We start from the raw sequence: 142,934 nt of genomic DNA, 5'->3' as shown, positions 1-142,934 counted from the left end.
GATTATTAAAGAAGAAGAAGGACCTTTAGGGGAGGAGACCAGAGTCTAAGTGGAGTTTATCTGATCGCCAAGCAGTCACTGGGGTAGGTCACTGTCAAATCCATTTCTGGATCATTTTAGTTAAAATAATAATAATGTTGGCATTTGTTAAGCACTTACTATATGCGGAGCACCGTTCTAAGCGCTGGGGTAGATACAGGGTAATCAGGTTGTCCCATGTGAGGCTCACAGTCTTAATCCCCATTTTACAGATGAGGGAACAGAGGCCCAGAGAAGGTAAGTGACTTGCCCACAGTCACACAGCTGACAAGTGGCAGAGCCAGGATTCAAATCCATGACCTCTGACTCCCAAGCCATGGCCCTTTCCACTGAGCCACGCTGCTTAGAGTGACCAACTTTGGCTCAGGACTCAATCCACCATTATAGCACTGCTCCTGTGAGAAAACTAGCTCTGACCTAGAACTTCTTGACTTTTAAAATACAGTTTTCAGAAACTATTAGAGTTGTAAGTCTGAGGGCTTTCTACATTTATATATACATATATATCTTACTACTGGTTTTTATACAAGAAAACAAATTGAACAAATTCAATAATACACTTAGAGACACTTAGATTGTTTTTGCTTATTGAATCTGAAAGTTTATTGAGTCACTTTTAGAACCAAGGAAAAGTATCATGGAAGTTGCTTCGTAACAGATTTGGTCCTTATTCCCAGTTGGACTGTAACAAACTCAACACACTCTATTACACATTCCCGTCCTCTTTAAGCTGTTACCTGGCTCAATAAATGATATTTCCTTAAATTCCTCTATACTGGATTCAGTATTTGCACTTTAGGGCCAGAAACAATTATCTTAAAGGGTTGTAATGACTCCTTGGTCACGTGATGTATTTAATTTCTGAGGCAAGAGTGGGGATTCCTCAATCTAGGCGGAAAAGTGTCCTCTTGGATGGACCCAAACCCAAATATGGTGAACTACAGGTGAATATTCATGATAACCTTTGTGGTGAAGAGTTTTGCCTACTGCTTTTTGTTCTGTTTCCCCTCAAGGTAGTAATTTATTTGTCTTATGTAGAATTAGTTCTTTTTGCCTTTGGACACTGTTCCAGGTTTTTCTTTCTCTTTTTTCTTTGCTTTCTTGTCCTTGGTAGAGCCCTTCTTTCCTTTTTTAACTGATTTCTGCAAGTCTGCATAAGGTCCAAGTCCTTTCCTCACCATCAATCCACGCCACCAAGCCTGAATCTGTTAAGAAAACATGATAAGTATATGTATATAACGATGGCATTATTAAGTGTTTACATATGCCAAGCCCTGCGGTGGTCCTGTCTCTCCCCACTCCAGTCTATTCTTCATTCCGCTGCGCTGATCATCTTCCTACAGAACCGCTCTGGGCATGTCACTCCCCTCCTTAAAAACCTCCAGTGGTCGCCTATCAACCTCTGCATGAAACAAATACTCCTCACTCTTGGCTTCAGAGCTCTCCATCCCCTTGCCCCCTCCTACCTCACCTCCCTTCTCTCTTTCTCCTGCCCACCCCGCACATTCTGCTCCTCTGCCACTCACCTCCTCACGGTCCCTCGTTCTCGCCTGTCCCGCCGTCGACCCCTGGCCCACGTTCTACCTCTGTCCCGGAATGCCCTCCCTTCTCACCTCCACCAAACTGACTCTCTTCCCCTCTTCAAAGCCCTACTGAGACCTCACCTCCTCCAGGAGGCCTTCCCAGACTGAGCTCCCTCTTTTCCCTCTGCTCCCCCTCCACCCTCTGCTCCTCTCCCTTCCCCCTTCCCCTCCACTCAGCTGAGCCCCTTTCCCTCTGCTCCCCCCTGCTTCCCACCCCACCCCACCCTCTGCTCCTCCCAATCCCCTTTTCACCTCCCCTCTGCACTATGCTCACTTGTATATATTATTTATTGCCCTATTTATTTTGTTAATGAGGTGTACATCCCCTTGATTCTATTTATCGTGATGATGTTGTCTTGTTTTTGTTTCATTCTGTTTTGCTCTGCTGTCTGTCTCCCCCGATTAGACTGTGAGCCCTTCAATGGGCAGGGCTTGTCTCTATCTGTTGCTGAATTGTACATTCCAAGTGCTTAGTACAGTGCTCTGCACATAGTAAGTGCTCAATAAATACTATTGAATGAATGAATGGTTAGAAGTAAATCAGTTTGGATATAGCTCCTGTACCTTTTGAAATTCTCAGTCTAAGAGGAAGGGAGAATAGACATTTTATCCCTGTTTTACAAGTGAGGAAACTGAGGCCTGATATGTCACCTTAGGGAAATCATTAAACTATTCTATGCCTCAGTTTCCTCAACTGTCAAATGGGAATTGAATTCCTCCTATTTCCCTCCCTCCTACTTAGACCATGAGCCTAATGTGGGACAGGGACTGTGCCTGACCTGATTAACTTTTATTCATTCATTCATACATTCAATCACATTTATTGAGTGCTTACTGTGTGCAGAGCACTGTACTAAGCACTTGGGAGAGTACAACCCAACAGTAAACAGTCACGTTCCCTGATCACAACGAGCTTAGAGTCTAGAGTTGAGGAGACAGACATCAATAGAAATAAAATGACAGATATGTATATAAGTGCTGCGGGACTGGGTGGGCAGGGGGGAAGGGGAAGAGGAAGGGGGGACCAGGTCAGGGCTATGCAGAAGGGAGTGGGAGATGAGGAAAAGTGGGGCTTAATCTGAGAAGGCCTCTCGGAGGAGATGGGCCTTCGATAAGGCTTTGAAGCGGGGGAGAGTCATCTTCTCTCGGATTTGAGCGGGGAGGGAGTTCCAGGCCAGAGGCAGGACTTGGACTAGGGGTCGGGGGTGAGACAGATGAGATCAAGGTACAGTGAGAAGGTTCGCACCAGAGGAGCAAAGTGTAATTTCTGGGTTGTGGAAGGAGAGAAGTGAGATGAGGTAGGAGAGGTCAAGACGGTGGAGTGCTTTAAAGCCAATGGTGAGGAGCTTTTGTTTGAAGAGAGGGCGGATGAGCAGCCACTGGAGTTTTCTGAGGAGCGGGGGGACATGTCCTAAGTGCTTTTGTAGAAGAATGATCTGGGCAGCAGAGTGAAGTACGGACCGGAGTGGGGAGAGACAAGAGGTCAGCAAGGAGGCTGACGCAGCAATCGGGAGGCTGATGTAGTAATCCAGGAGGGATAGGATGAGTGATTGTATTAACGTGGTAACATTTTGGATGTTAAGCCCTTAACAAGTACTATTATTATTATTTTTATCATTACTACTATTACTAACATCAGCCTCCATACATTCATCCAGTAGTATTTATTGAGCGCTTACTACGTGCAGAGCACTGTACTAAGTGCTTGGAAAGTACAATTCAGCAACAGGTAGAGACGATCCCTGCCCAATGACGGACTCACAGTCTACACGCGGGAGACAGACGGCAAAGCAAAACAGAACAAAACAAAAACAAGACAACATCATCAAGATCAATAGAATCAAGGGGATTTATACCTCGTTAACAAAAGAAATAGGGTAATAAATAATATATACAAATGAGCACAGTGCTGAGAGGAGGAGAAGGGGGAAGAGCAGAGGGTGGGAGGGGATGGGAGGGGAGGGGGAGCAGAGGGAAAGGGGGGGTTCAGTCTGGGAGCCTCTACTTCATGCAGAAACTCCTGACCATCAGCCTTAAGGCACCCAATCATGAAAACCCCTCCCTATGTATCCTCATTCCTTTTCCACTCCAACGAAGCCCACATGCTTTGCTTGAAGCAGCGTGGCTCAGTGGAAAGAGCCCAGGCTTGGGAGGCCAGAGATCCTGTCTACTGCCTCTCTTGTACTTCCCAAACACTCTAGTACAGTGTTCTGCACAAAATAAGCAGTCAAAAAATACTATTGATTGATTAGTCACTCCTTAAATACTGACTATAATTTTGATGATGATGACGATGCTTCCCTCTGTTCCTTTCTCTCTCTCTCCCCCTTCCAACCGATCCAAATCAGAACCCTCATTTTCCCACCCAAACCCTGACCGACCTCCCCTAAACTTTTCCATCCCTGAAGACACCACCATTCTCCCTGCCTCACAAGCCTGTAACCTTAGGATTATCCTCGACCCATCTCTCTCATTTATTCATTCATTCATGAATGGGAAAGCAGCATAGCCTAGTGGATAAAGCACGAGCCTGGGAGTCAGAAGGACCTGGGTTCTAATTCCGGCTCTGCCACTTGTCTGCTTTGTGACTTTGGGCACTTCACTTAACTTTTCTATGCCTCAGTTGCCTCATCTGTAAAATGGGGATTAAGGCTGTGAACCTCATGTGGGACAGGGACTGTGTCCAACCCGATTTGTTTGTATCTACCCCAGTGCTTACTACAGTGCCTGGCACATAGTAAGTGCTTAACAGATACCATTATTATTATTATTGATTTGTTCATTCATTCATTCCATCAATCAAAGTACAAATTAACAAGGACTTTACAGTTTAGGCAGAGAGATAGACAATGACATAAATTATGGTTAAGTTCGTTCGTAAGTGCAGTGGGGCTGTGAGTGAGGTGAATATCAAGTGCTTCAAGGGTTCAAATCCAAGTACGAAGGTGATGCAGAAAGGAGAGGAAGTTGGGGGAAAGAGGGCTTCAGTGGGGAAGGTCTCTTAGAGGAGATTTGATTTTAATAAGGTTTGAATGTATGTAGAATGATGGTATGTCTCCAGGACAGAAGGAGGAAGTGGGCAAGGGGTTGGCAGCAAGATAGGCGAGATCGAAGATGCAGTGAATGAGTCGGTGTTAGAGGAGTGAAGTTTGTTGATTGGGTTGCAGCAGGAATTCGGCAAGGGGGTGAGCAGACTGAGTACTTAAGAACGGATGCAATCTTTCACTACACCCTGTCTGTTCACCTTCAGAATGCCAGCCAACTTCACTGAGCCCCACTCTCATCTCGCTCATCATCGACCGCTTGCTCACGCCCTCTCTCCTGCCTAGAACTCTCTCCCTTTTCTCATAAATCACTTTTCTCCCCATCTCTATCCAAATTGCTACCACGCTGACCAAAGCACTTGTTATACCATGTATTGACTACTGCATCAGTCTCCTCGCTGATCCAGCTGCTTCCAACCTCTCCCCTTTCCCTTCTATATTTCATTCTACTGCCTGAATCATTTTTCCCCCAAACCGTTCAGGCTACATCTCCCACCTCTTCGAAAACCTCAGATGGCTGCCCATCCATCTCCACATCAAACAGAAACTCTTTACTACCATCTTGTCTAGAGTGTAAACGTGTTCTAGGCAGGGCACGTGACTGTCAATTCCGTTGTACTTTCCCAAGTGCTTAGTTCAGTAAGCGCTTAGGAGGTACTTGATAAATGTTATTGATTGACTGATTGATTTAAGACACTCAAGACACCCCCTTCTTATTTCCCCTACTTCTCCGACTACAACTCAACCTATACATTCTGCTCCTCTAATGCCAACCTCCTCACTGTACCTCATTCTCTCTTTTTTGTAATGGTATCTGTTCAAGTACTTACTAGGTACCAGCAGATACTAAGCAGACAAAAGTAGATGAAAAAGGTAGATAAAAGATGCTCAGGTTGCATCCAGTCCCTCCTCCCACAAAGGGCTCACAGTCTTAATCTTAGAGAAGCAGCGTGGATGAATAATGTTGGTATTTGTTAAGCGCTTACTATGTGCAGAGCACTGTTCTAAGCGCTGGGGGAGATACAGGGTCATCAGGTTGTCCCACGTGAGGCTGAGGTAACTGAGGCACAGAGAAGTGAAGTGACTGGCCCACAGTCACCCAGCAGACAAGTGGCAGAGTCGGGATTCGAACCCATGACCTCTGACTCCCAAGCCCCGGCTCTTTCCACTGAGCCACGCTGCTTCTCTAGATGAGTGGCAAGAGCCCGAGCTCGGGAGTCAGAGGATGTGGGTTCTAATCCCGGCTCCGCCACTTGTCTGCTGTGTGACCGTGGGCAAGTCACTTCACTTCTCTGGGCCTCAGTTCTCTCATCTGTAAAATGGGGATTAAAAGTGTGAGCTCCACTTGGGACAACCTGATTAGCTCATATCTATCCCAGTGCTTAGAACAGTGCTTGGCACATTGTAAGCACTTAATAAATACCATGATGATGATGACTATTATTATTCCTTATTCTACAGGTGAGATAACTGAGACACAGAGAAGTTAAGTGACTTGCCCCAGGTCATACAGCCGACAAGTGTTGAGACCGGAATTAGAACCCAGGTCCTTCTCTTTCGGGGATGTCCACCCATACTATTTTACTGTACTCTGCAAAGTTGCTAGTACAGTGCTCTGCAGTCAGTGAGTGTTCAATAAATACCACGGATGAATTGGCTGATTGATTGATTGTACTTTTGGACTTTTTTTTGGCTGCTGGCTGTCTACAATATATTTGACTCAAATGCCTCCAGAGTTGGCATCTATCTGATGCCAACCATGCAAATTTACATAATAGTACAATCTAAAATAAGGACTCCACTAGTTTTAGCACACCTAAGCCTATGCCAGTCTCTGAAATAGAATAATGGCATATGGAAAAGCCCCGTCCTTTGATTTTGGAGATGTCCCAGGTTCAGTATGCCCAAGCTGTGAAGGTGTGCGTCTACTTGATTGTGCAAAGAAATTGCTCGCCAGAGGGGTGTTTTAATAAAAGGCCCTACCAGGAACCCTGATCCTGAGATGTGAAGCAGCATGGTGTAGCGGCTAGAACACCTAGAGGCCTGGGAGTCAGAAGGACATAGGTTCTAATCCCGCCTCCACCCCCCCGTGGGCTGTGTGACCTTAGGCAAGTCACTACACTTCTCTGTGCCTCGGCGAACTCATCTGTAAAGTGGGGATTGAGACTGTGAGCCCCATGTGGGACAGGGACCGTGTCCAACCCAATCTGCTTGTATCCACCCCAGTGCTTCGTACAGCGCCTGGCACATAGTAAGCACTTAAGAGAAACAGCGTGGCTCAGTGGAAAGAGCCCGGGCTTGGGAGTCAGAGGTCATGGGTTCTAATCCCGGCTCCACCACTTGTCAGCTGTGTGACCTTGGGCGAGTCACTTAACTTCTCTGTGCCTCAGTTACCTCATCTGTAAAATGAGGATGAAGACTGTGAGCCCTACATGGGACAACCTGATTACCTTGTATCTACCCCAGCGCTTAGAACAGTGCTTGGCACATAGTAAGCGTTTAATAATAATAATAATAATGTTGGTATTTGTTAAGCGCTTACTATGTGCCGAGCACTGTTCTAAGCGCTGGGGTAGACATAGGGGAATTAGGTTGTCCCACGTGGGGCTCACAGTCTTAATCCCCATTTTACAGATGAGGGAACTGAGGCACAGAGAAGTGAAGTGACTTGCCCACAGTCACACAGCCGACAAGTGGCAGAGCTGGGATTCGATAAAAACCAACATTATAATACCGCAATTATTATTATTTTTATGGTTGCGTGGTCCCTTCGGAAACAGCTGCTAAACGAGACAGGGTCTCTTTTCCAGAGTGGGTCAGTGGTATTAGAGGGATAGTCCTGTTAGCCCGGGGGCTGATAGGAACCGTAGATTTTATCAGAGTGGATGAGTGTGGTAGGTGAGACCAACGTATAAATGACCTCTGTAGACTGTACGCTCTACGTGGGCACGGATTGTGTCTACCAACTCTGCTGTATTTGTAGTCTCCAAAGTGCTTCGCGCAGTGTTCTGCATATAGTAAGCGCTCAGTTAATAGTATTGATAGATTGACTGATTGACGGTTTGAACAACTGGGCTATATTCTTGCTGCCATAATGGGATTGCAGAAGTAGACAGATGTATTTTCTCCACGCTACCCTATTACCTACAGTGTCTCAGTGGAGACCAGTGGCTTTTTTTTTTTTTATGAGGGGGTGGGAAAGGAGTTCCTTTGCTTTGATGATGGTATGTGGGAATCCCTGAGGTGAAATCTTTACAGGTGACAAAATTGGATTGCTGGATGATGGCTAAAGCTCCTCTCCGACTCCCCGGTCATTTGGGGTTCCCAAACAGTAGTAGTAGTTGCCGAATCATTTACTGAGCACCTACTTTGTGAAGCGCACTGTACTAGGTGCTACAGAAGTACAGAATAAAGAAGGGAAACGTTCCCTGATGTTAGGGAATTTACATTCTAATGAGATGGACATACGAACTATAGAAACATAAGTGAGTGTTCACTTATCATTTATCCCGTCCCGCCTCGATTACTGTTCATTCGATAGTATTTATTGAGCGCCTACTATGTGAAGAGCACTGTACTAAACGCTTGGAATGTACAAATCTGCAACAGATAGAGACAGTCCCTGCCCCGTGACGGGCTTACAGTCTAATCACAGTTCACACCTTATAGGAATTCTCCAGGCTACGACGCTGCAATGGGATAATGTTTTATGGAGGTTCTTTCCGACTCCGAAGCTGTCGCCCAATCGGAACGAGTCAGGCCCAAAAGCTGATCAGATGTAAGTTTCTGCCTCCTTGCTGACCGCTCAGCCTTCTGTGTCTCCCCACTCCCGTCCACACGTCACCCTGCTGCCTGGATCATTTTTCTACAGAAACGTTCGAGCCATGCTTCCCCACTCCTTAAGAACCTCCAGCCGTTGCCCATCCACCTGCATATCAAACCGAAACTCTTCACCATTGGCTTTAAAGCACCCGATCTCCTCGCCCCCGCCTACCTCACCTTGCTACTCTCCTACTCTCGAAGCCCATATACTTTGCGCCTCTAATGCTAACCTTCTCAATGTACCTTGATCTCATCGATCTTACCACTGACCTCTCGCCCACATCCTTGCTATTGTTCTTGTCCGTCTCCCCCGATTAGACTGTGCGCCCGTCAAAGAGCAGGGACTGTCTCTATCTGTTACCGATTTGTACATTCCAAGCGCTTAGTACAGTGCTCTGTACATAGTAAGCGCTCAATAAATACTATTGAATGAATGAATGAATGAATGGCCTGCAATGCTTTCCCTCCTCATATGCAACAGATAATTGCTCTCACCCCCTTCAAAGCCTTCATCTCCTCCAAGAGGCCTTCCCTGACTAAGCCCCACTTTTCTTCATCTCCCACTGCCTTCTTCATTGCCCTGACTTGCATCCCCCAACCCAGGCCCACAGCACTTATGGATATATCTATAATTTTTTTAATTTATATTAATACCTGTCTCCCCGTCTAGACTGTAAGCTCATTATGAATAGGGAAAGTATATTTTACTCTCCCAAGCACTTAATATGGTGTGCTACACACAGTAAGCACTCAATAAATACGACTGATTGTTCAGTGAAATACTCTTACATCCGCAAGCGTTGAGGATGGGAATAAGTACTTAAGTGCTCTAAGCGGTCTTTGGGTTGAAATCGTTGGGGCGCTGAGAATTCACTGGAGAAAGTTTGTTGGAGGAGGAGTTGGGTTGTGCGTCTTGAGCTCGATCCTGAAAATGCAATTTGGGATACTCGTTCTTACCTTTGTGGCCATACGGGTCTTATATCTCTTTTCTTGTAAATACTTCCATATGGTTGCGTTGTCCTGCCGACAGACCTCATTTGGAGGGTCTATCATAGGGTTGCCTCCTAAAAGGAGGACCTTCAACTTCTGTAGACTGTCCAGGTTCTCTGGAAGCTGAGACAACTGATTGTTTTGGAGAAATAATTTCTGCAAGCCTGATGACATGAAAAAGAACGTTTACTTAATCATCATCATACTTGTTAGCGCTTACTAGGTGCCAGGCACTGTACTAAGCGCTGGGATGCATACAAGCAAATCAGGTTGGACACAGTCCCTGTCCCATGCGGGGCTCACGGTCTCAATCTCCATTTTACAGACGAGGTCACTGAGGCCCAGAAGAGTGAAGTGACTTGCCCAAGGTTACACAGTAGACCAGTGGCGGAGCTGGGATAGAGAAGCAGAGTGGCTCAGTGGAAACAGCCCGGGCTGTGGAGTCTGAGGTCATGGGTTCGAATCCCGGCTCTGCCACCTGTCAGCTGTGTGACCTTGGGCAAGTCACTTCACTTCTCTGTGCCTTAGTTCCCTCATCTGTCAAAGGGGGATGAAGACTGTGAGCCTCAAGTGGGACAACCTGATTACCCTGTATCTACCCAGCGCTTAGCACAGTGCTCCGCACATAGTAAGCGCTTAACAAATACTAACACTATTATTATTATTATTATTAGAACCCATGTCCTACATGACGCCAAGGCTTTTATCACAGCCCATTCCTACTTGCATCTTTTATTCTAACTACTTTTAATGAACTATGGGCCTTTCTGATTTTCATCCCCTAACAGAAGACAACTGGCTAAATTAACTCATTTAGGCAGAGATTAGCCTTTTCTAAATAAAATCCAAGGAAAAAACTTTTTTTGCCAGATGAAAAACAAATAGATCAGGTGGGCTTTTTTCCTTCTTGGTAGATAAGAAACAAATTCCTTTCTTTTCAAGCTTCACTTGAGTTCCGGCCGTCTGGGTTTTTTATAAATAAGTGGGTGATGGAGTCTCACGCTGAGAATGACAAATGAGTTTTGAACCTCTTTGGGGGAATTGATTAGAGTACTAATTGGGTGGCACCACGCCACTCATACTTCATTCATTGATTCAATCGTGTTTATTGAGCGCTTACTGTGTGCAGAAAGAGCACGGGCTTAGGAGTCAGAGGTCATGGGTTCTAATCCCAGCTCCTCCACCTGTCAGCTGTGTGACTGTGGGCAAGTCACTTCACTTCTCGGTGCCTCAATTACCTCATCTGTAAAATGGGGATTAACTGTGAGCCTCACGTGGGGCAACCTGATGACCCTGTATCTACCCCAGTGTTTAGAACAGTGCTCTGCACATAGTAAGTGCTTAACAAACAACATTATTAGTAATTATTATTATATATCAAGCACTGTACTAAGTACTGTGGTAGACATAGGATAATCTCCCTATAAGTGCCCCTCTACACTGTAAGCTTGTTATGGCCAGGGAACATGACCTTTTATTCTCTTGTATTGCACTCTCCCAAGTGCTTAGAACAGTGCTCTGCACATAGTAAGTGCGCAATAAATGACATTGCTTGATTGATCATCGGGTGTCAAGTGCTGGCTCACGGTCTAGAAAGGAAGGAGAACAAATACTGAATCCTCATTTTTCCCCGAGATCACAGGGCAGGTAAGTGGCAGAGCCAGAATTTGAACCTGTGTCCTCTGACTCCCAGGGCTGTGTTCTTTCCATAACTCCTGTGTTCTAGGAGAACCAGTGGTCCAGGGAAGTTGGGAAATGTGAAATCACATTTCCACAGCATCTTTATCAATCAATCAAGTCAGTCAGTTTTGTGTGTCATTTTTTCCCAGTGCGCATGTCCTACCCTAATTGAGATTATTCCCTCCACCTTCCGCCCCACAGCACAAGGTGGCTTAGTGGATAGAGCAAGGGCTTGGAGTCAGAGGCTGTGGGTTCTAATCCCGGTTCTGCCACTGGTCTGCTGTGTGACCTTGGGCAAACCGCTTAACCTCTCTGGGCCACAGTAACCTCATCTGTAAAATGGGGATTAAGACTGTAAGTCCCACGTAGAACAACCTGATCACTTTCTATCTAACCCAGTGCTTAGAACAGTGCTTGGCACTTAGTAAACGCTTAACAAATACCATAGTTATCATCATTATTCTCTAAATGTTGTACCGGGGAGCCGAAATCTGGAAGGCTGTTGCTTTAATAGCCTCTGTGGCCTTTGCTGTCCATGTAGCCAGCTACTTTTCAGGATCTCCGCTGGGTCTGTCCACCTCACGCACCGCCCTATGTGATGCCAGTAATGGCGAGGCCCCAACGGGCAGATCTGACACTAGAACCCAGGTCTCCTGATTCCCAGGGAAATGCTCTTCCCACTGGACCAACGGCAGGGCTAAACGAATGGATAGGAAAACAATCGAGAACCAAAATACTCCAAATAGGACCCCACTGCCGGGGGAATGTGGGGCCTTGGGAAGAAAGGCGGGAGGATGAGGGGGAAACTTTTATGGTTCAAGTGTTTCTGGGGCAAATTCATCAAAATTAGATGGTTAAATGGATTGTGCTTCCTATTCTACACATCCTTAGGACCTCAATGCTTGGGGCAGAACAATGCAGTAATGATGCAGCACTATGCAAGAGGAGGCCTGTTTCTCTATGTTGTTGTTTTAGGTTTTGTTATTATTATCATGGTAATATCATCATATTATCATAAAAATGATGATGATGATAACAATAATACTAATAACTCTGGCATATGTTAAGCACTTACGCTGTGCCAAGTTCTATACTAAACACTGGGGTAAATACAAGATAATTAAGTTGGGTAGAGTCCTTTTTTTAAAAAAAAAGGCATTTGTTAAGGATTTACCGTGTGCCAGGCACTGTACTAAGCACTGGGGTAGATACAAGATAATCAGGTTGGACACGGTCCAGGTACATGACCCACATGGAGCTCACAGTTTTAATCCCCATCTTACAAAAAAGAGGGAACTGAAGCACAGAGAAGTTAAGAGACTTGCCTAAGGTCATACAGCAGACAAGTGACAGAGCTGGGGTTAGAAGCCAGGTCCTTCTAATTCCCGGGTGTGTGCTCTATCCATTAGGACACTCTGCTCCTTGTTGTTGAACATGAGCCTCCTGGTCTAAGTAGGAAGGAGAACAGGTATTAAGGTATTAAACCCCTGTTTTAAAATGAGGAAACTGAGGCACAGAGAAGTGAAGTGACTTCCCTGAGGTCTCACAGCAAGCAAGTGGCAGAGCTGGGATTAGAACCTAGGTCTTCTGACTCCCAGCCCCGTGATCTTTCCACCAGGCAATAATACTTCAAAAGTAATAATAATGTTGGTATTTGTTAAGCGCTTACTATGTGCACAGCACTGTTCTAAGCGCTGGGGTAGACACAGGGGAATCAGGTCGTCCCACGTGGGGCTCACAGTCTTAATCCCCATTTTACAGATGAGGTAACTGAGGCACAGAGAAGTTAAGTGACTTGCCCACAGTCACACAGCTGACAAGTGGCAGAGCTGGGATTTACCAGTGTGAGGTTGGTGTTTCGGAAGAGCTGTGTCTTTCTTCTCTCGATAGTATCTTATTTCTTCGTGCAAGTGAGAGGCCAGTTTCAGTGATGCTGAAATATTTCTCGAGGTGAAAGCTACCCGAGGGTCTCTAAGCCCCGTAAGGGGTGGGCTGATTTATTTCAGAAGTCCGGCATCTTAAAATAGTAGCAGGTAAGAATCCTACCGAGCCAGCAATTCAACTGTTCAGGACGGAAAGGCAGCAGATCAAATCTGCCAGATGATCCACAAGTAGACCTGTGTTTATTCACGTCTAGTCCCTTTGCTAGAATGAAGATGGATACCCTTGAAGGGAGTCTGGGAGTGGAGGATGGGTTGGGGGTGCAAAAGGAGGACAGAAGAAGTTATTTTTTTTTATTATGGTATTTATTAAGCGCTTACTATGTGCCGAGCACTGTTCTAAGCGCTGGGGTGGATACAAGGTAGTCGGGTCGTCCCACGTGGGGCTCACAGTTTTAATCCCCATTTTACAGATGAGGTAACTGAGGCACAGAGAAGTTAAGCGACTTAGAAGAATCCCTGAGAATTTAGGCAGGATTCTTCCCATGGCCTCCGCCTCAGAGATCTCACGGCTCTTAACTGGACAGGAAAACCAGAGTTAAGACCAAATTTTGGTGACAGGAAGTTTATGTAGGGCTGAAATAAGGTTGGGAGGATTTTTTAGATCCTTAACTGGAATCATTTGGCATTTTAAATGAAAATACCATTATGGGAATAAGCAACCTCTGGGGACTTAGAAAATTCCTCAAAATTCCTCAAAGTACAGCGTGCTTTATTTTTCTAAAACATTCCCGCATTCTCATCATATGACTGCCCGACATTCCCACGACAGGGAGGCAGATATTATTTCCCCCATCTCTAGCTGGGGAAGAACCGGCTGTACTCGATTCCCGGGCAGCAGTTACGTCGCATCGCCTCACGACAGCCTCCGAGCGAATGGAGCGTTATCATCAGCAAGGCTGAGGAAAGGGCAGTTCATTTGTTTCACTCTAACTGGTCCCCGCTCCTACGAGAAGCCTAATGTCGCCACTCCTGATCCCCCCACAACAAGAAGGTCACTGCCACTTTTGCAGGAAACATATCAGCCATGGCGGCGGCAACGACGCCGAGCCTGCGGGGACGTCTGGCGCGGCTGGGGAACCCGAGGAGGCCCGTGTTGAAGCCCAACAAGCCCCTCGTCTTAGGCACCCGAGCGGGGGAGCGGCGCCGGGAGTTGGGCGAGGCCACCTGCATCACGGAGATGTCGCTGACGATGGCGTGTTGGAGACATAACAAGTTCAGCGACTCGGTCTGTGCTAAAGAGATTCAGGTCTTCCGCGACTGTGCCGCCAAGACCGAGATGAGGGAACTGAGGCACAGGGAAGCGAAGTGACTTGCCCACAGTCACACAGCTGACAGACGGCAGAGCTGGGAGTCGAACTCATGACCCCTGACTCCGAAGCCCAGGCTCTTTTCCACTGAGCCACGCTGCTTCGGGGAGCCATCAAAGGGTGGCACATGTTACCCTCAGGGCCCTGCATTCATTCATTCGTATTTCTTGCATTCATAATAATAATTATGATTTTATTTTGTTTTATTTTGTTAAGGAGATGTACATCACCCTGATTCTATTTATTTGCTATCGTTTTAATGAGATGTTCTTCCCCTTGATTCCATTTATTGCCATTGTTCTTGTCTGTCCGTCTCCCCCGACTAGATCGTAAGCCCGTCAGAGGGCAGGGACCGTCTCTATCTGTTACCGTTTTGTACATTCCAAGCGCTTAGTACGGTGCTCTGCACATAGTAAGCGCTCAATAAATACTATTGAATGAATGAATATCTGGGCAGTGGAAATACGCCACAGTACACAAATGCAGTAGTGTAAAGGAGAAGCAGCGTAGCCTAGTGGAAAGATCGTGGGCCTGGGAGCCAGGTAACAATAACAATAATAACAATAATAATAATAATAATGATGATGATGGTGTTTGTTAAGCACTTATTATGAGCCGGGGCTTTTTCCACGAAGCCACGCTGCTTCTCATTAAAATGATGATGGCATTCGTTAAGCGTTTTCTCTGTGCTGAGCACTGTTCTAAGCGCTGGGGTAGATACAGGGAAATCAGGTTGTCCCACGTGGGGCTCGCAGTCTTAATCCCCATTCTGTAGATGAGGCAACTGAGGCACAGAGAAGGCAAGTGACTTGCCCAAAGTCACACAGCTGATCAATGGCAGATCTGGGATTAGAAGCCACGACCCCTGACTCCCAAGTCTGTGCTCACAATTAGATAATACTAATCTATTATCATTACTACTACTACTAATAATAAAATGCACTATATTGTGGGACAGAGGAGCAAAGGAAGATGTGTCACCTTGTGCTTGACATATGGCATCTGGAAGCTGTTTAAGAAGGTTGTTGTGACAATCGAGTATTTCTAAGTTGTTCAACGAACCCAAGGCCGCCGGCAGGTATTCGAGATGATTGTTCTCGACGTACAGCTCTTTTAAATTCTGAAATGAGACAAAATGGCAAAACTTTCAAGGAACCCAAGGCCTCTGGTGGATATTCACGATTACTGTTTTCTATGTCCGGTTCTTTTTAATTCAGATATGGGAAAAAATGGTAACATTTTTCAGACTGAAGCCATCTTCCTCAGCTTGAAGAATGAATAATCACTCCAAGAAGTTTTCCTGCAAGGCCCCAGGGCAAAGTAGAGTCACTAGGCTGACTGCACCGTCAGGCTACAAGCAACCTGACTTAATGGAAAGAGGTAACTCTTTCTGGCTTGGAAGTCAGGGGATGTGGGTTCTAATCCTGGCTCTGTCACACGTCTGCTCTGTAACCTTGGGCAAATCACTTAACTTCTCTGGGACTCATTTACCTCATCTGTAAAAATAAGGGATTAAGACCGTGAGCCCCACGTGGGGCAAGGACTCTGTCCAACCTGATTACCTTGCATTTACCCCAGCACTTAGAACAGTGCTTGGCATATAGTAAGCACTTAATAAATACCACAGTTATTATTATTTTTATCATTATTACTAGAACCACCTAGGAGGGTGAGTCCCAACACTGCGAAAAGGGAAGGGTGTCAGGCTTCTAGGACCCTCCACACACACCTCCTGCCCCGCCCCCATCCACATACCAGTATCTGTCTACAGAATCCCAGTGAAGGGAAGGATGGAGATGTTAACAGCTCTATTTAGAATGTGCATGGACAACCTGGAAAATTCTGTCCAAAGTCTCCCGCTTTTTCCTCAATGGAGGGTTTGGGTGCCTGCAGTATATGGAATTATTTTCCCAGAGCCACATTTCATTGATTTTCCAGACGTAGCTAAAATGGCAACTCAACTATGCTCAATTTTAGACCACAGACAATCATTATAAATCAATTAGCAGATTTAGTTTTTATTTTCATTAACAATTACAGTTACATTTGTTAATCTAGGACAGGCCTGTCAAGATCATTCATGTGGAAGGGCTCTTTATGTGGATATATAGTTGTATGATGGCCACTCTTTTAAAAAGATGCAAATTACTAGTCAATGCTCTGTAATATTATCAGCAACCTAATACATTATTTTGATGAAACAGAACTAAGGGAAATGAAATTACCGAATGAAACTCTATTAATATTATGCTGTCGCTATATCAGTGTGTGGGGCTTCCTCGGGAGGCGGCGTGGGCTAATGGGACTGGGAGTCGGAAGGCGCGGGTTCTATTCTCAGATCTGCAGCTGGCCCGATGTGTGACCTTGGGTGAGTCACTTAACTTCTCTCTGCCTCAGTTTCCTCATCTGTAAAATGGGCATAAGATACCTTCTCTCCGTACACTTTAGCTTGTGAATCTAATGAGGGACAAAAGGCTGGGCCTAATCCGATAACCACATATCTACCTTCGGCACAATACTTGACACATAAGAAGCATTTACTAAACACTATCAGTTCCATCACTGATGGGTTAAGAGAGTAAGACAGTGGGATGGCAGGGACAGTGACAGACACATGGAGAGAGGAAGAGACAGTCAGACATAACGACCGATCAGTGGTATTTATTGAGCAAGATAGTGGGATGATGGAGAGAGGAGGAGACAGTCACATAGCAATCCATCAATTGTATTTATTTATCAAGACAGTGGGATGACAGAAACGGTGATAGGCAGAGATATGGAGAGAGGAGGAGAAAGTCACATAGCAATCGATCAATCGTATTTATTGATCAAGACAGCGGGATGACAGAAACAGTGATAGGCAGAGATATGGAGAGAGGAGGGGATGGTCACACCTAGCAATCAATACTGAGCACTTACTGTGTGCAGAGCACTGTACTAAGCTCTTGGGGAAGTGCAATACAACAATACACAGACATTTTCCCTGCCCACAAGGAATTTACAGTCCAGAGGGGGAGACAGACATGAATATACATAAATTAAAGATATGTACGGAAGCGCTTCGGGGCTGAGGGTGGAATGAATAGCAGGTGCCCATGGCGTACAGGTCCAAGGGCACAGATGATGAAAGAGAGGCGCAAAGCACAGAGACAAAGAGAGAGACACAGATGGAGAGAGGCAAAAGTGAGAGAGAAAGAAATAATGAAATGCAGAGACAAGGCAAAAAGACAGATACCTAGAGAAACAGAGGGGGTGGCAGATACTTAGAGAGATAAACAAAAGGCACAGAGAAAGAGATCCACCCAAATGGCTACCACATTAATCCAAGCACTTTCATTCAATCATATTTATAAAACGTTTACTTTGTACAGAGCACTGTACTAAGCACTTGGAAAGTATAATTCAACAACAAAGAGAGACAATCCCTGCCCACAATGGGCTCACAGTCTAGAAGTGGGGAGACAGGCATCAAAACAAGGAAACAGGCATCAGTAGCATCAATATAAATAATTATAATTATAATAACAATGTTGGTATTTGTTAAGTGCTTACTATGTGCAGAGCACTGTTCTAAGCACTGGGGTAGACACAGGGGAATCGGGTTGTCCCACGTGGGGCTCACAGTCTTCATCCCCGTTTTACAGATGAGGTAACTGAGGCACAGAGAAGTTAAGTGACTTGCCCACAGTCACACAGCTGACAAGAGGCAGAGCCGGGACTCGAACCCATGACCTCTGTCTCCCAAGCCTGGGCTCTTTCCACTGAGCCACGCTGCTTCTCCAATTATAGATACATATACACACGGAAAGGGAGCGGCACGAAGCCATCCTGCCCATTCCTCAGAAACATGCAGCAGATGCCCCCCCGCAGCACTGCCAAACGCTCCACTCGTCGAGCTGATGAATGCCAGTGAAAATTGCCAACATTTCCTTCCACCTGGGCAAACACTAGCCACCTATCCTATTCCGCCTTGACTACTGCATCCGCCTCTTCCAGTCTAGACTTCATTCATTCATTTATTCATTCAATAGTATTTATTGAGCACTTACTGTGTGCTGACCGCTGTACTAAGTGCTTGGAAAGTACAGTTCAGCAACAGAGGCAATCCCTGCCCAACAACGGGCTCACCGGGCTAGAAAGGGGAACTCTGCTGCCCGGGTCATTTTCCCACAAAACCATCCAGCCCGTTTTTCTCCACTCCTCAGGAAACTCCAGGGCAAAAATACAGTCGACCGACTGCCCGATTAGCAGGAGCTACGAAGGTTCAGAGAAACACACACGTTCTCGCTCTTTCTCTATCTCTTCTCTATCACTTTCACCCAGATGATCTTCCCCTTGGACACCAGCTGCATAAAGCAAGACAGAGCCCACCTGGGCCCAAGCTTCTCCTGCCTCTTCGGGAGACGGCTCCTTTTTCCTGCGCTGAGCTGGAGGATGGCCTTTTTCTCCGGAATTTCTGTCAGGGGAGACTGCTGGCAGAGTAGCCCCTGGAGCCCTGGGAAGTCTGGACATCAGCCAGCAAACCCTCCAACTCCAAGTAGCTGCAAGAAGCCTCTGGCCGACAGAGGCAGGGGACGGGGACTTCATTTTTTATGCATTTAATCATTTGTGGTATTAAGTGCTTACTATGTGCCAGGCACTGTTCTAAATGCCGGGGTAGATAAAAGATAATCACATCAGATACAGTTCCTGCCCCACTTGGGGCTCACAGAAGTAGGAGGGAGAACAAGTACTGAATCCCAATTTTACAGTTGAAGAAACTGAGGCCCAGAGAAATTAAATGACTTGTCCAAGGTTAAAGAGGTGGGCCACAAACAAGAAGGACCATTTGACCCTGAATAGTGAACTACAGGAGGAATGAATAGGTCATTCTATCACTTTTTTATGGCATTCGTTAAATGCTTACTATGTTCCAGGCACTGTACTAAGCACTTGGGATAGAAGCTAACTACGTTGGACTCGATTCCTGTCCCACGTGGGACTCACGGTCTTAATCCCCATTTTATAGATGAGGTAACTGAGCCGCAGAGAAGTGAAGTGGCTTGCCCATGGTCACACAGCAGAGAAGTGGTGGGACGGGGATTAGAACTCAGGCCCTCCAACTCCCAGGCCCATGCTCTATCCACTGGGCAACGCTGCTTCTCACTTCCAGCATTGCTATAAAATTTTCCTACCTGCAGTTTTTTGATGCTTTCTGGGAGAGCTGTCAGTTTGATTCCTTGATCTTGTCCAAGGTATAATTTCTCCAGGGATTGAAGAAGTAAGACTTCTTCTGGAAAGGCAGTGAATTCATTTCCAGTTAAACCAAGGCTCTTCAATTTTGAAAGAGAGGCCACCTCTGGAGGTAACTGGAGATGTAAAAAACAAAAAAAAAAGCATTGCACAGGGTCAAAGTTGGTGAAAGAATCAGGAAGTAAATTGAGCTTTAGGTTGTGACAAAGTATACTATTCCAGTCTGTAAAACTAGTTTTTTCTTTGTTGATTATTCTTCCAAAATTGATGGAGAATATTGGTGATGGGAGTGGCAATTTTTTATGGTATCTGTTAGGCGCTTATATTATGTCGAACACTGTTCTAAACACTGGGGTAGATAGAAGTTGATTAGGTTGGACACAGTTCCCGTCCCACACAGGGCTCACGGTAAGTAGGAGGAAGAGTAGGGAACAATTTGATATCGATTTTGTTGTATAATATTCTCCCCATTGCTAGTGGATAAAGCATGGGCCTGCATTCAGAGGCACGTAATAAGCACTCAATAAATTCCATCGTTTGATTAGTCAACTGATCTTGGGATCTTGGAATTAGGAAATAAGGAAACCTGAATGTTATTTCTAATTCTTCTAAACCTTTTCATCACACTCCCAGCCTCGATATCTTCCCCGTCCTACAAAGGTTACAGTCTTGGCCTCATTTTTCACATCTTTCTCTCTTCCACCTCCCACACCAAGTCTGTCTTTATTGTTCTGCTGAACCTTCCGCTATAACGAAGCAGCGCGGTGTGGTGGATGGAGCGTAGGCCCGGGAGTCGGAAGGTCATGGATTCTAATCCCGGCTCTGCTACTCGTCTGCTGGGAGACCTTGGGAAAGTCACTTTGCTTCTCTGGGCCTCAGTTGCCTCATCTGTAAAATGGGGATTGAGACTACAAGCCCCATGTGGGACAGGGACTGTGTCGAACCGGTATGTTTGTACCACCCCAGCGCTTAGTACAGTGCCTAGCAAATAGTAAGTGCTTAACAAATACCATCATTATTCTATCTTGATTCTATTTATTGCTATTGTTCTTGAATGTCCGTCTCCCCCGATTAGACCGTAAGCCCGTCAAAGGGCAGGGACTGTCTCTATCTGTTACCGATCTGTACATTCCAAGCGCTTAGTACAGTGCTCTGCACATAGTAAGCGCTCCATAAATACTATTGAATGGATGAATTATATAATAGCTCATGGACTCACCTCTTCCTCTCCACTCTAACAATCACTAACCTCTTCATCTGCCTTAATAATAATTATGGTATTTGTTAAGCGCTACTATATGCAGAGCACTGTTCTAAGCGCTGGGGTAGATGCAGGGTAATCAGATTGTCCCATGTGGGGCTCGCATTTTTTTTTCTCATCTCCTTCTTACTCATCTCCCTGCTTGTAGTCCCTTTTTTGTGGTACTTGTTAAGCGCTTACTATGTGTCAAGCACTGTTCAAGTGCTGTTGGTAGATACAAGTTAATCAGGTCAGGCACAGTCCCTGCCCCGTGTGGGACTCACAGTCTAAGTAGGAGGGAGAACAGGTATTGACTCTCCATTTTACAGTTGAGGAAAGAGAGGCACAGAGAAGTTAAGTGATTGCCCAAGGTCACACAGCAGGCGAGTGGATTAGAATCCATGACCTTCCGACTCCCGGACCTACTCTCCATCCACCACACCGCGCTGCTTCGTTACATCAGAAGGTTCAGCAGAACCATAAAGACAGACTGGGTGTGGGAGGTGGAAGAGAGAGAGGTGTGAAAAACGAGGCAAGTGGCAGAGCCGGGATTCGAAATTAGGTCCTCTGACGCCCAGGCCTGGGCACTTTCCACTAGGCCACGCTGCGTTACAGCTCTGCGTATCGACTCTTCAAAGGGCCCATCGGAGCTCATCTCTCCTCTTCTCGAAAATCTCCAGGGTCTCCACATTGCTCTTTGCATAAAACATAAGCCTTTGACTAGCCCATCATATATTAGCCTCTCAACAAGCAAAACTCCTAACCATTCCTTGCGCCCAAATCTTTTCCAATCCACCGCTCGTCATGCTTTTCCTGTTGCCTCCATCTTCCGTTTCACCACCCTGCATCCCTCCCCACCTCCGACTCCTTCCAGAACCTTAAGAGAGCCAGTTCCATGAGTTTATGTATAAATCCCCAAATTATCCGGCCTAGGCTTCCACATCTCTACCCCCTATTATAATGTATTTACTCATGTTTATCATTTATGTCGATTTTCAAGTTCTTTAACTACTGTATAGGAATCCTTTTACATCAGCTCGTCTTCCCTGATAATAATAATAACGTCGGTATTTGTTAAGCGCTTACTATGTGCAGAGCACTGTTCTAAGCGTTGGGGGAGATAGAGGGTAATCATGCTGTCCCACGTGAGGCTCACAGTCTTAATCCCCATTTTACAGATGAGGGAACCGAGGCCCAGAGAAGTTAAATGACTTTCCCGCCGTCACACAGCTGACAGATGGCGGAGCCGGGATTCGAACCCATGACCTCTGACTCCCAACCCCGGGCTCTTTCCAGTGAGCCACGCTGCTTCTCTATTAGACTGTACACTTCTTGAGAGAAGGGATCACACCTTATACTTCCGTATGCTCTGCAAACAATCGATCAGTGGTATTTATTGAGCAGAGCACTATCCGAAGCATTTGGGAGAGTACAGTTCAATAATAATAAAAATTATGGTACTTATTAAGCACTCACTATGTTCCAAGCACTGTCCTAAGCACTGGGGTAGACACAAGTAAATCAAATTGGACACAGTTCAAATCCCACATGAGGTTCACAATCTTAATCCTCATTTTTTACAGATGAGGGAACTGAGGCACCGAGAAGTTCGGTGACTCGCCCGAGGTCACACAGCAGACAGGTGGAGGAGCTGGGATTAGAACCCATGACCTTTTGACTCCCAGGCCTGTGCTCCATCCACTACACCACAAGCAGCGTGGCTCAGAGGAAAGAGCACGGGTTTAGGAGTCAGAGGTCATGGGTTCTAATACCAGCTCTGGCACTTGTCAGCTGTGTGACTTTGGGCAAGTCACTTCCCTTTTCGGTGCCTCAGTTCCCTCATCTGTAAAATAGGGATGAAGACTGTGAGCCCCACGTGGGACAACCTGATTACCTTGTATCTACCCCAGCGTTTAGAACAGTGCTCGGCATATAGTAGGTGCTTAACGAATACCAACATCATCATCATCATCATTTTCCTCATGTTTTAAACTGGAATAACATTTATTTATGCTTCTCATTTAAGAATGGATAAAGCTCGACTCATGGAGAAGCAGCGTGGCTCAGTGGAAAGAGCCCAGGTTTGGGAGTCAGAGGTCATGGGTTCGAATCACAGCTCCGCTGTTTGTCCGCTGTATGACTTTGGGCAAGTCACTTCACTTCTCTGTGCCTCGGTTACCTCAACTGTAAAATGGGGATGAAGACTGTGAGCTCCATGTGGGACAACCTGATCACCTTGTATCCCCCCGAGCGATTAGAACAATGTTTTGCACATAGTAAGCGCTTAACAAATACCAGCATTATTATGTGGTACCACTTCCACTGATGCTGCCTTCACTCCCTGCCCCTTTGATCACCGCTTTCTTTCTTTCTTTCGACAAGGTCCAGTGTCATAATATCCCTCTCTACAGGCTTTTAACTCCGGTAATTTTACCTTAAGCTAAACCTAGAGTGAAAAAATTAGCAGTGGAAGTCATTTCACTTCTCTGTGCCTCACTGACCTCATCTATAAAAGGGGGATTAAGTCTGTGAGCCCCACGTGGGACAACCTGATGACCTTGAATCTGCCCCAGCACTTAGAACAGTGCTTGGCACATAGTAAGCGCTTAACAAATACCATCATTATTATTATTATTGCAAGCAAATCGGTGTGGACACAGTCCCTGTCCCACGTGGGTCTCACTGTCTTCATCCCCATTTTCCAGATGAGGTAACTGAGGCACAGAGAAGTGAAGTGACTTGCCCAAAGTCACTCAGCTGACTTGGCTTGTAAAACTGGGAGCCCCAGGTTGGACAACCTGATAACCTTGTATCTATCCCAGCACTTAGGAACAGTGCTTGGCACATAATAGGCGTTTAACCAATAACATCATTATTATTATTATTATTCTCAATTCAACAGCCACCTATCAATGCACTTAGGTATTTATACCGATCCCTAGCATATATGTCCATATGTATATTTAATGTGATTTATCTTGATATTTATCCCGGACTATTCCCTGGTTCCAGACCCTATCTTACTCATGCATTTCCTGCTGTACCCTCTATTTATGGAAATTGTCACCTTGGGCAAGTCACTTAACTTCTCTGTGCCTCGTTACCTTAGTCTGTAAAATGAGCGTTAATGCTGTGAGCCCCACGTGGGACATGGACGGCGTCCATCCCGCTTAGCTTGCATCTACCCCAACGCTTACTACGGTGCCTGGCACATAGTGAGCGCTTAACAAATACCATAAAAGAAAGAATGGACCAAGGTTGTTCAACAGATCAACAGGAGAAATTTAAAGGGATAGGCAGCACTTTACGTATTAAAATGATCTTGAAGAAGTAAATCAGTACCTGGCATATTTTATTGTCATCCAGTGACAATATTTCCAGATTTTTCAAAACACAGATCTCCTCGGGAAAACAATCAAAAACATTCTGACTTAAATCTAAAAACCTAACACTTGTCAGTCTTTTAAAAGAACGACGTAAAGTTCTCAAGCCGTTGTTGTTCATGTAGAGAAGCTGAAGTGATGTCCACTTGCAAACCTGACGGGGCATTTTTTCCAAATAGTTACCCGAAAGTCCAACTTCAGTCATCTCTGTAAGCTCCTGGAAATTCTGAGGAAGGCTACGGAGGCAATTGTACGAAACGTCAAGCACTGTCATTTTCTTACAGTGAGATACCGAGTCAGGAACTGATAGCAAGTGGTTAGAAGCCATAAAGAATTTCATCAATCTGGTCAGGGATCCAATGTCTTCAGGGATAGCGTTGATTCGGTTCTGTTCCAAATCTATGATTTCCAAGTTGAAAAGCAAACAGAGATCACGGGGGAAGCTCTCAAATTTATTGTTCTGCAGATAGATCTCTTTTAGCTGGGTGTGATTCACTATTTCCTTGGGCAGGAAGCTTAGGTTATTGAATGACAAGCCCAGCAGCTCCAGGTGATGGAGGTTTTTACAGATCTGAGCTGGCAACTCATCCAAGCTTACCTTATAGAGCCTGAGCTCTCGGAGGGCTCGAAACTGGCTGATGACGTGTAGCGAACTGCTGTTAAGTGGATTGCTGCTCAGATCCAGACACAGCAGATTTCTCAGTTCTCCGAGCTCTTCGCAAAGGGCCTCTATGTTGTTATCATTCAAGTAGAGAACTTTCACATTTTTGAGATGGCAAATGTCTGTTGAAATGGTTTCAATCAGATTCTTTTCCAAATGTACTTCTTCTAATTCTTTCATTTCTAAAATCTGTGATGGAATAGCGGTGAGCTGCCGATTTGCAAAATCTATAAAAAGGGTCCTGTCGGCGGCCAAGTCCAGTGGTGTGTCTTTCTTCTCCGATTCTTCACTGTTTGGAATTTTCTGTGGAAGTTGCAATTGATCTTTCACGCTGGAGAACTTGCCTGCGTCTTTCGACGGACCCGCCAACATTCTGTCGGTGGGATGATAAGCCCCAATTATCCAATATCCTTAAGGCCATTTGAAGAAGAGAAAATGAGTCACCTTCCTACTGGCAGAAAAACTTCAAGTTAGATCAACTGAATGAAATCCTAGAAACACAAAATGTCACAGAATTCGATTTGTGAGACTAGTAGATTGTTCAAGTCCTTCTTGTACCTTTTCTCCACCCCTTTTTCCTTCTAACAGAGGCATATTGGTGATAATAATAATGGTATTTGTTAAGTGTTCATTCTGTGGAAACCACTGAGGCACAGTGTGACTCAACGGAACGACTACGGGGCTGGGAGTCAGAGGACCTGGGTCTAATCCTACTCTGCTCCTGGGCAAGTCACTTCATTTCTCTGTGCCTGTTCCCTAACCTGTAAAATGGGGATTAAGACTGTGGGCCCCATATGGGATATGGATTGTATCCAACCTGATTAGTTTGTATCCACCCCAGCACTTAGTGCGGTGCCTGGAATATAGCAAATACTTAAAAAACACCATTTTAAAAAAAAGCACTGATGTTGATCCCATCTAGAAAAGCAGATGGGGCACAAACCTAGTCCCACAAGGGGCTCACAGACTAAGCAGCATGGTTCAGTGGAAAGAGCCCGGGCTTGGGAGTCAGAGGACATGGGTTCGAATCCCGGCTCTGCCACTTGTTAGCTGTGTGACTGTGGGCAAGTCACTTCACTGTGCCTCATTTACCTCATCTCCTAAATGGGGATTAAGACTGTGAGCCTCACGTGGGACAACCTGATGGATTACCCTGTATCTACCCCATTGCTTAGAACAGTGCTCTGCACATAGTAAGTGCTTAACAAATACCAACAAAATTATTAAGCGGGCAGAAAAGCAGGTACTTGATCCCCAGTTTATAGCTATGGAAACTGAAGCAGAGTGTTAAGTTTTTTGCCCAAAGACAGGCAACCTGAAAATGTTTCTTGTTATGGTTCTTACTAAGTGCTTACTATATGCCAAGCACTATTCTAAACACCGGGGTAGATACAAGTTAATCGGGTTGGACACGGTCCCCGTCCCACATGGGGCTCACACTCTTAATCCCCATTTTACAGATGAGGTAATTGAGGCCCAGAGAAGTTAAGTCACGGAGCAGATATGTGGGATTAGAACCCTGGTCCTCCTAACTCCCAGGCCCATGCTCTAGCCACTAAAATGGTGGATAGGCAGGGATTAAAAGTTACGTCTTCTGACCCCCGTCCTGTGTTCTTCCCGATAGGCCACACTGTTTCTCTTATTTATTGTTATTCATCGTTAGTTGGAGTTGTTAAATGTAACCTAAATTTGGGTACGTGCTGTGAGGTCCAGCTTGCCCTCTGCAATCCTGGATTGTCAGATTGGGACTCCTAATACCAATAACAATGGTATTTGTTAAGTGTTTACTATATGTCAGGCACTGTACTAAGCACTGGGGTGAATACGAGCAAATCGGGTTGGACATCGTCCCTGTCCCACGTCGGGCTCCCAGTCTTACTCCCCATTTTACAGATGAGGGAACTGAGGCCCAGAGAAGTGAAGTGACTTGCCCAAAGTCACGGCGCAGACGAGTGGCGGAGTTGGGATTATTCATTCATTCAATAGTATTTATTGAGCGCTTACTATGTGCAGAGCACTGTACTAAGCCCTTGGAATGTACAATTCGGCAACAGATAGAGACCATCCCGGCCCAGTGACGGCTCACAGTCTAAGCGGGGGAGACGGACGGACAAAAACAAGACAACGTAATCACGATAGATAGAATCAAAGGGACGTACACCTCATTAGCAAAATAAATAGGGTAATAAAAATATATTCAAATGAGCACAGTGCTGGGGGGAGGAGAAGGGAGAGGGGGAGGAGCAGAGGGAAAGGGGCTTAGCTAAGGGGAGGTGAAGGGGGGAAGGGAGAGTAGCAGAGGGCGGAGGGGGAGCGGAGAGGGAGCAGAGGGAAAAGGGGTAGCTCAGTCCGGGAAGGCCTCTTGGAGGAGGTGAGTCCTCAGTAGGGATTAGAACCCACGACCTTCTGATTCCCAGGCCCGTTTGCTATCCACTGGGCCACGCTGCTTTTCACGAGTAAGGGAGCAGCAGGAAGATTAGGGGAGTGTGAGCAGTGGGATCTCAAACCTGCTACTGCTCAGACACTAGGCCGGTCCTCATCTCGGGAGAGGGGAGGGCGTCCGCAGGGCATCTGCAGGGAGCTGGGGAGACGCCTCGCCCTCCCCCGGGCCTCTGGATCCCCGGCCCCCAGCTCCCCAGCGCAGGCCTGCACGTGTTAGAGAGGTCTTCGCGCTGGAACCCGGGGTGCACCCAAGAGGGAGTGCGGGTAGGTCTCCATGGCAACCCCAACTCCTGCGCCACCGTCACCTAGGCGACCGACACCGCTGCCCGGTCAGGCCTCGGAGGAGCGACGGCAGCCTAGGCGGTGAGAGGTTCCCTAAATCTGGACGGCCCCCGAAGCAGGTAACTGTGACGCTGCCCCTTGGCACGGCTGACGCGGGCCCCGCTCCTCCCATCCCCAGGCGGGCATCAATGTCCCCTGGGAGTTGCCGAGGCCTGGTAACGGCTGCAAAGCGAGGGGTTGGCCTGCTCGAGGAGCCCTTCCCGGGCCCCGGCCTGGCTGCCTTCCACCCCTCTCCAGAACGGGGCCTAGCGGGTGCGTGACAGGCACGAGTGGCTCGGGGACAGAGACACGGGGTTTGTGTTTTCAGTGCCTGAAAGGGTAGGTTGCTTGGACTACAAACGTATTCTGTATAACCGAAGGGGCGCACGTGTGGGAATACGAGGATTTCGGCAGCGAGGGGGGTGTTCTTGCTTGCGACAGGGCAGAAGGGTTGGGGTAGTGCTTACGATGCTAGATAAGGATGTTTGGAGTCTGGCCCAAACTGCTTTTGTAAGGCAAGTGAATTAAGCTGGTGGCGACTGAGCGGGTGAAACCACCTCTAGGCTCGTTTTGGGCAGGGAATGGGTCTGTTGCATTGTTGGGTTGTACTCTCCCACGCGCTTCGTATAGTGCTCAGCACACAGTGAGCTCTCAATAAATACGATTGAATGAATTCCATGGTTAAGTGGGATGTATTTCCCCTCTTGAAATCTAGATAGGCCGCATCTAATAATAATAATAACGGTGGTATTTGTTAAGCGCTTACTATGTGCAAAGCACCGTTCTATGCGCTGGGGGGATCAGGTTATCCCACATGGGGCTCACAGTTTTAATCCCCATTTTACAGATGAGGTAACCGAGGCACAGAGAAGTGAAGTGACTTGCCCAAAGTCACACAGCTGGCAAGTGGCGGAGCTGGGATTCGAACCCACGACCTCTGACTCCCAAGCCCGGGCTCTTTCCACTGAGCTACGCTGATCACAGAACCCCGTGCAGCTCATCGGGCACTAAACCCACCTAGTAATTTGGATTTCAGCTGCTCTTTTCAATCAGTCGTGTTTATTTTCAATCATTTGTATTTATTGAGCGCTTACTATCTGTTCTGTCCAGTAGAGTATGTAGTGGGGAATGGAAGTGGGGGACTGACAGAGAAGCAGCATGGTGTAGTGGATAGAGCAAGGGCCTGGCAGTCAGAGGTCACGGGTTCTAATCCACCACTTGTCTGCTGCGTGACCTTGGGCCCTTCACTTTACTTCTCGGTGTCTCAGTTGCCTCCTCTGTAAAATGGGGATGAAGACTGTGAGCTCCATGTGGGACAGAGATTGTGTCCAACCCAATTTACAGCGTTTAGTACAATGCCTGGCACTTAGTAAGCACATAGCAAATTCCACAATTATTATCACTATTATTATCAAAGAGGTGTCTGGTATTCTTGAGTGCTGACAGTGGTCATCCTTCTAGTAGCCCTTTGTCATCTAACAATAAATATGGTTTTTATTAAGTGCGCATTCTGTACCCCGGTGCTGAGGTAGCTCCGGATAATCAGATCAGGCCGTTTCTGCCCCACGTGGGACTCACAATCTAAAAGGAAAGGAAACTAGGTGTTATCCCCGTTTTGAGAGATATAGAAAGCAAGGCCCAGCGAGGTTAAGTGACTAGTCCAAGGTCTCAAAGCCAGGCCAGTAACAGTCCATCTCTCCGCCTTCATGTATGCTGCAAACAATCTAAACGGGTGAGAATTTTTTCCCCTGTGCTGCTGCCCCAGCCTTGACTCTGGACTGCTTTGTCCAAGTGCTGAGCCAGATCAGAAGTGAACTTGGACTCACCTCTGCAGAATACTGCTCGTGAATATGCAAGTGTCATCTTGTATGTGCCATCTTCTACAGGCTGGAATTTTACTTCTCACCTCCTGGATACCCCAGTGTATCTAGAGAACTCACTGGCTTCAAAGCAGTCCATCACCTCACCCCCTCCTACCTCACCTTGCTTTTCTCCTTCTTACAACCCAGCCCGCACACTTCGCTCCTCTGGTACTGACCTTCTCCCTGGGCCTCCATCTCACCCGTCTCGCCGCCGACCCCTGGCCCAAGTCCTACCTCCGGCCTGGAACGTCCTCCCTCCCCAAACCCACCAGACAATCACTCTCCCCATCTTCAAAGCCTTACTGAAGTCCCATCTCCTCCAAGAGACCTTCCCAAACTAAGCCCCACTTTTCCTCATCTCCCACTCCCTTCCACTTCACCCTGACTTACTCCCTTTGCCTTCCCCTCTCTCCCAGCCCCACAGCCCTTATGTACATATCTCTAATCTTATTCATTTGTATTGATGTCTGTCTCCCCCACTCTAGACTTGAGCTCGCTGTGGGCAGGGATTGTCACTCTTTATTGTTGTATTGTACGTTCCCAAGCACTTAGTACAATGGCCTCCACACAGTAAGCACTTAATAAATACGATCGAATGAATGAATGTATTTTCTTATTCTGTGGCTGGCTATTTTTCTGCCTCTTGTTTGGGTGTCCCTCAAAGACTGCTCTGGACCGCCTCCTCCCCTCAGCTCACACTCATTCTTTCGGGGAGCTCGTCCGCTCTCAAGGTTTCGGCAGACAGCTTTATGACTCCAAAATCGAATCAATCCATGGTATTTACTGAGCGCTTATGTGCAGAGGACAGTATTAAGCCCTTGAGAGAGTACAACAGAATTAGCAGACCGCTCACGGTAAGTGCTGAATACAAACTATTACCACTAATGCTAGCTAGGTAGCTAGCTAGCCCCACCCTCTCATCTCTAAGTCACTCTCACAATTCCTATTTCCACCTGGCCATCCACATATCAGCCTCCTCTTTGGTCTCCCGGTCTCCAGTTTCTCTTTCTCTACTCCTTACCTTTATTGGGCGGGGATTGTCTCTATCTGTTGCCGAATTGTACATTCCAAGTGCTTAGTACAGTGCTCTGCACATAGTAAGTGCTCAATAAATATGATTAAATGAATGCTGCCTGGGTTATTTTTCTAAAACTGTGTTCTGCACATGCCTCTCAACACATCGGAAACCTCCACCGCTTACCCGTTCCTCCCCTCATTTGGCAAAATTCCTGACTTTTGGCTTTAAAACAATTTCCTCAGCCCTCTTCTCCCATTACCACCCAACTTGCACTCTTCATTGCTCCAAAACTAATCTTTTTATTGCACCTGGCTCTTCACTCAATCCCCTCTGATGCCTTGTGCAGCTGGAGGATCCTTTCTCCAGCCTCAAACTCCGTCTCTTTTCAAATCTGTTGGGCTACTCCTCTTCTCTTCTTCAAAGCCCTCCTGAAATCTCAGGTCCTCCAAGAGACCGTCCCCAAATAGCAATCGTTCCTTTAGGTCATATCCGACTTTTTCAGCACTTATCCATTCACAGGCACCCATGGCACTTTAATAACAATCATTACGGGATTCACTGAGCCATAGTACACTTGAATACATTTAGACTTAAGGACTCTGCTATTTAACTTCTCATCTATTAACTTATCCAACTTAACATTCTTATTTTCCTATCTCCATTATCTTGTGTCAGTCTCGGAGCACAGGTGGGTAAAGAGTTGATAGAAAAGATAGGGAGAGCTGGTGGACACTTTCCGCTTGATGCAGAGAAACCCTGTGAGGTTTTTGAGGAGTGGATAGGTATGTGCTAAGAAACTCTGCAAGAAGATGATTTATGAAGGACTGTAGAGTATAAACTGAAGTGGAGGAGACATTGAATTCATTCATTCATTCAATAGTATTTATTGAGCGCTTACTATGTGCAGAGCACTGTACTAAGCGCTTGGGATGAACAAGTCGGCAACAGATAGAGACGGTCCCTGCCGTTTGACGGGCTCACGGTCTGATCGGGGGAGACGGACAGACGAGAACGATGGCAATAAACAGAGTCAAGGGGAAGAACATCTCGTAAAAACCGATGGCAACTAAATAGAATCGAGGCGATGTACAATTCATTAACAAAATAAATAGGGTAACGAAAATATATACAGTTGAGCGGACGAGTACAGTGCTGTGGGGATGGGAAGGGAGAGGTGGAGGAGCAGAGGGAAAAGGGGAAAAGGTAGAAGGTAGAAAGACGAGAGAGAAGGTCGATGCTATAGTCTAACAGTCAAACAAGAAGTTTTTGGATTAAAGCAACACCTTTTCCTTAAGGAAATTTGTGTTGCCATGCTCCCAGACTGTTGAAATTTCAAAGATATTATTGGGCAAATAATTCCAGTTCCAAGAAGCAGCAACAATATACCTTTCCTGTTGACAGTTGCTGTTTTTTTCTGAAAATTGGTCGTGCCAAGTGGAGAATAAATTCTATTAAGTTTTGAAGAGGTATGGATGAATCACCAAGTCTGAAGGATCACTATTTTGATGTGTGTTTCCAAATGCAACGGAAAAACAACCCTTATATTATGCATGTGCTCGAAGAAGCGGACATAGAAAATCAAAAGTAAGTAAATACTAAAACCACAACCACCCGTGACGTTTTCTTAAACTCATCCTGTATAAATTCGGAAAGCTAATTTCCCTGAGAGTTACAGGGAAAATGAGGGAGAGTTAAAAGGACCGGAGTTGCAGAGTAGCCATTATTTGAATCTTTAGATAAGACGATTCTTTAAAGAACTTATGACATCCTTTAATTGTGAAACTTAAAATTCCTGGTTCCAAAAAAGGCTACCAATGCTTATTCTGTTTAGATGCAACTTCCCCAAGTCACTGGCCTGGAACTCCCTCCTTCTTCATTTCCGACAGGCCATCCCTCTCCCCACTTTCAAAGCCTTATTAAAACCACCTCTGCGAGAGACCTTTCCCAACTAAACCCTCATTTCCCTTACTCCTTCTCCCTTCTGCGTCACCCGTGCATCTAGATTTGTAGCCTGTATTCACACCCACCATCAGCTCCACAACACTTACGTAGATAGTCGTAATTTATTTTTGTCTCTCCCTCTACACCTTTAAGCTCCTTGTGGGCAGGGAACGCGTCTACCAACTCTGAAATTCTCTACTTTCCCAAGTACTTAGTACAGTGCTCTACACAGAGTAAACGCTCAATCAAGCAAGATTAGGACACTCCTTTTTTGCTGAGCATTTATTCCGTTTCCATTCATTTATTGAGGTATTTATTCATCTTTGTTTTAAAATATTTCTCTATGATAACAGATCGACGTGTGGAATCACACTAAAAATAGCCGGGAATAACCGCTTGGTGGCCGTTCAGAGGGTAACAGATGATGATTTTGAAGTCCTCGCTTGTGTTTTAAAAAATAACTCGTTAATTAAAGGTACAAATCCTGCTCCCTGTGTGTTCTTTAAAGAAACCCTATCTAAGAATATCATTCCATGGGTTGTTCTGCTCGCTGTGCGCCCGTTGTTGGGCAGGGATTGTCTCTATCTGTTGCCGAACTGTACGTTCCAAGCGTTTAGTACAGTGCTCTGCACATAGCAAGCTCTCAATAAATACGATTGAATGAATGTGTCTGTTATATTGTTTTGTTGTAGTCTCCCAAGCACTTAGTACGGTGCCTTGCACATAGTAAGCACTCAATAAATGCGACTGATTGATTTCCATACAGTTTCCTTCATAAATTAGTTATTAATGGTATTTGTTAAGCGCTTACTAGGTGTTAAGCGCTTACTATGTGCCAGGCACTGTTGTAAGCACTGGGCTGGAAACAAGCAAATAATAACACTAATAATGATGGTATTTGTTATCGGGTTGGACGTCGTCCCTGTCCCACTTGGGGCTCCCAGTCTCAATCCTCATTTTACAGATGAAGGGACTGAGGCACAGAGAAGTGAAGTGACTTGCCCAAAGTCACGCAGCCGACAAGTGGCAGAGCCGGGATTCGAACTCATGAGCCCTGACTCCAAAGCCCGTGCTCTTTCCCCTAAGCCACGCTGCTTCTCAGTTTTATGTGAGAATTTTTGGTCATGAATTAATTTGTGTGTATTTCAGGTCTGGATGTCCGATACAACCGGCTAACTGATGCTGGAGCTGAACATGTTGCCAAACTACTTCAGGTGTTTTCATTTCCAAAATGTTTTTACTTTTGCTAAAGTAATGCCACACTTTTTCAAGGATGCCATTAGAATCCCCGGAGGACACTGGTTTTATACAGTTCCTTTAATCCCAGATCCACATAATCACTTCAATTACATGTTTTGTCCTGAAGCTTTTTAAGTGTACTTCCTTTAGTAATTTTCTTATGGTACCACTGTTTTCAAGCTTATTGCAGTTCATAACGAATACAAGTAGTAAACCCGAATCAAAATTCAAAGCTTTTTTCCTCAAATTTAAAACAGAAGTTGCCTATTTCATTCAGAAGGCAGCTATATTTGGATGTGACAGATTTCTTCTCTAAAAAGTTTTATTTAAATGTATTTTAATATAGGTCGAGTTAAAAGTGTCAACAAAGGTTTTTTTCCATTCTCTTAAAAGGAAAAATCTTCCTAACCTGATCCAAAAATAATTTACAGATCCTTTTTTATTTTCTCAATAATAGGAGACTCCTGCTCTCGATTACTTGAATCTTATGTTTAACGATATTGGCACCAATGGCGCAGAGTTGATAGCTAAAGCCTTACATGTAAGTACAGTATATTCTCAACATTTGCAAAATTATCGTACTTTGATATGTTTGATAATTGATGATAATTGATGTCTGACTACTTGTTTTGCCGTCTGTCTCCTCCTTTTAGTCTGTGAGCCCATTGTTGGGGAGAGATTGTCTCTATCTGTTGCCGAATTGTACATTCCAAGCGCTTAGTACAGTGCTCTGCACACAGTAAGCGCTCAATAAATATGTCTGAAGGAATGAATGAATGCTTTGGCATTTTAATCCTTTTAAAATCCACCCCCTCCATCTGACCCGCCCCCCCCCCCCCCACATCATCCCTTCGCACCTCATCAAAACGCTTGACCTCCTTTCTTCCCTCCCTGACCACCATCTTCAACTGATCACTCTCCAGTGGCTTTTTTCCCTCTAATTGCAAACAAGCTCGTGTCTCCTCTATCCTAAAAAACCCTCCCTCGATCCCACGGATCCCTCCAGCCTCATCTCTCTGCTACCATTCCCCTCCATACTCCTTGAACAGGTTGTCTTCACCCACTTCCTCCACTTCTTCTCCTCCAATTTTCTGTTTGGCCCCTTCCAATCTGACTTCCACTTCCTTCACTCCATAGTTACTGCCCTCACAGGTCCCCAGTGATCTTCTTCTTGCCAAATCCAACAGCCTCTACTCCACCCTATCCTCCCAGACCTATCATCTGCCTTTGACACTGTTGACCACCCCCTTCTCCTGGAAACTTTATCCAACCTTGGCTTCACTGATATTGTCCTCTCCTGGTTCTCCTCCTATCTCGCTGGCTGCTTAATCCCAGTCCTTTTTGTGGGCTCCTCTTCTCCCTCCCACCTCTAAACTGTACGAGTTCCTCAAGGCTCAGTTTTGGGTTCCTTTCTATTCTCCATCGTCACACACAGTCCCTCCCATGGCTTCAACTACCATCTTTATGTGGCTGATTCCCAAATCTGCATCTCCAGCCCTCTTCTCTCTCCTTCTCTTCAGTCTCATATTTCCTCCTACCTCCAAGATATCTCTACTTGGATGTTCCGCCGGCAACTCAAACTAAACGTGTCCAAAACAGAACTCCTTATCTTCCTACCCAAACGCTGTCCTCCCCTTGACATTCCAATAACTGTAGATAACACCATCATCCTCAGTGTCTCACAAGCCTGTAACCTTGGCATTGTCCTCAACTTCTTTCCCTCATTCAAACCACATATTCAATCTGTCGCCAAATCCTGCTAAATCCACCCTTTCCTCTCCATCCACACTACTAAAACATTAATTCAAGCACTTATCCTATCAATCGTATTTATCCTCTCCCGCCTTGATTACCGCATCAGTCTCCTTGCTGACCTCCCTGCCTCCTCTCTCTCCCTATTTCAGCCTAAACATTGCTCTGCTACCTCGATTACTATTATTATTATGGTATTTGTTAAGTGCTTACTATGTACCGTTCTAAGCTCTGGGGTAGATACAAGGTAATCAGGTCGTCCCCATGAGGACCGTCTTGATCCCCCTTTCACAGATGAGGTACCTGAGGCACAGAGAAGTCAAGTGGCTTTCCCAATGTCACACAGCAGACAAATGACGGAGCCCGGATTAGAACCCACGTCCTCTGACTCCCAGGCCTGTGCTCTTTCCACGAAGCCACGCTGCTTCTAAACCTGCGTCTAGTCCCAACTCTACCACACGTTGCTAAGTGACCTTGGGCAAGTCACTTCATTTCTCTGAGCCCCTATTACATCATCTGTAAACTGGGGATTAAGGGTGTGAGCCCCATGTGGGACGGGGACTATGTCCAACCTGATTAATTTGTATCAACCCCAGTGCTTAGAATAGTGCTTGGCACACAGTAGGCATTTAAACAAGTACCAAAGTTGTTATTATTAAGTATCTTCATCCCATCCTCCCTGAGTGGGGGACATAGGAGCCGTCACCAGTGGCAGAGAGCAGTGGCAATCAAGGAGGGGAGAAGAGGAGCCGGGCAAAATGGTGAATGTCGTCTCTCACTCCTGAAGCTTGAAATGCTGAAATTTCACCTTCTTAAGGATGTTCTCACCTCCACTGCTCTTTCGGGTAGACCCTTAGCCTGATTTTGGATTATCTAAGTCAGTCGGTCAATTGTAATTACTGAGCGTTTACTGTCTGTAGACCACTGTACTAAGTGCTTGGGAATGGACAATACAACAGAGGTGGGTGATACATTCTCTGCCCACAGCAAGCTTACAGTCTAGAGTTATCAGTTATAATTTCCACATATTTCACGTAGCGATCAATAGCTCAAACAAAGTATTTATCGAGCATCCGCTGTGGGCAGAGAACTCTACGAAGTGCTTGGAGAGGTCAGCAGGAGACCTGCCCTCAAGGAATTTATGGTCTAATCAGGGAGGAAGACGAATTAAGATAGAGGAGAAAGGAGAAATGGTTATTTAGGCAAGTGATTTAATCAACCATATTTATTGAGCACTTACTGTGGGCAGAGCACTGTACTAAGCAACAGACACGTTCCCTGCCCGCAGCCAACTTACAGTCTAAAGAGAGCTTATGGTAGAGGGTATAAAATGGACCGAACGTACAAGAAATGCTTCTAGCAGCGAGTGCATGAATGCTATGTAGATGTACAAGTTCGGTTGGATGGGAGGGGATGTCTATTGTACGGAGAAGAAACATCAATTAGGGAAGGCCTGGTGCAGGAGATGTGATTTCACAGTCAGCTATGTGGCTGTGGGCAAGTCACTTAACTTTTCTGTGCCTCGGTTACCTCATCTGTAAAATGGGGATGAAGACTGTGAGCCTCACGTGGGACAACCTGATTACCCTGTAATGATGTTGGTATTTGTTAAGCGCTTACTATGTGCAAAGCACTGTTCTAAGAGTTGGGGGGATACAAGGTGATCAGGTTGTCCCTCATGGGGCTCCCAGTCTTCATCCCCGTTTTACGGATGAGGTAAATGAGGCACAGAGAAGTTAAGTGACTTGCCCAAAGTCACACAGCTGACAAGTGGCGGAGCTGGGATTAGAACCCATGATCTCTGACACTGACTCTGATACCCTGTCTCTCCCCCAGTGCTTAGAACAGTGCTCTGCACCTAGTTAGCGCTTAACAAATACCAACATTATTATTATTATTATTTCAGGAGGGCTTTGAAGGTAGGAAGAGCAGTGGCCCTGGTGGATTTGAAGGGGTGGGGGCTATCAAGATCAAGCAAGGGTGGGAGGTGGGAGAGATGGCAAGTGAACCAATTCTGTATTTTTTTCTTTGCAGTGTATCCTCACCAATTACTGCTCCTGCAATTCTGCACAAACTATGTATTTGTGAACTCACGACCACCTGCAGCACTTCTCTACATGTCAATTTACATACCCTACTACAAAATCACTTAAACCCTATACATAGCCATTTCCCCTTCCTATTATCGCAAATTATTTTTGCACTTGTCTCTCCTGCTAGATGGCAAACTCCTGGGGGCAGGGATTGTGTCTACTAACGACAGTACTCTCCCAAGCACTTAGTACAGCGCTCTTCACCCAGTAGGCATTCAATAAATACTATTGATGAACTAATGGCAAGAGGTCGGATAGAATCCCAGTCCAGATTATTTCGAGAGGACTGTTACCATGTTGATCTTTGAGAATCTGAGCACAGAAATCTTCCTACTTAGGAGAACCAAACTCTCAAATACCTGAGAATGACTGGAAACAAGATTGACAATAAGGGTGGAATGCATTTTGCGGAAATGCTGCAAATTAACTCAACGCTGGAGAAATTAGATTTGGGAGACTGCGATCTGGTGAGTACACATTTCTAAAAAGACTATATCAATACCTGTAGTGACGTTACATCTCATCAGGCAAGTCAAGTAAGCGTCGACGAATAGGCTACGAGGGGAAGGAAGAGATGCTGGCACAGCGGTCTTCCTGGGGAGCGCCCTGGCTACCACGCAGCACGCCCCGGCCCAAAATGGAGTAATAATAATGGTATTTACTAAGCGCTTACTATGTGCAGAGCACCGTTCTAAGCGCTGGGGTAGATACAGGGTAATCAGGTTGTCCCACGTGAGGCTCACAGTTAATCCCCATTTTACAGATGAGGTAACTGAGGCACAGAGAAGTTAAGTGACCTGCCCACAGTAGCCGTGTGGGAACCTGGAAACATTCGAACACATCCAAATCTGCCAGATTTAGGGAGCATCTGGCTCTGCCTCAACCACGCGGTGGCTTTCCAACTCCTTACTAACTCCATTTATCAGCTCTCAACTCCCACCAAACTCTAGCTTTTGTTTTTGTTTCAATGGTATTTGTTAAGCGCTTACTATGTGCTAGGCTTTGTACAAACAGCTGAGGTAGATACAAGATAATCAGGTTGGACACAGTCCACGTCCCTCCTGGGCTCCCAGCTAGAATCACCATTTTACAGAGGACGTAACTGAGATATCGGGGTTATCCAAGGGACTTACTGTCACGCAACAAACGGCGGAGCTGGGATTAGAATCCAGGTCCTCTGACTCCCGGGCCCGGGCTCTTTCCGCAAGGCCATGTCGCTTCCCGAATCCAGAAGTGTGAGTGAGAGGACGGTACGGACCCCGGAAGGGAAGTGTGGGAGGTGAGGGATGCCACTCTCGGGAACCTTGGGCCTTCCCTGCCTATGGAACGAGACAGAAGCAAGATTGTCAAGGATGGGAAGCCACTGAATTGCTAATATTGATCATTTTGGGGCCTCATCTTCCTCATCTCTGAAATTTGAAAACTGCCCTGTAGAGGGGCAGCATGGTGGGTGATTTGGACTCTAGCCCCAGCTCTGACACTGGCTTCTGTGGATCTTTCCTTACGTTAGTCTTCAAACCTCTTTGAACCACAATTCCCTTATCTCTCCTTCTTTCTTAGACAAACTGTGTCTGATCTGATTACTTTTTATCTAACCCAGTGCTGATCACAGAGTATGTACTTAATGAATGCCATTCTTCTTATTCAGTAGCAAGCATCATCCTCACACTCCCAGATCAGATATGTGTGTATGTAGATATATAATACAGTAGATAAATGATGATAAAGTACTTCTTCATTCATATTGATGTTTGTCTTCCCCTCTATTATGATGGCATTTGTTAAGCGCTTCTATGTGCCAAGCACTGTTCTAAGCGCTGGGAGGGGGGGAATACAAGGTGATTAGGTCATCCCACGTGGGGCTGACAGTCTTAATGCCCATTTTACAGTTGAGGTAACTGAGGCACAGAGAAGTGAAGTGACTTGCCCAAAGTCACACAGCTGACAAGCAGCAGAGCTGGGATTTGAACCCATGACCTCTGACTCCCCAGCCCATGCTCTTTCCACTGAGCCGTGCTGCCCCTCTAGACTGCATGCTCATTATGGGCAGGGAACGTGGGCTAATTCTTTTGTATCGTACTCTCCCGAGTGCTTAGAACAGTGCTCTGCACATAGTAAGCACTAAATAAATTCATTAATTGAGATATAGATTTTTTTGTGTGGGTGTACATGTATATATGTATAGAGAGAGAGACATAGATATATAGATATGGCTATATATATATATATAGCTAGTAGCAGTGGAAGAGTTTATAGCTAATAAAATAACACAGTATTATTTAGCATTTGAGCAAGATTAGTCCTTTGGGAACACTGATAAGATAATGACAAATGCGTCTGTTCTAATGCTAGCATGTTTTATATGTTTAATTTTTGAATTAGCATTTTTCATCCTTTCAAAATATGTCTTCTGCTAAAGGACTCTCACAGATACGTTTCTGGGAGCTTGATTATATATTGTGTAATTTTTTTTAATAATTTTCTCATTTTCAGGGTACACAAAGCTTGATTGCATTAGCAACAGTACTAATTCAAAACCAAGCAATCAAGGGGATAAACTTAAATCGTCCTATCCTCTACAGCCAAGAGGTATGTACTGTAAATTAGTCAACAGTTAGTTTTATGTTCATGTATGTGTGGTTTTTTTTTGTCAGTTAGTTTTCTGAGAAGTAGCATGGCTTAGTGAAAAGAGCGTGGTCTTAGGAGACAGAGGTCGTGGGTTCTAATCCCGGCTCCGCCACCTGTCAGCTGGGTGGGCAAGTCACTTAACTTCTCGGTGCCTCAGTTCCCTCATCTGTAAAATGGGGATTAACACTGTGAGCCCCACGTGGGACAACCTGATTACCCTGCATCTACCCCAGGGCTTAGAACAGTGCTCGGCACATAGTAAGCGCTTAACGAATACCAACGTTATTAATAATACAAACGGACACATTCCCTGCCCACAACGAGCTTACTGTACTGAGCGCTGGGGTAGATACAGATTTACCCATTTGGTCGTAGTCCAGGTCCCACATGGGGCTCACAGCCTTAATCCCCATTTCACAGAGGCCAGGAGAAGTTAAGTGATTTGCCCAAGGGTGCGGAGCAGACAGGGAGAGAAGCCAGGATTAGAACCCAGATCCTCCTGGGTTATTATTATTTTAATAATAATAGTAGTATTAATATTAATAAGGGCTTGGTATATGCTAGACACGGAGGTAGATACATCCTACCTCTGGCCCGGAATTTCCTTCCTCCACATATCAGACAGATAATTTTTGCTTTCCCTCCTTTCGAAGCTTTAGTGAAGGGACATCTCCTCTAAGAAGGTTTCCCTGACTAAACTCTTCTCTTCTCCCACTCCCTCTGCGTAGCCCTGACTTGTTCCCTTCATTCCTCCCTCCCAGCCCCGAAGCCCCCATCTAATTATCAGTAATTTATTTATTTGGGTATTCATTCATTCAGTAGTATTTATTGAGCGCCTACTGTGTGCACGGCACTGTACTAAGCGCTTGGAATGGACAATTCGGCAACAGAACTGTAATTCTGTTCAGCAACAGAATTGTAATAATAACATTGGTATTTGTTACGTGCTTACTATGTGCCGAGCACTGTTCTAAGCGCTGGGGTAGACACAGGGGAATCAGGTTGTCCCACGTGGCGTTCACAGTCTTAATCCCCATTTTACAGATGGGATAACTGAGGCACAGAGAAGTGAAGTGACTCGCCCACAGTCACACAGCTGACAAGCGGCGGAGCCGGGATTCAAACCCATGACCTCTGACTCCAAACCCCGGGCTCTTTCCACTGAGCCAAGCTGCTTCTCACATTGTATGTTAATGTCTGTCTCCCCCTCTAGGCTGTTAGCTCGATGTAGGCAGAGCATGTATCTGTTGTTGTATTGGACTCTCCCAAGTGCTTAGTACAGTGCTTTGCACACAGTAAGCGCTCAATAAATACGATTAAATTAACGAATGACTGAATACAAGGTCATCAGATCATATACAGTCTCCGTCCTACAAAGGTCTTACAGTCTATCTTATAATAATAATCGTGACGGTATTTGTTAAGCGCTCACTATGTGCCAAGCACTGTTCTGAGCGCTGGGGTCGATGCAAGGTAATCACGTTGTCCCACGTGGGGCTCACAGCCTCAATCCTCATTTTCCAGATGGGGTCACTAAGGCACAGAGAAGCAGGGTTGGCTCAGTGGAAAGAGCCCAGGCTTGGGAGTCAGAGGTCATGGGTTCAAATCCTGGCTCCGCCACGGGGCAGCTGTGTGACTCTGGGCAAGTCACTTCACATCTCTGTGCCTCAGTTACCTCATCTGCAAAATGGGGATTAAAACTGTGAGCTTCATGCGGGACAACCTGATTAACTTGTATCCCCCCCGGCGCTTAGAACAGTACTTTGCACATAGTAAGCACTTAACAAATGCCAACACTATCATTATTAGTTAAGTGACTTGCCCTAAGGCACACAGCTGATAGGTGGCGGAGCCGGGATTAGAACCCGTGACCCCTGACTCCCAAACCCGGGCTCTTTCCGCCAAGCCACGCTGCTCCTCATCTCATCCGTCGCCCCCACTCCCGAATTGTGGGCAGTTGGGATTGTCACTCTTTATGGCTGTATTGTACTTTCCCAAGTGCTTAGTACAGTGCTCTGCACACAGTAAGTACTTAATAAATTTGACTGAATGGATGAATGAATTCCCATTTTACAGGTGAGTAAACCAAAGCCTAGAGAGGTTAAGTGACTTCTTCAAGGTCACACAGCAAGCCAGTGGCCAAGCCGCCTTCTCGTCTTGTGCTGTCTACATGAAGCCACAATAGCTGAGCAGAATTTTCTGTAGGGACGGGTTAAATTTGACTGTCAAAAAAAGAAGCCACTGTCCTTTTATCAGAATAACAATAATAACGATGGTATTTGTTAAGCCTTTACTATGTGCCCAGCACTGTTCTAAGCGCTGGGGGAGATAACAAGCTGATCAGATTGTCCCACGTGGGGCTCACAGTCTTCATCCCCATTTTCCAGATGAGGGAACTGAGGCCCAGTGAAGTGAAGTGACTTGCCCAAAGTCACACAGCCGATAAAGTGGCAGAGACGGCATTAGAACCCGTGACCTCTGACTCCCAAGCCCGGGCTCTTTCCACTGAGCCACTCTGTTTCTCCAGAACCAGGAACATAACAATAATAATAATAATGATGATGGCATTTGTTAAGCGCTTACTATGGGCAAAGCACTGTTCTAAGCGCTGGAAAGGATACAAGGTGATCAGGTGGTCCCACATGGGGCTCACAGTCTTAATGCCCAGTTTCCAGATGAGGTAACTGAGGCCCAGAGAAGTGAAATGACTTGCCCAGGGTCACACGGCTGACAAGAGGCAGAGCCGGGGATTCGAACCCATGACCTTTGACTCCCGAGCCCGGGCTCTTTCCACTGAGCCCTGCGGTTTCTCTACATGCCACTCCAGTATTTTTGCGGAGAGGAAACAAAGGGCCCAGCAGGTGCTGGAGTCTTGGAGAAGGAGGTCAGTCGATGCAAGTTTGAAAACCATCGCAACAAGGGGACACAGAGTTGTTTCAATCGATAAGATTTTTACGTTGAGTTTCCATCCGAATAAACTGAAGTCTCGTCTTCTAGGAAGAGACCACCGTCCACGTCAGCCATATGTTAAAAGAAAACTCCAATCTTCTTGAACTGCACATGTGCAAGCACGGCATGAAGAACTTTGGGATGGAACGGTTGTGTGACGCGTTATATTTAAACCGCAGTCTTCGATACCTGGACCTCAGCTGGTGAGGGGTTTCGATGACCTTTTCGAGACCATCTATTCGACACATTTTAGAGTACGATTCCCCCACAGAAAGCTCAACGCAACACGAGAAGCAGCGGGGCTCAGCGGCAAGAGCCCGGGCTCGGGAGTCAGAGGTCGTGGGTTCTAATCCCGGCTCCGCCGCTTGTCAGCTGGGTGACTCTGGGCAGGTCGCTTCACTTCTCTGTGCCTCAGTTCCTTCATCTGTAAAATGGGGATTAAGACTGTGAGCCCCCCAAGTGGGACAACCCGGCGACCCTGTATCTACCCCAGCGCTTAGAACGGTGCTCTGCACATAGTGAGCGCTTAATACCAACATTATTATTAAGAAGGAGGAGGAGGGAGGAGGAGGGACGAGGAAGGAGGAGGAAGGAGGAATGAGGAAGGAGGAAGCAGGAGGAGGAAGGAGGAGGGCTTGTTGGATTAGGAGGACGGTGAGAGCGGGGAAAAGATGAAGAAACACCGGGAAGTCAAAACCTGCAAAGATACACCACGGTCCTGAGTTTCTCGAACGGAGATACTGTTGATGCTGACTGTATTGGGATAAAGAGGAGTAAGTTCATTTTTTACGGTTAAGTGCTTAGCAGTGGGGCTCAGTGGAGAGAGCCCGGGCTTGGGAGTCAGAGGTCACGGGTTCAAATCCCGCCTCTGCCACTTGGCAGCTGGGTGACTGTGGGCAAGGCACTTCACTTCTCTGGGCCTCAGTTCCCTCGTCTGGAAAACGGGGATGAAGACTGTGAGCCTCACGTGGGGCAATCGGAAGACCCTGTATCTCCCCCAGCGCTTAGAACACTGCTCTGCACATAGTAAGCGCTTAACAAATACCGACATTATTTTACACATCATTAATAAAATAGAGTAATAAATAGGTACAAATAAACACAAGTACTGTGGGGAGGGGAAAGGGGGTAGAGCAGAGGGAGGAAGTAGGGGGAACGGGGAGGGGAGGAGGAGCAGAGGGAAAGGGGGGCTCAGTCTGGGAAGGCCTCCTGGAGGAGGGGAGCTCTCAGTAGGACTATTTTGATGCTATTGATGCCTGTCTACTTGTTTTGATTTGTTGTCTGTCTCCCCCCTTCTAGACCGTCAGCCCGTTGTTGGGTAGGGATGGACTCTGTTGCCGAATTGTACTTTTCAAGTGCTTAGTACAGTGCCCTGCACACACTCAGCGCTCAAAAAATACAGTTGAATGAATGTATTTCAACCATGTGAGCAATGAGCTCCCCAAGAGAATAAATGTAAAGTTAGAAGTGTAAAAAGAAGAATCTAGCAAAGAGCCTGGTGGGGCACTCACAGTTAAAGCGTGAAAAGAGGAAGAGAGTCAGCAAAGAAGACTGAGAGCCATCAGAGAGGTGGAAAGAGAACCAAGAGAGTATTGAGGGGAAACCAAGGCCGGAGGATGTCTATGTGAAGGGAGTGATCACAGTGTTGAGGGCAGTCGTGGTCAAGGGAGATGGGGACAAAATTCAGGGCCATTCAACTTGGCCAAAAGGAGGCCATTTGAGAGACTCTGGTGAGCAGAACCTTAGTCGATGGAAGAAGATTGAGAAGAAAAGTGGTGTAGAAGAAATGAAGATAACGTATATAAACTCTTCACGGAGTTTGGATAAGAACGGGAGGAAATGATAATCGTAACAATAGTAATCATGGTACTCATTAGGCACTTACTATAATAATATTAATAATGGTATTTGTTAAGCGTTTACTATGTGCAAAGCACCGTTCTACGCGCCGGGGCAGAAAATGGGTAATCAGGTTGTCCCACGTGAGGCTCACAGTTAATCCCCATTTTCCAGATGAGGTCACTGAGGCACGGAGAAGTTAAGTGACTTGCCCACAGTCACACAGTGGCAGAGCCGGCATTCGAACCCATGACCTCTGACTCCCAAGTCCGGGCTCTTTCCACTGAGCCACGCTGCTTGGATAAGAAGGGGAAGAAATAATAATAGTAAGAATAGTAATCACGGTACTCATTAAGCTCTTACTATGTGCCAAGCACTGTGCTGGAATGATAGATGGAGGGTGCAGTGGGGACAAAAGAATTTTTGGGGGTGGGGGGAATGGAGAAGACTTGAGCATGTTCGAAGACAAAGGGGAAGGAGCTAGTGGGGAGAGAGGGTGAAGATAGCAATAAGTTGGATTGTTTGGAGAAGTGGGAGGCATTAGAATCCTAGAAGGATTGGATTTTAAGAGCAGCTGCAAGACCCCCTCCAGGAAGATGGTAAAGGAAGAGGAGGATGTGGAAGTGGGAGCTGGAGAGGGGTGAGGAGATGAGTAACGAGGAGGAAAAAAGCGCCCATCCAAGATGAAACCACTATGACTATTTCTTCAAATGCGTCGTTTCGGACCCAAAGCGACTCTACGGACACCCTCTCTTCAGAATCTCCCATCTTCCCCCCCTCGCACCCGCTGCTCTTCCCCCTTCCCCTCCCCTCAGCACTGTGCTCGTTTGGATATATTATTTATTCCCCTATTTCATTCATTCATTCATTCAATAGTATTTATTGAGCGCTTACTATGTGCAGAGCACTGTACTAAGCGCTTGGAACGTACAAATCTGTAACAGAGAGAGCCAGTCCCTGCCGTTTGACGGGCTTACGGTCTGATCGGGGGAGACGGACAGACGAGAACGATGGCGATAGAGTCGAGGGGAAGAACATCTCGTAAGAACCGATGGCAACTAAATAGAATCAAGGCGATGTACAATTCATTAACAGAATAAATAGGGTGACGAAGATATATACAGTCGAGCGGACGAGTACGGTGCCGAGGGGATGGGAAGGGAGAGGGGGAGGAGCAGAGGGAAATGGGGGGAAAAGAGGGTTAAGCTGCGGAGAGGTGAGGGGGGGGGTGGTAGAGGGAGTAGAGGGAGAAGGGGAGCTCAGTCTGGGAAGGCCTCTCGGAGGAGGTGAGTTTTAAATAGGGTTTCGAAGAGGGGAAGAGAATCAGTTTGGCGGAGGTGAGGAGGGAGGGCGTTCCGGGACCGCGGGGGGACGCGGCCCGGGGGTCGACGGCGGGACGGGCGAGACCGGGGGACGGCGAGGAGGTGGGCGGCGGAGGAGCGGAGCGTGCGGGGTAGGCGGTGGAAAGAGAGAAGGGAGGAGAGGTAGGAAGGGGCGAGGTGACGGAGAGCCTCGAAGCCTAGAGTGAGGAGTTTTTGTTTGGAGCGGAGGTCGATAGGCGACCACTGGAGTTGTCTAAGAAGGGGAGTGACATGCCCGGATCGTTTCTGCGGGAAGATGAGCCGGGCGGCGGAGTGAAGAATAGACCGGAGCGGGGCGAGAGAGGAGGAAGGGAGGTCGGAGAGAAGGCCGACACGGTCGTCTAGCCGGGATATAACGAGAGCCCGTAGCGGTAAGGTAGCCGTCTGGGTGGAGAGGAAAGGGCGGATCTTGGCGATATCGTAGAGGCGAAACCGGCAGGTCTCGGTAACGGATAAGATGCGTGGGGTGAACGAGAGAGACGAGTCAAGGATGACACCGAGATCGCGGGCCCGAGAGACGGGAAGGACGGTCGTGCCATCCACGGTGATAGAGAAGTCTGGGAGAGGACCGGGTTTGGGAGGGAAGATGAGGAGCTCGGTCTCGCTCACGTCGAGTTTTAGGTGGCGGGCCGACATCCAGGCGGAGACGTCCCGGAGGCGGGAGGAGATGCGAGCCCGAAGGGAGGGGGAGAGGACAGGGGCGGAGAGGTAGATCCGCGTGTCATCTGAGTAGAGATGGTAGTTATTTTGTTAAATAGATGTACATCTCCTTGATTCTATTTATCTTGATGATGTTGTCTTGTTTTGCTCTGCCGCCTGTCTCCCCCGTTTAGGCCGTGAGCCCGTCACTGGGCAGGGACGGTCTCTATCTGTTGCCCAATTGTCCGTTCCAAGCGCTTAGTCCAGTGCTCTGCACATAGTAAGCGCTCAGTAAATACTACCGAATGAATCTTCGGCCATAAAGTCGTTCGGGTACGTGTATCCGTGGAGTTTTCTTGGTAGAGATGCAGAAGTGGTTTCCCATCGCCTTCTTCCACATTCCAAGACTACTTCCCCACAAAACATTTTCGAAACGATGGAGAAATACTGATTCTTTTCCCTTTCGGCATCTAAATCTCTTTCAGTAACCAGATAACTCGTGATGGCATGAAGTTTTTGGGAGAGCTACTGAAAAGGAATAGAACCCTGGAAGTTATCGATCTTTCTTCAAATCGAATAGAAGACGACGGAGCTATTTATCTGAGCGAAGCCCTTGCCTTCAAGAACAGGAATCTTAAAGCGTCGGTATACTTTCGGTGCTTTTTTCAAGTTGTACTCATGAAATGTGGGGGGTTTTTCCCTTGACTTAAAGAGCAACTACTGGGATTTGGTTTCATTATTGTTTGGCCAAGTCATAATTTCTCCTAACAGACTGATTGCCCTGCAGAATGAAAGTGTGGTGGTGTTTTCCATTTGATCTTACAGCGAAAAAGCTTTCTAAAGGAATATGGACAACTACGGAGTTTGTTCAGATTCATTCTTGAAAATGTACCAGAAAATTCCTTTAGCTAGTAGAATGTTTATCGTGATGCTCCAAAAGACCCTACCTCCTCCAAAGGAATACCGCTTGCAAACCAAAGAAGAGCACGGCTTAGCTAATTACAAAATAGCAAAATTTTTGAAGTGAGCGAGTCGGAATACTTTCACTCTATTTGTCCTGGGAAATAAATTTCAAAAGTCTGGAATCGGAGGGGCGCTGCACTACGTAGAAAGAGCTGTAGCAGCGTGGCTAAAGAAGCGGCGTGGCTCAGTGGAAAGAGCCCGGGCTTGGGAGTCAGAGGTCATGGGTTCGAATCCCAGCTCTGCCACTTGTCAGCTGTGTGACGGTGGGCAAGTCACTTAACTTCTCTGGGCCTCAGTTACCTCATCTGTAAAAGGGGTTTAAGACTGTGAACCTCACGTGGGACAAGCTGATTCCCCTGTATCTCCCCCCAGCGCTTAGAGCAGTGCTCTGCACATAGTAAGCGCATAAATACCAACATCATTATTATTATTATTATTAGATAGAAGCTTGTTGTGGGCAGGGAATGTGTATGTTTATTATTGTTCAGGACTCTCCCAAGCGCTTAGCACAGTGCTCCGCACAGGGTAAGCGCTCAATAAATGATGGAATGAATTGATTGAACCCCCATTTGAAATGATGACTGTGGGCTTTCTTAAGTGCTTACTATGAGCCTAGCACTGTACTGAGTGATGGGGTAGGTACAAGCTATTTAAGTTGGCCACAGTCCCCGTCCCACATGGGACTCTCAATCTAAACAGGAGGGAAAACAGATACTCTCCATTTTACAGGTGAGGAAACTGAGGCAGGGAGAATTTAAGTGACGTGCCCAAGGTCACACAAGAGGCAAGGGGCACCCCTCAGCACTGTGCTCGTCTGTCTATATTTTATCACCCTATTTATTTTGTTAATGAGGTGCCCATCCCCTTGATTCTATTTATCGTGATTACGTTGTCTTGTTTTCGTCCGTCCGTCTGCCCCGATTAGACTGTGAGCCCGTCAGTGGGCGGTGATGCTCTCTATCTGTTGCCGAATTGCACATTCCAAGCGCTTAGTACAGTGCTCTGCACATAGTAAGCGCTCAATAAATACTATTGAATGAATGAAGGGGCACAGCCACATTAGGAATTCTATTTATTTATATTGATGCTATTGATGCCTGTCTACTTGCCTTGCTTTGTTTTCTTGTCTGTCTCCCCTCTTCTGGACCGTGTTGTTGGGTAGGAATTGTCTCTGTTTGTTACCCCGTTATACTCTCCAAGAGCTTAGTACAGTGCCCTGCACTCGATAAGCGCTCAGTAAATATGACTGAATGAATGAACCCAGGTTCCATGACTACCAGGCCTGTGCTCTTTCCACTAGGCCACAGCGCTTCTCACTTACTAAGCACCATTCATTCATCCATTCAATCACATTTATTGAGCGCTTACTGTGCGCTGAGCGCTTGGGAGAGTACAACATAACAATAACCCGAAACATTCCCCGTCCTCAACGAGCTTCCAGTCCAAGCACCGTGCTTAAGTCCTAGGTAGAAATAAGATAATCAAATTAGACACCATCTCTTGTCCCACGTGTGGCTCAGTCTCCGAGGGAGGGGAAATACTCAATTTCCATTTTACAGACAAGGACGGGCTCGGGAGTCGGAGGTCGTGGGTTCTAATCCCGGATCCGCCGCTCGTCAGCTGTGTGACCTCGGGCAAGTCACTTCACTTCTCTGGGCCTCAGACTTCATCTGTAAAATGGGGGCTCATTCTTTCACTCGACAGTATTTATTGAGCGCTTACTATGTGCAGAGCACTGGACTAAGCGCTTGGAACGTACAATTCGGCAACAGATAGAGACAGTCCCTGCCCAACGACGGGCTCGCGGTCTAATCGGGGGAGACGGACGGACAAAAACAAGACAACGAGATCACGGTAAACAGAATCAAGGGGGTGAAGACTGTGAGCCCCACGTGGGGCAACCCGATCATCTCGTATCTACCCCGGCGCTTAGAACAGTGCTTGGCACATAGTAAGCGCTTAACAGATACCAACAATATTATTATTACACAGCAGGCAAATGGCAAAGCTGGTGCCTCGACTCTTAGCCCCGCAGCTCTTTCTACTAGGCCACATCGCCACCCTAAATCAATCCGTCAGTTTTTGTTGAGCGCTTCCTATGTGCCCAGCACTGTACTAAGCGATTGGGAGAGTACAACAGAATTAGCAGAGACGTTCCCTGCCCGTAACGAACTCACAGTCCGAATACACTTAGAGACATTCTAACTTCAAATAAGGAAATGTTCCTATCTACGGCTAATAATTTTGAAGCATTTTGAAGACTAACATTTGAAAAGATTTAAACACCTGAGTCACGTGATCGTTAAGTCATGAATTACTGAACTGTGGGAGAACCCTTAGTTTCTTGTGTGATTCATATTCTCTTTCCCTTTAGCTTAGCAGTGGTTGGCAACCAAATCAGTGGAAAAGGCCTAGGAGCGCTTTCAAAAGCAATGAAAACAAATCACACACTTTCCAATATCTACATATGGGGAAACGCACTTGATGAAGCTACCTGTTTGGTAAGCATTTTCTCTGTCCGAGATCGTTTCATCTTAATGAAAAATTCTGACCCGCACCCCCAAAACAGATTTGAATTGAATATGCGGTTTTCACACTGCCAGATTTCCAAATCTGGGCATAATTTCACATAGTACTGTTCTCTTAGGCTGCAAAAATTTTAGAGTTCTGTGATCACATTGTCTATCCCGACTCTGCCACTTGTCAGCTGTGTGACTGTGGGCAAGTCACTTAACTTCTCTGTGCCTCAGTTCCCTCATCTGCAAAATGGGGATTAACTGTGAGTCTCACGTGGAACAACCTGATGACCCTGTATCTACCCCAGCGCTTAGAACAGTGCCCTGCACATGGTAAGCGCTTAACGAATACCAACATTATTATTATCCATACATTTTTGCTGATATCTATAATCTTGGCACGGAACTACACGCTGTGGAGAATAATGATCCATTTCATGCTAGAGACTCCCCGCTGATCCGAAATCGCAGCTGCTCCAAAAATTGTCATACGCAAGACACGCTGGGTAACGGTCTACAGACGACCGTAAGAAAACATTAAAATCTGGGGAATCCCAAATACTACCCTTTCAACGAACCCGTCGTATTGACTGAGTGCTTACTATGTGCAGAGCACTGTACTAAGCCCTTGGGAGAGTACAATATAACAGAGGTGATAGGCACACTCCCCGCCCACAGTGAGTTTACTAAAGTGGGAGACAGACAATATAAATAAATGGACTACTGATATGTTTTTAAGTGCGGTGGGTCCGGGGAGCTCCACTGGCTTGTATAATAAACCTTAATTTGTACTAGTGCTTGTTGTTCTTGTACTTTAGGACATAAGAAAAAGATGATATTCAAAGCAACCAATTACCTTTATAGGTTAAAAAAAAAAGAAGAGAAATATTAGAAGCTAACATCATCAAAATTTACTAAAACACTCCCTGGAAAATCCCACCAAGAAAAGGCAAAGAATTAATGAAAGCCTTAATCACTAAACACCATTTGCTCAGCCACAGAGGCGCCCAGACCCTCTTGGGGATATCAATGTTGTTCTTTAGGTAACCCACCACGCTGAAAATTATGTTTAGGGTCTTCAAACGCTAAGTAATAACTAATAATGATGGCATTTGTTAAGCGCTTACTATGTGCAAAGCACCGTTCTAAGCGCTGGGGAGGTTACAAAGTGATCAGGTTGTCCCACGCCGGGCTCACGGTCTTAATGGCCGTTTAGAGATGAGGTAACTGAGGCACAGAGAAGTGAAGTGACTTGCCCACAGTCACCCAGCTGACAAGCGGCGGAGCCGGGATTTGAACCCATGATCTCTGACTCCCCAGCCCGGGCTCTTTCCGCTGAGCCACGTTGCTTCTCTGACAATGGCTCAAACCTTAGGAAGACTTTTTCCCCCCGTTTTTTAAATTGGTCTGGCCATTACATTCTAAAGAATAAATAGGGAGATTCTTAGAAAGATCTCGGGTACCGAGGTCAACGTAATATGTAACGGCACGGTCGCTTATGTAAATTAGCACCGCAGAGTTGCCGGCCCACTGTTAAAAATGAAAGGGATAAGAAGATCATGGAAGAAAATCAAGATTAAGATATTATATTTAAAAATAAACATACAGAATTTTAAGGCGCGGCAGCTCAGTGGCTAGAAATGGCACGGCGCGGCAGATAGAGCCCGGGCCTGGGAGTCCGAAGGTCACGGGTTCTGATCGCGGCCCTGCCTCTTGTCCGCTGTGCGACCTCGGGCAAGCCACTTCACTTCTCTGTGCCTCCGTCACCTCACCTGGAAAACGGGGATTGAGAGTTCGAGCCTCACGTGTGCAACCCACCTGGCTTGTATCCACCCAGCGCTTAGTCCAGGGTTTCGCACACAGTAAGTGCTTAACAGATACCATAATTAGTATTGACTTTAGTAGTAATAGTGTTTATTAAGCAGTTTATGTGGGCAGAGCCCTGGGAAAGAGTAGGCAGATGAGCATGAGACACACGCTGTGCAGCGTGGCTCAGTGGAAAGAGCCCGGGCTTGGGAGTCAGAGGTCGTGGGTTCGAATCCCGACTCTGCCACTTAGCTGTGTGACTGTGGGCAAGTCACTTCACTTCTCTGGGCCTCAGTTACCTCATCTGTAAAATGGGGATTACGACCGTGAGCCTCACGTGGGACGACCTGATTACCCTGTATCTACCGCAGAGCTTAGAACAGTGCTCTGCACATAGGAAGAGCTTAACAAATGCCAGCATTATTATTGAGGGGCTCACAACTTTACTGGACATTAATGTCACTTGGAATGTTCTGAAAATAATTGAATAGCTCTCTTAGGCATGACCCTTGTAATGAAAATGCTCAAATTACAACACGCCACTTGTGGTAGAAAACCAAAGACGGGCATCTTCCTGCCACAGTTCTAAAAATGACCTTTTGTTTAAAATCCTAGGCATTTTCAGACCTAATTGAAACGGGCCGACTGAAACTGGAGCATACCGATGTGGAACCGTATGTAGTGGACGGGCACGTTTACCTTTCTGAGCTCTCCCACGGCATTAAGAAGCATTATTACTGGACACCCAGTTTTGGAGAAATTGACGGCCCGGCGTCTAACGCAGGTTTTGCCATGACGCCAACAGCTCGGCATCTGTGAAACCTTTTTAAAATCGTTTTGACCTGGTCTCACCTGTTTTGTTTCGAAGCAGCGTGGGAGAGTGGATAACGTTGGCATTTGTTAAGCGCGTACTATGTGCAGAGCACTGTTCTAAGCGCTGGGGTAGATACAGGGTGATCAGGTTCTCCCGCGTGGGGCTCACAGTCTTCATCTCCATTTTACAGATGAGGTAACTGAGGCCCAGAGAAGTGAAGTGACTTGCCCACAGTCACCCAGCTGCCTCATCTTCCCTCCCAAACCCGGTCCTCTCCCAGACTTCTCTATCACCGTCGACGGCACGACCATCTTTCCCGTCTCTCGGGCCCGCGATCTCAGTGTCATCCTTGACTCGTCTCTCTCGTTCACCCCACGCATCCTATCCGTCCGTTACCGAGACCCGCCGGTCTCACCTCTACGATATCGCCAAGATCCGCCCTCTCCTCTCCACCCAGACGGCTACCTTACCGTTACGGGCTCTCGTTGTATCCCGGCTAGACTACCGTGTCGGCCTTCTCTCCGACCTCCCTTCCTCCTCTCTCGCCCCGCTCCGGTCTATTCTTCGCTCCGCCGCCCGGCTCATCTTCCCGCAGAAACGACCTGGGCCTGTCACTCCCCTTCTTAAACAACTCCAGCGGTTGCCCATCGAAAAACTCCTCACTCTAGGCTTCGAGGCTGTCCGTCACCTCGCCCCTTCCTACCTCTCCTCCCTTCTCTCTTTCCACCGCCCACCCCGCACGCTCCGCTCCTCCGCCGCCCACCTCCTCGCCGCCCCTCGGTCTCGCCCGTCCCGCCGTCGACCCCCGGGCCGCGTCCCCCCGCGGTCCCGGAACGCCCTCCCTCCTCACCTCCGCCAAACTGATTCTCTTCCCCTCTTCGAAACCCTACTTAAAACTCACCTCCTCCGAGAGGCCTTCCCTGACTGAGCTCCTCTTCTCCCTCTACTCCCTCTGCCACCCCCCCTTCACCTCTCCGCAGCTTAACCCTCTTTTTCCCCTTTTCCCTCCGCTCCTCCCCCTCTCCCTTCCCATCCCCACGGCACCGTACTCGTCCGCTCGACTGTATCTATTTTCGTCACCCTATTTATTCTGTTAACGAATTGTACGTCGCCTCGATTCTATTTAGTCGCCATCGGTTTTTACGAGACGTTCTTCCCCTCGACTCTATCTATCGCCGTCGTTCTCGTCCGTCCGTCTCCCCCGATCGGACCGTGAGCCCGTCAGACGGCGGGGACCGTCTCTATCTGTTGCCGACTTGTTCATCCCAAGCGCTTAGTACGGTGCTCTGCACAGAGTACGCGCTCAATAAATACTATTGAATGAATGAATGAAGAGTGGCAGAGCGAGGATTCGATCCCATGACCTCTGACTCCCAAGCCCGGGCTCTTTCCACTGAGCCACGCTGCTTCCCAGAGCACGGGCCTGGGAGCCGGAAGGTTATGGGTTCTAATCCTGCCTCCGCCACTTCCCTACTGTGTGAGGTTGGGCAGGTCACTTTACTTCTCTGGGCCTCAGTTACCTCAACTGTAAAATGGCCATTAAGACCGTGAGCCCCACGTGGGACGACCTGATCACCTTTGCATCCTCCGCAGCGCTTAGAACAGTGCTTTGCACGTCGTAAGCGCTTAACAAATGCCACCGCTATTATTATTGTATCCACCCCAACGCTTAGAACAGTGCTTGTCACGTAGTAAGTGCTTGACGAACACCATCATTGCTATTATTCTTCCCCAGTGTTAAGAAGCTTGATTAGGACAGTCAGAAGTTTGTATTCCATTCTGAAAGCACGGTCCTAAATTGTGAAATTGCATAATGAAGATGATAATATTCTTCAGAAGGGCCTTATCACGAGTGTCAGTTAGATCGTGTGCTAGTTGGAAATAGGGCTTTTTTGGGTTTATTTTTATGGTCCTTTTTAATCGCTATGTCCCAGGCACTACGCACAATGATAGATACAAAACTAATCAGGTTGGACCCTGTCGATGTCCCCTGTGGGGCTCACAGTCTTGATCCCCATTTTACAGATGAGGTCGTTGAGGCACAGAAAAGTTAAGTGACTAGTCAAAGGTCCCTTTGGTTCTAACCCCTGCTCCGCCACTTGTCCGCTGGGTGACCCTGGCCAAGTCACTTAACTTCTCCGTGCCTAACCACCTCATCTGTAACTGGGGATTACGATGTGAAGCCCGTATAATAATAATAATAACGTTGGTATTTGTTAAGCGCTTACTATGTGCCGAGCACTGTTCTAAGCGCTGGCGTAGATACAAGGTGATCAGGTTGTCTCACCTAGGGCTCAAGAGTCATCCCCATTTGACAGATGAGGTAACTGAGGCACAGGGAAGCTAAGTGACTTGCCCAAGGTCACGCAGCTGACACGCGGCGGGGGCAGGATAATAATAATGCTGGTATTTGTTAAGCGCTTACTCTGTGCAGAGCACTGTTCTAAGCGCTGGGGTAGGGTTAGAACCCACGACCTCTATGTCCAACCTGATCCGTTTTGATCTATTCCAGCGCTTAGTACGGTGACTTGGTGCGTAGCAAGAACTTAACGAATACCATTAAAAAAGAAAAGCGGTGCCGAAGACGGTATCGTGTATCCGTGACCTAGGAGTAGTCAGAAGGTAGGTAGTCGGGGTGATCGGTAAAATGGTTCTTATGTTGTCTCTAAAGACTATAAAGAGAAACACAATCCAGGTGTATTATCTAGGTATCACGTAGACTTGCTAACAACGCTTTTTATGGTATTTGTGAAACGCCTACTACGTGCCAGGCTCTGCTAATAACAATGTTGGTATCTGTTAAGCGCTTACTATGTGCCGAGCACTGGTCTAAGCGCCGGGGTAGACACAGGGGAATCAGGTTGTCCCACGCGGGGCTCACGGTCTTCACCCCCCTTTGACAGATGAGGTAACTGAGGCCCCGAGAAGTGAAGTGACTTGCCCAAAGTCACACAGCTGACAAGTGGCCGAGCCGGGATTCGAACCCATGACCTCTGACTCCAAAGCCCGGGCTCTTTCCACTGAGCCACGCTGCTTCTCTCGGTGTTATGCACCGAGATAGACACGAGCTAATCGGGATGTCGGGATACAGTCCCCGTGCTGTCCACGGGGCTCACAGTCTTCATCCCCATTTTCCAGATGAGGTAACTGAGGCACGGAGAAGTGAAGCGACTTGCTCTAGGCCACGCTGCGGACAAGTGGGGGATCGGGGATGAGAATCCGGGTCCTTCTGACATTTCAGGCCCGTGCTCTAGCCCTTAGACCTTCTTTAGTTATTCGACAAACAGCCCCAAAAAAGGCCTTTCGAGTTCAGAATTCAGTCAGAGAACTAGATTCCACGATCTGCTTTTACTTTTCACTTCTAGCGGCGAACCACTCAAACCGTTAGAAAGTTCTTCCTTGTGGCTCATCAGAATCTCACCCACGGAAGGGCATTATCTTTTCTAATCTCGGTGGAAAGGGAAGAAAACCAGCTACCGTACGATTTTTTTTTCTTTTTTCCTTTCCGCAGGCTAAGAAAGGCACTGATTAAAGGCAGAGCAAAGCTTTACTGGGGCGCTGATTCTAGAACACAGTAATTGCCTTAGAGAAGCAGCGTGGCTCAGTGGAAAGAGCCCGGGCTTGGGAATCAGAGGTCATGGGTTCAAATCCCGGCTCGGCCGCTTGTCAGCTGTGTGACTTTGGGCAAGTCACTTCACTCCTCCGGGCCTCAGTTCCCTCGTCTGTAAAATGGGGATGAAGACTGTGAGCCTCCCGTGGGACGACCTGATGACCCTATAACCCCCCCCCCCCAGCGCTTAGAACAGTGTTCTGCACATAGTAAGCCCTTAACAAATACCAACATTATTAATTAAGACTTAAGAAAAGCATGGCCTAAGCGGAAAGAGAACGGGCCTGGGAATCAGGACCTGGGTTCTAATCCCAACTCTGCCACTCGCCTGCCGTGTGACTTCGGGCGTGTCGCTTACCTCCTCTGTGCTTCGGTTCCCTCTTCCGCAAAATGGGGATTCAATACTTGTTCCCCTCCTACTTGGACTGTGAGCCCCACGTGGGCCAGGGGCCGTGTCCAACCTGGACCCCGTCACTCGGAACAGTGCTCGACACACAGTAAGCACTTTACAAAGACCACGATTATTATAATAACGAAGAGGACGCCTTTCACTAGTCTTCCGAAAAGATCTTACAGATGGCCAAGAAATGAGCCCAGGAAAAAATCCGCAGCTTCCGAAAAATGCGGAAAACTCACCATTTGACGGAGCCTTGCCGTTTGCAACGGTCTGGGATCCTACTGAGGCAAACGAAATCCACGGGAAGGCATTTGGCCGGATTAACCTGAGACCTTTTGGACGCCTCATTCCATATTTTCCCGGGAAAAGACGCAAACCTCCATCTGAACCCCAGCTTGTGTCAGGCAGCCTCGTTAGCGGAAAACGATTCGCCCATCACCTCTACAACCTGCGTCGTTCGTGTCCGGAGGTCCTCGGGAATCCGTTTGAGGCCATCAGGTTCCCGAGCCTAACCGGTCCCTAAAGATCCCACTTAGCGCCTGGGCCGCCACGGAGATGGCAGGGAGCCCGAGGCGGAGCAGGCTCACTGGAGGTAGCGTCCGCACCGGAAGACGCCACTGGCAAAGGGAACGACGGCTACACTGACGGGAAAGGCTGCAAATTTCAATCCCCTGCCCCTGCCGAGGTCACGGTCGCCGTGCTGAGTGGCTACGGCACGGGCCTGGAAGTTAGGAAATCCTGGGTTCCGATCCTGGCTCCCCCACTTGCCCGCTGGGTGAGCTGGGGCAAATCGCTTCGCTTCTCCGAGCCTCGGTCTGCTCGTCTGTAAAATGGGGATCGGGACCGTGAGCCCCTCGGGGAACGGGGACTGCGTCCAACCTGATTTGCCTGTACCCACCCAGGCGCTCGGTACCGTGCCCGGCACCTAGTAAGCGCTTAACAAATACCATAATCATTATTATTATTCCCCGGGCTTTGTCCGCTCTGACCCGAGCTACCTACAAGATGAATGTCAGTCGATCGTATTTATTGCGTGCTTACCGTGTGCAGAGCATTCAGTCATTCAATAGTGTTTATGGAGCGCTTACTCTGTGCAGAGCACTGTGCCGACCGCTTAGGAGAGCACAGTATAACAGTAAAAAAGACAGGTTCCCCGCCCACACCGAGCCCTTCTACTGTTGGTATTTGTTAAGCGCTTACTACGTGCAGAGCACTGCTCTAAGCGCTGAACGAGATACGGGGTCATCGGGTTGTCCCACGTGAGGCTCGCGGTTGATACCCATTTTACAGATGAGGGAACTGAGGCACGGAGAAGACACGTGGCAGAGCCTGGATTCGAACCCGTGACCTCTGTCTCCCAAGCCCGGGTTCTTTCCACTGAGCCACGCTGCTTCTCTACTGTGCCTTTCTCTTAGCCTGAGGGCCCGGTGTGGAACGGCGACTATATCTGATCTGACGTTCTCGTACCTGCTCCGGTGCTTACCCGGGGATTGGCACGTAGGAAGCACTTAACGAATTCCGCAGTTATTATTACTATTATTCTGCCACTGGTTTTCCCCCCCGCACTCTCGGACCGTTGACCCCACTCTCTAGAAGCCCTGCCGAGCTTCTCTTGAGCCGCAGAAAATACAGTCACTTTATACATGCCGAAACATGCACATATACCCGCTCTCTCACGTTTTACTTTCGGCGGAAAGAAGAGCGGTTGCTCGCCGTGTGCTAAAGAACAAATGATCCTTCTTATAATGCCACTTATTGGTCTTTTCTCTTCCAGGCGAATATTTATACCAATTCTGTCAATCTTGATTAAAGTTAGCTTTTTCCAATCCTTGAAGCAACTCCATGGTTTGGGGACACCTCTCCCTCCCACCTAAGTCGTCCGAATTACCTTTAGGTTTCGGAACCGGGAATTGGACATTAATTAAATTGAAATATAACTGCGCCTAGAGATCTGAATTGAACTGGAAGTTCTCCCATTCTGCCATTTTCGGTCCAGACGTTCTCACGGGACAAGGGCTTTTGTTTCTAACTTAAAAAAGTCGCAATTTGGCAGAAGCTGTCGTAAGGGTCACCCGACACCGTGTTCCCTCTTCTGGCTGGCAGGACTTTCGAAACACCAGGAACGAGAAATCAAACCTGCTATACCTTTTGAAAGCCGAGAATCGAAGAGTCGCTGGATGGTTTTTAGCCTAAGCGTCTTATTCCAGAAATCGCCTACAGCGAAAAAATAACCACTGCCATCTGCCTTCTACTAAAGTTCACATTCCCTCTCCTGTCCATGTGCAATCACTCACTTTATTACAAAACAGAGAAGCAGTGTTGCTCAGTGGAAAGAGCCCGGGCTTGGGCGTCAGAAATCGTGGGTTCGAATCCCGGCTCTGCCGCTTGGCAGCTGGGTGACTGTGGGCAAGTCACTTCACTTCTCTGGGCCTCAGTTCCCTCATCTGTAAAAATGGGGATTAAGATTGTGAGCCTCACGTGGGACAACCCGATGACCCCGTACGTATCTCCCCCAGCGCTTAGAACAGTGCTCTGCACATAGTAAGCGCTTAACAAATACCAACATTATTATTATTATTATTATTAAAACCTGGTCCTAGTTCTATAGACAGACCGATTTTAGCATGCATTTCATGAGATTAAGGAAAACGCTATACGGCAGAGACCTTTGTTTACACTTTTTTCCTGATGTGCTCAATGCCTACGACAGAATAATCACCTCGTGACCCTCCGGATGAGAACGTGCATACCAAGAAGTCAACAGGCTACCGTTAGAAACTCCAGTACGTGCGAGAAAAATCTGTAAATGATCCGTAAGGGGTATTGAGCCTAAAAAGTGTTCTGTAAAAATCTGACTTTTACCTTACGAATATTCGTGTCACATATCTAAAAATTCAGAAGCAGTCAGTGGAGAGTTACATGAAACATAGATCTTTTACACTCTTAAGAGGAATTACACCAAAAAGTGTTAGAATATATTAAAAGTTACAATATGCTATATGATCAGTGAAAGGGAAATGGTATTTAATCTGCAGGCATTTTCACAAACTCTAGAGAATTAGTGTGACCCTAAAGGAATCTGAGGCACGTACTATTGAAATAACCTATAGGAAGACTATAAGAATCAATTTCTTTGAAAATATTAAAAATCATTTCCTAATCGTTTAAGAATTAGCTCTTGATAGGAGGAAAATTGAATGTTTCACCGAAGAAAGTAATTTCAATTCTACAACGGTTCTTTGTATAAATCTACGGACCAGTAAGACTATGGTAATAAATAACCGAATGTACTAACAGTATACGAACATCTGGAACGAATTCACAGAGAAACCGTTTTCTACCTCCACATATGGTCTTCAATCAATCCATCAGCAGTATTCTCTGAGCACTTATTTTGTGCAAAACTCTGTTCTGAGCATTTGACAGTTGGTTTGCCATTGGATGTATTAATTCAGAATGGAAAAATGAACAGACAACCTTTCCTCATCACGCAGTGCTATATCACAGTGATTAACGTAGTTAAAGATGAATTTACCAAACTCTGCATGCCTGTGTGAGCTGGAGGAAGGGTGAAGATGTCTTTCGATCAGACGACACAACATGAAATGAACTACTAACGCTGTACTTATCTGGAGAGCTCTGCTAGAGATTTGGTCAGAAAAAAATCAATTGAGAGTTTAATTATTTCTGGTCACAGGAGACGAGTCTGTCATAATTCAAGGCCATCTCTTTGGGGTGGACGGTTCGGTCATAGATTCCCCTTGGGCAAAGAATCCTTGAGCGATTGCAGAAAGGAAAGGGAGAGGAGGAAAAAACAAATTATGGGTCACTACTGTAAATCCGGCACACTCACACTCTCACGTAAGAGTTCCTCCGGCCAGTGTCTCGCATCAACGTTAGGAATGGGATTGCGTGCAACTAAATCATATGCGGATATCAAAATGGAGCCAAGTGCCAGAGGAATGCTCGGGAGAACGGGGTGAAAAGGAATGTCGTCTTTCTTCGATGGCTACAGAGAGGAGACTCACAGAAAAGAGAGCTACGTTTTCACGCTCTCTGCACGTAGCTGGAAAAGAGGACGAAAAACACGGAAGGGCAAGGATTTTATAATTTAAAAGGACAGAACGAGGAAGAAAAAAGCCCACTGCGCTAAGAAGCAGATGAACCAGGTGATCAGGAAAACAAACCGGTGAATGAAGAGAGCGATCGGAAGGGCAAGGGAAGAGCCCACAAGGCAGAACTATATAAATTCATAACACGCCAAAAGCCTTAGCGGCAGTTGGCTGATTACTGTGATGATCAAGCAAAGAATGAGAAAAACAGTTTGCACAGAATTTGTGAGACATCAGTGCGGCAATTTCAAAGAATTCATTTTTCTAAGAGTAATTCTGTTGCTCGGCTAAACGGTGCTGTGAATCCACCGCTACCTACTGCAATTTGTCTTTGGACCTAACTCTCCAAAGACGACGTGTGTCCTTCAGGTTTAAAAAAAAGTATTTAGAATCCATTTCAATCTGCTGAGTTCACCAAAAACTACAGACGTTAAAATCTCGCTTTGCATTTCCAGGTTTAAGCACATCTTCCCATGGTTTCTCTCTGGTTCCTGAGTCGATTCTGAGATGATAAATCCAAATCCTAACTCAGACGAGTCTCCCTGGGGGCAGTTTACTAAGAACATACTGAGAAGCACTTAAGGTGTTGTGAAATTGGGTAATGGTTTCTCTGATACACACTAGGAGACCGAACCCCATCATAACCAGGGCTCCTGTTTCACTTTCTGGTCACCGGGACCAGAAACAGAAAGGAATATATCTTAAACCGTCAATACTAACAAAATCTGGCAAAAAGAAGTTGAAAAGCAGAGGGGTTTGAGAAGGTTGGAAGAAAATAAACCACGTGATCCCAAGTTTCTGTATTCGTTACTGTAGGCAAGAGCTTTGATAAAAAGCACAACAACTTAAATCAAGTGGAATGATTTTTGGAATTTTGTTTCCTTAAGAACTGACATAGATAGTTTGGGTAAATGCTCTTTCCTAATATAGGAGAGGGCCTTCTTCTATGTAAGATCATGTCTGAGAGTGACTAACTTTTATCTGTCTTCCTTAAATTACAGTTATGGACTGAAGTTTTTTTCTGTTGGGCTGGGTTTTTTTTTTTTTTTAATTCACTCTAATAAGTTTACAACAGTTGCTCAAGACCGACAGGCTCTGTGTACTTTTCTCTAGCAAAATTCCTTATCCTTTATTCTTGACCTGTGACGGGCTGCTTTTCCTTAGGCAAACCTACTAACTGGGTCAGTCTGCAAAACGTTCTTGGGCGTTTTCCTGTTTGTGAAAATGGAAGCTAAATTACCCTAAAGCAAGAGGTTGTGGGGCCCAGTGAACAGAACACAGGCCTGGGAGTCCGAAGGACTTGGGTTCTAATCCCGGATCCACCGCTTGTCTGCTGTGTGTGGCTTAGTGGAAAGAGCACGGGCTTAGGAGTCAGAGGTCGTGAGTTAAAACTCACCTCCTCCAAGAGGCCTTCCCAGACTGAGCTCCTCTTCTCCCTCGACTCCCTCTGCCGCGCCCCCTTCACCTCTCCACAGCTAAACCCTCTTTTCCCCCCCATCTCCCTCCGCTCCTCCCCCTCTCCCTTCCCCTCCCCTCGGCACCGTACTCGTCCGCTCGACTGTATCTATTTCCGTCACCCTATTTATTCTGTTAACGAAATGTACGTCGCCTCGATTCTATTTAGTCGCCATCGGTTTTTACGAGACGTTCTTCCCCTCGACTCTATCAATCGCCGTCGTTCTCGTCCGTCCGTCTCCCCCGATCGGACCGTGAGCCCGTCAGACGGCGGGGATTGTCTCTATCTGTTGCCGATTTGTTCATTCCAAGCGCTTAGTACAGTGCTCTGCACAGAGTAAGCGCTCAATAAATACTATTGAATGAATGAATGAATGAATGAGTTCGAATCCCAGCTCTGCCACTCGTCAGCTGTGTGTCCTTGGGCAAGTCACTTGACTTCTCAGTGCCTCAGTGACCTCATCCGTAAAATGAAGACTGTGAGCCCCACGTGGGACAACGTGATTACCCTGTATCTCCCCAGCGCTTAGAACAGTTCTTGGCACCTAGTAAGCGCTTAACAAATACCAACATTATTATTATTATTGTTCAATAGTATTATTATGACCCCCACCCCCAAGCTTCCTTGGCCCCCACCTTTAGACTGCAAGCACACTGTGGGCAAGGAATGTGCCTGGTATATTGTTACAGTGTACTCTCCCATGCGCTTAGTACAGTGCTCTGCACACAGTAAGCGCTCATTAAGTACAACTAACTTCGGGCAAGTCACTTCACTTCTCTGTGCCTCAGTTACCTCATCTGTAAAATGGGGATGAAGACTGCGTGAGCCCCAAAATGGACACGGACCGTGCCCAACCTGATTAGTCTGCATCTACCCCAGCGCTTGGTACAACGCCTGGCACACAGTAAGCGCTTAACAAATGTCATTAAAAAAAAAAAAAAAAAGCCAATCAAGGACAAGTCACGGGGATCCCAGATCTGGTCCGGGCCGGCCGTGTCCTGAGACTCTCTTCCCGGGTTGGTCTAGGACCCCTCTCCGCCAAAGAGGGGGTGCATCTTTCTCAATTTCGCCCGAAATCCCTAGCAGCCCTTGGGCTTTCCCCAAGGTTCTCTGAACCAGGAACCGGTCTAGCTACGACCCTCCTGAGGATAGACGGCCGCGGGTCCCTCGGGTCGGCTCCACCCACACCGGAAGCTTACGCCAGTTACACTTCTGTGCTGATGCAGATTTTTATTTACGCAAAAATGGAAAATGAGGGGAAAATTGCCTCACATGATAATATGACCCAAATTCTGCCAAAACATCGTAGGTGGTTCTAAAATACAGGAATTAAAAGGAATTTATCATTGAAAACATTACTGGTTTTTCTCTAATCTTTAAGTACATTCCAAGATAAACTGGGTACAGCCCAGACTTGAAAGAAAAACAAACCAAAAACAAAAAAAGAAACCAAACAAACCAACAAAAGCCGCACTTCAGGAGATGCATCATCGGGCGCTTTTACTCGGCTGAATGAAAAAAGTAATTCTAATTTTATGAATTATTTGGCATGATTATATTTTCCTTACCAGATATATTTATGTTTATTAGCAGAATTTGCCTTAGTAAGTCCATATTCCCCAAGGAGTCAGTATAACTGCTGCAAAAAAATAAACTGAGGCTCTGAATATCCATTCACGGTTGACCTCAACAACGTTTCCGACGAAGGGGATTGACTGTCGGTGACCGGCAGTAGCATCTGATGGTCTTCGGGCCCCAGGGGAAGAGTCAGCGGTAGAGTCATATCGGAAGGTTTCACATCCGCAGGTTCCGACAAAGGGCTCTTTTGCAGGGAATCCCGCCCGTCGAAAGTACCATCCGCCAAGTTGGAATCCTGAATTTTTTCTGACCCTGGAAGAAAAGAATGAGCCCTTATCCTTCGATTGAAACGCACCTCCCGCCAGTTGGGGGAAGGTACGGTCACCCTTCTACCCTTCCAGAAGCACAGCGGTCGTGCCCAGCCAGTGACCCACAAACCGCTCCTTGTGTATGTGAGGCGGGGCCTATATGTGAAAGGAATCTCCCAGTGGCCTCAATTGGCCCAAGACCAATCTAAAACTAAGAGGCGAAACTGATGGTTTGGAATTACGGCCCGCTAGCCGAACATTAAAAAAAAAATCCAGCGACGGGTAATTGGGAGAGGACACCCCAAACCACCGAGACGAATGTCACACTCCTCTTGCAGACAGCCTCGCTGCCTCTGTTTGAAACAGAATACGGGCAGATCATCTGCTTGATCCACTACGAAGGACGCGACGTCTTTTCTCACGGCCGGTGGCCGAACCGCGGAATCCTGTCACGAGAACCGCCACCAGCGGGCTTTGTCATACCCACCCTTAATCCTGCTGCTGTCCGGAGAGTGGGAGAGGGAGGAAGGGGAGAAACAGGGGTTTGAGGCAAGTCCCCAGACCAGAGAAGGTGACAATACGGTGAGATGAGAAAGTGTTAAGCCATCCTCGAGCCACCGAGGGAATAGATCAAGAATGCAATTCCAGGAAAAAATGGGCCGTCTGCACCAGCTCAAAACTAAGCTCCCCAGTCCTCCTGGCCCGAATGCACACAAATCCTGTTAATATTAGCCGGACAGTGTCTAGGACGGCATTGGGTTATTTGAAAAAGGAGATTCCGTAGGACCGTTCAACCTGTCGTCAGGTTTGACCCATCAGACGGGCTACTGCGTCACAGCAGTGGCTTTTCCTGTCTCGTCCGACGCTGTGGAGCCGTCTCCGGCCCATCGCGACTCCACGGACGCATCTAACGCCCTGCTCTCCATCTGCAGTCGGGTGGCTTTTCCCCAACTCGCTAGACTACGATCCTTGAGGGCAGGAATCGTGTCTCTTAACCCTGTTGTCTCAACTCTCTAAGTGTTTACAACAGTGCTCCGCACTCAATAAATACCACCGATTGCTTATCTCTTTTGATCAAGGCCCCTTTGGCAACCGACTCCCTCGGGTAGTCTTTGGGCAACCAATTCAACCCTGCAGACCTCCCTTCACCCTGTCTGATAACGCTGGTATTTGTCAAGCGCTTACTACGTGCCGAGCACCGTTCTAAGCGCCGGGGGAGATTCAAGGGGATCGGGTTGTCCCCCGTGGGGCTCACGGTCTTCATCCCCATTTTACAGATGAGGGAACTGAGGCCCAGAGAGGTTAAGTGACTTGCCCAAGGCCACACAGCTGGCAAGCGGCAGAGCCGGGATTAGAACCCACGACCTGTGACTCCCAAGCCCGGGCTCTTTCCACTCCGCCACGCTGCCTCGGTAACTCTAGGATACCTGTTACCACCCGCAAAAGAGCTGCTTGTCCTTGCTCTTCCCCATGGAGTCCCTGCCTCAGCTGTAAAATGGGAATTAAAACTGTGAGCCCCATGTGGGACAATCTGATCATCCTGTATCCCCCCCCCCCAGTGCTTAGAACAGTGCTTGGCACATAGTAAGCGCTTAACAAATACCACCGTTATTATAAATGTGGAATCTGTTACGTGGTTACTGTGTGCCCAACACCGAACTAAGCACTGGGGTAGGTACAAGAAGCAGAAGCAGCGTGACTCGGTGAAAAGAGCGCGGGCTTGCGCGTTTCCAATCCCACACCTGTCGGCTGTGTGACTTTGGGCAAGTCACTTCACTTCTCTGTGCCTCAGTCACCTCATCTGTAAAATGGGGATTAAGTCTGTGGGCCCCATGTGGGACAACCTGATCATGGGACAACCTGATCACCTCGTATCTATCTACCCCAGCGCTTCGAACAGAGCTTGGCACATAGTAAGCGCTTAACAAATACCATTATTATTATTATTATTATTATTACAGGATAATCGGGTCCCACGTGGGACTTCCCAGACAACGAAGGAGGGAGAACGAGTACTGAATCCCCATTTTGCAGATGAGGGAACGGGGGCACAGAGAAGTTAAATTCATTCATTCAACAGTATCGATTGAACGCTTACTATGCGCAGAGCACTGTACTAAGCGCTTGGACTATACAATTCGGCAACAGATAGAGACCATCCCTGCCCAGTGACGGGCTCACAGTCTAATAAATGACTCGCCCGAGGTCACACAGCAGGCAAGCGGTGGGGCCGGGATGAGGGTCCCCGTCCTCCGAGTCCCACCCCCACCCTCCTTCCCGATGCTTCTCTTTCTGGACAGGCCACAGAATCTCTCCGGGCAACGTAACCACAGCGGACTTGCAGGTGTACTGAAACCCAATCTGAGCAAAGCCAATTTCCAACACTCACCAGTATGAACCTTTGTTTTGTGCTTCTTTAAATTTTTTATATCCGTGTAGGAATTTCCACACAATTCACAGATAAACGGTCTTTCACCTGAAAAAAAATCAGGTAGCTGAATATTTTCTGTTGACAAAAGCCATCACCAAAATATTTACAACACTAAATGGGCAAAGATAGCTCCGTGAAATCTAACTTACTTATCACTACCCGCGTAACGATTCGAATGCCACGGTGGACTTATAAACAGTGTCACAGGATCGGGCTGAAACACCGAAAGGAACAGTTTTACTTGAAGCAGCCCGATTTCAGTTCGCACCCTGAGTTTCCGGGGCAAGCGTGTCTTGCTTTCAAACTGCAAAGGTACTACTTGTTTTCTCTTCACAACTATTTTCCGCTGAGACTACGACAGTACCAAGCGCCAATTTTTTGGAGTCGCAAATTTTCACGTTTTCCGACATGTTCAGAGGCCACAGTAGAAACGAATTTTCACGTTCTCCGACACGGTCAAAGGCCACGGTAGAAATGAACAAATCGGTGGAAAAGAATTCCGAGTCTTATAAGATCTGGGGGGAGATTTTCTCAGCATTTTCTTCCCTGTACTTCGTGTAACTGAGGATGACACTAACGCTGACCAACATCCTTGCAGTGACATCTATTCCTTTTTTAAACTGTACTTGAGTTGTTAGGTCCGTATATTTAGAAACATTTGGACTCCACAGTACAATCCACAGATCTACACGTAGCCCAGCCTCCACGCTACCCAATCTGTGCAATAAAACACCAAAATCCAGAGCACACGAGAATGTAGAGGAAATAAAACGAGTTAATATTCCCACGTGAAAACTGTTACTACTAGTCACGTCTTCACGTGCTTCATAGTTTGGAATGTTTTCAAGGTCAAGACTTAGACATAAAGAAATTAGAAAGAGAGAATAAAAACCATAGAATAATCTCCCTAAACACAGACCTGTATGGGATCGAAAGTGTTTGTTGAGCTCTCCTGAGGAAATAAAACTTTTCCCACAAATACCACATATGTATGGTTTTTCACCTAGATGGAAAATAAAAGATAGCGAGGTGGTGTACTATACCAGTATAATTGAATTTTATAAATTACATATAACTAAAATGAACTATTCTAGAGCAATAATTCAATTAAAATCTACTTTCGAGAAGAATTAAAACCTGAAGAATTTGTTGACGTCACTAACTTCTATCGTATTGCTCCTTTTCACTCACTACTATGTTCTAAGGAAACAAATTCGTTTCTAATATCCCTTTCCCCCTAACAAAAAATGCAAACCTTTTCTATCCTTTCCAAGGTGCTACTCATTGTGACTTTAAAATGGCTTCAAAATCCACACCAACGTAGGAACGGGTTGTGTTAATCCTACCAATTTAAAGGAACTAGCCAGACTCGGAGTTTCAATTCTATTAAAACAAATCTAGAAGACAAAAACCACAACCGCAGATTGGATTCTGTTTTTCAATACAGTTTACAGTTTTCAATACAGTTTACAAGACTCAACCTGTTGCAATTCTAATGCTACATTAGGCGTAGTCAAATCTGACGCCTAACCTTCCTAATACGGATCATTTTACAGGCCTTTCGATAGACAGTGATTTCACCCACCGCGTCGGTGTCGTGATATTTTTAAACAGGCTGATTTTTTTTTTACTCTAACGATTCCGCTCGGACTCTAAATCTCAACGGGATTAAGAGTTTTCCGGGAAGCCGCACCTCTTCCTGCCCTCCTAGTTTGTGGCCTGTGATAATGAACTCTCTCCCTTCAGAAACGTCCTCCTGTTTCAAATCCCGACCCATTCTTGCCCCCTTCTATCTTATTAGGCCACGCGAGCCTCTGCCTCTTGTCCACCCCAGCTTTTCCAGCCACCGCCTCCTCGAATGAAATTCTTACCTGTATGCTTTCTGGAGTGAGTTATAAGAGAACTAGAGACCGCAAATGCCTTCCCACAGGTATCGCATACGTAAGGTTTTTCTCCCGTATGGCGGCGGACGTGATAGGTCAGTGTGCTCGCCTGAGCAAATCTCTGTCCACACCTATCACAGACATATGGCTTCTCTCCACTGTGTTTCCTGTCAGCGAAAACGTACACCCTTTTACAACTGTAAATTAAATAAACGACAGGTCACGGCTACACGGGGGATTCTCTTCTAAATAACATTCCGGGTGCAACTTTATTTAATCTGCATCTAAGGAAGTTGTTTCGCCAGCACGCATTTCTAAATAATCGATCGCATTTATTGAGCGCTAAGTGCCGAGGACTATACTAAGTGGTTGAGGGAGCACGATACCACAGAATTACCAAACTCTCCCCTTCCTACAAGGAGTAAAGAGTCTAGAGGGGTGACCGAGGGAAGGTTCGAAAGCTGAGATGATGATAACGTTGGTATTTGTTAAGCGCTTACTATGTGCCGAGCGCCGTTCTAAGCGCTGGGGGAGACACGGGGTCATCAGGTTGTCCCAGTCTTAATCCCCGTTTTACAGATGAGGGAACTTGAGGCACCGAGAAGGGAAGAGACTTGCCCAAAGTCACACAGCTGACAGGTGGCGGAGCCGGGATCAGAACCCACGACCTCTGACTCCTAAACCCGTGCTCTTTCCACCGAGCCACGCTGCTTCCACAGTGGCTAGTGAAGAATCGTCGCGGAGAGCCCAGGCCGACACCGACTCGCCCCCGGCCTCCGACCCCGTCCAACGGCTGCTGCGATTGCCGGCAACGGAATCTCCACCCCGGGCCTGGGAGGACCTGGGTTCTAATCCCGGCTCTGCCGCTGGCCTGCTGTGCTGCCTTGTGCCAGCTGCCTGTATTCACCCCAGCGCTTAGTACCGTGCCTGGCACATAGTAAGGGCTTAACAAATACCATGATTACTATTTTTCGTTTATTCAACAGTATTTATTGAGCGCTTACTCTGTGCAGAGCACTGTACTAAGCGCTTGGAATGGCCAATTCGGCAACAGATAGAGACGATCCCTGCCCGATGACGGGCTCCCAGTCTAATAATAAATGATCATTATTTTTGGAGAAGCGGCACGGCGGCGGCGACAGAGCAGGGGCCTGGGAGTCGGAGGTCACGGGTTCTAATCCCGGCTCTGCCACGTGTCTGCTGGGTGACCTTGGGCAAATCACTTCACGGTGCCTCAGTTACCTCACCTGTAAAATGGGGATTGAGGCTGGGAGCCCCATGGGACGGGGACTGGGTCCCACCTGATTGGCTCGTCTCCACCCCGGCGCTTAGTAAAGTGCTCGGCGCACAGTAAGCACTTAACAAATACCACCGTTATTATTATTATTCACTGCTCATCTCTAAAACGGGGATGAGATTTCTGCTCTCCCTCCCTCTGAGAACGTGAGCCCCACGTGGGACGAGGGCCGTCTCTGACCTGATATCGACTGACCCCCCCGCGCTCGGTCCAGTGCCCGACACGATAAACGCTCAAACGCTATAATCATCGTCCATTAATCAGCGGCATTTACGGAGCGCCTTCTCTGCGTGCCGGGCGCCGTATTAAGCGCTTGGGAGAGTCCACTACGAGAGAGTTGGTGGATACGATCGCCGCCCATAATGAGCCGAGCTCGGCCTAAAACGCTCTCACGCGTACAAAAAAACAAACCATCTAACCCAAACCTTATCAGCCCTGTTATATTGCAATCCTTCGACGGTATTTACCGAGCACTCCCTGTGTGCAGAGCACTGAACTGAGCGATTGGGAGAGTATAATTCAACAGAATTCAAAGACACATCCTCTGCTCATACTCTCCCAAGCATTCAGTACAGTGCCCTGCCCGTAGTTAAGTGCTCGGTGAATACCACCGATTATGGACCGATCTCTCAGGACAGGGAAAAGAGCCTTCTTTCGCTTGGTCCACCATCCGCGCAGAACATCTCTCTTCCACGAAAGAGGACGGGGCTCCACTGGAAACATCTGGAGAGATGCGATCTGAGCCGGGGGCTCTCCGACTCAGAAGGGAAGTCGGCCCGCCCTTCCTTCCCCTCATTCATTCATTACTGAGCGCTCACCGTGTGCAGAGCGCTGTACGAAGCGCTCGGAAAGTATAATTCAACAACAGAGAGCGACGATCCCCGCCCCTAACGGGCTCACCGTCTAGAAGCGGAGAGACGGACATCAAAACCAGTACACGGGCGTCAACAGCATCGATATAAAAGGAATTAGAGATATAAATACACACGTCGAAAGGGAGCGGCTGATGCCCCCCGCGGCAGTGCCGATCGCTCCGCTCCCCGATCTGACGAGAGCCGGTGAGAAACGCCGACGTCTCCTTCCGTCCGGGCCAACGCCGGCGGACCGTACCTCCCCTCCGACAAGAACGGCGGGGAGGGTGACTGAAGATGCGGGGCCTCTCGGGGAAGGGGAGGAAATCTCCGCGCGTGGAGGCGGCCTGCCGGCGGCCTGCCGATCCACCGGGTTCCATTCGCTCCACCCGACGGGGCGGCTTTCGGCGGCGAAGGTCGGAAAGGGAGCCGGACCGAGGCGGGGATGCCGTCGGTGGCGGGGGGGAGAAGCTCTGAGGCAGACCGAGCTTTGCAGATGGCACCCTCAGACATCTCCAAACAAATAAAGGGAAGCGGCGTGGCTCAGCGGAAAGAGAAAGGGCTCGGGAGTCAGAGATCATGGGTTCGAATCCCTGCTCTGCCACTCGTCAGCTGTGTGACTGTGGGCGAGTCACTTCACCTCTCCGTGCCTCAGTTCCCTCATCTGTAAAATGGGGATTAAAAAATGTGAGCCCCACGTGGGACAATCTGATTACCCTGTATCTACCCCAGCGCTCAGAACTGTGCTCTGCGAACTGTGCTCTGCACACCGTAAGCGCTTAACAGGTACTTACATTATAGTGTGGCTCAGTGGAAGGAGCCCAGGCTGGGGAGTCAGAGGTCATGGGTTCGAATCCCAGCTCTGCCACTTGGCAGCTGTGTGACTGTGGGCGAGTCACTTCACTTCTCTGGGCCTCAGTGACCTCATCTGTAAACTGGGGATTAACTGTGCGCCTCACGTGGGACGACCTGATTACCCTGTGTCTAGCCCAGCGCTCAGAACGGTGTTCTGCACGTAGCAAGCGCTTAACCAATACCAACATCATTATTATTATTATTATTATTATTGAAGTCAGGCGCGGATCCGGCCGTCCGCCCGGATCCTCAGTTCTCCGACACCCGATTGAAGGTAAAGGGGAGAGGAGCAGCCGAGTCCCCTGGGAACGGCAACACAAAAGAGAGGCTCCATCTTCGAGGGGCATCTCCGCATCTCCCATCGCCGCGCCGAGCCGGTTGAAGGCGGAGCCCAAGGCAACAGTCCAGGGCGGAAACCTTACGAACCGTCGGGCCCGTGGGCAACGGCCCAGGGCAGCCCCGCGTCTCCGACAAGAGCGGGGGCCGCAGTGGACAGGGCAGGGGCCCGACGGCCGGAGGACCCGGATTCCGACCCCGGCCCCACCATTCGTTCGTTCAGTCGTATTTCTTGAGCCCTTACTGTGCGCAGGGCACCGCGCTAAGCGCTTGGAACGGACAATTCGGCAACGGAGACGATGCCTGCCGTGCGACCCCGGGCAAGCCGCTCCGCTCCTCTGCGCCGCAGTCACCTCATCTGTACGACGGGGATCTAACCCTCCGCCCTCCCACTCGGCGTGAGACAAATTAAAAGCAAACGTCTCCATCTGTGTGACGTATCTATGATTCAGTCTGAGGGCAGTTAGCGTTCACAGGCCTTTTCCCCTCCCCGCTGCCGCTCGAAATTCCCTCCAGGAGTTATCGGGCAGGGATCGCTCGGGGACCCTCGGCGATCAGCGGGTGAAAACGTTTACCAAGATATCCGTACGGACAGTTTTCCGTGCAAGACCGTCAAATGTCTTTCTGGCAAGAGCTACCCTGGCAGGGAAAGGCGATTCTCATTCATCATTCCGTTAGGAAACGACCACGCCAAGCGTGTTCCTTTCCAAGACGCAATCGTTTAAACGTCTTCATACTCTCCTTGGGAGAAAAGAATTCTCACAGATCCTTTCCGGTCCCGCCTAACGGGATCGGGGGGTAGGGCCCAGGGATGAACTGAGCCATCTGGACAGCTTAGATCACACGGCTAATTTATCGTACGAGTCGTCGCACTAGCCCATCGGGCGTAATACCGCCAAGTACCGGAGAGTTTCACGCTGCGTTCCGGGAGACGTTCTCTTTCACTCAGAAATACCAGTCTTGTCACCGCAAATCGGGTGGGTAATAGCGGGCCCGGAAAGAACGCTCCGATTCGATCGGTGTCTTCCCCCTGGGGTCACGGCGACCCACGTTCTTGACGGCAGACGGGATGTTAACGGCCCCCGTAATCTACTTAATTTGAGCCGCAGATGTGGTAATAGACTTCCCTTCATCCTATCTCGTTGATCTTCAAAACCCTTTAAGGGTGGGGAGAAGGCATTATTTTACGGAAAGAATGAGGCTCCAAAGAGCTGACGGTAATTTGGCTAAGATTTTACGATTTTACGGGGGCAAGCAGGGCTCGGTCCCAGTCCGGTCCTTCGGATCGATTAAAAACAGCTGATCTTCGTTTTGGAAGACCCCACGCGAGTGAGTGAATGAGGCTAAAAGAGACTGACCAACGGGCGACGCTGACTGCACTGACGCGCAGATCCATGCAGCACCGGTGGCTCTCTCCCCTTCGCTCACTCATTCACTCGCCTTGTATCGAGCGCTCACTCTGTGCAGAGCACCGTACTAAGCGCTTGAAATGTACAATTCGGCAACAGACAGAGGCGATGCCTGCCCCCCGACGGGCTCCCGGTCTAAACGGGCGAGGGCCGGCTTCGGCTCTCGAGCCCAACTCCTGCAACGCCCCATCTTCATTGCGTCTCAGCTCAAGGAAATGGGTCGACGGGCAAGCAGCGTGGCTTAGTTGACCGAGTGGGGGCCTGGGAGTCGGGAGGACCTGGGTTCTGATCCCATGTCGGCTGTGTGACCCTGGGCAAGTCACTTGGCTTCTCTGGGCCTCGGCTCCCTCGTCTGTAAAACGGGGATTGAGAGCGTGAGCCCCGTGTGGGACGGGGGCCCGTTTCCAATCCGATCGCCTCGTATCGACCCCAGCTGCCGTTCTGTATCCTCTCTCGCCGGTCCCGCTCAGTGATGATTTACAAGAACTGTGGTATGTCGAGCGCTCGCTATGTGCCGGGCACTGTACCGTAAGAGAAGCAGCGTGGCTCAGTGGAAAGAGCCTGGGCCTCGGAGTCGGGGGTCGGGGGTTCGACTCCCGGCTCGGCCGCTTGTCAGCTGTGTGACCGTGGGCGAGTCACTTCACTTCTCCGGGCCTCAGTTCCCTCGTCTGTGAAACGGGGATCAACTGTGAGCCTCACGTGGGACGACCCGACGACCCTGTACCTCCCCGCGCGCTTAGAACAGTGCTCTGCACATGGTAAGCCCTTAAATGCCAACATTATTATTATTATTACTAAGCGCTGAGGTTGATGCAAGCAAGTTGGATCGGGCACAGTCCCTGTCCCACGGGGGAGCTCACGGTCTCAAGCCCCATTTTACAGACGAGGGAACTGAGGGGAGTGAAGTGGCTCGCCCGAGGTCACGACGGAGTCAGGGGGCGGAGCCGGGATTCGAACCTATGCCCTTCCGTGCTCTATCCACTACGCCACGCTGCCCCTCAGTGAGGCTGTGCCGCTGTGACCCTTCGGGTCACACTGCCTCTTCTTCGGGACCTCACTGCTGGCAAATTTCTCCCGCCATCAGTCACCAACTCTGTTGCCCAGTTCCCGCTCTGCGCGCTGTAAACACTCAGTAAATACGACCGCTCGATCGACGAGCGAGTCCGCATCAGAGCGCTGAAGCGGCGCGGCGTCGTGGAGCGGGCCCGGGCCCGACGGTCAGAAGGTCATGGGTTCTAGTCCCGGCTCTGCCGCTTGACTGCCGTGTGACCTTGGCCGGGTCGCTGCACTTCCCCGGGCCTCAGGCACCTCGTCTGTAAAATGGGGACGGAGACTGTGAGCCCCACGTGGGACGGGGACTGGGTCCAACCTGATTTGCCTGTATCCATCCCAGCGCTTAGCAGAGTGCCTGGCACATAGTAAGCGCTTAACGAATACTATCATTATTCATTCACTCAACCGTATTTGTTGAGCGCTTACTGTGTGCAAAGCCCCGTACTAGGCGCCTGGAATGTACAATACGGCAACAGATAGAGACAATTCCTGCTCAACTATGGGCTCACAGTCTAATCGGGGGAGACGGACAAAGACGACATAATCACGACAACCAGAATCGAGGAGGCGAAGACTGTGAGTCCTAGAAGCAGCGGGGCTCGGTGGAAGGAGCATGGGCTTGGGAGTCAGAGGTCATGGGTTCCAATCCAGCCCCCGCCGCAGGTCAGCTGTGTGACCTTGGGCCAGACGCTTAGCTTCTCGGTGCCTCAGTTACCTCATCTGTCAAATGGGGATGACTCTGAGACAGCCTACGTGAGACAACCCGATTACCTTGTATCTCCCCCAGCGCTGAGAACAGTGCTCGGCACATAGTAAGCACTTCACAAATACCAACATTATTACTATTATTATTATCACGTGGGACAACCTGACGATCTTGGATCTACCCCGGCGCTTGGAACAGTGCTCGGCACATAGCAAGCGCTTAACAAATACTAAGAATACTACTATTATTATTACACAGCGGACAAATGGCAAAGCTGGTGCCGGTGAACCTGCGCTAAAAGTTGCATCCGTCTTCCGTGGTGTTCCACGTCTCACAGCCACAAAAGTGGACACTACGACGGCCTTTTAGATCTTTAAACCCGGTGCGGTGTCTTAATGTTCCATTCGTTCAATAGTATTTATTGAGCGCTTACTATGTGCAGAACACTGTACTGAGCGCTTGGAATATTCGATTCGGCAACAGATGGAGACGATCCCCCCATGTCCCACTCCGTCTTGCAGTCTGCTGTTCGCCGCGCTGGTCTTTTGGGTTAATCACACGCTGGGCTGCCTGGGTATCATCTGTTGCCGAACTGTGCATTCCAAGCGCTCAGTACAGTGCTCTGCACATAGTAAGCGCTCAATAAATACGCCTGAGTGAACGAACCTGATGACAGCTTAGGTTCCGAGAGAGCGACGAAAACCCTCGGCTTCGCGTAGGGCTTCCGAGGCGAGGTCGGCTACACGGCTTTTGTTCTAGTGCGGTGGTGAGGGGGCCGTGAGAGGGAAGTCAATCAATCGGTCGGATTTACTGAGTGCTTACTGTGTGCGGAGCACTGGGCTGAGAGTTTGGGAGACAACAAATATAGAAGCGTTGGGAGACACGTTCCCTGCCCACACCGAGCTTACGGTCCCTAGAGGGGGGATACAGACGTCAACGGAAATAAATTACGGTTATGGACCCGAGTGCCGTGGGGGATTCATTCATTCAATGGTATCTGTTGAGCGCTTACTACGTGCAGAGCACTGTACTGAGCGCTTGGAACGTACAAATCGCTAACAGGTAGAGACAGTCCCTGTCCTCTGACGGGCGCACAGTCTAATCGGGGGACAAAGGTTGCAAATCCAAGCGCGAGAAGGCCGCGGAAGGGAGCGGGGAGGAGGTAACCCGGACACATTTCTCTTGGGTTTGTTTTTTTTTCCCTTACCTGGAATGGATCTTCAGATTGCTAGAAGTTGCAAACTGCAGATTACACACATCACATTTATATGGTTTCTCCTCCCCGTGATGCATGCGACTGTGGAAAACCAGCTGACATTTCTGAGCAAAGCCTTTGTCGCAGAGTTCGCATTTGTATGGCTTTTCACCTGCGGGAGAAAACGGACATTTCTCGAGGGGAGGTTCAGTCTTTCGGTTGCTTAACCCACACCACTTTGTTAAAGGAATTCATCTTCGGGTTCCTCTTCCACCCTGAGTATTGCCGGGAAGCGGTGTGGCCCAGTGGAAAGTGCACGGGCCCAGAGGCCGGGGGACCTGGGTTCTAATCCCGGCTCCGTCTGCTTGCTGTGGAACCCTGAGCGGATCACTTAACTTCTCCGGGCCTCAGTTTCCTCCGCAGCAAAAACGGGGATTCAGTAACTGTTCGCCCTCCTGCTTGGACTCTGAGCCCCACGTGGGGCAGGGACTGTGTCCGACCTGATTTATCTGCATCTAACCCAGGGTTTAGAAGGGTGCTTGACACACGGTACTGCTTAAAAAAACTCTTAAAAATGAAATAATGTGAACTGACTGACTAAAGCTCTAGGCAGACAATAGGATGCCGTTCTCCGGATTTACCACTGAAACCGTAATAATAACAATCACTGCCCCCCCCTCTTCAAAGTCTTGCTGAAGGCCCACCTCTTCCAAGAAGCCTTCCCAGACTAAGCCCACTTTTCCTCATCTCCCACGCCCTTCCGCGTCACTCTGACTTGCTCCCTTTGCTCTTCCGCCCTTAGAGAAGCAGCGTAGCTCCGTGGAAGGAGCGCCGGCTTGGGAGTCAGGGGTCACGGGTTCGAATCCCGGCTCTGCCGCTTGTCAGCTGGGTGACCGTGGGCCAGTAACGTCACTGCTCTGAGCCTCAGTTCCCTCATCTGTAAAAATGGGGATGAAGACCGCGAGCCCCACGTGGGACAACCTGATTACCCTGTATCTACCCCAGCGCTGAGAACAGTGCTCTGCACTTAGTAAGCCCTTAACAAATACCAACATTATTATCACTCTTAATATGACTGAATGAATAACGATGGCACTTGTGAAGCATCTACTAGGTGCCAAGCACCGCTCTAAGCACCGGGGCAGATACGAGCTAATCAGGTCGGACACGGTTCCCTCTCCCAGAAGGGGCTCACGGTCTTAATCCCCATTTTACAGACGAGGGAACCGAGGGACAGAAAAGTCGCCCAAGGTCACGGGGCAGACAAGTGGCGGAGCCAGGATCAGAACCCAGGTCCTTCTGACGCCCATGTGGAATGAAGCACAGAACTGTACTTCTAAACTTAAAATGAAGCGAACGAAAGATTCAGCCTAAACACATAAACACGTTTATCACCGAAAACACCACTGGCGGATACTTATCGGCAGTGTCAAATAAAAGTAGTAATAATAATGGTATCTGTTGGAAGCGCTTACTAGGTGCCAAGCACCGTTCTAAGCGCTGGGACAGATAGACATAAGGTGATCAGGTTGCCCCACGTGGGGCTCGCTGTCTTAATCCCCATTTAATCCCCATTTTCCACAGGGGGTAACTGCGGCACAGAGAAGTTACGTGACTTGCCCAAGGTCACACAGCAGACAAGAGGCGGAGCCGGGATTAGAACCCACGTCCCCTGACTCCCAAGCCCGGGCTCCTTCCACTGAGCCACGCTGCTTCTCATAACCCACGCTGCTTCTCATACGAAATAAGGATGACGGAAGAAGGCAAAGGGAGGCCTCGACGGGCAAGGATCGATTATTCTAGAGGAGGGCACGAAGTCGGGAAGGGACAAAGGGTCCGCCATACTGAGAGAAGCGTTGGCAAGGCAAGAGAGTACGTCCACCCACAGCGGGGTCGACGTAATTCCTTCCTCTGTCCGCACTTCTCCACGGGTTAACGGCGCCTGCCCCTTAAATAATAATGCTGGTATCCGTTAAAGCGCTTACTACGCGCAGAGCACTGTTCTAAGCACTGGGGTAGATACAGGGTCATCAGATTGCCCCACGTGAGGCTCACAGCTAATCCCCGTTTAACCGATGAGGTAGCTGAGGCAGAGAGAAGTGAAGTGACTCGCCCACGGTCACACAGCTGACGAGCGGCAGAGCCGGGATTCGAACCCATGCCCTCTGACTCCCGGGCCCGGGCTCTTTCCACTGAGCCCCGCTGCTTAAATGGTCGGGAGGATGGGCACGAAACAGTTTTACGACGACCCCTTCGGACAGAGCAGCGCGTTCACTACGTTCCGGTGGCCGGTTATACATTCACTACGAATTCCACCAACCACGGATCAGGCGCAATTCTCGGGGGACTCGAGGGCCGAGCTCACCCCTCCTTCCCGGCGGAAGACTCCACCCACAGTTCCGAAAAGCCCAACTCCCGCCTCCTGCTCCCCTTCTCAAAAAGGCCGCAAGGACGGAGAGAAGAAAGAAAAGACCGGCAGAATGACGCGCGCCCCGCCGACACCCAGTCAGGGCCGCGCCGGGGAGACACTTCATCAGAAGCCTTCCGGTCGGCCTGCGGCCCTCTGAGGGCTCCTCGCCCGCCCGGATCTTACCCGTGTGGGTTCGGACGTGAGTTTTCAGCTGGTTACACTGGGTAAACGCCTTTCCGCACAGTTGACAGACGTAAGGTTTGACTCCTTTGTGAATCCTCATGTGTCGCCGGAGACTGCTGGCCTCCGAAAACACTTTCCCGCAAGTGTTGCACACCGGCTTGGCCTTAGGGTACTGCTGATCTTCTTCTCCTAGGCTCTCCAGCTCGTAAGGACTCTTGGCACTGGCTACGTGAGACATGCAGTGTTCTTTCAAGGTACAGCCGGACTGAGATTTCCCCTTTTTCTGTTTCACCGTGATAGTCTGCACAATGATATCTTGAGTTGAAAACGCGTCGTCTTCCACCACCGGGGCCAACTGAAAATCGGGACGATCATCTCCCGGGGGAGCTCGGTCGGCTTCTCGCGAAGCCGATTTATTCGCATCTAGGAACATTTCAACCGACGGATTATCTAAGATATCACTCGGGTACTGCACCGTTTTACTCTGCGTGCTTTTCTGGGCGTTAAAAGTCTTCTTCCTCTTTTTAGCGGGAGGGGCCTTCTTCTCTAAAGCCGCTTTTTTTGAGTGCGTCTGAACGGCGGCCGGAGAAGCGGCTTCCGATTTTTCCCGGTTGTTATAATCTCGAAGGGTGAGGAGACAAGTCTGTTGGTTCAACTCGATATTCCCAGTAATACTAGATATCTCTGTAGAAGAGGGATTAGCAATAAAAGCAAAGTCTTCCATCTTTATTTTACATTTAGTAACCACCTCCTCCACTTTGAGATAGTCAGCAGCCTGATGGATCTCTTTAACATTCCAACTGTAAGGAAACAAGGCTAGATGACAATATTCTGGTCAAAGCAAACCTTTCACAACTGAAAATAAATAATACCGCACAGGTAGAAGAGGGAGTCCGGCTTCTATTCTCAGGGACGGAAAACGACGTCAGTGAATAAGCACAACTGGTAACCGGACATCCCAGAAAACAGCGACGCGAGACGCTGGGCGGTGCGCGTTTCTCCGGACCAGGAAAGAGAGACCACGAGGTAACTTTTCCTCGGGGCCCTTAATTAAAACTTTTCCTCGGGCTCCGAGGCCGAGAGAGGGCTCCGAGCGACGGTGTCCCCCTGGCACGGACTGCACCGTGGCCCTGAGCGATGACTAGCAGTGGGGTTTCGGAACACAAAGTTTCATGCAAGAGCATTTATTGAGCGCTTACTATGTGCAGAGCACCGTACTAAGCGCTTGGAATGGACAAATCGGTAACAGATAGAGACGGTCCCTGCCCTTTGACGGGCTCGCGGTCTAATCGGGGGAGATGGACCGACGAGACCGACGGCGATAAATAGAATCTAGGGGGCGAACATCTGATTAAAACAATAGCAAATAAACAGAATTAAGGTGATGTACGTTTCATTAACAAAATAAATAGGGTAATGAAAATACATACAGTCGAGCGGACGAGTACAGTGCCGAGGGGAGGGGAAGGGAGAGGGGGAGGAGCAGAGGGAAAGGGGGGAAGAGGGTTAAGGTGCAGAGAGGTGAAGGGGGGGGGTAGAGGGAGCAGAGGGAAAAGGGGAGCTCAGTCTGGGAAGGCCTCTCGGAAGAGGTGAGCTGTCAGTAGGGCTTTGAAGAGGGGAAGAGAATGAGTTTGGCGGAGGTGAGGAGGGAGGGCGTTCCGGGACCGCGGGGGGACGCGGCCCGGGGGTCGACGGCGGGACGGGCGAGAACGGGGGACGGCGAGGAGGTGGGCGGCGGAGGGGCGGAGCTGCGGGGTGGGCGCTGGAAAGAGAGAAGGGGGGAGACGTAGGAGGGGGCGAGGTGACGGAGAGCCTCGAAGCCTAGAGTGAGAAGATGACGGATTATCTTCACGATGAAGCTCAATTCTACCCTCTCTGGGTATCTCCTTCAACGGCATGAAGACAACGGAGCGTTTTTATCCCAGGGCCACTCGGGCAGGTGGATCCCCGAATGGTCTGACACGCGTGTGGGGCTCAGAGGACCTCCCCCTCGACACGACCCGAGCCCCAGGCGGTCTGGTCACCACAAAGGTATCCTCCGTAGACTGTAGGATCCTTGTGGGTAGGGCTCGCGTCCACCAACTCGGCTGTACCGTGTTTTTCCAAGCGCTTTGTTGAGTACTCTGCACAGAGCAGACGGTCGACAAACACCATTCATTCATTCAACAGTATTTATTGAGCCCTTACTATGTGCAGAGCACTGTACTAAGCGCTTGGAATGGACAATTCGGCAACAGGTAGACACAATCCCTGCCCGTCGACGGGCTCACGGTCTAACTGGGGGAGACGGACAGACAAAAACAATAGCAATAAATAGAATCAAGGGGATGGACATCCCGTTAAAACAGTAGCAGTAAACAGAATCAAGGGGATGTACAGCTCATTAACAAAATGAATAGGGTAATAAAAATATAGACAAATGAGCGGACGAGCACAGGGCTGAGGGGAGGGGAAGGGAGAGGGGGAGGAGCAGAGGGAAAGGGGGTTTAGCCGAGGGGAGGTGAAGGGGGGGTAGAGAGGCAGCAGAGGGAAAAGGAGAAGCTCAGTCCGGGAAGGCCTCTCGGAGGAGGTGAGCTCTCAGTAGGGAGAGGATGACCACCGATGACGACGCTCTGCACACCGTAAGCACTCAATAAATACCACTGATTTACTGATTGATACGAAGACCGGCACGGCTCAGGGGACGGGATGAAGGCGGGTGCGCCGATTCGGCACGCGTACTTGGAAAAATGACGAAATTTGCTTCTTCACAGAAATACCGGGAGACTATTCCCTCATCTCTTAATGACTAAGCCCTCATCTCCTCTCGTCCCAGCCCCTTCCGCGTCCCCCCCGCACTTGGATCTCCACCCTTTCTCACCCCACTCTCAGCCCCACGGCGCTCACGTACGTATCCGTAATTTAATCCACATTAACGTCGGTCTCCCCGTCTAGATCATCAGCGCTACGTGGACGGGGAACGCGTCTACCAGCTCCGTTACCCGTACTCTCCCAAGCGCTCAGTACAGCGTTCTGCACGCAGTAAGTGCTCGGGAAAACAGCTGACGGATCGACTGATTGGTTGATCGCAAAGAACTCTAATTTCACAAGGAAAACCAATGGGAGAGCAGACAGCAGTATCATCGACCCCCATCGAATGCTTATTCGGTTTTTTAAAAAAAAAAAAAAAAAAGGAAGCCCCAGAAACGTGCACTTTACCTGTCGAGGTTTAAATTTCCCGTGTAAATGAACTCCAACAGTTTTTGAAATCCGTCGGCCTTCACCTGACTTTGATCCAGAAAAATATCGTTTTCAGAAGTGTCTCTGTAGATAGCACCAAAATACTCACTGAAAGAAGCAAGGACATTCCGGTGAGCTTTAAACTGGAAGTCGCCGATGACTACGGTGCAGTCACAGAGGAAACCTGCCTCTCGTTGTTTGTTCAGTCTCTCCAGAAGATGCTCGCAATGGTGGGAATACTGCATTTTGGTTCCGGGCAGGTCTTGATGTGGTTCTGAGACAGGCAAAAGATGCAGGTTAACAGTCACGGAGAAAACCTGGAGCGATACAATTCACTACTTAAGAAGATCCTTCCTTATATCAGTGCCCGTTTCCCCCTCTAGACTGCAAACTCGTTGCGGGCGGAGAATGCGTCTTGTACCTTACTCTCCCACGCGTTTAGCACAGTCCTCCGAACACGGTAAGTGCTCGATGAGTAACATTAATGACGACGATGATCCTTACGCCACACTCTTTTAAAATGCTTGGCCAGGTATCATGGTTTGGCGTCACCGATGACTGTGAGGCTCCGAGTCATTCATTCAGTAGCATTTATTGAGCGCCTGCTGTGTGCAGAGCACCGTACTAAGCGCTTGGAATGTCCAATTCGGCAACAGAGAGAGACAGTCCCTGCCCACTGACGGGTTCACAGTCTAATCGGGGGAGACGGACGGACAAGAACAATAGCAGTGAATAGAATCGAGGGGATGGACATCTCATTGACAAAATAAATAGGGGAATAAAGATATATACAAATGAGCGGACGAGCACAGGGCTGAGGGGAGGGGAAGGGAGAGGGGGAGGAGGAGAGGGAAAGGGGAGGAAAGGGGGCTTAGCTGAGGGGAGGTGAGGGGGGGGCAGAGAGGCAGCAGAGGGAAAAGGGGAAGCTCAGCCTGGGAAGGCCTCTCGGAGGAGGTGAGCTCTCAGGAGGAGGAGGTGAGCAAGTCACGGCAAGAGCGAAAAGACAGTGGGGGGGAAGAAGAGTGGGCTAGTTGGAAGAGCAGGGTTCTAATCCCTGCTCTGCCACTTGTCTACTGTGTGACCTTGGCCAGGTCACTTCACTTCTCTGTGTCTCAGTTACCTCAGCTGTAAAATGGGGACTAAAGCTGTAATCCCACTGTGGGACATGGACCGCTGCCAATCTGATTAGTCTCCATCTACCCAGACACTTAGCACGGGGCCTGGCACCTAATAAGTGCTTACCCAATGCCGTAAGTAAATAAGGGCAGCCCCCCTTCTCACCACAGAACTGCTTTAATTTTTGCACGGCTACCCCCAAACTAAATCAAGGCAACCAGAATGTGCTTATGGGTATTTATTCCAGCTTTCCTTTTTTCTTATTTTGAACGACCGCGCGCCCTCGGCAAATTCAAATTGCTCGCTCATATTAAAATCACTTCTCAAAATGGCAGCGCTCATTCCAGAGCCTCGGTTTTCATTTGGGGGGCAGAAAAATGCAGTGACTAGAAGATTTTTTTAGTGCTATACGGACCTTTGAAAAGTATCAGCATTTATCTATTTTGTGCCCCCCCCAAAATCTGAAAACACGGATAAAATCCGGAACGCTCGTGCGGGTCCCCCGGAACGTGCTTTCGAGGGGTTTCTGGGCCTCTCATTCGCGGACGACTCTTTATCCGACAGAAAAAGCGGCATGGCCTAGTGGATAGAGCAAGGGCTTGGGAGTCAGAAGGATCTGGGTTCTAATCCCGGCTCCACCACCTGTCTGCTATGTGACTGTGCCTCAGTTACCTCACCTGTAAAACGGGGATTAAGATTGCGAGCCTCACGTGGGACGACCCGATGACCCTGCATCTACCCCAGCGCTTAGAAAAGTGCTCCGCACACGGTAAGCGCTTAACAAATACCGACGTTCTTTTAGAGAAGCAGCGTAGCTCAGTGGAGAGAGCCCGGGCTCGGGAGTCAGAGGTCACGGGTTTGAATCCCGGCTGTGCCACTCGGCAGTTGCGTGACTGTGGGCGAGTCACTTGACTTCTCTGGGCCTCAGTTCCCTCATCTGTAAAATGGGGATCAACTGTGCGCCTCACGTGGGACGACCCGATCACCCTGTATCTCCCCCAGTGCTTAGAACGGTGCTCTGCACATAGCAAGCGCTTAACAGATACCAACATTATTATTATTAAAACGGGGTTTGTGGTTGCCTGGAGCGCAGATCCTGCTTGGGTATGACCCACAGCCGCTCTGACCACACAGAAACAGGAGAGGAGGCCCCAGTTCGGTCGGCCGCTGTCACTCTCATCGCCATTTCGGCCTGGCGGAAACTCAGATCGGGCCCGCACCTCTGCCCCAGCCCACACGCGGCGGTGGATAAAGAGGATGTTATCCATCGCTCCTTTACTTTCTCCCTGAATCGGTCCATCGCTGGCATTCGCTGCTTTCGAGGAGTTCACGATCGATCGGGGCCGGCAGACACTAAAACTACAGACTGGAGGAAGGCGGAAGAGGAGACTGCTGAAGACACAGGTCATATAAGATATATGCATAAGGGCTACAGGAGGGTAATTTGTTAATCTTAAAGGTAGAATGTGAAGCGAACCTACTTGCGTTTGAATAAAAATCAAGGCTGCTAGGAGAGGTAAGTTCTCACACTTAAGCGCTTAGGCGGGGCAGGTGGGCTGAAGCAACAGAGGGACATTAACAGGGGATTAAAAATTCATCAGGAAAAGGTTCTTGGGTAGATGAGATTTCCAAAGAGCTTCGAAGACTCGATACCTGTTCTTCCGTCTACTTATATTGACGGATTTACAGATCGTGACCCCTGATTATCTCGTATCTACCCCAGCGCTCGGTACAGTGCTTGACGCGTAGCGAGCGCTTAAATGCCACCGTTATTAATAAATACCACTGATTCGTTGACTGAAGGGCCCAGAACCGCCACGGTGGCCACTTGGGTGAAGATGAAGGGGGTGGATGCTGGAAACGCTGTGGAGGAAAAACTGGACGAATCCGGCGACAAATTGAACATGGGGGTAGAAACAGAGGAATCGAGGCTAGCCGCCAACGATGCGGGTTTCAAAGACGGAGAGGACGACGATGTCCTCAAGGCGGATGGGAGACAGAGGATTTGGGATGGGAGAGAGATTTGAGCTCGAGAAGCCTGGGGACGTAATGAGAAAAATAACGATGGCATTTGTTAAGCACTTACTATGGGCCACGCACTGTTCTGAGCGCTGGGGGAGATACCAGGTCATCAGGTTGTCCCCCGTGGGGCTCACAGTCTTCATCCCCATTTTACAGATGAGGGAACTGAGGCCCAGAGCAGTGAAGTGACTTGCCCGAGGTCACCCAGCCGACAAGCGGCGGAGTCGGGATTAGAACCCACGACCTCTGACTCCCGAGCCCGGGCTCTTTCCAACTAAGCCACGCTGCTTCTCTTCTACCGATGTCCCGGTGGCCTGATGAATAAATCAATCCTATTTATCGAGCGCTTATCGTGTGAAGAACACAGCACTAATAACGACGGTATCTGTTAAGCGCTTACCATCTGCCAAGCGCCGATAAACACTAGGGAGGATTATAATATATATATAATAATCGTATTATATTGGAAGCAGCGTGGCCCAGTGGAAAGAGCCTGGGCTTCGGAGTCAGAGGTCATGGGTTCGACTCCCGGCTCTGCCGCTTGTCAGCTGTGCGACTGTGGGCGAGTCACTGAACTTCTCTGGGCCTCAGCGACCTCATCTGTAAAATGGGGATTAACTGTGAGCCTCACGTGGGATGACCCGATTACCCTAGAACAGTGCTCCGCACATAGTAAGCGCTTAACAAATACCAACATTACTATAATATGGTAATATAACGGACTTATTCCCTGCCCACGACAAGCTTCCAGTCCGGAGGGGGGGGGCAGACACCACGATAAATAAATTACAGATGTGACCTAAGTGCCGGGGGTCTGACGACGGTGAATAAAGGGAGCAGTGCCAGGCTGACGCGGAAGGGAGCTGGAGAAAAGAGGATGAGGGCTTGGTCAGGGAAGGTCTCTTGGAGGGGATGCGCATTCGGTACGGCTTTGAAGGTGGGGAGAGTCATCGTCTGTCGGATGTGAAGAAGGAGGGTGTTCCAAGCCAGAGGCAGGATGCGGGCGAGAGGTTAGAGGCGAGATAGGTAAGATCGAGGTACAGTGAGTAGGTGGGCATTAGAGGAGAGAAGGTTCCTGTCTCTCCCCACTCCAGTCCATACTTCACTCTGCTGCCCGGGTCATTTCTCTGCAAATACATTCAGGCCACGATCCCCCTCCCTCCTCAAGAACCTCCGGTGGTTGCCCGGCCACCTCACTATAATAATAATAACAATAATGTTGGTATTTGTTAAGCGCTTACTATGTGCAGAGCACTGTTCTAAGCGCAGGGGTAGTCCCGGGGGAATCAGGTGGCCCCACGTGGGGCTCACAGTCTTAATCCCCATTTTACAGAGGAGGTAACTGAGGCACAGAGAAGTGAAGTGACTTGCCCACAGTCACACACTATCAAACACAAACTCCTCGCCGTCGGCTTTAAAGCAGTCAGTCACCTTGTCCCCTCTTACCTTACCACGCTACTCTCCAACTACAGTGCAGCCCGCACACTTCACTCCTCAAATGCTAACTTTTTCACTGTACCTCGATCTGAGCTTCCCCTTTTCCCTCTGCTGCCTCTCTGCCCCCCCTCCCCTCCCCCCTGCTAAGCCCCGTTTCCCCCCTTTCCCTCTGCTCCTCCCCCTCCCCTCAGCACTGTGCTCCTCCGCTCATTTGTATATATCTTTATTACCCTATTTATGTTGTTAATGAGATGTACATCCCCTTGATTCCGTTTACTGCTATTGTTTTTGTCCGTCCGACTCCCCCGATTAGACTGGAGGCCCCGTCGGTGGGCAGGGATCGTCTCTATCTGCTGCCGGACTGTCCATTCCAAGCGCTTAGTACAGTGCTCTGCACACAGTAAGCTCTCAATAAATACTACCGAATGAATCTCACCGTCGACCTCTTGCTGTCCGCCTGCCTCCCCCGATTAGACTGTGAGTCCCTCAAGGGGCAGGGACTGTCTCTATCTGCTGCCGAACTGTCCATTCCAAGCGCTTAGTACAGTGTTCTGCGCATAATAAGCGCTCGGTAAATACTATGGAACGAATGAATCGGAGGGGGCAATAACTGGAGGGAGCCTGGGGTCAAGGAAGGGTTTTTTTCTAGGACGGGGAGACGTGACCATGTTTGAAAGCGGCGGGGAAGAACCCACTGGAGAGGGAACGGTTGAAGATGGTGGTCAGGGAGGGAAGACCGGGGGGTGGAGGGGCCGCAAGTGTCTTGATAAGGTGAGAAGGGACGGGGTCGGAGGTGCGGGTGGAGGGAACGGATTTGAGAGAAGGCAGGAGACCTCTTGAGATACTGCTGGGAAAGATGGGAGAGTGGAAAAAGGAGCAGGGGAGGGACAGGGGAGATTTGGGGGGGTGATCCCGCCTGACGGTTTCAATGTTCTCGCCCGTTGGTGGGTAGGGGTTGTCTCCGTTTGTTGCCGAACTGTATTTTCCAAGCGCTTAGAACAGTTCTCTGCACCCGATAAGGGCTTAATAACGACGACTGGATGAATGAATGTTCTCAATAAAGTAGGTAACCAGCTCATTATTCATTCATTCACTAGTACTTATTGAGCGCTTACTACGTGCAGAGCGCCGTACTAAGCGCTTGGAATGGACAGGTCGGTAACAGATAGAGACGGTCCCTGCCCTTGGACGGGCTCACGGTCCAATCGGGGGAGACGGACAGACGAGGACGATAGCGATAAATAGGATCGAGGGGACGGACATCTCATTAAAACAATAGCAAATACACAGGATCAAGAATAAACAGAATCGATAGGGGCCGGGGATGGTGGAGGCAGGGGGGCAAGGGGTTTGAGGAAGGAGTTAAATGTCCGGAACAACTGGCAAGGGCAGAGTTAAAGCGTGGAAGGGTTCGGGTGGACCTGATGTCTTAGATTTCCACCACCAGCGGCGCGCTCTACAAAGGATGCGGCGGTGAGCCGGGGAGAGGGACGACGGACAGCCTGCGGAGGACGGAGACTGGATTCAGATTTAGGAGTCACAGAGGTAAGTAGCTGCCTTGCTCACTTTCACTCCCGCTTATATCCTATCAACGCTTACAGTGACTACGGATCAGTCTTTTAACAAGAGCCGCCAGACGTGGAGGTGATGAGCGTTAACGAACAGAAAGAACGGGAGACGTCCACGCTCCAGAGACTCGTTCGTTTTAACCCTCGCGGCCTTCGGAGCCGGCAAAGCGAAGGGTTTGGTTCGGGTGATCAGAAAGGGAACCGGGTGGTTAGAGGAGCAGCGTGGCTCGGTGGAAAGAGCGCGGGCTTTGGAGTCAGGGGTCGTGAGCTCGAATCCCAGCTCTGCCACTTGTCAGCTGGGTGACCGTGAGCAAGTCACTTCACTTGTCTGTGCCTCAGTTGCCTCACCTGTAAAATGGGGATGAAGACCGTGAGCCCCACGTGGGGGGACAACCTGATTCCCCTGTGCCTACCCCGGCGCTTAGACCGGTGCTCTGCACGTAGTAAGCGCTTAACAAACACCAACATTATTGAGACTACGGTGAGCCAGCCCCAGTACCCACACTGTGTTTCTATTTAGAGATCTGCTCTCATTTATTCATACTTATTGAGTACTTACTGGGTGCAAAGCACTGTACGAAGCGCTTGGGAGAGTAAAACACAACAATAAACGGACGCGGTCCCTGCCCACAGGCTTAGAGTCTAGCGGGACAGACACTACTATATTGAATTTAGTAATCGTGACACTTGTGAAGGGCTTACTATGTGCCAGATACGATTCTAATCGCTGGAAGAGATTCACGTTAATCGGGTTGGACCCCGTCCCTGTCCCACGTGGGGTTCACAGGCTAAAATATTTTCATTACCCTGTTTATTTCGTCAATGAGATGTACATCGCCTTGATTCTATTTATTTGCTATTGTCTTAATGAGATGTTCATCCCCTCGATTCTATTTATTGCTATCGTTCTTCTCTGTCCGTCTCCCCCGATTAGACTGTGAGCCCGTCAGAGGGCAGGCACTGTCTCTGTTACCGATCTGTCCATTCCAAGCGCTTAGTACAGTGCTCTGCACGTAGTAAGCGCTCAATAAATACTATTGAATGAATGAATGGAAGGAGGAGGGAGACCAGGGTAGGTCATTTCAGCCATACACGGGAAGAAGCTCTGCGCACAATCTGCGCCCCTGCTCGTTTGGTGCATTCCGGGCCCCAGCGGGAACCCGCTGAGCAGAGTGCGAACAGCAGCGACAAACCGCCATCGGTACAATTCATTCTGTTGTGCGCTTACTGTCGCTAAAGCATCAGAATCAAGGCCCACTGGTCATTTCCGTCAGGAGACCCCCACCGGCATCAAGACTCCACGCTCCTTGCGGGCAGGACGTATTCTGGCGGCTTCCTTAGACTGCACCCTCCCGAGCGCTCAGTTCAGCGCTCTGCCAAAATGCACGCTCAATAAACACAATCGTTCGGAGCTAGAAGTCACCGCTGATGGGCTAAACTCTGGAACGCGTAGCAAGCAGGACGGCTTCAAACCCAGCCTCGATCGGTCTTTCATACGGATCGAATAAGGCGAGATCTTCGGGCCATAATTTTCATAATCCGTGTCGCTACCGTACGAGTCCGCGGCCTCCTCTCTAGTCGACTGGTTTGCGTTCCTCCTCCTCTTCCAGGGATCCATCTCTTCATCGTCTACTCCTTCCCACCCGCCTTATTCTTCCTGCCCTCCACCTTTCTGCATCGCTCACTCCCGTTCCCTTCCAAAATTCAAACCCGCGGACTCCTAATCAAAAGGAGGCGAGGAAAGACGAGCAGATCGATCGATAATTGAAAGGGAAAAGAGTTCGGGGCTCCACACTGTCAACCGACCAGGGCCGACGGCTGGAAGGTTCCTAGGATTAGACTGTAAGCCCTTCAGTGGGCAGGGACGGTCTCTATCTGTTGCCGAACTGTCCATTCCGAGCGCTTGGTACAGTGCTCTGCACATAGTAAGCGCTCAATCGATACGACTGAATGAATAGGTAGCCTTTAACGCAACGGTTTAAACATCATCTGTGAGCTTGTCCTCTAAACCTGTTAGCAGCGCCCAACGCGTCCGTTAATTTAAGCGCCGACCATGCGCCGAGCGCTGTTCTAAGCGCTGGGGTCGATACGAGGTCATCAGGTTGTCCCACGTGGGGCTCACGGTCTTCATCCCCATTTTTCAGATGAGGTAACCGAGGCACAGAGAGGTCAAATAATAACAATAATAATAATGTTGGTATTTGTTAAGGGCTTACTAAGTGCCAAGCGCCGTTCGAAGCGCTGGGGAAGATACAAGGGGGATGAGGTCGTCCCACGTGGGGCTCACAGTCTTCATCCCCATTTGACAGACGAGGGAACTGAGGCCCAGAGAAGTGAAGTGACTTGCCCAGGGTCGCCCAGCTGACAAGCGGCGGAGCCGGGATTAGAACCCACGACCTCTGACTCCCAAGCCCGGGCTCTTGCCACTGAGCCAGTCACACAGCCGATCGGTGGGTGAGCCGGGATTAGAACCCGAGACCTCTGACTCCCAAGCCCATGTTCTTTCCGCTACGCCACGCTGTTTCACTAATTCTACTGTACCGAACTCTTCCGAGCACTTAGTACGGTGCTCTGCACATTGTAATCTGCCGCTCTGCTGTGTACCCTTGGGCAAGTCACATAACCTCTCTGTGCCTCTCTTATCTCACCTGTAAAATGGGGATTAAGACTGTGCGCCCCCCACGTGGGACATGGACTGTGCCCAACCTGATCAGCCTGCATCTAACCCAGCGCTTACTACAGCGCCCGGCACGTAATAGGCCCTTAACAAATACCATAAAAAAAAGTAAGCGATCAATAAATACCACAGATCGATTGATTGAGGGGGTCGGTCGCTGCCCCGCTACTGTAGCTCTGTAACCAGCCAAGTCAGAGGGAGCTCCCCGAATCGCAAACACCGCGCGAGGGATAAATGAGAAGCAGCGCGGCTCAGGGGAAAGAGCCCGGGCTTTGGAGTCAGAGGTCACGGGTCCGAATCCCGGCTCCGCCACTTGTCAGCCGTGCGACCCTGGGCCAGTCACTCCACTTCTCTGGGCCTCAGTTCCCTCATCTGTCAAATGGGGATGAAGACCGTGAGAAGCGGCGCGGCTCAGTGGGCAGAGCCCGGGCTTGGGAGTTAGAGGTCGTGGGTTCGAATCCCGGCTCCGCCGCTTGTCGGCTGGGTGACTTTGGGCAAGTCACCTATCTTCTCTGGGCCTCAGTTACCTCATCTGTCAAATGGGGGTGAAAACTGTGCGCCCCATGTGGGACAACCTGATCACCTTGTATCCCCCCAGCGCTTAGGACACCGCCTTGCACATAGTACGCGCCTGAACAAGTACCACCATTATTATTAATCCCGGCTCTGCCACCTGTCAACCGTGTGACTCCGGGCAAGTCACTTCACTTCTCTGTGCCTCAGTTACCTCAACTGTAAAATGGGCGTGAAGACTGTGAGCCTCACGTGGGACAACCCGATTCCCCTGTATCTCCCCCAGCGCTTAGAACGGCGCTCGGCACATAGCAAGCGCTTAACAAACACCGACGTGGTCGTTATCGAGTAGTGTTAGGAAAGGCTCCCTCGGGAAGTCTGGGGGATGGACAGTTAGGTTTTCCCAATCCTGGGAGTCGGAAAATCATGGGTTCTAATCCCGGCTCCGCCACTTGGCTGCTGTGTGACCTCGGGCGAGTCACTTCACCTCTCTGGGCCTCGGCCACCTCATCTGCAAAATGGGGATTAAGACCGGGAGCGGCACGTGGGACAGGGCCTGGGTCCGACCTGATTAGGTCATTTCCACCCTAGCGCTTAGAACAGAGCTTAGCGCGCCGTAAGCACTTTACGAACACCGCCATTATTATGAACCCACGGAGGTTTCCAAGGACGGAGGAAGAGCGTACGGGCCGCTGACAGGCCGGCCCGCAACCTCACTCGTTCGATCGCATTTACTGAGCGCTTACTGTGTGCAAAGCACTGCATTCCTTCAGTCGTATTTATTGAGAAGCGGCGTGGCTCGGTGGCGAGAGCCCGGGTTTGGGAGTCCGAGGTCCTGAGTTCGAATCCCGCCTCTGGCCACTGATCAGCTGTGTGACTCTGGGCAAGTCACTTCACTTCTCTGTGCCTCCGTTCCCTCCTCTGTAAAATGGGGATGAAGACTGTGAGCCCCTCGTGGGACAACCTGATGACCTCGTATCTACCCCAGTGCTTAAGACAGTGCTTGGCACACAGTAAACGCTTAACAAATACCAACATTATTATTATTACTGAGCTTTTACTATGTGCAGAGCACTGTACTAAGCGCTTGGAAAGTACAATTCGGCAACAGACAGAGACCATCCCTGCCCAACGACGGGCTCACGGCCTGATCGGGGGAGACGGACGGCAAAACGAAACAAGTAGTCGGGCGTCAATACTGTCGGCATGGCTCAGTGGAAAGAGCCCGGGCTCGGGGGTCAGAGGCCGTGGGTTCTAATCCCGACTCCGCCGCCTGTCAGCTGTGTGACTTTGGGCAAATCACTTAACTTCTCTGTGCCTCCGTTACCTCACCTGTAAAATGGGGATGAAGACTGTGAGCCCCACGTGGGACAACCCGATCACCCTGTATCCACCCAGGGCTCAGAACAGTGCTTGGCACATACTAAGGGCTTAACAAACACCAAATTATCATCATCATCAAAATAAATAGATGGAATCATAGATACTAAGCACTTGGGAGAGTACACCATAACAACAGACCCTTCCTGCCCACAGTGAGCTCACAATCTAGAGGGGGAGATGGACGTTAATACAAATAAATAGATAAATACATAAATTACAGATAGATACACAGATACATATATATTTGGGGAGGGGAGACAGGGTGAAGGAAGGAGCAAGTATGAGCGGCAGAGAAGGGAGAGGGAGAAGAGGAGAGGAGGGCTCAGTCAGGGAGGACTTCCTGGAGGAGATGGGCCTGCAATAAGGCTTTGAAGTGGGGGGAGAGCAATTATCTGCCCGATATGAGGGGGGAGAGCAATTATAATAATAATTATAACAATGCAGACCACCGTTCTAAGCGCTGGGGTAGATACAGGGTCATCAGGTTGTCCCACGTGAGGCTCACAGGTAATCCCCATTTGACAGATGAGGGAACTGAGGCCCAGAGAAGTGAAGTGACTTGCCCACAGTCACCCAGCAAGTGGCAGAGCCGGCATTCGAACCCGTGACCTCTGACTCCCAAGCCCGGGCTCTCTCCACTGAGCCACGCTGTCTCTCATGTGTGTCCGATGTGAAGAGGGAGGACGCGGGCGAGAGGTCGGCGGCGAGACGGACGAGATGGAGGTTCTTCTCCTAGCCTAGAACTCCCTTCCCATGCGACAGACCACCACGCTCCCCACTTCAGAGCCTTACTAGAAATCACATCGCTTCCAAGAGGCCTTTCATTCGTTCACTCAGTGGTATTTCTTGAGCGCTTACTCTGTGCAGAGCACTGTATTAAGCGCTCGGAACGTACAATTCGGCAACGGAGAGAGAAGATCCCCGCCCGACGACGGGCTCACGGTCTAGAAGCGGGGAGACGGACGACAAAACGAAACAAAACAAGTAGTCTGCTGTCGATATCATCAAGATAAATAGAATCATAGATATATACCCATCATTAACAAAATAAATAGAGTAATAAATAATATATAGTCGGGTCGTTCCCCCTACTCCTTCTCCTTTGGGTGTCACCTATGCGCTGTCTTCTGGCCCCCTTAAGCCCGTCCTCAGCCCCCCATCAGTTCTGCACATACCCGTAATCTATTTTAATGTCTCTCTCCACCCCCGCTCGACTGCAAGCTCCTGGTGGGCGGGGGGTACGTCTACCCATTCTATTGTATTTTACTCTCTCGACGCTCAGTTGGGTGCTCCGCACACGGTAAGCGCTCAATAAGTACCGCTGATGATACGGTTCGGCTAGAGGCAGGCGAACGTCCACTCTCGGTTCCTCTGCTGCCTCCTGCTAGTTCTGCCAGCGTTCTTCACCTCCCTCTGGATCGTCATCGGTGGTATTTATTCAGCCATTCATTCAATCGCTTTTATTGGGCGCTTACTACGGGCAGAGCACTGGACGAAGCGCTTGGGATGGACAGTTCGGCGACAGATGGAGATAATCCCTGTCCAATAACGGGCTGAACAGGGAAGACAGATGGCCAAACCAAACAGAACACAACAAAACAAGTAGTCTGGCACTACTTGAGCACTTTATTGAGCACTTACTGCGGGAAGAGCGCTGTACTAAGCGCTTGGGATAGCACGACAGATTTGGTAGACACACTCCCTGCCCACCTCCCTCTTTAATAATAATAATAATAATAACGTTAGTATTTGTTAAGCGCTTACTGTGTGCCGAGCACTGTTCTAAGTGCTGGGGGAGACATAGGGGAATCAGGTTGTCCCACGTGGGGCTCACGGTCTTAATCCCCATTTTACAGACGAGGTTACTGAGGCACAGAGAAGTTAAGTGGCTTGCCCACGGTCACCCAGCTGACACGTGGCAGGGCTGGGATTCGGACTCACGACCCCTGCCTCCAAAGTCCGTGCTCTTTCCACTGAGCCACGTTGCTTCTCTTTAAGATCTAGTGTCCCGATATCCGTCCTCCTAGAAGGGGGAAATGGGTCGACCGATGGACCCATCGTATTAACTGAGCGCTTACCGTGGGCAGAGCACCGTACTGAGTGCTTGGAAGAGTACACCGGACACATTCCCGCCCACCACGAGCTCACACACTGGAGACAGACAGACTCTGATAGAGACAGATAAATAAATGAATGACAGCTTCACACATATGTGCTTTGGGGGATGGGAGGGAGGCTGAATGAAATATCTACGATTTCATTTATCCATTCTGATGGCACTGAAGCCCGTCCACTTGTTTTGCTGTCCGTCTCCCCTGTTTAGACTGCGAGCCCGTTGTTGGGTAGGGATTGTCTCTATCTGTTGCCGAACTGCACTTTCGCAGCGCTTAGTACACGGTAAGCGCTCAATAAATCCAACTGAAGGAATGCCCAGGAAGGAAGGCAGGGAGGGAGAGGAGGGCTTAGTCGGGGAAGGCTTCCTGGAGGAGGTGTGCCTTCAATAAGGTTTCGAATGATAATAATTATGGCATTTGTTAAGAGCTCACTATGTGCCGAGCACTGTTCTGAGCGCTGAGCGCCAGTGGGGGGAGAAGGAAGGTTACGCCTGTGGAAAGAGCACGGGCTTGGGGGTCAAAGGCCATGGGTTCTAATCCCCGCTCGGCCACTCGTCGGCTGTGTGACTTTGGGCAAGTCACTTCACTTCTCTGGGCCTCGGTTCCCTCATCTGTAAAATGGGGGTGAGGACCGTGAGCCTCACGTGGGACAACCTGATTACCCTGTATCTCCCCAGCGCTTAGAACGGTGCTCTGCACATAGGAAGCGCTTAACAAATACCGACATTATTATTATTATTATTACTTTGTCCACAGACCCTGCGGCACACGAGGGTCCCAGTGTAGGTAGTTCTGTTTTGAAGCCCCCTCTTTCCACCGTTTTTTGCCTTTTTCCCCTGGGTTGGCAATCATGGGCTGCCATCCTGCCTACACTTGGTTGCTGGGTGACCTTGGGCAAGTCACTGAACGTCTCTGTGCCTCAGTTACCTCGACTGGAAAACGGGGATGAAGACTGTGGGCCTCACGTGGGCCAACCTGATGACCCTGCATCTCCCCAGCGCCTAGAACAGTGCTCTGCACATAGTAAGCGCTTAACAAATACCAACATTATTCTTATCATTATTCACATCTACAGAATCACACCCCTCTCCCCCTCAGTCCTCTGCACATAGTAAGCGCTTAAATGCCAACATTACTATTATTAAAATGGGGATGAAAACTGTGAGCCTCACGTGGGACAACCTGATGACCCTGCGTCTCCCCCAGTGCTTACAACAGTGCTCTGCACATAGTAAGCGCTTAACAAATACCAACATTATTATTATTCTCTGTGCCTCAGTTCCCTCGTCTGTAAAATGGGGATTAACTGTGAGCCCCAAGTGGGCCAACCTGATGGCCCCGTATCTCCCCAGCGCCTAGAGCAGTGCTCCGCACATAGTCAGCGCTTAACAAATACCATCATTATTATTATTGCTATTCTCTGTGCCTCAGTGACCTCATCTGTCAAATGGGAATGAAGACTGGGAGCCTCACGTGGGACAACCTGATGACCCTGTGTCTACCCCAGCGCTTAGAACAGTGCTCTGCACATACTAAGTGCTTAAATACCAACATTATTATTACTATTCTCTGTGCCTCAGTGACCTCATCTGTAAAATGGGGATGAAGACTGTGAGCCTCACGTGGGACAACCTGATGACCCTGGATCTCCCCCAGCGCTTAGAACAGTGCTCTGCATGTAGCAAGTGCTTAACAAATACCAACATGGTTATTATTATTAACCAATACCAACATTATTATTAACCAATACCAACATTATTATTATTAACCAATACCAACATTATTATTATTAACCAATACCAACATTATTATTAACCAATACCAACATTATTATTAACCAATATCAACATTATTATTATTAACCAATACCAACATTATTATTAACCAATACCAACATTATTATTATTAACCAATACCAACATTATTATTATTAACCAATACCAACATTATTATTATTAACCAATACCAACATTATTAACCTATACTAACATTATTATTATTAACCAATACCAACATTATTATTAACCAATACCAACATTATTATTAACCAATACCAACATTATTACTAACCAATACCAACATTATTATTAACCAATACCAACATTATTATTATTAGCCAATATCAACATTATTAACTAATATCAACATTATTATTAACCAATACCAACATTATTATTATTAACCAATACCAACATTATTATTATTAACCAATACCAACATTATTATTATTATTAACCAATACCAACATTATTATTATTAACCAATACCAACATTATTATTAACCAATACCAACATTATTATTATTATTAACCAATACCAACATTATTATTAACCAATACCAACATTATTATTAACCAATACCAACATTACTATTATTATTAACCAATACCAACATTATTATTATTATTAACCAATACCAACATTATTATTAACCGATATCAACATTATTATTAACCAATACCAACATTATTAACCTATACTAACATTATTATTATTAACCAATACCAACATTATTATTAACCAATACCAACATTATTACTAACCAATACCAACATTATTATTAACCAATACCAACATTATTATTATTAGCCAATATCAACATTATTAACTAATATCAACATTATTATTAACCAATACCAACATTATTATTATTAACCAATACCAACATTATTATTATTAACCAATACCAACATTATTATTATTAACCAATATCAACATTATTATTATTAACCAATACCAACATTATTATTATTATTATTAACCAATACCAACATTATTATTATTATTATTATTCTCTGGACCTCCATGACCTCATCTGTAAAATGGGGATTAACTGTGAGCCCCAAGTGGGACAACCTGATGACCCTGGATCTCCCCCAGCGCTTAGCACAGTGCTCTGCACATAGCAAGCGCTCATAACCACTACCAACATTCTTCTTCTTCTCTGGGCCTCAGTTCCCTCCTCTGGAAAATGGGGATGAAGCCTGGGAGCCCCAAGTGGGACAACCTGATCACCTTGTATCCCCCCAGCGCTAAGCACAGTGCTCTGCACATGGTAAGCGCTTAACAAATACCCCCATTATTATTGTTATTATAGAGAAGCAGCGTGGCTCAGTGGAAAGAGCACAGTCTTTGGAGTCAGAGGTCATGGGTTCGAATCCCAGCTCCGCCACTTGTCAGCTGGGTGACTGTGGGCAAGTCCCTTCACTTCTCTGGGCCTCAGGTACCTCATCTGTAAAATGGGGATGAAGACGGTGAGCCCCACGGGGGACAACCTGATTCCCCTGTGTCTACCCCGGCGCTTAGAACAGTGGTCGGCACATAGTAAGCGCTTAACAAATACCAACATTATTATTATTATGAATGGGGAATGAGGGGGGAGGGGCGGGTTGGCGAAGGCCCCCAAACCCTCCTCCCTTCCTTTTTTCCTTTCTTCCTTCCTTACCCGTCGGTCCCGGCGTTCCCGGCCTCTCCTGGGCCTCCCCTGGGCCTCCCCTGGGCCTCCCCTGGGCCTCCCCTGGGCCTCCCCTGGGCCTCTCCCGGGCCTCTCCTCAGCCTCGCTCCGCCATCTTGCGAGGCGGGGCGGCGGGCCCTTCCCCTCGGCCGGCCCTTCCCCTCGGCCGGCCCTTCCCCTCGGCCGGCCCCGCTACGTCACTTCCGGCCGGAGGCCACGCGGGCTACGGCGGCGTGCGGGGGGAGGGGCGGTGCCGCCGCGGGACTACAAGTCCCGGCATGCCTCGCGGGACTACAAGTTCCGGCATGCCTCGCGGTCCTGGCCGGCCTTCCCCGAGGCCTTCCGCCTTCGGGCACTCACTCACTCACTCACTCACTCACTCACTCACTCACTCACTCACTCACTCACTCACTTTCTCTCTCTCTCTCTCTCTAACACTCACTCTCGCACTCTCTCTCTCTCACACTCTCTCTCGCACTCTCTCTCTCTCACACTCACTCTCTCACTCTCTCACTCACTCTCACACTCACTCTCTCACTCTCTCACACTCACTCACTCTCACTCTCACTCACTCACTCTCACTCTCTCACTCTCTCTCTCACACTCACTCTCACTCTCTCACTCACTCTCTCACACTCTCTCTCACACTCTCTCTCACTCTCTCTCTCTCACACTCTCTCTCACACTCTCTCTCACACTCTCTCTCACACTCTCTCTCACACTCTCTCTCACACTCACTCACTCTCACTCACTCTCTCTCACGCTCTCTCACTCTCTCTCACGCTCTCTCACTCTCTCTCACTCTCACTCACTCGCTCTCTCACTCTCTCTCACACTCACACTCACTCACTCTTCACACTCTCTCTCACTCTCTCACACTCACTCACTCTCACACTCACTCACTCTCACACTCTCACACTCACTCACATTCTCTCACTCTCACACTCTCTCACACTCACTCACTCTCACTCACTCTCACACTCTCTCACTCTCTCTCACACTCACTCACTCACTCTCTCACACTCACTCACTCTCACACTCACTCTCTCACATTCACTCACTCTCACTCACTCTCACACACTCTCTCTCACACTCACTCTCTCTCACTCACTCTCTCACATTCACTCACTCTCACTAACTCACTCACTCACTCTCTCTCACTCTCACTCACTCTCTCACTCACTCACATTCATATTTATTGAGCTCTGACTGTGTGCAGAGCACTGTACCAAGCACTTGGAATGGACAATTGGGCAACAGATAGAGACCATCCCTGCCCAACGACGGGCTCACCGTTGAATCAGGCGTGTTGATTCATTCAATAGTATTTATTGAGCGCTTACTATGTGCAAAGCGCCGTACTAAGCGCTTGGAATGGACAAATGGGTAACAGATAGAGACGGTCCCTGCCCTTTGACGGGCTTACGGTCTAATCGGGGGAGACCGACAGACCAGAACGATGGCAATAAATAGAATCCAGGGGATGAACATCTCATTAAAACAACAGCAAATAAATAGAACCAAGGGGATGTACATCGCATTAACAACATAAATAGGGTAATAAATAATATATAGAAATGAGCAGATGAGCACAGTGCTGAGGGGAGGGGAAGGGAGGGGGAGGAGCAGAGGGAAAGGGGGGGAAGGGGGACTTAGCAGAGGGGAGCAGAGGGAAAAGGGGAAGCTCAGTCTGGGAAGGCCTCCTGGAGGAGGGGAGCTCTCAGTAGGGCTTTGAAGAGGGGAAGAGAGTGAGTTTGGCGGAGGTGAGGATTTATTGAGCTAGTACCCTGTGGGGAGCACTGTACCAAGCACTTGGAAAGTACAACTGAGCACTAAAGAGAGACCATCCCTACCCAACAAGGGGCTCCCACTCTCGAAGCGGGGAGGCAGACAGCCAAAGAAGTACGCAGGCATCAATAGCATCAATATAGATAAATAGCTGTGTGACTCTGGGCAACAATAATAATAATACTGTGGGTATTGGTTAAGCGCTTACTATGTGCAGAGCACTCTTCTAAGTACTGGAGGAGATACAGGGACATCGGGTTGTCCCACGTGAGGCTCCCAGTCTTCATCCCCGTTTTACAGATGAGGTCACTGAGGCCCAGAGAATAATAATAATGTTGGTATTGGTTAAGTGCTTACTATAATAATAATGTTGGCATTTGTTCAGCGCTTACTACGTGCAGAGCACTGCTCTAAGTGCCGGGGTAGATGCAGGGTGATCAGGTTGTCCCACGTGAGGCTCCCAGGCTTCATCCCCATTTTACAGATGAGGGACCTGAGGGACAGAGAAGTGAAGGGACTTGCCCCAAGTCACACAGCTGACAATTCAAGCCAAAGCAACATTCGTACAATTCTTAGTGCGGGTTTGCATTTCGTGGTTTGAGTAGGACGTGATAGAAGATTTAGAGAATGTGCTTTCCACAACGTGAGTGTGTTTAGAGAAGCAGCGTGGCTCAGTGGCAAGAGCATGGGCTTTGGAGTCAGAGGTCATGGGTTCGAATCCCCGCTCAGCCATTTGTCAGCTGTGTGACTTTGGGCAAGTCACTTCACTTCTCGGGGGCCTTAGTTCCCTCATCTGTAAAATGGGGATTAAGACTGTGAGCCCCACGTGGGACAACCCGATTCCCCCTGTGTCTACCCCAGCGCTTAGAACAGTGCTCGGCACATGGTAAGCGCTTAACAAATACCAACACTTTTGTGGAGCACAATGAACAGATTGGCCCAAGTGGATTCGGCTTCGAAAGAAACTGTCGTGGGTTACCCCGGCAAATAACCAAACGGGTGACCTGCCGGTACCTCGACGTGCACAGACCTGAATTCTTCCTTCCTTCATTCATTCCAGTGTATTTATTGAGCGCCTACTGTGTGCAGAGCACTGTACTAAGCGCTGGCAAAGTAAAATTTGGATAATGATAATGGTATTTGCCAAGTGCTTACTCTGCTGCCAAGCACTGTTCTAAGCACTGGGAGAGATGCAAGGTAATGAGGTTGTCCCTCATGGAGTCTTAATCCCCATTTTACAGATGAGGGAACTGAGGCCTAGAGAAGTGAAGTGACTGGCCCAAAGTCACACAGCTGACAAGTGGCGGATCCGGGATTCGAACCCAAGACCTCTGACTCCCAAGCCTTTGCTCTTTCCACTAAGCCACACTGAATGAATAATAATAATAATCGTATTTGTTAAGTGCTTATTATTCATTCATTCATTCGTATTTATTGAGCACTTACTCTGATGATGTTGGTATCTGTTAAGCGCTTACTATGTGCAGAACACTGTTCTAAGCGCTGGGGGAGATCCAGGGGAATCAGGTTGTCCCATGTGAGGCTCACAGTGCTCGGCACATAGTAAGCGCTTCGCAAATACCGTAGCTATTCTAATTTTTTATTAAACTTATTTATTATAATTCTATTTATTATAATTATTTATTACGTCGAGAAGCAGTGTGGCCCAGTGGAAAGAGCCCGGCCTTGGGAGTCAGAGGTCATGGGTTCTAATCCCGGCTCCACCGCTTGTCAGCTGTGTGACTTTGGGCAAATCACTTCACTTCTCTGGGCCTCAGTTCCCTCATCTGTCAAATGGGGATGAAGACTGTGGGAACACCCTGATCACCTGATCAAAGAACACTGCTTTGCACATAGTAAGCGTTTAGCAAATACCAACATTATTATTATTATTATTGTTATTAAACGCTTCCTGTGGGCAGAGCACTGTGCTAAGCGCCTGGAGCGTACAATACAGGAATAAAGGGAGTTAATCACAGTCTTAATCCCCATTTTACAGATGAGGTAACTGAGGCACCGAGAAGTGAAGTGACTTGCCCACAGTCCCCCAGCTGCCAAGTGGCAGAGGCGGGATTCGAATCCACGACCGGGCTCTTTCCACTGGTGCAGAAGGGGAGAGAGCAGAGGGAGGGAGTAGGCACCGTTGATAATAAGGTTGGTATTTATTAAGCGCTTACTATGTGCAGAGCACTGTTCTAAGCGCTGGGGGAGGTACAGGGTCATCAGGTTGCCCCCGTGAGGCTCGCAGTTAATCCCCATTTTCCAGAGGAGGTCACTGAGGCCCAGAGAAGCGAAGTGACTTGCCCACAGTCCCACAGCTGACAGGTGGGCGAGGCGGGATTCGAATCCACGACCGGGTTCTTTCCCCTGGTGCCGAGACAGAGAGTAGGCACCGTCGATCCTCCCTCCTGAAGCGTCACTCTCCGGGCTGCCTCTCTTTTAGTTTCTCCTCTTATAATATAATAAAAAGTCTTTTTTTTTCCAGTATATTGTTCTACTGAAACTATATTACTTCGACGAAGGAATGTCTTTCAGTATGTTTAAAAGGAAAGAAATGAGTGTACAGAGCGAACATGAGGGGCGTCAGGGAGAGAGGCCTAATCAGGAAGTTTCCGTAGTGTAGTGGTTATCACGTTCGCCTAACACGCGAAAGGTCCCCGGTTCGAAACCGGGCGGAAACATTTTTTTTCATCCCGCAAAAATCTTCGTCCTCCTCTCTTAAATAACTATTTTTCCTTTTTGAAGACCAAACTAATCGCAACGAATAAATCCGTGCAGGCATTCAATCGTATTTAGTGAGCGCTGACGCTGGGCAGAGCGCTGGAATAAATGCTTGGCATGGACAATTCATGCATTCAATCGTATTTAGTGAGCGCTTACTAGGTGCAGGGCGCTGTAATAAGCGCTTGGAATGGACGCTTCATCCATTCAATAGCATTTATTGAGCGCTTACTAGGTGCAGAGCGCTGTAATAAGCGCTTGGAATGGACGCTTCATCCATTCAATAGTATTTATTGAGCGCTGACTAGGTGCAGAGCGCTGTACTAAGCGCTTGGAATGGACGCTTCATCCATTCAATAGTATTTATTGAGCGCTTACTAGGTGCAGAGCGCTGTAATAAGCGCTTGGAATGGACAATTCATTCATTCAGTAGTATTTAGTGAGCGCTTACTATGTGCAGAGCACTGTAATAGCGCTTGGAATGGACACTTCATTCATTCAATAGTATTTATTGAGCTCTTACTAGGTGCAGAGCACTGTAATGAGCGCTTGGAATGGACAATTCATTCATTCAATGGTATTTATTGAGCGCTGACCTTGTGCAGAGCGCTGGACTAAGCGCTTGGAATGGACACTTCATTCATTCAATAGTATTTATTGAGCTCTTACTATGTGCAGAGCACTGTAATGAGCGCTTGGAATGGACAATTCATTCATTCAATAGTATTTATTGAGCGCTCTGTGCAGAGCGCTGGACTAAGCGCTTAGAATGGACAATTCCTTCATTCAATAGTATTTATTGAGCGCTGCCTCTGTGCAGAGCACTGTACTAAATGCTTAGAATGGACAATTCATTCATTCAAGCGTCTTTATTGAGCGCTGATTGTGCAGAGCGCTGGACTAAACGCTTGGCATGGACAATTCATTCATTCAATAGTATTTATTGAGCGCTGACCTTGTGCAGAGCGCTGGACTAAGCGCTTGGGATGGACAATTCATTCATTCAATAGTATTTAGTGAGCGCTTACTACGTGCAGAGCAATGTACTAAATGCTTGGAATGGACAATTCATTCATTCAATAGTATTTAGTGAGCGCTTACTATGTGCAGAGCACTGCACTAAATGCTTAGAATGGACAATTCATTCATTCAATAGTATTTAGTGAGCGCTGACTGTGCAGAGCGCTGGACTAAGCGCTTGGAATGGACAATTCATTCACTCAGTAGTATTTAGTGAGCGCTGACTGTGCAGAGCACTGGACTAAGCGCTTGGAATGGACAATTCATTCAGTAGTATTTAGTGAGCGCTGACTCTGTGCAGAGCACTGGACTAAATGCTTGGAATGGACAATTCATTCAATAGTATTTATTGAGCTCTTACTATGTGCAGAGCACTGTAATAAGCGCTTGGAATGGACAATTCATTCATTCAATACTATTTATTGAGCGCTATGTGCAGAGCGCTGGACTAAGCGCTTGGAATGGACAATTCATTCATTCAATACTATTTATTGAGCGCTATGTGCAGAGCGCTGGACTAAGCGCTTGGAATGGACAATTCATTCATTCAATAGTATTTATTGAGCGCTTACTATGTGCAGAGCACCGGACTAAGCGCTTGGAATGGACAAATGGGTAACAGATAGAGACGGTCCCTGCCCTTTGACGGGCTCACGGTCTAATCGGGGGAGACAGATAAAAACGAGACAACTTATTCGCAATAAATAGAATCCAGGGGATGTACACCTCATTAACAAAAAAAATAGGGTAATAAATAATATATAGAAATGAGCACAGGGTTGAGGGGAGGGGAAGGGAGAGGGAGAGGAGCAGAGGGAAAGGGGGGAAAGGGGGCTTCGCTGAGGAGAGGTGAAGGGGGAGCAGAGACTGTGAGCCCCTCGATGGGCAGGGATCGTCTCTATCTGTTGCCGAATTGTCCATTCTTTCATTCATTCATTCAATAGTATTTATTGAGCGCTTACTATGTGCAGAGCACTGGACTAAGCGCTTGGGATGAACAAGTCGGCAACAGATAGAGACGGTCCCTGCCGTTTGACGGGCTCACGGTCTAATCGGGGGAGATGGACGGACGAGAACAATGACGATAAATAGAGTCAAGCGCTTAGTCCAGTGCTCTGCACATAGTAAGCGCTCAATCAATGCGATTGATTGACTGACCGAATGCAAAGACACCCCTAATTAGAGCTGGCTTTCCGATGGGGATGAATGGCCCCAATCGCTGACTTTCGTTGTGCAGAGCGCACTCAACGAAGCGCTTGGTTGGAGGCCCAGTAGAGTAGAAACTGCCCGCCTCGGCCCCTTCCCAAACTTTGCACACCCGCTCGAGCGCTTCCTTTAGTAATAATGATAATAATTACGGAATTTGGTTAAGCGTGGCTTAGTGGAAAGAGCGCTGGGCCTTGGGAATCAGAGGTCGTAAGTTTTAACTTCTCTGTGCCTCAGTTACCTCATCTGTAAAATGGGGATCAAGACCGTGAGCCCCACGTGGGACAACCCGATTCCCCTGTGTCTCCCCCAGCGCTTAGAACAGTGCTCGGCACATAGTAAGCGCTTAACAAATACCAACATTATTAAATGGGGATTAACTGTGAGCCTCACGTGGGACAACGTGATTCCCCTGTGTCTCCCCCAGCGCTTAGAATGGCGCTCGGCACATAGTAAGCGCTTAACAAATACCAACATTATTAATTCCAGCTCCACCTCTTATCAGCTGGGTGACTTTGGGCAAGTCACTTAAAAATAATAATAATGTTGGTGCTTGTTAAGTGCTTACCCTGTGCAGAGCACTGTTCTTAGCGTGGGGGGAGATGGAGGGTCATCAGGTTGTCCCACGTGAGGCTCACAGCCCTTCACCCCCATTTTCGAGATGAGGTCACTGAGGCCCAGAGCAGAGAAGTGACTTGCCCACAGTCACACAGCTGCCAAATGGCAGAGCCGGGATTCGAACCCATGACCTCTGCCTCCCAAGGCCGGGCTCTTGCCCCTGAGCCACGCTGCTTACTTCTGTGGGCCTCAGTTCCCTCATCTGGAAAATGGGGATTAGCTGTGAGCCTCACGTGGGACAACCTGATTCCCCTGTGTCTCCCCCAGCGCTTAGAACAGTGCTCTGCACATAGTAAGCGCTTAACAAATAGCAACATTATTATTATTATGTGCCAGGCACACAGGCTAGGCTTCCTGGGAGTAAAGCGCTGTACTAAGCGCTTAGTCACAGTGCTCTGCACACAATCAAGGTTCAATTAAATACCCCTGAATAAATGAACAAGATGATGTCTGCTTATTTTTATTGCTGTCTGTCTCCCTCCTTCTAGACTGCGAGCTCGTTGTGGGCAGGGATTAACTCCCTTTATTGCTGTATTGTACGCTCCAAGCGCTTAGCACAGTGCTCTGCACACAGGAAGCGTTTAAGAAATAATAAATGATAATGTTGGTATTTAAGTGCTTACTATGGGCAGGGCACTGTTCTAAGCGCTGGGGAGATACGGGGAATCAGGTGGTCCCACATGAGGTTCACAGTCTTCATCCCCATTTGACAGATGAGGGAACTGAGGCCCAGAGAAGTGACTTGCCCACAGTCACACAGCTGACAAGTGGCAGAGCCGGAATTCGAATCCATGACCTCTGACTCCCAAGCCCAGGCTCTTCCCAGTGAGCCACGCTATAACTACGGTGTTTGTGAAGCGCTTACCATGTGCTGAGCACTGTTCTAAACCCCTGGGGGGAGATACAAGGTAATCCTCAGGAGAACAATAATGATATTTGTTAAGCGCCTACCATGTGCCGAACACTGTTCTGAACGCTGGGGGAAATAAAAAAAAATAAATGGTGGTACTTGTTAATAATAATAATAATGTTGGTGTTTAAGCACTTACTATGCGCAGAGCACTGTTCTAAGCACTGGGGGAGATCCAGGGTCATCAGGTTGTCCCACGTGAGGCTCCCAGTCTTCATCCCCATTTTCCAGATGTGGTCAGAGAAATGCCCAAAGTCACAGAGTTGACAAGTGGTGGAGCGGGATTAGAACCCACCCCCTCTGACTCCCATGGCTTTGGGGACAGAGCACGGCCTTGGCAGAGGTTGTGGGTTCCAATCCCGCTCCACCACTTTGGGGCCATGCTCTGTCTCCAAAGCCATACTGAGACTGAATGGATGACTGAATGACTGAATGACTGACTGAATGAACAACGTCTCTGTGTCTCTCTTTGTCTCTGAATGACTGCATGAATGAATGACTGAACGAATGAATGACTGATTGAATGAACAATGTCTCTGTGTGTCTCTCTTTCCATCGCTGTCTCTCTTTGTCTCTGAATGACTGACTGAACAATGTCTCTGTGTCTCTCTTTCTGTCTCTCTTTGTCTCTGAATGACTGACTGAATGACTGGCTGAACAATGTCTCTGTGTCTCTCTTTCTCTTTCTCTCTGAATGACTGACTGAACAATGTCTCTGTGTCTCTCTGTCTCTCTTTGTCTCTGAATGACTGACTGAATGACTGACTGAATGAACAATGTCTCTGTGTCTCTCTTTCTGTCTCTCTTTCTCTCTAAATGACTGACTGAATGAATTAATGAATGACTGACTGAACAATGTCTCTGTATGTCTCTCTTTCTGTCTCTGTCGCTCTTTCTCTCTGAATGACTGACTGAATGAACAGTGTCTCTGTGTCTCTCTGTCTCTGTCCCTTTCTGTCTGTCTCTCTGAATGAATGAATGACTGAACAAATGACTGACGGAATGAACAATGTCTCTGTGTGTCTCTCTTCCTGTCTCTGTCCCTCTTTCTCTCTGAATGACTGACTGAACAATGTCTCTGTGGGTCTCTCTTTCTGTCTCTGTCTCTCTTTCTCTCTGAATGACTGACTGAATGAACACTGTCTCTGTGTCTCTGTCCCTTTCTGTCTGTCTCTCTGAATGAATGAATGACTGAACGAATGAATGACTGACGGAATGAACAATGTCTCTGTGTGTCTCTCTTCCTGTCTCTGTCCCTCTTTCTCTCTGAATGACTGACTGAACAATGTCTCTGTGGGTCTCTCTTTCTGTCTCTGTCTCTCCCTCCTCTTCTCTCCTTCCCCCCTGAGCAGCAGGGAAGTTTAGTGGGTAGAGCCCGGGCTCGGGAGTCAGAGGACGTGGGTTCTAATCCCGCCACCGCCCCTTGTCTGCTGTGTGAACTCGGGCAAGTCGCTTCACTTCTCTGGGCCTCAGTTGCCTCCTCTGTAAAGTGGGGATTTAATAATAATGTTGGTATTTGTTAAGCGCTTACTATGTGCCGAGCACTGTTCTAAGCGCTGGGGTAGACATAGGGGAATCAGGTTGTCCCACGTGGGGCTCACAGTCTTGATCCCCATTTTACAGATGAGGGAACTGAGGCCCAGAGAAGTTAAGTGACTCGCCCACAGTCACACAGCCGACAAGTGGCAGAGCTGGGATTCGAACTCGTGAGCCCTGACTCCAAAGCCCATGCTCTTTCCACTGAGCCACGCTGGATTTAAAGTGTGAGCCTCACGTGGGACAACCTGATTTACACTGGATCTATCCCAGCGCTTAGAACAGCGCTAGGCACAGAGTAAGCTTTAATAAATGCCGCAATAATAATAATAATTATTATTATTTTCCCGAGGACTCGGAATGGCTAGCTGGGTCAGGCTTGGGCCCATCGAGGCCGGGCCTCGGCCCCACCGCGCACGCGCAGACGGGGAGCCATGGCGGCCCCGCCCCCCTCCCACCCGGCCCTACTGCGCACGCGCCAACGGCGAGACACGGCGGCCCCTCCCTCCCACCCGTCCCTACCGCGCACGCGCAGACGGGAAGCCGCGGCGGCCCCCTCCCCCGACGCTACCGCGCACGCGCAGAAGGCGAGCAGCGGCGGCCCCTCCTCCCCCTCGCCCCCGGTCCTACTGCGCACGCGCAGTCGGGGAGGCGCGGCAACCCCACCCGGCCCCTGCCCTACTGCGCATGCGTAGACAGGGAGCCGCGGCGGCCCGGCCCCCCCCTACCGCGCACGCGCAGACGGGTAGCCGCGGGAGGGCGAGGCGGGGTCGCGCACGTCGCAGCGGGGAGGGGGGCCGTTGTGCGTCATGACGTGTTGGGTCTGTTACGACCCGTTGTACTGTTGCCTCCCCTGGCGCAGAGGGTGTCGGGACTTTGGTCTCATCGAGGCCTGGGGGGAGGAGCAAGGAGGGCCCGGGGGGACCCCTGACACCCCTCTGACGCCCCCTGACACCCCTCTGACACCCCTCTGACACTCTGGTGTCCTCCTCACATGCTACAGAGGCTCAGGTGACCCCTGAGGCCCTGCACAGGCTCTGCCCACCATCCCTGAGGCCCTACAGATCCTCTGCTCACCACCCCTGAGACGCTACAGAGATTCTGGTGACCCCTGAGGACCTGCACAGGCTCTGGTCATTGCCCCCGAGACGCTACAGAGACTCTGGTCACCACCCCTGAAGCCCTGCAGAGACCCTGGTGACCCCTGAAGCCCTACAGAGACTCTGGTCACCACCCCTGAGATGCTACAGAGACTCTGGTGACCCCTGAAGCCCTGCAGAGACTCTGGTGACCACCCCTGAGGTCCTGCAGAAACTCTGGTGACGACCCCAGAGATGCTACAGAGACTGGGGACCCCTGAGGTCCTGCAGAGACTCTGGTGACGACCCCTGAGATGCCACAGAGACTCTGGTCACGACCCCTGAGGCCCTGCAGAGGCTCTGGTGACCCCTGAAGCCCTGCAGAGACTCTGGTGACGACCCCGGAGGCCCTGCAGAGGCTCTGGTGACCCCTGAAGTCCTGCAGAGACTCTGGTGACGACCCCTGAGATGCTACAGAGACTCTGGTGACCCCTGAAGCCCTGCAGAGACTCTGGTGACGACCCCTGAAGCACTGCAGAGACTCTGGTGACGACCCCTGAGGCCCTGCAGAGACTCTGGTGACCCCTGAAGCCCTGCAGAGACTCTGGTGACGACCCCTGAGACGCTACAGAGACTCTGGTGACCCCTGAGACGCGACAGAGACTCTGGTGACCCCTGAGACGCGACAGAGACTCTGGTGACCCCTGAGCCCCTAGAGAGACCGTGGGCACCAAGGCCCCACCGAGATCCCCCCGAAACCCCAGGTCCTCCCCGAGCGCCGCTGAGATTCCGAGACCTCGGCGGCCCCGCCGAGGCTCCGAGGTCTCCGAGACCCTGGGGACCCCCAAGGCGTCGAGGAAGTTCTTGGACCGCCGAGGCCTGACCGAGGCCCTGGGACCGCTGCCCGCCATGGGGCACCTCCTGCCCGCCGTGGTGATCGACAGCGGCTCGGGGTTCATCAAGTCGGGCTTGGCCGGGATCAGGGAGCCCCAGTTCGTCTACGCCAACGTGACCGGCTGGGGGAGAGGCCAGATGGGCGCGCACGGTCCGAGGGAACTGTACGTGGGCGAGGAGGCGCAGGCCCAGCGGGGCGGCCTCTACGTCAGGTGACCCGGCCCCGGACGGGCGGAGGGAAGAAGCCGTGGTGGGCAGGGAAGACCAGAGGGGCGCGAAGGGGGTATCCCATAAGCGCTCACTAACGGGCCACTCACGGTGTCCTTTCCCTCGTGGGGTCGTATCTGTTGAGCGCTGACAGTGTGCGAAGCGTACTGAGTGCTGGGCTGGAGAATAATCCTAATAATGTTGGTATTTGTTAAGCGCTTACTATGCGCGGAGCACTGTTCGAAGCGCTGGGGGAGATGCAGGGTCATCCGGTCGTCCCGCGGGAGGCTCACAGTTAATCCCCGTTGTACAGATGAGGTCACTGAGGCCCAGAGAAGGGAAGTCACTTGCCCACAGTCACCCAGCTGACAAGCGGCAGAGCTGGGATTCGAACCCAGGACCGCCGACTCCCAAGCTCGGGCTCTTGCCACCGAGCCACGCTGTGACTGCTGGGGTGGAGAATAATAATGTTGGTATTGGTTAAGCGCTTACTATAGCACTGGGGTAGAGACAGGGTCATCAGGTTGTCCCACGTGAGGCTCACAGTGTTCATCCCCATTTTACAGATGAGGGAACTGAGGCCCAGAGAAGTGAAGTGACTTGCCCACAGTCCCATAGCTGACAAGTGGCAGAGCCGGGATACGGTGGCATATAGAGTGACATTTAGCCCTTGGAACATAGTAAGCGCTTAACAAATACTATAATCATTATATAGTAAGAACTAAATGCTTAGAGCACTTAAAGCTCATTTTGGGCAGGGAATGTGCCTGTTTACTGTTGTACCGTACTCTCCCAAGTGCTCTGCTCTGCACGCATTCAGCGCTCAATAAATACAATTCAGTGAATGAAGTACCATTATTTTGATTATAACATCTGACACAGTCCCCGTTCCACGTGGGATTCATGGTCTAAGCGGGAGGGAGAACAGGTTTTTAATCCCCATCTCACAAATAATTCACTTATTGCCATTGTTCTTGTCCGTCTCCCCCGATCAGACCGTAAGCCCGTCGAACGGCAGGGACCGTCTCTACCTGTTGCCGACTTGTTCGTTCCGAGCGCTTAGTACAGTGCTCTGCACATAGTAAGCGCTCAATAAATACTGTTGAATGAATGAATGAAATAAGGAAACGGAGGCACAATTTTGGCAGCGTCTACGTTCACACAGCAGGCAAGTGACAGAGTCGCGATGGGAACCCGGGTCTGGCCACTCCCCGGCCTTCCGCTCTCTCCATCGGGCCGAGATGCTTCTCGATACGAGATAATCAGATTGGACACGGTCCCTGTCATTCCATAGTATTTATTGAGCGCTCACTATGTGCAGAGCACTGTACAAAGCGCTTGGAATGGACAAATCGGCAACAGATAGAGACGGTCTCTGCCCACTGACGGGCAAGGGGCTCCGTCTGAGAAGCCGGGGGAGCGTTTATCGTATGGATGGAGAAATGGGCATAGAGAGGTGACCTGTCCACGGCTTCCCACTCTTTCTACTAGGCCATATTGCCACAGAAGGAGAAGAGCAGGAAGAAAACTTTCAAAATGATGGGAATTACCTAAACAAAAACAAAGGGGACAAGAAAGAACATACAATCGATCCGTGCTATTTATCGAGCGCTTGCCGTGTGCAGAACACTACTAAGAGCCTGGGACCAGCAGGATTAGTTGCTACGTTAAATTGCTTAAGAGCCCGGGCTTGGGAGTCAGGTCATGGGTTCGAATCCCGGCTCTGCCAGTTGTCAGCTCTGTGACTGTGGAAAAGTCACTTAACTTCTCTGGGCCTCATCTGTAAAATGGGGATGAAGACTGTGAGCCTCATGTGGGACAGACAACCTGATGACCCTGGATCTCCCCCAGCGCTTAGAACAGTGCTCTGCACATAGTGAGCGCTTAACAAATACCAACATTATTACTATATTGCATTGCTGCTATAGTACAGCGGGATTAGCAGACGCTTTCCCTACCCATAGTGAGTAGACAGTCTGGGGGGGAGACAGACATTAATAAGAATAAATAAGTAATTGGTAATATTATCTTTAAATGATACGAGCGGGCGGAAACAGAGGATAGGAAGGATGAAACAAAATCAAGAGAGGAGCGATTTTGAAATAATAATCAAGGGTAATAATCATGATAACGGCGGTGTCTGTTAAGCGCTTACTGCGTGCCAGAGGTGGATATCAGCAGATCGGGTTGGACGCGATCCCTGTCCCACGTGGGGCTCAGAGGCTCAATCCCCATTTTACAAATGAGGTAACTGAGGCCAAATGAAGTGACTTGCCCAGGGTCACAGAGCAGACGAGAGGCGGAGGCGGGATTAGAACCCATGACCTTCCGCCTCCCGGGCCCCGGGCCCCGTCCGCTACGCCCCGCTGCCTCTCTAAGCAGCGCCGAACCGCTCGGCCTCGGCAACGACCGCTGCTCAAGTGACCCCGCGGCGGGATCACTGGATTTTTGAGAGCTGCGTGAGGTGGGATCTCGGACGCGGGTCGGGGGGCGACGACCGGGAAGCAGGGATCGGGCGGATAAGCCTTCCGACCAAGGCCCTTTCCGGTCTCTCGCCAACCCCGCAGTTACCCCGTGGAGAGGGGCATCGTCACCTCCTGGGAGGAGATGGAGGCCGTGTGGAGGAATGTCTACGAGAAGGATCTGAAGGTGGAGGCCAGCGAGAGGCCAGTCCTCCTCACCGAGACGGCTCTCAATCCCCCGGCCGGCCGGGAGCGCGCGACGGAGCTGTTCTTTGAGAGCTTCGAGGTCCCCGCCTTCTACGTCGCCATCCAGGCGGTGCTGGCCCTCTTCGCCTCGGGCCGCACCACGGGCTGCGTGCTGGACTGCGGCGACGGGGTCACCGCCTGCGTCCCCGTCTTCGAGTGCTACTGCCTGCCTCACGCCGTCCTGCGGCTGGAGCTGGCCGGACGCGACCTCACCGACTACCTCGCGAGGCTGCTGACGGACAGCGGCGTCGTCCTGCTCAAGACCGAGGAGAGGAGGATCGTCAGGGACATCAAGGAGACCGGCTGCTACGTGGCCCTGGACCTGGAAGAAGAGGCGGCCAAGAAGTCGCGGTACGCCTACAGGCTTCCCGACGGCAAGCGCGTCGAGGTCTCCGACCAGCTGTTCCGCTGCCCCGAGAGCCTCTTCTCTCCCTCCGACCTGGGCGTGGAGGCCCCCGGCGTCGACGTGCAGTGCTTCGACAGCGTCATGAGCTGCGACACGGAGCTGAGGGACCGGTTGTTCTCCAACGTGATCCTCGCCGGGGGGTCGAGCCTCTTCCCCGGGCTGGACCGGAGGCTGTTGAAGGGAATGAGGCGCCTGGTGCCCGCCGACACGGCCCTGCGGGTCTCGGCTCCTCCGCGCAGGGAGTTCGCGGCCTGGATCGGGGGGTCCATCCTGGCCTCCATCTCTGCCTTCCAGGACACGTGGATCACCGTTAGGGAATACAGGGAAGTGGGGCCCAACATAGTGCACCAGAGGTGCTTCTGAAGCCGGTGACGGCAACAGAGAAAGAACGGCGGGCAAACCCGACTGGGGACGCGTGAGTCTCGCAAGGATTTCGACTTGCCCGGTGAATAAAGACGATACCTCAGACCTCGAAGACCTCTGCTCGGGTTGCGTCGATTCATTTATCCGCTTTTAAAATTGGGAAAAGATGGACGCCCTCTGTCCGGAGACGCAGTGGTCGAGGTGGGGTAGAGAAAGTGTCCGGAGGAGTGTCATGGCAGGTTGGATGGAGGGGAAGGGGTGGATTCTGAAGATATTCAGGTTGGACACAGGCCTCGTCTCACCCCGCACCCTCCGCTCCTCCGCCGCCCACCTCCTCACCGTCCCCCGTTCTCACCTCTCCCGCCGTCGACCCCCGGCCCACGTCCTCCCGCGGTCCCGGGACGCCCTCCCTCCTCACCTCCGCCAAACGGATTCTCTCCCCCGATTAGACCGTAAGCCCGTCAGACGGCAGGGACTGTCTCCATCTGTTAGCGATCTGTCCATTCCAAGCGCTTAGTACAGTGCTCTGCACATAGTAAGCGCTCAATAACTACTATTGAATGAATGAATGAACGTGGGGCTCAGTAGAAGATGAAGGGAATGGGGAGAATCAACAAAATGGAGTGACTCGATGAATACGTGGGTCAAAGATAGCGTTAACTCTTAAGGGGGAAGCAGCGCGACGTAGTGGTTCGAGCCCGGCCTTGGGAGTCAGAAGGTCATGGATTCTAATCCCGGCTCCCCCGCTTGTCTGCTGTGTGATCTCGGGCAAGTCGCTTCCCCCCTCTAGGCCTCGGTTATCTCGTCCCTAAAACGTGAGCTCCATGTGAGACGGGGACTGTGTCCGGCCCGATCCGTCTGCATCCACCCCGGCGCTTAGTACAATGTCTGGCGCATGATAAGTGCTTAAATATTATTATCGTAGGCTTATGAAACAGAATGGTGATGTTGTCACCAGTGAGGGGAAAGTCTAGGGGAGGAGAGGATTTGGGCGGGAAGATGAGTTCAGTGAATCAGTGGTATTCATTCACCACTTACAGTGTTCAGAGCACTGTACTAAACTCTTGTGTGAGTACAACACTATACACAGGTTAAACAAGATTGTTGCCCTCAAGAAATTTGTGATCTAGCGAGAGAGGCGGACTTTAAAATCACTTCCAGGTAGGGGAAGGGCAAAGTTTAGGGACACGTACATGCAAGTGCTGTGGGGCTGCGGTGGGGAGAGATTCCTAATCCTCCTCGACCTCTCAGTTGCCTTCAACGCTGTCGACCATCACCTTCTCCTGGAAACATCATTCATTCAATAGTATTGGTTGCGCGCTTACTCTGTGCAGAGCACTGTACTGAGCGCTCGGAATGGACAATTCGGCAACAGATAGAGACAATCCCGGCCCATCGATGGGCTCGCAGTCTAATGGGGGGAGACAGACGGACAAAAACATCGTCCAACCTTGGTTTCGCCGATACTGTCCTCGTTCTCCTCATCTCTCTGGCCGTTCATTCTCGGTCTCCTTCACAGACTGCCCACCCCCTAACTGTGGGGGTCCCTCAGGTTCGGTCCTGGGTCCCCTTCTATTCTCCATCTCCGTGGAGAACTCATCGGCTCCCGTGGCTTCAATTACCACCTCTACGCGGACGTTACCCAAATCTCCGTCTCCAGCCCTGACCTCTCTCCCTCTCTGCAGTCTCAGCTCTCCTCCTGCCTTCGAGACATCTCCACGTAGATGTCCTCCCTTCACTTCAAGCTAAGCGTGCCCAAAACAGAACTCCTCATCTTCCCTCCCAAACCCTGTCCTCCCCTTGTCTTTCCCAACCCTGTCACTGGCACCACCATCCTTCCTGTCTCACAAGCCCCTAACCTTGGTGTTATCCTCAACTCTCATCCGACCCACGCCTTCACTCGTATCATCCCGCCCGGGTTACTACGTCGGCCTCGTTGCCGACCTCCCGGCCTCCTGCCTCTCCCCACTCTAGTTCCATACTTCACTCTGCTTGCCCGGGTCATTTTTCTACAGAAACGTTCAGGGCATCACTAACTCCTGTCGGTCCCACCTTCACGACATCGCTAAAATCCATCCTTGTCCATCCAGACTCTACCAGGTTAATCCAATCACTCGTATCATCCCGCCCGGGTTACTACATCAGCCTCGTTGCCGACCTCCCGGCCTCCTGTCTCTCCCCACTCTAGTCCATACTTCACTCTGCTGCCCGGATCGTTCTTCTACAGAAACGTTCAGGGCACGTTTCCCCACTCCTCAAGAGAGTCCAGTGGTCGCCCATCCACCTCCGTTTCAAACAAAAACTCTCCGTTGGCTTTAAAGCAGTCCATCACCTTGCCGCCTTCTACCTCACCTCGCTACTGTCCTACTACAATCCAGCGCGTACGCATCGCTCTTGGGCCTCTAACTTGGTCTATCTCGCCGCCGACCTCTCGCCTCTGGCCTGGAAGATCCTCCCTCCTCAAATCCGACAGACAATTCCTCTCCCCTGTTTCAAAGCCTTATGCAAGTCCATCTCCCCGCCTTCCCTGCCTAAGCCCCCTTTTCCTCTTCTCCCACCCCCTTCTGTCCCACTGAGAGGGACAGATAAGGAGGGTGGACTACAGCCCGTGTTTATAAACAGCCACTGTGTGATGAGTTGAAACCGAGTAATCAAAGGCAAGGCGTAAGAGAGGAAATATTGGTGGGAATGTGGCTGCCAGCTCCCTTTCCTTGCCAGATTGTACTCTCCCAAGTGCCATTACGGTGCTCTGCACACGGTAAACGCTCAATAAATACGATCGATCGATTATTTTATTTTCAAGATTCAGTTAAAGCGATGCTGCATCGCGGCCGGAACTTGGGAGAAGAGTCACGCGGGTTGGTCCGCACGATTCAGTGAAAACCCGAAAGAAGCAGTTCTTTTTGAGCAGAAGCTTTGCGTGGATTGTGACACAGAGCGGCTAAAACATCCCGGCTGGATTATCGCGTCAGCCTCCTCTCTGACCTCCCTTCCTCCCGTCTCTCCCCGCTCCAGTCTTTTCTTCATTCCGCTGCCCGGCTCATCTTCCCGCAGAAACGCTCCGGGCCTGTCACTCCCCTTCTTAAAAACCTCCAGTGGTCGCCTATCGACCTCCGCACGAAACAGAAACTTCTCACTCTAGGCTACGAGGCCGTCCATCCCCTCGCCCCCTCCTACCTCTCCTCCCTTCTCTCTTTCCACCGCCCACCCCGCACGCTCCGCTCCTCCGCCGCCCGCCTCCTCGCCGTCCCCCGTTCTCGCCCGTCCCGCCGTCGACCCCCGGGCCGCGTCCTCCCGCCGTCCCGGAACGGCCTCCCTCCTCACCTCCGCCAAACTCATTCTCTTCCCCTCTTCAAAGCCCTACCGAGAGCTCACCGCCTCCAGGAGGCCTTCCCAGACTGAGCTTCCCCTTTTCCCTCTGCTCCCTCTCTGCCCCCAACTTCACCTCCCCTCAGCTAAGCCCCCTTTTCCCCCCCCTTTCCCTCTGCTCCTCTCCCTCCCCTCCCCTCAGCACTGTGCTCATTTGTATAGATTTTTAATATCCTATTTATCTTGTAAATGAGGTGTCCATCCCCTTGATTCTATTTATCGTGATCAGGTTGTGTTGCTTTTGTCCGTCCGTCTCCCCCGATTAGACTGTGAGCCCATCAATGGGCAGGGATTGTCTCTGTCTGTTGCCGAATTGTCCATTCCAAGCGCTTAGTACGGTGCTCTGCACATAGTAGGCGCTCCATAAATACTACTGAGTGAATGAATAAATATGATTGAATGAATGAATGCCGAATTATACTCTCCAAGTGCTTAGTCCAGTGCTCGGCACCCGGTAAGCGCTCAATAAATACGACTGAATGAACGAATGAATGCCGAACTGTACTTTCCAAGCCCTTAGTAGAGTGATCTGTGCACAGTAAGCGCCCAATAGATATGAATGAATGCGGAATCGACAAACACGGTCAATGCAACCAACGCGTTCGGAGTCTGCCCACCCCCAGATCCCAAATTCGGGGGCCCCCGGTCGGGCGCCGAGCCGGACTTGGGTCAGCCTGGGGCCTGGCTCGGCTTGACGCTGGGCAGACCTGAACCCAGGGCTCTCGTACCTGCTCCATCCAGACTGTAAGCTCCTCGTGGACAGGGACTGTGTCTACCGGCCGTTACGTTATACTCTTCCAAGCATTTAGTACACTTCTCCGCACACAATAGTGATTAAAAAAATAATCATAACGATAATGACGGCGTTTGTTACACGGTTACTATGTGTGAAGCCCTGTTCTAAGCCCTGGGGGGGGGGGGATACAAAGTGATCGGGTTGTCCCACGTGGGGCTCACAGTCTTCACCCCCATTTGACAGATGAGGTCACTGAGGCCCAGAGAAGTGAAAGGACTTGCCCAAAGTCACCCAGCTGACAAGCGGCGGAGCGGGGATTCGGACCCGTGACCTCTGCCTCCCAAGCCCGGGCCCTTTCCACTGAGCCGCGCTGCTTCTCGATAATTATCGTTGATTGATCGGTGGATTCATCGTCTTGGTACTTTCAGTCAGACAAAAATACACAGGCACACACGAATTTCGCCTCAAGCCTTCTCTTGGTCGAATACCAAGGTCCACCAGAGTCAGCGGTATTTGTTGAGCACTTACCGGGTGCAGAGCGCTGTACTAGCCGCTTGGAAAATACAAATCAGCGATAATATACACGCCAGTTGAATTTCTGTTCTTTTGCTCCCGCTACTCCTAAATAGTTTCTGCCCGGTGACTGACCCATTAGAGTGTAAACCCTTTGGGGTTTGTATTCCGCTCGCCTCACGGCTTAGCACAGTGCCTCACACATAATGATAATAATGTTGGTATTGGTTAAGCGCTTACTATGTGCCGACCACTGTTCGAAGTGCTGGGGAGATACAGGGTCATCGGGTTGTCCCACGTGAGGCTCCCAGTCTTCATCCCCATTTTCCAGATGAGGAGACTGAGGCCCAGAGAAGTGAAGTGACCTGTCCACAGTCACACAGCTGACAAGTGGAGGAGGTGGGATTCGAACCCACGACCTCTGACTCCCAAGCCCGGCCTCTGTCCACCGAGCCACGCTGCTTCTCAGAAGCCCCGCCGCCAGTGCTTCTACGCGCTGGTTGGGGGGATAGAAAGGTGAACAGATTGTCCCACGGGAGGCTCTCAGCCTTCATCCCCATTTTCCAGACGCGGTTCCGCCGGCAGCGAGGCTCAGTGGCAAGCGCCCGGGCTTGGGAGGCAGAGGGCGTGGGTTCTAATCCCGGCTCCGCCGCTCGGCGGCTGGGTGTCCGTTAAGCGCTTAGTATGTGCAGAGCACCGTTCTAAGCGCTGGGGAGATACGGGGGTCATCGGGTTGTCCCACGCGAGGCTCATGGTTAATCCCCATTTTCCAGATGAGGTCACTGAGGCACAGAGAGGTTAGGTGACTTGCCCACAGTCAAACAGCTGGCGGGATTCGAACCCATAACCTCTGACTCCGAAGCCCGGGCTCTTTCCACTCAGCTGCTTGTTCTCGTCTGTCCGTCTCCCCCGATCAGACCGTGAGCCCGTCAGACGGCAGGGACCGTCTCTATCTGTTGCCGACTTGTTCATCCCAAGCGCTTAGTACAGTGCTCTGCACATAGTAAGCGCTCAATAAATACTATTGAATATTGAATGAATGAATGAATGAGCTGCTTCTCCTTGGGCAAGTCGCTTCACTTCTCCGGGCCTCCGTTCCCTCATCTGGAAAATGGGGATGAAGACTGGGAGCCTCACGTGGGACAACCCGATGACCCTGGATCTCCCCCAGCGCTTAGAACGGTGCTCCGCACATAGTAAGCGCTTAACGAATACCAACGTTATTATCACTGGGCGATTGGAAATTCTGCCCGTGACGTACTACGTCACCTTGTGCGGCCCGGTGTAGCACGACTCTTCGAAGTGCTTAGTACAGTGCTTTGCGCTGTAGGGAAGCGGCGTGGCTCGGTGGCAAGAGCCCGGGCTTTGGAGTCAGAGGTCATGGGTTCGAATGCCGGCTCTGCCACTTGTCAGCTGTGTGATTGTGGGCGAGTCACTTCACTTCTCTGGGCCTCAGTTCCCTCATCTGGAAAATGGGGATGAAGACTGGGAGCCCCACATGGGACAACCTGATCACCTCCTATCTACTCCAGCGCCTAGAACAGTGCTCTGCACATAGTACGTGCTTAACAGACACCAACGTTCTTCTTCTTCTTATTAATCCCGGCCCCGCCACTCGCCAGCTGTGCGACTTCGGGCGAGTCGCTTCACTTCTCTGGGCCTCGATTCCCTCATCTGGAAAATGGGGATGAAGATGGTGAACCCCACTTGGGACAACCCGATCACCTGGTATCCCCCCAGCGCTTAAAACAGTGCTTGGCACGTAGTAAGCGCTTAACAAGTACCTCCGTTATTATTAAGCGCGGAGTACAGCGCTCTGCACAGAATGGACTCTCAGGAAATATTTCTGGGTGCTTGAAAATTCTGCCTGTGACGTATCACGTTACCTCGTGGGGCCTGGTGTAGCACAACTCTTTGAAATGCTCAGTACGGTGCTCGAGAAGCAGCGGGGCTCAGTGGAAAGAGCCCGGGCCTGGGAGTCAGAGGTCTTGGGTTCTAATCCCGGCTCCGCCGCTTATCAGCTGTGTGACTGTGGGCGAGTCACTTCACTTCTCTGGGCCTCGGTTCCCTCACCTGTAAAATGGGGACGAAGACCGTGAGCCCCACGTGGGACAACCTGATTCCCCTGTGTCTCCCCCAGTGCTTAGAACAGTGCTCTGCACCTAGTGAGGGCTTAACAAATACCATAATTATTATTATTACAGTGCTTTGCACACAGTAAGCGCTCAGTAAATACGACCGAATGGATGAATGTTACATCGTGGACGACTCCAAGCTCGGTATGAGTTAGCGCCGTCCCTGGCCCGCCTGGTTCTGGGACTCTGCGAGCCCGTCACTGGGCCGGGATCGCCTCTATCTGTTGTCGACTGGTCCGTTCCAAGCGCTTGGTACAGTGCCCCGCGCTCAATAAGCACTCCATAAATAAGCACTCCATAAATAAATAATAAATAAATAAGTTAGCGCTCAATAAATACGATTGGATGAATGAGTCAGAAGACATGAGTTGCCGTTCGGCTGTGCCATTACCCCGCTTCTAACTGTAGTGAAACTCTTCTGTTTCTACGCCTTAGTTTCCTACCTAGAAAACGGGAATAATAATCCCTGACTCTCCCGACCTCGCGAGGTAGTGAGGATGAAGGGAAGATTAGGTGTGCAAGTGCTGTGAAAAAAGTGCCGCACACAGCCCAAGAATGATCATTAGATCCTGCGCCCGGTCCCCGGGATCCCGTCTTACGCCGTCCAGTCGTTCCCCACCCAGAGCGACGCCACGGATGCGTCTCTCCCGGAAGGCCCCGCTCTCCATCTGCGGTCGTTCTGGGAATGATAATAATAATAATAATAATGATAATGTTGGTATCTGTTAAGTGCTTACTAGGTGCCGAGCACTCTTCGAAGCGCTGGGGGGAGATACAGGGTCATCGGGTTGTCCCCCGTGAGCCTCACAGTTAATCCCCATTTTCCAGATGAGGGAACTGAGAAGTGAGGTGATTTGCCCACAGTCACCCAGCTGCCGAGTGGCAGAGCCGGGATTCGAACCCGTGACCTCTGACTCTCAAGCCCGGGCCCTTCCCACTGAGCCACGCCGATCCGGAGGGTTCTCCTGGGAAAAATCCGGGAGGGGTTTAATATCGTTTAATAATGAAGCAGCGTGGCTCAGTGGAAAGAGCCCGGGCTTTGGAGTCAGAGGTCACGGGTTCGAATCCCGGCTCGGCCACGCGTCAGCTGGGTGACTGTGGGCGAGTCGCTTCACTTCTCTGGGCCTCAGTTACCTCATCTGTAAAATGGGGATGAAGACCGTGAGCCCCACGTGGGACGACCCGATTCCCCCGTGTCTACCCCAGCGCTTAGAACGGTGCTCTGCACCTAGTAAGCGCTTAACGGATACCAACATTATTATCATTATTATTATCGCCGCCTTCCACGCGGTAAACGCGAGTCTCCGGCCCCGATTCTCTCCGGTGCCGCTGCTGCCCAGCACGGGTGGGTTTTCCTGGCCAAGCTAGGAATGGAGTGGCCCGATTAGACCGCGAGCCCGTCGATGGGCAGGGATGGTCTCTATCTGTTGCCGAGTGGTCCATTCCAAGCGCTTGGTACGGTGCCCTGCACAGAGTCAGCGCTCATTAAATACTATTGAATGAATGAATGAACGGCCCGGCCTCTGCCCGACTCTCCCTCCCGTAGCCGAGACTGGGAGAGGACTGGAAACTCTCCGGTGGCCTTCCGGAGACGGGATCCTGGGATCAGCAAAGTCTCATCCCCAGGAAGCTCCCCCTCCGTCCCTCTCTCGAGTTCCAGAAAATTCGATCGGATGCCACGTCCCGAGTATTTTTTCCCAATCCCAAGTGTTTTTCCCTTGAGAAGCAGCGTGGCTCAGTGAAAAGAGCCCGGGCTTTGGAGTCAGAGGTCATGGGTTTGAATCCCGGCTCTGCCACTCGTCAGCTGGGTGACTGTGGGCGAGTCACTTCGCTTCTCTGGGCCCCGGTTACCTCATCTGTAAAATGGGGATGAAGACCGTGAGCCCCACGTGGGACGACCCGATTCCCCTGTGTCTCCCCCAGCGCTTAGAACGGTGCTCGGCACATAGTAAGCGCTTAACAAATACCAACACTATTATTCCCGGGCCCGGGTGTTCTTCCGAGTGGCAAGAGCACTAGACTGTGAGCTCCTTGTGGGCGGGGAACGGGTCGATCCGCTCTCTTAGACTGCCACTTGTCAGCTGTGTGACCGTGGGCAAGTCACTTCACTTCGCTGTGCCTCAGTCACCTCATCTGTGAAATGGGGATTAACTGTGAGCCTCACGTGGGACCACCTGACTCCCCTGGATCTCTCCCCGCGCTTAGAACGGTGCTCTGCACGTAGTAAGCGCTTAACAAATACCAACGTTATTATTATATCGGACTCTCCCAACTGTGAGCCCGTCACTGGGCAGGGATGGCCTCTATCGGTTGCCAAATTGTACGTTCCAAGCGCTTAGTCCAGTGCTCTGCACATAGTAAGCGCTCAATAAATACGACCGAATGAACGCTCTGTACCCAGGAAGCACTCAATAAATACGGCAGTGTCATGGATTGTTTGAGTCAGAGGAGCTGAAAGCTGGCCGGAGGCAGGGGATGTGTTTATTGTTACCCTCCACTCCCCCGAGTCTTTAGTCCAGTGCTCTGCACAACGTAAGCGCTCAATAAATACCACTGAATGAGTGAATGAATGAATGGATTCTAATCCCAGATCTTCCACTCGTCTGCTGTGTGGACATGGGCAAGTCACTTAATTTCTCTGTGCCCGTTACCTCAGCGACCTGGTGCACAGCTGTAATTTACTTATTTGTATTCATGTGTGTCTCCACCTCCATTCATTCAGTAGTATTTATTAGGCGCTTACTATGTGCAGAGCACTGCACTAAGCGCTTGGAACGGACAGTTCGGCAACAGAGACCATCCCTGCCCATCGACGGGCTCACAGTCTACTCGGGGGAGACGGATGGCAGAGCGAAACAGAACGCAAAAAAAACAGCAAGGCAACATTATCACGGTAAATAGAACCAAGGGGACGGACACCTCGTTAACAAAATAAATAGGGTAATAAATAATATATACAAAGGAGCACAGTGCTGAGGGGAGGGAAAGGGAGAAGGGCGGGGGGGCGGGGGGACTCACTGTGGGCAGGGAATGTGTCTGTTTATGGTTATGTTGTACTCTTCCAAGCGCTTAGTACAGTGCTCTGCACGCAATAAGTGCTCACTGTCTATGAATGAATGATTAAAATGGGGATTAAGACCGTGAGCCCCGTAGGAGACAAGAACAGTGTCCAATCCAATTACTTATATCCACCCCTACGCTTAGTACAGTGCCTGGCACATGGTAGGCATTTGAGAGACACCACCACAGTGGCTATTCATTCATTCCTTCATTCATTCGTGTATATATAGAACTATATCTATCTATCTATCTATCTATCTATCTATCTATCTATCTATCTATCTATCTATCTATCTATCTCTCTCTCTCTCTCTCTCTCTCTCTATCTCTCTCTATCACTCTCTCTCTCTCTCTATCATCTATCCATCCATCCATCCATCCATCCATCCATCCATCCATCCATCCATCCATCCATCTAAATCCATCTAAATCCATCTATCTATCTATCTATCTATCTATCTATCTATCTATCTATCTATCTATCTATCTATCTATCTATCTATCTATCTATCTATCTATCTATCTATCTATCTCTCTCTCTCTCTCTCTCTCTATCTCTCTCTATCACTCTCTCTCTCTATCTATCATCTATCCATCCATCCATCCATCCATCCATCCATCCATCCATCCATCCATCCATCCATCCATCCATCTAAATCTATCTATCTATCTATCTATCTATCTATCTATCTATCTATCTATCTATCTATCTATCTCTCTCTCTCTCTCTCTATCTCTCTATCTCTCTCTATCACTCTCTCTCTCTATCTATCATCTATCCATCCATCCATCCATCCATCCATCCATCTAAATCTATCTATCTATCTATCTATCTATCTATCTATCTATCTATCTATCTATCTATCTCTCTCTCTCTCTCTCTCTCTCTATCTATCTCTGTATGTATATATTGAGAAGCAGCATGGCTCAGTGGAAAGAGCCCGGGCTTGGGAGTCAGAGGTCATGGGTTCAAATCCCCGCTCTGCCACTTGTCAGCTGTGTGACGGTGGGCAAGTCACCTCACTTCTCCGTGCCTCAGTTCCCTCATCTGTAAAAGACTGTGAGCTCCATGTGGGACCACCTGATTCCCCTGTGTCTACCCCAGCGCTTAGAACAGTGCTCTGCACATAGTTAAGTGCTTAACAAATGCCAACATTATTATTATTATTATAATTATTAATAGAGAGAGACAATTCCTGCCCACAATGGGCTCACAGTCTAGAAGGGGGGAGACAGAGAGCAAAACAAGTAAACAGGCATCAATATAGATAAATAGAATTGTAGATATTCATTCATTCAGTCGTTTTTATTGAGCGCTTACTGTGTGCAGAGCACTGTACTAAGCGCTTGGAATGGACCATTCGGCATATGCACATCAAAACAAGGAAGCAGGCATTAATGTAAATAAATGGAATTATAGATATGTAGATGTATATACCCAAGTGCAGTAGCAGTGGCAAGATCCCGGGCTTGGGCGTCAGAGGTCACGGATTCTAATCCCGGCTCCGCCGCTTGTCAGCCGTGTGACCTCGGTCAAGCCACTTTACTTTTCGGTGCCTCAGTGACCTCATCTGGAAAATGGGGATGAAGACTGGGAGCCCCACGTGGGACAACCTGATCACCTTGAATCTCCCCCAGCGCTTAGCACAGTGCTTGGCATCTAGTAAGCGCTTCCCAAATACCAACATTATTATTCTTCTTCTTATTATTAGAATCCAGGAGCTTCAGACTCCCGGGCCCGGTGCTCTAGCCACTCCACCATTCATTCATTCATTCATTCATTCATTCATTCAAAAGTATTTATTAAGCACTTCCTATGTGCTTAGGACTCCACCATGCTGCTCACGGTGCAGGTGTAGCATACAGTAATAAAAATGACGATGGTATTTGTTGAGCGCTTACTATGTGCCAAGTACTGTTCTAAGCGCTGCGCAGACTATCCCTCTAGGCTGCGAGCCCGTTGTTGGGCAGGGATTATCTTTATCTGCTGCTGAATTGTACTTTCCAAGCGCTTAGTACAGTGCTCTGCACCCAGTAAGCCCTCCCTCAATACGACCGAATGAAAGCTGACTTCTACTTTCCCGGCGCTTAGTACAGGGCTCTGCACACAGTAAGCGCTCAATAAATACGAATGAATGAATGCCCAATTGCACTCTCCAAGCGCTTAGTTCAGGGCTCTGCACACAGTAAGCACTCGATAAATATGAATGAATGAATGCTGAATTGTGCTCTCCAAGCACTTCGTACGGTGCTCGGCACACAGTAAGCTCTCAATTAATACGATTGGATTAAAAAATACGATTGGATCAATAAATACGATCGAACGATTGAATTCCTAATTGTACTTTCCAAGCGCTTAATACGGCGCTCTGCGCACAGAAAGCGCTCAATAAATACAGTTGAATGAATGGTGAATTCTACTTTCCAAGTGTTTAGTACAGTGCTCTGCGTACAGTAAGCGTTCAATAAGTACAAATGAATGAATGCCCAATTGCACTCTCCAAGTGCTTAGTACAGTGCTCTGCACACAGTAAGCGCTCAATAAATCCGATCGGATGAATAAATAAATGAATGAGTGAGTGAATGCCAAATTGTAGAGCGTGGCTCAGGGGAAAGAGCCCGGGCTTGGGAGTCAAAGGTCATGGGTTCTAATCCCAGCTCTGCCACTTGTCAGCTGTGTGACTGTGGGCAGGTCACTTCACTTCTCTGGGCCTCAGTTCCCTCATCTGTAAAATGGGAATTAAGACTGTGAGCCCCACGTGGGACAACTTGATCACCTTCTATCTCCCCCAGCGCTTAGAACGGTGCTTTGCACATAGTAAGTGCTTAACAAATACCACCATTATTATTATTATTAGTTTCTGAGTGCTTAGTAGAGTGCTCTGGGCACAGTAAGCGCCCAATAAATACAACTGAATGAATGAATGAATGCCGAACTGTACTCTCCAAGCAGTTAGTACAGTGCTCCGAGCACAGAAAGCACTCAATAAATGTGATCGAATGATTGCCGAATTGTACTTTCCAATTCATTCATTCATTCGTTCATTCATTCATTCAATCGATAGTATTTATTGAGCCCTTACTATGTGCAGAGCACTGTTCTAAGCGCTTGGAATGGACAATTTGGCAACAGATAGAGACAATCCCGGCCCAACGACGGGCTCACGGTCTAATCGGGGGAAGTAGAGTCAGAGAAGCAGCGTGGCTCAGTGGAAAGAGCCCGGGCTTTGGAGTCAGAGGTCATGGGTTCGAATCCCGGCTCGGTCACGTGTCAGCTGTGTGACTTTGGGCAAGTCACTTAACTTCTCGGTGCCTCAGTTACCTCATCTGTAAAATGGGGGTGCAGACTGTGAGCCCCACGTGGGACACCCTGATTCCCCTGTGTCTACCCCAGCGCTTAGAACAGTGCTCGGCACATAGTAAGCGCTTAACAAATACCAACATTATTATTATGGCTCAGTGGAAAGAGCATGGGCTTTGGAGTCAGGGCTCACGAGTTCGAATCCCAGCTCTGCCACTTGTCGGCTGTGTGACTGTGGGCAAGTCACTTAACTTCTCTGTGCCTCAGTTCCCTCATCTGTAAAATGTGGATCAAGACTGTGAGCCCCACGTGGGACAACCTGATTCCCCTATGTCTACCCCAGCGCTTAGAACAGTGCTCGGCACATAGTAAGCGCTTAACAAATACCAACATTATTATAGAGTAGAGAAGTGCTTAGTAGAGTGCTCTGCACACAGTAAGCGCTCAAGAAATAAGCATGAAAGTAAGCGCTCAATAAATAGGAATGAATGATTGAATGAGTGAATGAATGAACAAATGAATGAATGAACGAATGAAGGAACGAACGAATGAATGAATGAATGAACGAATGAATGAACGAATGAAGGAGTGAACGAATGATCGAACGAATGAATGAATCAATGAACGAATGAACGAACGAATGAATGAATCAAAGAACGATGGGAGGAACTGAACGAACCAATAAATGAATGAATCATCGAACGAACGAATGAATGGATGGATGAATGAATCAAAGAACGAAGGGAGGAACGAACGGAGGAATGAATGAATGAACGAACGAATGGAGGAACGAATGAATGAATGAACGGAGGAACGAACGGAGGAATGAATGAACGAATGAATGAACGAATCAATCAATTAATCAACGAACGAGTGGATGAATGAACGGACGAACGGACGGAGGAATGAATGAATGAACGGACGAACGAACGAACGGAGGAATGAATGAATGAATGAACGAACGAACGAACGAACGAACGAACGGATGAACGAAAAGAGGAACGAAAGGAGAAATGAACGGAGGACCGAATGAATGAATGAACGAACGGATGAACGAACGAATGAAGGAATGAATGAATCAGCGAACGAACGGATGAACGAACGGAGGAATGAATGAATGGATGGATGAACGAACGAACGGAGGAATGGATGAATGAATGAATGAATGAATGACCCAACGAACGAACGGAGGAATGAATGAACGGAAGAACGGAGGAATGAATGGATGAATGACTGAATGAACGAACGAGCGAATGACTGAATGAACGAATGAATGAACGAGTGAGTGAGTGAGTGAATGGATGGATGAATGAACGAATGAATGGACGAACGGATGAACGAACGCACAAACGCACGAACGTTCACGTCACGGATGACGCTACGCCCGGAAATGGAGTTCGGGGGGGGGGGGGGAGGAGCCGAGCGGCGAAGCCCTTTCCGCGCATGCGTCAGGCGTGGGAGGTGGCGCGCCCCGTGTGCGCGCACCTCCCTCCGCGCGCATGCGTCGGAACCACCCCCGCCGCCTCCCCTCCTCCGAAAGGCGGGGTCTCCTTTTGGCGCGCTTCGGGCCGGGCCCCGCCCCCTCGGGGGCAGAGCCAATGGGCGCGGGGCTCCGCCTGCCAATCCCGGGGGTGGGGCCCGGGCGGCTATAAAAGGCGCGGCGGGCGGGGCGGCGGGGCCCGTCCGGCGGGCGGGCGCGGGGCGGAGGGGGGCCGCGCGGCCCGCCTCTCCTCTAACCCTAATCCGCGCCCGGAGGCGGCCCCGCCGGGGGCCCCGCGCTGTTTTCCTGGCTGACTTTCAGCGCGGGGGGAGCGGCTGGGCCTCCCCCGCTCCAAAAAACGTCAGCCGGGGGCCGCCGCCTTCCTCCGGCCCGTCCGCCCGCCCGCCCGGGAGCTGCGGCGGCCCGGCGCGGGGCTCGGCAGGGGAGCGTCCGCCCCGCTCCGCTCCGCTCCGCTCCTCCCCCGGGGCCGCGGTCGTGCCGGGGGCGTCTCCCCCACTGCCGCCGCCAAGAGTTCGGCTCTGCCCGCCTCGGGGGCCGGCGCGGCGGGGGGCCCGGGCCCGGCCGCAGACACACTAACGTGAGCGGCGCCCGCCCTCGCCCGCGGCCTTCCCTCAGTCGTGGGACCGGCCGCGCCGGGCGCCGCTCAGACACCCCACGCCCGCACTCCCCCCTGGGGCTCGCCTCCTTCGTAGAGAGATGGGGATCGATGGGATTGAGAAGCTCCCACGCGTGGGGCTCGACGGATCCATCTCCTTTTTGCGGGGGAGGGAACCGAGGACCGGACGGGACAGGGCCTCGGACGCCTCCTCTGCCAAACGGGGACCCCTCCCCTGGATGCTTGCAGCTTTTGTCAAGCGCTTACTCTGTGCGGAGCGCTCTGCAAAACGTGGGGGCGGATAGATGGGATTGAGGCGCTCCCACGTGGGGCTCGGGGGAGGGAGCCGAGGACCGGACGGGACTGGGCCTCGGCCGCCTCCTCTGCCAAACGGGGACTCCTCCCCTGGATGCTTGCAGCTTTTGTCAAGCGCTTACTCTGTGCGGAGCGCTCTGCAAAACGTGGGGGCGGATAGAAGGGATTGAGGTGGCCCCACGTGGGGCTCACCTCCTTCGTCCCCATTTTCCAGGTGAGGGAGCTGAGGCCCAAATGGGACTGCGCCTCAGCCACCTCCTCTGCAAAATGGGGACTCCTAATGTTGATCATTGCAGCGTTTGTTAGGCACTTACTCTGTGCAGAGCGCTCTCCGAAGCCCGGTGGCAGATAAAAAGGAATGAAGCCGGCCCATGTGGGGCTCACCGTCTTCATCCCCATTTTACAGGCGAGGGAGCTGAGACTCCGAGGAGCGACGGGACCGGGCCTCGGCCACCTCCTCTGCAAAATGGGGACTCCTGATGTTAACTGCGGCATTCCCGAAGCGCTTACCCTGTGCAGAGCACTCTTCGCGGCCCGGGGCCGGATAGGAATGAAGCCGCCCCACTTGGGGCTCGCCCGCTTCATCCCCATTCTGCAGGCGAGGGAGCCGAGGACCGGACGGGACTGGGCCTCGGCCGCCTCCTCTGCAAAGTGGGGACTCCTACCGTTGATAATTGCGGCATTTAAGCGCTTACTCTGTGCAGAGCGTTCTTCGAAGCGCGGGGGCAGATGGGAATGAAACTGGCCCACGTGGGGCTCACCGGCTTCATCCCCATTTTGCAGGCGAGGGAGCCGAGGCCCGGACGGGACTGGGCCTCGGCTCCCTCGCCTGCAAAATGGGGACTCCTAACCTTGATGATTGCAGCATTTCTTCAGTGCTTACTCTGTGCAGAGCGCTCTGCGAACCGTGGGGGCAGATAGGAATGAAGCTTTCATCCCCATTTTACGGGTGAGGGAGCTGAGGCCCCCAGGAGCGCTACGCAGAGCGCTCTTCTAAGAACGTGGGAGGATACGAGGTCGTCGGGTGGGGCTCACCGGCTTCAGCCCCGTTTTGCAGGTGAGGGAGCCGAGGCCCAGACGGGACTGGGCCTCCGCCACCCCCTCTGCAAAGTGGAGGCTCCTGACGTTGATAATTGCAGCATTTCCGAAGCACTTGCTCTATGCAGAGCTCTCTTCGAAGTGTGGGGGCAGATGGGAATGAAGCTGGCCCACGTGGGGCTCCCCGTCGTCGTCCCCATTGTATGGATGGAGGAAACTGAGGCCCAGAGGAGCGACGGGACTGGGCCTCAGCCACCTCCTCTGCAAAATGGGGACTCCTGACGTCGTTAATTGCAACCTTTCTGAAGTGCTTACTCTATGCGGAGCGCTCTTCTGAGTGCCTGAGTGGATACAAGGTCCAAGGATACAAGATGGAGAAGCGGCGTGGCTCGGCGGAAAGAGCCCGGGCGCAGGAGTCGGGGGTCGTGGGTTCGAATCCCAACTCTGCCACTTGGCAGTGGGCAAGTCACTTCACTTCTCAGTGCCTCAGCTCCCTCACCTGTAAAATGGGGATTAACTGTGAGCCTCACGTGGGACAACCTGATGACCCCGTATCTCCCCCAGCGCTTAGTGCTCTGCGCATAGTAAGCGCTTAACAAATACCAACATTACTATACAAGGTCCTTGGACGGTCCCTCCTGGGGCTCACCGGCTTCATCCCCATTTCACAGGTGAGGGAGCCGAGGACCAGACGGGACTGGGCCTCAGCGACCTCCTCTGCAAAATGGAGACTCCTAATGTTGATCATTGCAGCGTTTGTTGGGCGCTTACTCTGTGCAGAGCGTGGGGGCGGATAGAAGGGATTGAGGCGGTGCCACATGGGGCTCACTGTCTAAACCCCCATTTCACAGGTGAGGAGCTGAGGCCCAGAGGAGCGAGATGACTGGGCCCCAACAACCTCCTTTCTAAAATGGAGATTCCTAATGTTAATAATTGCAGCATTTCTTACGCGCTTACTCTGTGCCGAGCGCTCTTTAAAGCTGGGGGCCGGATAGGAGGTCATCAGATGGTCCCACGGGGGGCTCACTGTCTTCATCCCCATTTTACAGGTGAGGGAGCTGAGGCCCAGAGGAGCGACGGGACTGGCCTCAGTGACCTACTCTCTAAAATGGAGACTCCTAATGATGATTGCAGCATTTCTTAAGCGCTTACTCTGTGCAGAGCGCTCTGCGAAGCACGGGAACAGATAGGAATGAAGCTGGCCCACGTGGCGCTCACCGTCTTCATCCCCATTCTACAGGTGGGGGAGCCGAGGCCCAGAGGAGCGACGAGACTTGGCCTCGGCGACCTCCTCTGCAAAATGGAGACTCCTAACGTCGTTAATTGCAGCATCTGTTAAGCGCTTACTCTGTGCCGAGCGCTCTTCGAAGCACCGGGGCGGGTAGAAGGGAATGAGGCGGTCCCACGTAGGGCTCACCGTCTTCATCCCCATTTTACAGATGGAGGGAACTGAGGCCCAGAGGAGTGACTGGACTAGGCCTCGGTAACCTCCTCTCTAAGATGGAGGTTCATAATGGTGATGATTGCAGCATTTCCCAAGCACCGACTAGGTGTCGGGCACTGGCTCGGCCATTTAATAATAATGATGGCATTTAAGCTCTCACTCTGTGCCGAGCGCTCTTCGAAACGCCGGGTCGGATAGAAGGGAATGAGGCGGTCCCACGTGGGGCTCACGGTCTTGGTCCCCATTTTACGGATGAAGGGAACTGAGGCCCAGAGGAGTGACCTCCTCTGCAAAATAGAGATTCATAATGTTAATAATTGCAGCATTTCTTAAGCGCTTGCTCTGTGCAGAGCGCTCTTTTAAGCACGGGGGCCGATACAAGGCAGATACACAGGAAACGCCCAATAAACGCGATTGAATGACGTGAATGGGTCTCGGTTCTCTTCAGGAGGTCCCACGTGGGGCTGACCGCGTTCATCCCCATTTTACAGGTGAGGGAGCTGAGGCCCAGACGCGATCTCCTCTGCAAAATGGAGATTCATAATGTTAAAAATTGCAGCATATGTTAAGCGCTTACTCCGCGCGCAGCGCTCTTCGAAGCACGGGGGTGGATAGAAAGGGATCGAGGCGGTCCCATGTGGGGCTCACCGTCTTCATCCCAATTTTAAAGGTGGAGGTAATTGAGGCCCGGAGGAACAAGGTGACTGGGCCTCAGTGACCTCCTCTCTAAAATGGGGACTCCTGATGATGATTGCAGCATTTCTGGTGCGCTTACTCTGTGCAGAGCGCTCTTCGAAGCACGGGGCGGTGGAAGGGAAGGCTCACCGTCTTCGTCCCCATCTTACGGATGAAGGTCACTGAGGCCCGGAGGAGTGAGGTGACTGGGCCTCAGCGACCTCCTCCGCGAAACGGAGGTTCATAATGTTGTTAATGGCGGCATTTAAGCGCTTACTCTGTGCGTAGTGATCTTCGAAGCGCCAGGCCAGCTAGAAGGGAATGAGGCGGTCCCACGCGGGGCTCACGGTCTTCATCCCCGTTTTACAGGTGAGGGAGTTGAGGCACAGGGAAGTGACTTGCCCAGAGTCACGCCACGGGCAAGTGGCGGAGCCGGGGTTAGAACCCACGACCTCCGACTCCCAAGCCCGGGCTCTCGCCACTAAGGCCCGCTGCTTGCGTGAAGCGGGCGCAGAGGACGCGGCCTCTGCCTGCCATTTGCCTGCTGTGAGCCCTTGGGCCGCTCTCCTCTCTGGCTCTCCCCCCTTTAGGCTGTGAGCTCCATGTGGGCAGGGATTTTGTCTCTCTTTATCGTGTATCGTACTTTCCCCAATGCTTAGTACACGGGAAACCTTGGTGTCATCCTTGACTGGGCTCTCTCATTCGCCCCACACATCCGATCCGCCACCAAGACCCGCCGGTCTCACCTTTAGAATATCGTCAAGATCCGCCCTGTCCTCTCCACCCGAACGGCTATCTTACCGTTACGGGCTCTCGTGATATCCCGGCTGGATTATCGTGTCAGCCTCCTCTCCAATCTCCCTTCCTCCCGTCTCTCCCCGCTCCGGTCTATTCTTCACTCCGCCGCCCGGCTCACCTTCCCGCAGAAACGCTCCGGGCCTGTCACTCCTCCTCTTAAAAACCTCCAGTGGTCGCCTATCGACCTCCGCACGAAACAAAAACTCCTCACTCTGGGCTTCGAGGCCGTCCATCCCCTGGCCCCTTCCTACCTCTCCTCCCTTCTCTCTTTCTACCGCCCACCCCGCACGCTCCGCTCCTCCGCCGCCCGCCTCTTCACCGTCCCCCGTTCTCGCCCGTCCCGCCGTCGACCCCCGGGCCGCGTCCTCCCGTCGTCCCGGAACGCCCTCCCTCCTCACCTCCGCCAAACTCATTCTCTTCCCCTCTTCAAAGCCCTACTGAGAGCTCACCTCCTCCGAGAGGCCTTCCCAGACTGAGCTTCCCCTTTTCCCTCTGCTGCCTCTCTGCCCCCCCTCACCTCCCCTCAGCTAAGCCCCCTTTCCTCCCCTTTCCCTCTGCTCCTCCCCCTCTCCCTTCCCCTCCCCTCAGCCCTGTGCTCGTCCGCTCATTTGTATATATCTTTATTCCCCTATTTATTTTGTCAATGAGATGTCCATCCCCTCGATTCTATTCATTGCTATTGTTCTTGTCCGTCCGTCTCCCCCGATTAGACTGTGAGCCCGTCAGTGGGCAGGGACTGTCTCTCTCTGTTGCCGAATTGTCCATTCCAAGCGCTTAGTACGGTGCTCTGCACAGGGTAAGCGCTCAATAAATACTATCGGATGAATGAAACGCTCAGTCAATACGATTGAACGACGTGAATGGGTCTGAGTTGTCTTCTGTCAAATGGAGCTTCATGACGATAATAGTCGTGGCACTTAAGCGCTTTACTCGTCGGGTACTAGCTCGGCCACTTTGCCGTGTGAGCTTGGGCCAGTCACTTGACCTCTCTGTGCCTCAGTGACCTCATGGATAAAATGGGGATTCGTAAGGATAATTGCAGCATCTGTTAAGCGCTTATTAGGCTTTGGGCACTGGCTCGGCCGCATGATGATGATGATGGTGTTTAAGCGCTTACTACGTGCCGAGCGCTGTTCTAAACACTGGGGTAGATACAGGTTAATCGGGTTGTCCCGTGTGGGGCTCACAGTTTTAATCCCCATTTTAATAATAATGATATTAATGTTGGTATTTAAGCGCTTACTACGTGCAGGGCACTGTTCTAAGCGCTGGGGGAGATACAGGGTAATCGGGTGGTCCCGTGTGGGGCTCACAGTTTTACAGATGAGGGAACTGAGGCACAGAGAAGTGAAGTGACTTGCGCAGAGTCACGTAGCTGACCAGCTCACCTCCTCCAGGAGGTCTTCCCAGACTGAGCCCCCCTTTCCCTCTGCTCCCCCTCCGCCCACCTTCTGTTCTTCCGCCTTTCCCTCCTCTCAGCACTGTGCTCGTTTGTATATATTATTTATTACCCTATTTATTTTGTTAAGGAGGTTTATATCTCCTTGATTCTATTGATCTTGATGATGTTGTCCTGTTTGGTTTTGTTCTGTTTTGCTCTGCCGTCTGTCTCCCCCGTTTAGACTGTGAGCCCGTCATTGGGCGGGGATGGTCTCTATCTGTTGCCGAACTGTCCATTCCGAACGCTTAGTATAGTGCTCTGCACAGAGTGAGCGCTCAGTAAATATTATTGAATGAATGACAAGTGGCGGATCCGGGCTTAGAACCCACCACCTGGATTCCCAAGCCCAGGCTCTTGCCACTAGGCCATGCTGCTTCCCACTTGTCTGCTGTGTGATCTGGGGCTAGTCACTTGACCTCTCTGTGCCTCAGTGACCTCATCTGTAAAATGGGAATTGAGAACCCCATGGGGGCCAGGGACCGTCCGACCCGATTGGCTTCTATTCACCCTAGCGCTTAGAACAGTGCCCTGCACATACTGAGTCCTTAACAAATACCAGAATTATTATTAGTACTAAACGCCGGGGTGGATAGAAGCAAAACCGGTTGGACATAGCAGCGTGCGTGGCTCAGTGGAAAGAGCCCGGGCTTGGGAGTCAGAGGTCATGGGTTCGAATCCCGGCTCTGCCACTCGGCAGCTGGGTGACAGTGGGCAAGTCACTTCACTTCTCCGTGCCTCACCTCCCTCATCTGGAACATGGGGATGAAGACCGTGAGCCCCACGTGGGACAACCCGATGACCCTGTATCTCCCCCAGCGCTTAGAACGGTGCTCGGCACGTAGTAAGCGCTTAACAGATACCAACATTATCATAGTCCCTGTCCCACATGGGGCTCACGGTCTCGATCCCCATTTCACCGAGGAGGCAGTTGAGGCCCAGAGAATGATGATGATGATCATGGTACTTGTTAAGGGCTTACCGTGTGCCGAGCACTGTTCTAAGCGCTGGGGTAGATACGGGGCAATCAGGTTGTCCCCCTTGGGGCTCAATCTTCATCCCCATTTTACAGATGAGGTAACAGTCACAGAGAAGTTGTGACCTACTCGAGGTCACACAGCAGACAAGTGGCAGAGCGCGGATCGGAACCCACATCTTCCTGACTTCCAGGCCCGTGCGCCTCTCTTCTAGGCCATGCTGCTTCCCGGAGAAGTGAAGTGACTTGCCCAAGGTCACACAGCAGGCAAGGGGCGGATCCAGGATTGGAACCCATGACCTTCTGACTCCCAGGCGGGTGCCCTGACCCCTACGCCACGAGCTCCTTTTAGGGGAAGGGGCCGTGTCTCACCCGATTAACGGAAGCAGCGGGGCTCAGGGGGAAGAGCGCAGGCTTGGGAGTCAGAGGTCATGGGTTCTAATCCCGGCTCCGCCCCTTGTCAGCTATGTGACTTTGGGCAAGTTACTTCACTTCTCTGTGCCTCAGTTACCTCATCTGGAAAATGGGGGTTAAGACTGTGAGCCCAAGTGGGACAACCTGATCATCTTGTATCCCCCCAGCGCTCAGAGCACTGCTTTGCACATAGTAAGCGCTTAACGACCTGATTCCCCCGTGTCTTCCCCAGCGCTTAGATCAGTGCCCGGCACATAGTAAGCGCTTAACAAATACCAACATTACTATTATAAATACCATCATCATTATTATTAATAAATACCATAAAAAAATGAATCGCAAGGCAGAGGCACTTGCAGAGCAAAGAGATCAGCCAGGGAATGGCTGGAACTGAGGGGGTGGCGTGTGATCACCTCGCCTCCGTGCCTCCCGCGGTTACTTGCGGCTTCAATCTTGCCCGGTCTAAGGGTCATTTTTGTATGGTATTTCTTAAGCACTTACTGTATGCCACACACCGTACCAAGCCCTGGGGTTAGGTACACGTTTTCAAGTTGGACACGGTTCCTGTCCCGCCTGGGGCTCACACTCTTAATCCCCATTTTACAGATGAGGTAACTGAGGCCTAGGGAAGTTAAGAACTGCACGGTATCACACAGCAGTCAATCACTGCCACTTACTGAGCGCTTACTGTGTGCAGAGCACTGTACTGAGCACTTGGGAGAGTACAGTGTAGCAGAGTTGATGACACTTTCCCTGCCCACTGCTCTCTAAATATAATAATAATAATGTTGGTATTTGTTAAGCGCTTACTATGTGCAGAGCACAGTTCTAAGCGCTGGGGTAGACACGGGAATCGGGGTGTCCCGCGTGGGGCTCGTAGTCTTCATCCCCATTTTACAGACGACGGAACTGAGGCCCAGAGAAGTGACTCGCCCACAGTCACACGGCTGCCAAGTGGGAGAGCCGGGATTCGAACTCATGACCTCTGACTCCAAAGCCCGTGCTCTTTCCGCTGAGCCACGCTGCTAGGGGAGAGAAATTGGGGGGTCATTCGTTCAATAGCGCGTGGGGGAGTGAGATTGGAACCCAGGTCCTTCTGACGGCCAGGCCTGCGCTCTGTCCGTTTGGCCACACTGCTTCTTCCTCCCTGTTCTTCCTCCGACCCGACTCCTGCGAATTTCCGAGCCCGCGCTCTTCGACTGTGAGCCCCCTGAGTAACGGGACTGTGTCTAGTCCCCAGAGAAGCGGCGCGGCTCAGTGGAAAGAGCCCGGGCTTGGGAATCGGAGGTCGTGGGTTCTGATCCCGACTCCGCCACCTGTCTGCTGTGTGACCGTGGGCGAGCCACTTCTCTGGACCTCAGGTTCCTCATCTGTAAAATGGGACTGTGAGCCCCACGTGGGACAACCTGATGACCTTGTATCTACCCCGGAGCTTAGAAAGGTGCTTGGCACATAGTAAGCGCTTAACAAATACCATCATTATTATTATTTATTTTCTCTCGCTTAATGAATACTCTGTGGGCAGGACGCGGCTCTTCCCTCGAGGGCATAGTTGTCTCCATCGGTGGTGTTTATTGAGAGTTTACTGCGTGCGGAATACTGGACTGAACACCTAGAGGAGTATAATCCAATAGCGTTGATAGGCGTGTGCCCTGCCCTCCAGGAGATTCGTTCATTCAGTTGTATTTATTGAGCGCTTGCTGTGTGCAAAGCACAAGCACTTGGGAGAGTGCGCTGTAACATCTGACGCATTCGCCGCCCGCACCGAGCTCGCGGTCTAGAGGGGGAGGCGGACGTTAATATAAATAAATTACAGATATGTATCTAAGTGCTCTGTTGCAGACCTCCCCTTATCTATACCGAATGGTTCAGAGTCGGTCATATTTAATGAGTGCGTACTGCGTGCGGAGCACTGTACTAAGTGAGACCATTCATTCAGTCCATTCAATAGTATTTATTGAGCGCTTACTATGTGCAGAGCACTGAACTGAACGCTTGGAATGTACAGATCGGTAACAGAGACAGTCCCTGCCCTTTGACGGGCTTACAGTCTAATCGGGAGACGGACAGACAAGAACAGTAGCAATAAATAGAATCAAGTGGCACATAGTAAGCGCTTAAGTACTATATATATAGTTGTCTTATGCTGTTGTTTCCAAGCTTTACTTCATTGGACATATAATGATGATAATGTTGGTATTTGTTAAGCATTTACTATGTGCAGAGCTCTATTCTAAGCGCTGGGGTAGATACAGGGTCATCAGGTTGTCCCATGTGAGGCTGATTTGTACATTCCAAGCTCTGCACATAGTAAGCGCTCAATAAATACTATCGAATGAGTGAGGCTCACAGTCTTCATCCCCATTTTCCAGATGAGGTGACTGAGGCCCAGAGAAGTCAAGTGACTCGCCCACAGTCACGCAGCTGACGAGTGGCAGAGCCGGGATTCGAATCCATGACCTCTGACTCCCAAGCCCGGGCTCTCTCCACCGAGCCGCGCTGCTTCGTCTCTCCTAGAACTCCCCACCTCCGTCTGCAGTTGTATCCACGGAGTTTTCTTGGCCAAAATACGGAAGCGGTTTATAATCGCCTCCTTCCGCTCGGTAAACTCGAGTCTCCACCCTTGACTCTCTCCCGGGCCCGGCACCGGGGAGTTGTGACTTGCAGCGGACGGCCTTCCGCTCGCCAGCCGCTGCCCGGCTAGGAACGGAAGGGACGGGCCTCTGCTTGACTCTCCCTCCCGTAGCCGAGACCGGTAGAGGCCTGGACGCTCTCCGGGTGCCGTCCCGAGAGGGGTTTTGGGAGAGTACGATCTACACGGTATAACGGGCACGGCCCCCGCCCACGGCGAACTCGGGTCTCCAGGCAGAGTAGCAGGAAAACCTCAATTTGGTCCAAGAGATGTAAACGGGAAAAGCGTGGCCGTGATTTTATATTAAGAAGCACCTTTTGGCTTTCTCCGTTTCTGGTGCGTTTTATTTAGATGGAAGAAGTTAGGACGAGGTTAGGTTTTCAGCCCTTTGCGTGACGCTTCGGAAAGAAGGGGTTGACATCTTGGCGAACTCTCCAATAATTCACGTCGAGAGCTGTTTCCGCGGGCGGGATGGTGAGTAGAAGGGATAACTTGAGCAGCGTGGCTTAGTGGAGAGAGCCCGGGCTTGGGAGTCAGAGGTCGTGGGTTCTAATGCCGGCTCTGCTGCCGATCAGCTGTGTGACTCTGGCCAAGTCGCTCGACTTCTCCGTGCCTGTTGCCTCATCTGTAAAATGGGGGTGAGGACTGTGTGCCCCACGTCGGACAACCTGATTACCTTGTATCTCCCCCAGCGCTAAGAACGGTGCTCAGCACGTAGTAAGCGCTTAACAGATGCCATCATCGTCGTCATAACCCGGGAAGCCGAGTAGGAGTATACAAATTCTGAGCACCAAATGAGAAGCCGTGGGATCTAGTGGGAAAAGGATAGGCTTGGAAGTCAGAGGATTTGAGTTCTAATCCAAGCTCTGCCACTTGCCCTCCCTTGAACCCCCGGCTCATTCATTCAATAGTATATGAGCGCTTACTATGTGCAGAGCACTGTACTAAGCGCTTGGAATGTACAGTTCGGCATCAGACAGAGACGATCCCTGCCCAACGACGGGCTCACAGTCTAAACGGGGGAGACGGCGAAACAGACCCGACGGACCCGTCGGCCGCCCGCCTTCTGTCGCTCCTCAGGTCCGCCGATCACCTGTTCCACTCCACCTCGCCTACTCGTCGACTTGGACGCACGCGCGATCTCATCATCTCTAACTCATCATCGGCTCTGAAATCCCTCTTTCTTACCCCAACTTCCTCCCTGTAAATCTGTATTATGCCCCTAGGGACCTTTTTGACCCCCGTCCAATTTTCTCAATTCATCATGCCCTGCTCAAACCACCCTCCCTTGCTAATCAACTAGATGCCCTCAACACCACCCTCCTTACTGACCTCAACACACTCCCCTGTCCCTCCATCGATCCCTAACCCACCACCCTGGATCATCTGCACAGTCCACCACCTTCCACTTCAACGTGATCCTCGTGTGCTTTAACTCTGCCCTCTCCTCTCCACCCTTATTTAACCCCCACGCCCTTCACCCTCGCCGGTTGTTGCAGACGTTTAACTCCCTCCTCAGGCACCCTGCCTCCCCCGTCCCTTACCCCCAGTGACCTGGCCCCCTACTATATTTAGAAAATTGACACCATCAGGAGTGAGCTCCCCAAAATCGCCCCTGCCCCTCCTCGATCCCTTCCCCTTCCGGCTCCTCTTTCAACTCTCCCATCCTTTCCTTCACTCCTCTAGTGCTAACCTTCTCACTCGATGGCGCCTATCTCGCCACTGACCCCTCGCCCACATCCTGCCTCTGGCCTGGAATGCCCTCCCTCTTCAAATCCGACAATTACCCTCCCTGCCTTCGAAGCCTTATTGAAGGCCCATCTCCTCCAAGAGGCCTTCCCAGACTAAGCCCCCTCTTTCCTCATCTCCCACTCCCTTCCGCATCATCCTGATTTGTTCTCTTTGCTCCCCCCCCCCCCCCCAGCCCCGCAGCACTCATGTACATAACTGTAATTTATTTGTACTGATGTCTGTCTCCCCCCTTCTAGAATGTAAACACTGTGTCTTTATTGTTGTATTGTCCTCTCCTAAGTGCTTAATAGTGCTCTGCACACGGTAAATGCTCAAAAATTATCAATACGATAGAATGAATGACTGAATCACCCATTTCCTACCATCCCTCTCCAAGTTCTTTGAATGAGTTGTCCACACCTGCTCTCTCGTGTTACTCTCCACCAGTTCTCTCCTTGACCCCCTCCAATCCGGCCTCCGTCCCCTTCGCTCTACAGAAGCCACCCTCTCGAAGGTCACCGATGATCTCCTCCTTGCCAAATCCAACGGCCTCTGCTCCATCCTAATCCTCCTCTCAGCTGTCTTCGACACTTCCGACCATCCCCGCCTCGTGGAGACCTTACCCAACCGTGCTTCACTGACACTTTCCTCCCCTGGTTCTCCCATCTCTCTGGACGCTCATCCTCAGCCTCTTTCCCTCCTGCCACCCACCCCGTAACTGTGAGTCTCTCTCAAGGATCACTTTTGGGTCCCCTTTTCCATTCTCCACCCACTCCCTTGGAGAACTCATTACCTCCCCTGGCTTCAATTACCACCTCTGTGCAGACGATACCCAAATCTGCATCTCCAGCCCTGATCTCTCTCACTCTTTGCGGTCTTGCACTTCCTCCTGCCTTCAAGACGTGTCTACTTGGATGTCTTCCCGTCACCTCCAACCTAACATATATAAAGCAGAACTTCTTACCTTCCCCCTCAAACCCTGCCCTCCCTGTGACTTTCTCATCGTTAGACGGCACACCACCTTTCCTGCCTCATGAGCCCATTATCATTCATTCATTCATCCAAGTCTATGATTGAACAGAATGAGCGCTTACTGTATACAGAGCACTGTACTGAATGTACAGCTGAACAATGGAAGTACAATTCAGCAATAAAGACTCATCATTGATTCCTCTGTTAACCCTCATATTCAATCCATCACTAAATCCTATCGGTTCGCCCTTCACAACCTTCCCCCAAATCCACCCCTTTCTTCTCCATTCAGATTGCTCCCACATTAATCCAATCATCCTATCCTGCCTTGATTATTCATTCATATCGATTGAGCGCTTACTGGGTGCAGAGGACTGGATTAAGCGCTTAGGGAGAGTACGACAATAAGGAGACGGACTGCCTCCCCACAACAAGCTTACAGTCTAGAAGGGGGGAGACAGACATCGATACAAATAAGTTGCGTACATAAATGCCGTGGGAAGAGCAAAGGGAGCAAGTCAGGATGACGCAGAAGGGAGTGGGGGATGAGGAAGGGGGGCTCAATCCGGGAAGGCCTCTTGGAGGAGACGGGCTTTGAAGACGGGGGAGAGTAATCGTTGGATTTGAGGAGGGAGGGGGCTCCGGGACAGAAGCAGACGTGGACTGGGGTTGGTGGAATTGCGAGCTGGGTCGTAGAAATAGTGAGGGGAAGCAGGAGGGGACGAGGTGGACTGCTTTAAAACTAATAGTGAAGAGTTTTTGTTTGTTGCGGAGGTGGTTGGGCAACCACTGGGATTTTTTGAGGAGTGGGGTGGTGTGTCCTGAATATTCTTGTAGACAAATGAGCCGGGCAGCAGAGTGAAGTATGGACTGCAGTGGGGAGAGACAGGAGGCCGGGAGGTCAGCGAGGAGGTTGATGTGGTAATCCAGGCGGGATAGGATGAGTGATTGGATTAACGCAGTAGCAGTTTGGATAGAGAGGAGAGGGAGGATTTTAGCCATATTTGAAGGTGGGACCGACAGGATTTAGTGATGGATTGAATATGTGGGTTGAATGACAGAGAGGAGTCAAGGACTCACTCATTCAATCGTACTTACTGAGCGCTTATTGTGTGCAGAGCACCGGACTAAGCACTTGGAAAGGACAATTTGGCA

At 49.8% G+C, this 142,934-nt stretch overlaps 4 protein-coding genes and 1 non-coding gene across 11 annotated transcripts; 3 read left to right on the top strand and 2 right to left on the bottom strand.

Annotated features, from left to right (window-relative positions):
• Positions 1-614: 614 nt before the first annotated feature.
• Positions 615-27,529, bottom strand: LRRIQ4 (leucine rich repeats and IQ motif containing 4). 3 transcript variants are annotated; one of them, XM_029075818.2, is made up of 6 exons: positions 27,432-27,529; positions 24,223-25,372; positions 19,583-19,756; positions 15,390-15,528; positions 9,446-9,642; positions 615-1,244 (listed from the first exon to the last, which is right to left on the bottom strand). In XM_029075818.2, the coding sequence occupies exons 2-6, from the start codon at positions 25,294-25,296 to the stop codon at positions 1,080-1,082; spliced, it is 1,749 nt and encodes a 582-aa protein (XP_028931651.1). In that variant the 5' UTR covers positions 25,297-25,372; positions 27,432-27,529; the 3' UTR covers positions 615-1,079. The 3 variants fall into 3 exon arrangements, with proteins under 3 accessions (XP_028931651.1, XP_028931656.1, XP_028931663.1); XM_029075823.2 differs by having other exon boundaries at positions 24,223-25,375; positions 27,432-27,522; XM_029075830.2 differs by having other exon boundaries at positions 24,223-25,297; positions 27,432-27,522.
• Positions 27,530-27,682: 153 nt separating this feature from the next.
• On the top strand, positions 27,683-53,141 carry LRRC34 (leucine rich repeat containing 34). Of its 2 annotated transcripts, none has more exons than XM_029075853.2 (11): positions 27,683-27,767; positions 31,969-32,151; positions 32,862-32,983; positions 33,658-33,722; positions 34,205-34,288; positions 37,931-38,059; positions 40,086-40,181; positions 43,218-43,372; positions 47,494-47,649; positions 50,346-50,472; positions 52,909-53,141. In XM_029075853.2, the coding sequence occupies exons 2-11, from the start codon at positions 32,036-32,038 to the stop codon at positions 53,110-53,112; spliced, it is 1,254 nt and encodes a 417-aa protein (XP_028931686.1). In that variant the 5' UTR covers positions 27,683-27,767; positions 31,969-32,035; the 3' UTR covers positions 53,113-53,141. The 2 variants fall into 2 exon arrangements, with proteins under 2 accessions (XP_028931686.1, XP_039769230.1); XM_039913296.1 differs by lacking the exon at positions 27,683-27,767 and adding an exon at positions 27,918-28,026.
• Positions 53,142-63,895: 10,754 nt separating this feature from the next.
• MYNN (myoneurin) lies at positions 63,896-98,829 on the bottom strand. 4 transcript variants are annotated; one of them, XM_029066228.2, is made up of 8 exons: positions 98,672-98,829; positions 82,376-82,670; positions 79,178-79,977; positions 76,597-76,756; positions 68,871-69,049; positions 67,919-68,002; positions 66,958-67,044; positions 63,896-64,572 (listed from the first exon to the last, which is right to left on the bottom strand). In XM_029066228.2, the coding sequence occupies exons 2-8, from the start codon at positions 82,639-82,641 to the stop codon at positions 64,310-64,312; spliced, it is 1,839 nt and encodes a 612-aa protein (XP_028922061.1). In that variant the 5' UTR covers positions 82,642-82,670; positions 98,672-98,829; the 3' UTR covers positions 63,896-64,309. The 4 variants fall into 4 exon arrangements, with proteins under 4 accessions (XP_028922061.1, XP_028922082.1, XP_028922068.1 ...); XM_029066249.1 differs by having other exon boundaries at positions 79,178-79,861; positions 82,506-82,670; XM_029066235.2 differs by lacking the exon at positions 98,672-98,829 and adding an exon at positions 93,905-93,923.
• A 4,247-nt stretch (positions 98,830-103,076) lies between these two features.
• TRNAV-AAC lies at positions 103,077-103,149 on the top strand. Its single transcript has one exon. It is a non-coding gene; the product is annotated as a tRNA-Val (tRNA).
• A 6,159-nt stretch (positions 103,150-109,308) lies between these two features.
• Positions 109,309-114,252, top strand: ACTRT3 (actin related protein T3). Its single transcript, XM_029072150.2, has 2 exons — positions 109,309-110,664; positions 113,227-114,252. The coding sequence occupies exons 1-2, from the start codon at positions 110,468-110,470 to the stop codon at positions 114,134-114,136; spliced, it is 1,107 nt and encodes a 368-aa protein (XP_028927983.1). The 5' UTR covers positions 109,309-110,467; the 3' UTR covers positions 114,137-114,252.
• Positions 114,253-142,934: the final 28,682 nt, after the last annotated feature.

This window comes from Ornithorhynchus anatinus, chromosome 1 (genome assembly GCF_004115215.2).
Source record: "Ornithorhynchus anatinus isolate Pmale09 chromosome 1, mOrnAna1.pri.v4, whole genome shotgun sequence".
Taxonomy (NCBI): domain Eukaryota; kingdom Metazoa; phylum Chordata; class Mammalia; order Monotremata; family Ornithorhynchidae; genus Ornithorhynchus; species Ornithorhynchus anatinus.
Note: the sequence above shows the minus strand (reverse complement) of the source record. Positions and strands in the feature narration are given on the sequence as shown.

Coding starts and splice junctions, on each gene's coding strand:
- LRRIQ4 (XM_029075818.2), bottom strand. CDS start 25,296: ATGTTGGCGGGTCCGTCGAAAGACGCAGGCAAGTTCTCCAGCGTGAAA. Junction 15,529..19,582: donor AAAGCATCAAAAAACTGCAG/GTAGGAAAATTT, acceptor GTCTCATTTCAG/AATTTAAAAGAGCTGTACGT. Junction 9,643..15,389: donor TGCCATATGTCAAGCACAAG/GTGACACATCTT, acceptor TCATGTCATCAG/GCTTGCAGAAATTATTTCTC.
- LRRC34 (XM_029075853.2), top strand. CDS start 32,036: ATGGATGAATCACCAAGTCTGAAGGATCACTATTTTGATGTGTGTTTC. Junction 33,723..34,204: donor ATGTTGCCAAACTACTTCAG/GTGTTTTCATTT, acceptor TCTCAATAATAG/GAGACTCCTGCTCTCGATTA. Junction 40,182..43,217: donor CTATCCTCTACAGCCAAGAG/GTATGTACTGTA, acceptor CTCGTCTTCTAG/GAAGAGACCACCGTCCACGT.
- MYNN (XM_029066228.2), bottom strand. CDS start 82,641: ATGCAGTATTCCCACCATTGCGAGCATCTTCTGGAGAGACTGAACAAA. Junction 69,050..76,596: donor AATCTGAAGATCCATTCCAG/GTAAGGGAAAAA, acceptor TTTCGCTGACAG/GAAACACAGTGGAGAGAAGC. Junction 68,003..68,870: donor TCACTCCAGAAAGCATACAG/GTAAGAATTTCA, acceptor TTTTCCATCTAG/GTGAAAAACCATACATATGT.
- ACTRT3 (XM_029072150.2), top strand. CDS start 110,468: ATGGGGCACCTCCTGCCCGCCGTGGTGATCGACAGCGGCTCGGGGTTC. Junction 110,665..113,226: donor CGGGGCGGCCTCTACGTCAG/GTGACCCGGCCC, acceptor CCAACCCCGCAG/TTACCCCGTGGAGAGGGGCA.